Raw genomic sequence first — 126,446 nt, 5'->3', positions numbered from 1 at the left:
AATATTTAAATCAATTAGCAGCTGTCACAGTGCAGCAAAGCCTGAGGATACCAGTGTTTCTACTCACCTGGTCTCATACTCACTGGGCTAATTCCAGTAAAGCATCACCAACTCTCCCTACATCTTCCACCTACCATCCCACAAACCCACCTCACTGAGCATGCTGACAAAATACCCTACCCATCCGCATTATATGAGCAAAGCTGAAAAGCTTTATAGCCTCCACAACCCTCAGCTGGGCCCCATATCCATGAATAATTTCTCAGCCCTCCCTACAAGCCTGGGTCTGAAGGCCATGAGCCTTGAACCTCTCCTGAGCCCTCAAATTGAAGACAGACTGAAGTAGATTCTTTGCAGAAAGACTGGAGTCAACTCATCAACTAAATCCTAACCCTCAGAAGTGACATTTCCTACTTTCACTGCTAAATTCTCAATGGCCTAAATGACCGTCAGGATCTAGCTGCCCTTCCCTGACTACTACATAAACACCGCCCCCTTCTAAGAAGTGCTGGGACTCATTCTTTTGCCAGCCAAATCCACCTTGCTATATACCCTGTTGTTCTTGTTCTCCATCCAAATGTGAGCCCTCCAGTCATCAATCTTCCACATAGTCATCTCCAAACAGCTCTGTGCTTCCTCCCTTCTCCCGCTCCAATTTGTACTATGCTTTCTGGGTAATAAACACCCTTAAAACCTTCTCCATTTCACTGATCTTTTAACCACCACACATACTTAAGGGTTGGGAAGGGTAATGAATGTCCTTTTTATTCCACACTGCCAATAACATGTAAAGTCTTCTGTTATTTGACTCCAGCAATGCCATTTCTCTTTGCTATCATGATATAGCATCTAAAAGAGAAATATCCCCTTGGTGCCACACCCTTTCATCCACAGCCCAATTTTTCTGCATTCCTCAGCATAAACTGTTACCATAATTTTTATATTTAACACTTCCACTTATTCTCTTCCTGTTCTTTCTTAAATCCTCTCCTATAGGGGTTCAGTCTCTATCAACGCCACTGAAACTTCATCAAGGTCATCAAGTGTCTCTCAAATGGCTAAATCAAAGATGAATTCCCAGTTATCTTACCCAGTAGCGATTGACACAGCTGGTCCCTGTGCTTTTCTGCATTTATTGAGATGATCATGTGTTTATTCCTTTATTCATTTAATATGGTTAAATCTGATTTTTTTTTAAGTTAAACCACTCTACATTTCTGAAATAATCCTCACCTGGACATGAATTAGGATCCTTTCCATAGAGCTAGTTTCTACTTGAAAATATTTTTAGAATTTTACATCTATGTTTATCAGAAAGACCGGCCTATTATTTTCACTCCTTGTAATATCCTTGTCAGGTTTGGTGCCAAGTTTATGCTAAACTCAAAATAAGACTTGGGAAATTATCAGGATTCAGAGAAACAGAACCCAAAACATATACAGACAGACACTCACATACATGATTTATTACAGGGATTCTGTCATGCAGTTGTGGAAGCTAGTTAGTCAGTCTCCAGAAAATTGCGGCATCTGATGCTGGAGTCCATAGGGCAGGCAGCTGGGGAGGAAAGATAGGATATAAAGTAGGGAAGAATAGGACAAAGCTGGAACCCACAAGCATGAGCTGAAACCAGTGAAAACAGACTGAAACTCGTATCTGATCTTGCTGCATCTGACATGCCCATTATCACAGAACCACACACACGCATGCACACACGCATGCATGCAGGCACATCCCAGGACTCAGAAAAATTGTAAGTGCGCCCAGGGGCAGGTATGGCAGTAGCAGGCCTGACAGCTGCCCAGGACAACCTGATGAACCAGCATGTAGGCAACGACATGTGCAGGCTACAAAAATGAATGCTGATTCACAAGTCTGTCCTCTAAGTCTCATACAAAAATGTATCTTGTGGCTGACTCCAATTGGAAATAGAAAGGGAAGGAAATTTTGGAAAACATAATTCAGCCTAGCAAAGTCATACATTACAAAGCTACCACAGAAAATGTGTCCTCTTTTTCTACTTTCTGATAGAGTTTTTGAAAGATTGGTATTATTGTTTGGAAGATTACACCAGCAAGACCATTTGAGCCTGGAGTTTTCTTTGTGGAAAAAGGTTTTAATTTGTGGATTCAATTTATTTGATACAGAAATGTTTAGATTTCTATTTCTTGTGCCAGTCTTGGTGTCTTTTTTTTCTACTGCATTTGTCTATCTTAGGAGTCAGCAAACTATGTCCCTCAGGATGTCTGCATTTGTAAATAAAGCTTTGTTGGGACACAGCCATGCCCAGTTATTAAAATTTATACAAGCTGCTTTCATGCTGCAATGGCAGCGCTGATTGGATGTGACTGTATAATCCACGAAGCTTAAACTATTTACTATCTGGCCTTTACAGAAGAATTTGGCCAATCCCCGATCCATCTCATCTAAATTTATTGGCAGAAAGTTGATCCTAAGGGGATACCTGGGTGGCTCAGTGGTTGAGCATCTGCCTTCAGCTCAGGTCATGATCCTGGGGTCCTGGGATCAAGTCCCACATCAGGCTCACTGCAGGGAGTCTGCTTATCCCTCTGCCTGTGTCTCTGCCTCTCTCTGCGTCTCTCATAAATAAATAAATAAAATCTTAAAAAAAAAGTTGTTCATAATATTCAATTATCTTCTTAATGTCCATAAAATCTGTAGCAATGTTCTCTCTTTATGTTCCTGGTATTAGTAACTTGTGTTTTTGTCTTTCTTAATCAATCTTGCTACAAATCACTAAGTTATTACTTTTAAATTTGTAAAATTTTTCTATTCTATGATTGCCTTCTATTTAATTGAGTCCTGCTCTTATATTTTATAACTTCTCCCTTCTATTTTCTTTGAGTTTACTTTGCTGTTCTTTTACTAATTCCCTAAGACATAAGCTTAGATAATTAATTTTTAAATTTTTTTTATTTTCTAAAATATGCATTTCAGAGCTATATATTTTCTCATAAGCACTGCATAACTAAATCCCACATTATACCATATTTTCATTATCCTCAGTTTAAATATCCCGAATTTCTGTTGTGATTGCTTTCTTCAACAATACATTACTCAAAAGTGTGTTGTTTAATATCTAAACATATGAAGGTAGTCTTAGCTAGTTTTGTATTAAAGATTTCTGGTTTAATTCCAGAGCAATAAAAGAATATACACTAGATTTCAAACATGAAATTTGTTGAGACATATTCAAAGCAGCTCTGAAAATGAACCAAGTTGAGCCACTTATACTCTTGATTTCACTATTACTATAAAAGTACAGTAATTGGGATGTCTGGGTGGCTCAGTGGTTGAGCATCTATCTGCCTTTGGCTCAGGTCATGACCCTGGGGTCCTGGGAACAAGTACCGGCATTGGGCTCCCCACTGGGAGCCTGCTTCTCCCTCTGCCTGTGTGTCTCTGCCCATCTCCCTACGTCTCTCATGAATAAGTAAAGAACATCTTTAAAAACAAAAAGACTACAGTTATCAAGATAATATGGTACAATCAACAATTAGATCAATGGAAAATTAAGGCCTCAAAATAGGTCTGTACTTTTGGTCATTTCGTTTTTGAAAAAGGCACCAAAGTACCACAATGAAGAAAGGAAAATCTTTTCAACAAATGGTACCTAAACAGCTACATATCCATATAAAAAAAAAAGGAACTTTAAACTCTACCTCATACTCACACCATACACAAAAACTAATTTGAGGTGGATCATAATAGACCTAATGTAAAAATCAAAACCATAAAGATTTTAGAGGAAGTACAGGAGAATACCGTTGAGACTCAGAGGTACACAAAGGTTTCTTAGGACACAGAACGTAATAATGATAAAGGGAAGAATTGATAAATTAGGCTTTACCAATTTTAAAGACTTCTGTTCATCTAAACACCCAAGTAAGAAAATGATAAGTCAGGAGATGAAAAATACACAGACACAGACACATATACACACACGAATAAGAGACTGGAATTCAGGGTATTTAAAAACTTCTTACAACTCAACAATTTAAAAAAATCCCTCTCCCCAACAAAAAAGCAAAATATTTAAGGAGGTATGCATGAAACATGTTCAACATCATTAATTAACATGGAAATGTAAATTAAAACAACGAGATATCACTCTTCATCTACCAGAATGACTAAAATTAAGAAGACTGACATCAAATGTTGGTGAGGATGTGGAGCAGCCAAAGCTCTAATAAATTCTTGAAGTATAAAATGGTAGAATAATTAAAAAAATAATAATCTGATAATTTCTGGGGCACCTGGGTGACTCAGTCAGTTAAGCTTCTGCCTTCCACTCAGGTCATGATCCCCGGGTCCTGGAATCAAGCCCCAGGTCAGGCTCCCTGCTCAGCGCAGAGCCTGCTTCTCTCTCTTTTGGGCGCTTTCCCTGCTTGTGCTCTCTTGTTCTCTGTCAAATAAATAAAATCTTAAAAAAGAAAAATCAAATCTGTATCTACCCTATGACCCAGCAATTACATTCTTAGGTATTAACCTAAGAGAAATAAAAACAGGTCCACAAAAAGACTTGTACAAAAATTTTCATAGAAACCTTATTTATAACAGCAAACAAAAAACAAAAAACAGATACAACTCAAAAGTTCATCAAAAGGAGAATGGATAAACCAAATGTGATTTATTCAAACAATGGTAATAAAATGGAAGGGACTACTGATTCACACACATCACAGATGAAGGTCAAATATGCTGAGTGGAAGAAGCCTTATGCAAAAGACTAAGTAAGTACTGTAAGACTCCAGAACAGGCAATACCAATTCACAGTGCAAAAAATCAGAACCAACATTGCCTCAGAGCAGAGGACTAGGGTGAGGAGTGGAGGCATTTACTTATTAAGAGGCAAAGAGAAGAAATAAATTGGGTGATGCCGGGTGATGGCAATCTTATCTTGAAAGCAGTTTGGGTTACCTAGGTGTATAGATTTGTCCAAACTCACTAAATGCACATTTATGAATTTTACATTTTTTGTAAATTTCCCCTTAAAAGAAAAATTTGTAAGCAAATATTACATTCTAGCTAATGATATGTATATTGAAGTATTTAATGGAATATATTGATAAACATATTCTGAAATGCATTAGAAGACTACAATGATTACAGGAAGGATGAAAAGACAGATAATAAAAGACACATAGTAAAATACAAATGGTAGAATTTGGTTAGAGGTATATGAGTCATTTCCTGTATAAATTTGAGAAGGAATTTAAGATTTCTTATATCTTTTGGTAATATAAGTGAGCAATCTTGGCTTTTAGACTCATAATATTGGCCACTAAGAAATTCAGGGTTCTTGGGATGCCTGGGTGGCTCAGTGGTTGAGCGTCTGCCTGTGGCTCAGGGCATGATCTTGGGGTCCCCACACTGGGCTCCCTGCAGAGAGCCTGCTTCTCCCTCTGCCTGTATCTCTGCCTCTCTCTGTGTGTCTCTCATGAATAAATAAATAAAACCTACAAAAAAATTTCAGGGTTCTCAGTAAAACAATTACCAATCCCTTTTATTTGTATTGCAGTTACTAGCATCACGGGGCAAAGATCTGTTAATTGGAGGAATGAAAATTTCAGTAAAGCAGTTTTCAAATATTTGGTGTTAGTAATTCTTCAGAATATGAAGATCACATCTGATATAAACCTTTTGCCTTTCCAAGGTTTTCTGAACCACTCAAGCCCACCTGGCAATAGCTTTTCTTCTTCAAAGTTCCTTTCTACCACTTGGGGACACTTAATTTTCAGCATCAATGGAAAAGAAATCTACTATGCTCCATTGCACATCAAAGTAACCAATGTTTGTTTGTTTTCTTAAGTTATCATTTAAGAAAATTGGAAACTATCTCGCTAATTAAATGGTAATGGGAAAACCTCACACTGTTCAGAGGCTAGGACAATTTAAGCAAAATAAAGGAAAATATTAACTAACTTTTCTAAACTGTTAAAATGGTTTGAATTTGGTCCCAATTTTGGATGAAAATCAGCCAAACCAATTTAACTAGCGGAAATTTTTTTTAAAGATTTATTTATTTATTCATGAGAGACACAGAGAGAGAAGCAGAGACATAGGCAGAGGGAGAAGTAGGCTCCCTGCGGGGACCCTGATGTGGGATTGGATCCCAGGATCCCGGGATCACGCCCTGAGCCGAAGGCAGATGCTCAACCACTGAGCCACCCAGGCTCCCCATCTAGTGGAAATTTAAAACAAAACACATAATTATAAATATTTATTACACTTCCAAAACAGCAGCTAAAGTAAAGGTTACCATTAACCAGGACCTCTATAGATTAAATAGCACTTCAAAGCAGGTTCAAACCCTGGGAAACAAACCAAGGCACAACTAACAATATAAAAAAGATAAAGAGGGCAGCCCAGGTGGCTCAGCGGTTTAGCACTGCCTTCAGCCCAGGGCGTGATCCTGGAGACTCGGGATCAAGTCCCACATCAGGCTCCCTGCATGGAGCCTGCTTCTCCCTCTGCCTGTGTCTCTGCCTCTCTCTCTCTCTCTCTGTCTGTCATAAATAAATAAATACATACATACATACGTACATACATACATAAGATAAAGAAGCCCTAAGAACAAGGTCAGAAGATTTCAGTCTTTTATTATAAATACACTCTCAGAAAACATATGCCTAATAAGATTTAAATAGTCCCTAAAAGACTCAGCAGCTATTTCCATCTCTAATAAAATATACTTAGAGAAATCAGAATATTAAACAGTACTATCCAAGAACTTGAAATATACCCTTATAACACAAGAGTTAAAAAGGAAATACTTTAATATGCTAAATGTACATTTTGTGCAAATAGATTCCCTTGCAGAGAGATTTTTTTTTTTTTGCAGAGAGAATTTTACACTAAAGTATGAATTAATACATCCAATTCCAGCAATATGGCAGATATTCGTGTAGAGACCATCTCTCAGTAAAAAAACATCTTAAAATGCTCAACAAAAACATCTTTTATAAAATATGGCTACACTAGTGGTAAAATAAGTGACACCATAGGAATCTAGAAAAGAAAAAATGCAATATTCCACAGGAGTTAAAAAGGGTTAGAGACAGCATTTACCCTGAGAGATTCTGTGAATTCCTGGTGGCCTAGCACCTGGTTTTAATGACCCACATATGTTGGGACAGAAGACAAACCTTAGGACCCAAGTAAAATGAGAGCTCAGATCAGAAAATCCCACACAAAGCTGGGAACCCCCATAAGGAAGTAAACTACAAAAAATTCAGCTAGTAGAGGGAAATATGTTGGCAATGACTCTGAGAAGAAGGGGGAGAGGGGAGGTGGGAAGAAAAAAATATATACTGTCCTGAGAATTCCTAAAGACAAAGACATACTTAGTTTGGTATTTGTACTGACTCTGTGGCCTGAAAATCCTCAAGCAGAAATTCTAAAGTGACCCTGGATTGCTATGCTCCACGGGCAGGCAGAAGCAAACACAGGAATCTCAAGAACTCCTCTAGACACAGTTCAATGAATATATGCAAAAAATGAAAATTCACTGAACACATGAAAAAGATATCACAAGCTAGGGATCAGCAGAAATAAGAAACTATAAAATCAAGCAGGAGAAAACAGCAGATATGAGAATAATTAGATATAAATATAAACGTTTAAAAATAAAATGTTTAAAAGATTTAAAGCAATAAAAGAGATTTTAAATATGCTGAAAAATGGAAAACCACAACTGACTAGGCAGATCTAAAAAGCAACTGAATTTTTAAAAATAAAAAATATAAGAAATTAAAAGCTCAATATACAGGTTAAATAGCAGATTAGATACAAGTGAAGTGCACTGGTAAGCTGGAGTATAACTCTGAATAATTATTTAAAATGCAGAGAGAGAAAGAAAAAATAGGAAAGATATGGAGGACAGAGTAAGCAGGCAGGCCTAATGTATATCTATGGGGAATTTCAGAAAGACAAATAGAACAGAGAGAGGCAATATTCAAATGAATAATAACTAATAATTTTCCAGAATTCATAAGAAACACTCAAAACCTCAGATTCAGGAATCTAAGCCAGGATTAATTAAAAGAAATCAAACCCAGATACATCATATGAAACTGCAGAACATCAAAGCCAAAGAGAAGATTTAAAAGTAGCCAGACTGAATATAGAGATTACCTATAAAGACATCATGATTCAAACCGACAACTGATATCTCACCAGTAACAATGAAAATCAGAAGAAAATAAAATAATAATGTACTAAGAGAAAATAATTGTCAACTAAATAACTATATGGTCACTGACTCTATTTTTCAAGACAGAAAAACAACAAAATACATTTAATTAAAACAAAACTTAGTTCAAAACTAACACTCACTAACTTAGCATTTAATTCAGTAGATTACAGAAACTTGTATTTCAGAAAGATGATTGTCAAAGGAAGATCTCAGATGTAAAAAGGAATGGTGAGAAAAAAATAGTAACTTTGTAGGTAAATCTAAACAAATTGTTAACAGTATAAAACAAAGAATAGTCTAATTCATTTCATTAAAAAATAAAATAGAAATTAAATCTTAGAAAATAATAGCATACAAATTAGGAATATCTGGAGTTAAAGATTCTAAGGTATTTACATTATTTGGAAGAAGGGCAAAAAATATTAACTTAAACATAAATAACTGAAGATGATGTTAAAATGTCTGGGGTAGGGTACCTGGGTGGCTCAGTTAGTTAAGCTTCTGACCAGCTCAGGTCATGATCTCATGGTCCTGAATTCCAGCCCTGTGTTGGGCTCCATGCTCATCAATGTTCAGCCGGGAGTCTGCTTCTCCCTCTCCCTCTTCCTTTGTCCCTTCCTCCTGCTTGTGCTCTCTCTAGCTCTTTCTCTCTCTCTCTCGCTCAAATAAATAAATAAATAAATAAATAAATAAATAAATAAATAAATAAAATCTTTAAAAGTAAAAATAAAAAACAAATCAATAAAAATAAATAAAATGTCTAGAGTACCCTCTAAAAGAACAACATCAAAAAATAGATTAAATTTAGCCAGAAGGCAAGGAAGGGAGGTTGGGTGGGAAAAACAGATCAGAACAAATAAAAATTACAAAATGAGATAGTAGTACTGAATCTCAGTAATTTAGTAAACAGTAAATGTAAATAGACTAAAGTCTCCAAGAAAAGGCAAAGATTGTCAGACTAAAAATTCCAAATTCAACTACATAGTATTTACATTAGATACATCTAAAACATAAAGATACAGGAAAAAATAACAGTAATAGTCACATTATTAAAGCTGGAGAGGGTCATGATACATGATTTGGTTTATGAGGAATATAAAACAATTTCTGATTTGAGTGTTCTAATAACATCAGCCCAAAATGAGGCAAACATTGCAAACTACAAGAATTAGATAAGTTCATTGTAGTGAAAGATTTGTGAATATCTCGTTCAATAATTGATAGTCCATGTGGACAAAAAATGAATAAAGCATACAAGATTTAAACAACATATTATCATGTTTCATATTATGGACACACATAGTACCTGCTCTCAAAAATAAGGCATACATATTCGTTTCAAGAATAAAGAGACCTTTTATGTAAAATAAAGATATACAGGCCATAAGGCAAGTTTCTATATGGTGAACCATACAAAATTGGTATATATATGTCAAAAATAGCTGAAAATCATAATTACATACTGTTCAATCTGAGAGAGATTTCAAATACTCTATAATTTATAGACCAAGATTTCTGACAACAATTTTGTTAGAACTTGGTACTCTCTCCCCCACAATTTCAATTCTCATATATTTGAAATGTTGAAAATATCTAAGTAATTGAGAAGTCAAAGAAGAAATAATAATGAAAACAATAAAAACTGGGAATTAAACATTGATTATTCTATTTATCAAATTGTAGGAATTAGCAAAAATGATACGTAAAGGGAATTATACAGCCTTATGCTTATTTTTAAGTATAAATAGTAATGATTTATTCTTCTAATTTAAGAAGTTATAAAATTTTAAAAATAACACCCCCTAAAATAATAAAAAGTAGAAAATAATGAAATAGAAAAATTCAGAGAAGAGCAACAGAACCCAGTTTGTTTTGAAAAGGCTAGCCAAACTGATAAACCTCTAACAAGTCTGATCAAAAAAGAGGGGTGAAAGAGAGATAGGCAGAGACCACAAGACTACAAATAAACATAATTAAGAAATACAGCTACACATGGAGCAAGGTTTAAAAAATGTCGAAGAAAATATTATTAATAACTTTATACTAGCAAATTTGAAAACTTAAGTGGCAAATTCTATTATAATTTAAATTCCCAAACTAAAAAAATAAAGAAGCTGAATGTTTCTACAGTCACTGAAGAAAGTGAATTATCATAAAAAAAAATCCCACCAAGAAAAAAACCACACTCAAATAGTTTTACAGAAGAAAAAAGAAAAGCAATAAACTTACTCCTCAGTTCACTTTATGAAGCTAGACAATCTTAATGCCAAACTAGACAAAGGAAAAATAAGGAAGGCAAAGTACATATCAATCTGTCATGTTAATAAATGTAAAATGTACTAAATCAAATATTACCATGTTGATCCCAATTATATTTTTAAAAGGTTTATTTCATGAACACATGGTTGATGTAACTAACATGAGAAAAATTTGAAAAATTTGAGGAGAAAAATGATATGATCATTTCAATAGATGCAGAAAAAACTACCCAATAACATTCAATAACAATTCATGATAAAAACCATTAATAGAGCAGAAGCAGAAGAGAACATCCTGCAAGTTATGAAGAACATCTATAAAAAAAAAACAAAACAAGAGCAAACATGCTCTATGGCAAACCACTCTATAAAATCAGTAATACTGCAAAGATGTCTGTTATCTCCATTTCCAACATTTACTGGAGGTTCTGTCAGTCTCAGTATGTATACTCACAGACACAGACACACACACACACACACACACAAATATAGAAGGACTTAGAAGGAGGAAATAAAATGCCATGATTTTATTATTTATATCAATTGTCTTCATGGAAAATCCAATAGAATTAACACATTTATAAACTATCTGGAATTAAAAAATAACTTAGAAAGTATTTTATTTAGAAGAGCACTACAAAAAAGCCAATTGCACATGTATAACCAGCAATAATAGTAGAAAAGGTAAATTTTTAAAACTATCATTTACAATAACTAAGATAGTTTAATTTTAATTATAAAGGATTATAATTCTTTCTTTTTTATAAATTTATTTTTTATTGGTGTTCAATTTGCCAACATATAGAATAACACCCAGTGCTCATCCCATCAAGTGCCCCCCCCGTCACCCAGTCACCCCTACCCCCTGCCCACCTCCCCTTCCACCACCCCTAGTTCGTTTCCCAGAGTTAGGAGTCTCTCATGTTCTGTCTCCCTTTCTGATATTTCCCACTCATTTTTTCTCCTTTCCCCTTTATTCCCTTTCACTATTTTTTATATTCCCCAAATGAATGAGACCATATAATGTTTGTCCTTCTCCGATTCTAATTCTTTCAACAAAAACTAAGAACTTTATGAAGAAAATAGTAAATGTTATTAAAAGATTAAAGCAATCTAAATAAGTATGGAAAAGTACCATGTTCACAGGGAAGAAAATGAATTATCTTAAAAGTCTCAATTACCCCCTAAAATTAATCTATGGAATCAATACTATTCCCTTCAAAATCCCACCAAAGTTTCTCATGGATCTTGAAAAGCTTGAAAAACTGAAAAGCTGAAAAAGCTGATGTTAAGACTTATATGAAAAAAAAATGGACAAAAGTACTCAGGAACTGCTATAGAAAAAAAACTGGTAGATGAATAGGAGGCTGGGAAACCTGACCTAACAGTTATCAAAAATTATTTTAAAATTATAACAATTAAGACTAGATTTGGCAGTGAAATAAGAGTTCAGAAAGAAACCCACATGTAGAAAGTTGATATACTACAGAGATGTCAGTGCAGATTAGTGGAGACAAGATGAAGAAATGTGTAAGGACCTCAGGAAAAAGTAAAATTGTATTTTTATTCTACGTCATATACAAAATTTCAGATGAATTAAGAATTTAAATGTAAACATCAAAACATTTAAACTTTAGAATGTATAGATATATGTTAATGATCTCGTAATTGGAAAAAAATTTCTAACATGTTGAAAGTACTAACCATAAAGAGAAAGAAAAATAAATTTAAACAATAAAATTTAGCAGTTTGATTCACCAAAAGACACCACAAAGGGGTTGAGAAGACAAGTCACAAAGTGAGAAAAAAAATATTTAAAACACACTTAACTAACAAAGAATAATATCCAGGATATATAAAGAATTCCCATAATCAATATGAGAAAGACAAACCACCCAAAGAAAAATGGACACAGATTTTTTTAAAAGGGCATTTTATATAAGAGGAATGATAAACATCTAGAAAGACACTCAACTTCTTTAGTTCATCAGAGAAATGCAAATTAAAAGGACATTAAGATACCCAAGTAGTGGTTAGGACTTGGAACAATGGGAACTGTCAAACCTTGCTGGTGGGAGCTTTAATTGGCTACTACTATTCTGTAAATATTTTGGCATCAGTAGAGCTGAATATGTGTATTCCAGGACTCAGAAATTCCATACCTAGGAATATACTGTAGAAAAAATTTTGCACATATGTACCAGAAGATGAATAAAAGAATATATTATCTTACTTGGTGGGGTCAAAATGAAAAATTATAGTTAAATGTTTAAGAATCATTACAACATATTTATCCAAAATTGATATTTATGGGACATAAAAATATTCTCTTCATGGACTTCTTATTCATTAATTGTTAAATTCATTAATAAATATAATATTCTTTTGTAAATGCAGAGATAAAACACACCTCACAGGTCAACTTTTGATATATTAGGAATGACTTTTTGTCCACACTGACAGGCATATATACTTTAATCACCAAAGACTAAACTGAGCATTTATGTAAGAAAATCCTTTTTAAAGATTCTTTCAATTTAGTCAGGATTAAAAAGTAAATAACACTTAGTTAGTCAGGATTAAAAGTAAATAACACTTTTATCTTTATCAACTTCAAATAAAATAACTTTAGTTTTAATGTCATACTTAATTGGAAAATATACAGAAGAAAACAATAAGAATATGGAGAGCCTGGTGTCCTATGGTCTTCCTTAATAACAATCCATTTTCAAGAGACTGTAATCTACTCAAAAGAAAGCATTCTACCAAGGATCTTAATCGGATTCTGAGAAAATTCAGACTCAAAATAAACAATATGCTACTAAAACCAAAACAATGTAGGTATTAGCAGCTATACAAGGGGTTCGCCTCTATCTGATGAGTCATTTCTAAAATGATGAAAGTCTAGGTCTTTGAAGTGTTTTCTATTCAAGCTGGAATATATATAAGGTAGGAATCACAGAGTAGGTTGAGAAATTTTTCTTCATTTTACATACCCTTACTTGACTCGATGCAAACATCAAACTAAGAATGGCAAAAATGAGTCTTTCTTCCTACCTATTAATACTAACTTTTTCTCTGTTTTCTCAAGGCATTTTACTTTCAGCATCCAAGTCCATAAGAAATTTAGAAGACGACATGGTATTTAATACATTCAGACTGGGAAAAGCCCTTCAGAAGGAAGATACTCCACAAAAATCAGTTGTTGCTCCTTCTCTGGAACAATATAAAAATGATGACAGCAGTTTCATGAATGATGAGGAAAACAAAAATTCAAAGGTGAGTAGCATGTGATTTATCCTTTCTCTGATGGAAATCTGAATGATTTTTATGATATCTTTGAAAGTAAGTTGATACTTTTATAAACAGAAGTATATATAATATAAACAGTCACATTATGCTTTAGGACAACAATAAAATTTCATACATATCAGGTTGTTCTTCCACTCTGGACAATACTTCTTATCCACAAGTTTTTTTCCCAAAAACTTGTATCTAACGTATTTTTAAAGAGTCAAAACAGTGCAAAATATCTCTGAACTGATCAATGAGAATATTATAAATATATTATAGTTCTATTACCAGTAAGGCAGCTAAAACACAAATCAATCTTTTCTTTACAGAACACAGGCTCCAAACATAATTTCTTAAATCATGGTCTGCCACTGAATCTGGCTATAAAACCTTATCTTGCACTAAAAGGATCCGTAGCTTTTCCAGCTGAAAATGGAGTTCAGAATACTGAATCGACACAAGAAAAGAGAGAAATTGGGGATGAAGAAAATTCAGCTAAATTTCCTATAGGAAGGAGAGATTTTGACAGTGAGTAGTCTTTTTAAAATTCAATTCTTATATCTAATACCATAAAATAGAATTCTGAGTTTAACTGGATTTGGATCCAATCTTAACAAAATAAAATAAGACCATGGTTTAATTACACTTGACATTAAGTGACCCCTGCCAAAGATGTGGGGCTAAAAAGCATTTAAGAGTTATTGTGATTTTGATTTATTCAGAATTAGCTGTATTAGACCCATTCTCTCATTTCTAATAAATTCTGTGTGATAATAGTGCTTTAAGCAATTTAAACTTTTTTTTCCCTCCAGTGCTCAGGTGCATGCTGGGAAGAGTCTATCGACCTTGTTGGCAAGTCTGAAACCTGTTGGACCACATCATCATTTCTGAAGAAAACAAAATCATTTAACTGTCTGTCAGAGAAAAAGCTCTTAACATTACTATAACTTGTATTATGTTAAATGTCTGCTTTAAAAGAAGTTATTAAGATGTATCTGTAGCCTAAATGATATGCTTTATCTGTGCATTAAACTTTGTGAATATTCTGCATAATTATGACTTACTAGTGTTTTTTAAATGCTTAACATACTAATCTTATATACACTTCAGACTAATATAACAAAGGATCACAACTTACACCTTGATCTCTTAAAAATTAAGTAGATGCCCCTGGTGAATGGTTAAATATACACAGAAATCTAAAGCACATAAAAAACAAATTCATAGCCTAAAAAATTGAGTTAACTTTGTCTGGCCAGTAATCAATTTATTCTTGGCCGTACACTTGTTATTTTTTGCTACTCCAACTATTTTGCCACACAATTTATTCTGGAAATTGTTTGATGTCTTGGGTATCTTAACATTTTTATGTTGCGCTGGTTCATTTTCATAATCACAGAGATTATTTTTATCATCTAAGTCCACCTGTTTCCTTTTTGAGCTTTTACTTCCTGTCTGACTACTTGGTTTTCTTGCTACTTTTTCACTTTTACTTCTGTCCAGATGAACATTTCCAGAACTTGTTCCAATTGTTGGCCTTCCAACAGATGAATTTACACCTTCTGTTATGCAAGATGAAAAGAGGAAAGAAATTTTATAATATTTAGTATTATTCCATGTGAAAATTTTACAATAAACTTTAAAAATCACTAAAGAATATTTAAAATTTTGATTTATAATCACATAACACTATAAATTACATGATGAGCAAATACAGCTACATTACTATCCCATTACTTTTCATTTTACCATTTACCATATCATTTATTATCCTTCCAAACTACAAATATTTGTTTTGTTTGAATGCATGACAAGTTATTTCTTAAATACATTTACTTAAATCAAACTGTGTCCTATTCCTCCTAGATTCATACTTAGATTTAACTTTTTAAATAAACCCAGGTCTTAAAAATATAAAATTTTACATTTTACATTTCATACTTTGCAAAACAAAATCTAGTTTTAATTAAGTTAAAACCAATGTGGGACGCCTGGGTGTCTTAGTTGGGTAAGCATCTGCCTTTGGCTCAGGTCCTGATCCTGAGATCTTGGGATCAAGTCTGCTTCTCCTTTCTCCCGCTGCTCATGCTTTTTCTCCCTCTCCCTCTCAAATAAATAAATAAAATCTTAAAAAAGAAAACAATTAATACACTAGAATTAAATAGTCATTTAATTACTCAAATAAGTTCAATTACCAGAAAAGTCATTTTCCACGTGAAGGATAGACAAAGGCTTTGATGCTGAATTAATATCATTCCATTTATCCTTGCTTATTGTGCAGTCGTCTTTGTAAGTACAAGTAAACTGAGATCTAATTAAGGTTTGCTTCATCTAGTAACAGGAAGAAAGAAGATTTTGCAATTTATTTTATTTGATTTATTTTGATTTATTCTTTTTATCCAGATAGAAATATATTCTACAGTAATCAAGATATAAAAATTTCCCTTAAAAATTTCATTATGCAATGGAAACTTTTAACCCTTGATGTTTCATAGTTTACAATCGCATCCATTGTTACAACTGGCATTTTTGTTATTTTTAGTAATACCAGCTTTATGCAAACTTTTTATAGTTTTTGTAAGAGTTGAGAAAAATCAATTTTAGATTCCAGAATATGTGACTACTTGAATATTTAGGAAAATAAGAAAGATGATTCAAATATACCATTCTAGGAAGATATGACCAAGTGATTGAATGGTCAGATATTCAAAATAAACTCTTGCATTTATCTTCAAAGATCATAAGTAGGAGAAAATCAGAAAGCTAAATTTAATTCTTTTTTTTTTTTCTAAATTTAATTCTTAACTACAAAAAAGGATGTCAAAAAAGTAGCTTTGGTAATGTATTCTGCAAACATAAAACCAGTGGCTGTTTTAGGGATAGAAATTAATTTCAGAACAAAGTAATGTATATGGATAATGCAAATTTCAGTAATCATAGCTGATGTGTAATGAAGTCTAGTTATCATGAGGAGATAACTTCAAATTGAGATGTCAAAACATTTTCAGAAATAGATGTTTAAATTTCAGATAAATGAATAAAGAGGACCTCAACAATTCAAAAATTTAACACTTCAAAACAATTACATTATGCTGAACATTACTTACAAAATATTGGTTGATACAGTTCATAAAGTATGAAATAGCACTTTATATATTTCATATTGACTAGTTTAATATTATATTATACATTCAGAAAGATTACTGTATTAATCAACTTAAATGTTTGCAAAAATAATGGCAGTGAAATTCACAGGCTTCAGTTTAAAAGAAATTAAATTAATCCAGTTGCTTCATAAGAGCAAGTGTTTCCAAAGGGCACCTGGGTGGCTCGGTCGGTTAACCATCCAATTTTCTATTTCAATCTCAGCGTCCTGAGATTGACCCCCAGGCCAGGCTCCATGCTCAGCGAGGAGTTTGCTTCTCTCCTTCTCCCTTTCCCTTTGCCCCTTCCCCCATGCTTTTGCTAGCACCTATTCTCTCTAAATAGATAGAAAGAAAGATAGATGATAGATGATAGATAGATAGATAGATAGATAGATAGATAGATAGATAGATGATAGATCTTTAAAAAAAAAGGCAAAAAGCAAGTGTTCCCAGGATGACAAGTTTTATATCCTTCTGACAAATGGTATGTCTATGAGAGTTCCAGTTCCCAGATCATTAAAAGTCATGTTTAATTTGCTTCAAAATTTAGACAACTGGAGTTTGATAGCGTCCATTTTAAGCACAAAAATTCACAAAATTGAAAGAAATGTGAAAATGTAAAAAATCAAAAACTATTTTAAACAATACAAGAGAGTAGGCTCTTGATTATGGATGACGGATCCTGAATCTATATGAATATAACTACCACTATACAGTTTCCATCATGAGATGCCCTAAAATATAACTAAAGGGTTTTTTTTTTAATTTTTATTTATTTATGATAGTCACACAGAGAGAGAGAGAGAGGCAGAGACATAGGCAGAGGGAGAAGCAGGCTCCATGCACCGGGAGCCTGACGTGGGATTAGATCCCGGGTCTCCAAGATCGCGCCCCAGGCCAAAGGCAGGCGCTAAACCGCTGCGCCACCCAGGGATCCCATAGCTAAAGGTTTTAACTAGACTTTTTTCTGGACTTTAGTAATTCCAAAAATACAGAATTAAATCAAATAATAAAGCTATTAAAATAAATTTTGTTAATAAAATGAACTTTATAAGTTTATATTACATCACATTATTACTATAATGTTATCAAAAACCTTTTATTTCTATCTGCAAAACCAGTACTGTTGAAATATCTTTAATATTATCATTATTATTATCTGTGACATCCCACAACATATCTTTCATTGGATCAGAGTTACTGCTTAGGGAAAATTTTAAACTTATTGCCCAAAATTAGTTATAAAGAGTATGGTAAGCCCACGAACGCAAATGAATGCTAGGTGACTATCACTTTCATAGTACCCAGACGGTGAATGCACCTGTGAGTGGCTTGGAGGATTCTAGCATCCCACCACAGAATCTGTATCAGCACTACCCACAAAACACTCTAAATATAAATACAATAATTATATATTTAGTACAAAAAATTGACAAAACACAAGAGACTCCTAACTCTGGGAAACTTACAAAGGGTAGTGGAAGGGGAGGTGCGCGGGGGGATGGGGTGACTGGGTGATGGGTACTGAGGGGCACACTTGACAGGATGAGCACTGAGTGTTATACTATATATGTTGGCAAATTGAACTCCAATAAAAAAATATACATATAAAAAAAGAAAATTGATGTTTTCTCAATCTCATGGTTCGCAAAAATAAACATTTCTTTAGAAAGCTGTGTTATTTTTAGTAATTTTTGACGTAAATACAGTGACAAAATAAGTGCATAGCCCTCTTTATACTAGATTTCCTATCTTCAGGCCTCCTAGAGAGAAATTCGTGAGCCTCGGTGACAGTAGGGTAATTTCAGAAAACCAGAATTATAAGGCAATGGATTTTTAAAATACTGAGCATGAATTCAGATGTGAAAGGAAATAGTTAACCACTTTATACACTACAAAAAATATCACTTATAAAAATATCAAAACCTCAGAACCACAACAGTTCTATGGTAATCTTGGAATACTTATGTCCAAAAGAAGTAACTAAGTAGTTACATTGAAGGTATTTGTTTTTCTTTTTGTAAGAAATTATATATGGGTTTTCTTTTCCCTGCCCTTACAAAAATTTCTTTTTTTTAAAATCAATTATGACTTAGTTCCAACTATGTGATAGGCACCCAGAATATTAAAGAGATTACTAGGATGACTCTTATAATCAAGACATTCTACTTATAAAACCTGTTGTTGACCTGCTGCTGGAAGAAATAATAAATAAATTGGATAACAGACTCAAGACTGAAAAGATGTCAGAAAGCTAGAACCATAAGTAGAAAATAATAAGATGAAGATGAATGAGGATAACCAAACTCCTATATTTAAGATCAAAATATCCATTACAGATGATGATGAGGAAAACCTGACTTAAAAGTAACAAATGAAAAAGACCTAGAGATTTTCACTGATCATGCACAAAAAGATGCACAATGATGTGATGGGAAAGGAATCAGATTTGCAGTTAAAAGAACTGCCTTCTAATACCGGCCCTATCACTTATAAACTAGATGATTTCAGGTAAACCTCTAAACCTTTCATTTATCCACAAATAGGAATAATATTTATTTCACATAACTGTCAGAATTAAATACAGGTAAAAAAAGGACTATATAAGTTCTAGAGATCCATGTAGACACCATGCAATTAATTAATGCAATAACATATATGGGGATAATTTTTCTGCAGAGTAAGAAATATGTTAAATTGGATTCCTCAGGACCAGGCCAGCTCTAAAATTATTCTAGGAATGCCACTCAAAAACTGAACTTATAATCAGCATCTTCATTTTAGTTATTGAAACAATACAAAATGCACTGGCTTGTATTCATAACTTAAAAGAGATTGCTTTTCCTTTGTTCATAAAAGTTGAATTTTTCTGCACAAGATTAGTGGCTACATAGAATTGAGATTACTTCCTGTTGTAAATCTTCCAAATCTTTCTGTGTATTTGATTTGGAATCACAAACAAGCAAAACAATTCCCTCTTGAAAGTGCTTTTGAAGTACTAAACAACTAAGAATAATGTCCAGATTCATACATGGCTGTTAAAATCATTTTATGTTCAAATCACATGACAGAAAAGGATTGAATGTTTTCCTTTGTAGAGTGATTTCCCCCCTTTGGAAAGATTTCTATCCACAGTAAAATTGCAATGAACTTCAAACTTGCCAAGAATTGGAAAAGTCCTTTTGCCACAAGCTCTTTTTAAATTGGAATTATTAGTAGGTTCCCACTTTGAGGAAAATAGTACTTCACATAGGAAAGCCTGACTCCTGTTAAATCAAAACAAATGAGTCAAAACACCAAAAAGTGGCAGTCATTCTCAGAGTTAGCTGCACTAAGATAATGAAAGTGGTAAGCCTCATTATGCTGATAAATATATCAGCAAGTTCGAAAAAGGAAATTAAATTTAAAAAATTATAAAAAAAAGAAAAAGTAAATTATTCTCAAAATACATAGGTAATATATAACTGAAAATAAATTCTAAATTTATCTTTTCATATATTATTATCTTTTCAAAAGAACAAATTTGCTACCCTTAATGGTATATGGATTGTAAATGCATCAAATAATTTCTTCGTCAGTGAAATTTCACTTATTTTGTTAAGAAAGATAATAGTAGCATTACTACACACAATAGTAGCAAAAGTAGTAGCATTATTTTTTTATAACTCTTCACTATAATTACTATGCCTTTACTTATTCTTTGGAAATAGCATGACGTCTTTGAAGTCTTATACTTGAATACAAACCCTGCTCTTTTACTTACTAACTATAAGACTAGAAAATGATGCCTTCTAGAAGTGAACAAGGATTAACTGGAATGAAGGATATAAAATGCCTAATATAACACTTGACACTTTGTAGGTACTCAATAAATGCCAATTTATTTCAGCCCAATGAATTCAACTTTAGTTTCATTTAATACAAACATCCCATTTTCATTCTACTGAAAAACGCTGCTCACTCTCTTAGTCTTTGCTTAATGTCACCTTCTCAAAAAAACCTCTACTGAGCATCCTATCTATCCATTTATTTATTTATTTATTTATTTATTTATTTATTTATTTTTAAAGATTTTACTTATTTATTCATGATAGACACACGCACACAGAGAGAGAGAGAGAAAGAGAGAGAGAGACAGACAGACAGACAGACAGACAGACAGACACAGGCAGAGGGAGAAGCAGGCTCCATGCAGGAAACCCAATGCGGAACTGATTCCGGGACCGGGATCATGCCCTGAGCCAGAGGCAGCCGCTCAACTGCTGAGCCACCAGGAGTCCCTGAGCATCCTATTTAAAGCCAAAACACACACAAAGGAACACACTCTCCTTACTCCCTTCTGCAGCTTTATTTCACTCCACAGCACTACTAACCTTCTAATGCTCCCCGTGATTCACTTGTTTTGTTCATTATTTGCCTCTCCCAACTAAAATGGAAGCTCCATGAATGAAACCCTTAGTATGGCAACTGGTGACCTGCTCTGGCCCTCCTGCGGCCCTCCCCTCCTTACTGGACTAGCCTCTTGCTCTAGGCTCAAGGACTTACAGTTTATGGCGAGGGTGATGGAGAGTAGAGTGTGCACACCTCTTGGTGGAGTGTCCCTGAGTGTGGCACAGAATAAGGGTTGAAAGGGGATCCAGGAGTGGGCCAATGACTTTTGTTTATATTCTTGTATCCCAGCCCTACAAATATTTGGGGAAGACCTGTCCATGAGGGCAAGGTTTTTGTCTGTTTTGTTCACTACCCTATTCCTAGTGCCTAGAACATTGTCTGGTACCCAGGAGGCATTTAATAATACATGTTGGTGAATGAATCAATTAATAAGTAAAATTTTAACAGTATAACAAGAGCAAGAGGAAGGCATGAGGGAACAGAGACATGAGTAAGCAAAGCTTAGAGAAAGAAAGAGACTTACAGAATGGATTCTACTCCTTAACAGAACGAAAGGAAACCATGTGATACAGAAATGAGAGAAGTAGATGGGCAAAGAACAGCTAAATCACTCTGAGGACAAAAGCTTTGAGATAGAAAAACATGTCTAGACAAAGTAAACTCCTCTTTTCAACAGAATGGTGATGCCATTGGGTAAAGGAACAAGAGAGATGCATACACACAGGGAAAACCTACCTCATATTTAGGTACTGAGAATTATGCATCTGAGTCTGTAGGCCCTATTATATCCACCGTCCCTTTACGGGTCTTAAATAGTCCACCTTTCTCAGGTTCTCATGCACATAATAAGCCCTACAAAAAAAAAAAAAAAAAAAAGAAAGAAAAAACTATTCCTTAAAACCACAAAAGCCACATTTTCCTTAACCTTGCCTCATACTATTTATTCACTTATTTTCTACAACTACCCAATATACAGTCTATACCACTGAGATAATCTAATACTTTCATCAGGTTATGTGCTCAGCTTGGAAGTCTCTCTTCCATTCTATTTAAATCTTATTCTCATCTCTCGTGGTCAGAGCACCATTTCCTTTACTTATTGGTCTCTAGTTATTTCTTTTGTGGTTATCTAATCCACCAGAACTGCAACTGTTTTTATACTCTGCTAGCCACATGTAGTATATCCCAGGACCCTGGGATCATGACCTGAGCCGAAGGCAGACACTTCACCGACTGAACCACCCAGGTGCCCCATTCTGTGCCATTTTATGTGCCGCAAATGGATCCTCAAAGGACTCAGACATTTTCTGTTTCCTGAGTCTCTAAGACTGGAACCCATATGCAACTTTATATTAGTAAGAGAGACCTCCCGTCTGTTCCCTACGTCTTCTAAGTATCAACTGATATAAAAGGACCAATTAGGCTTTGGGAAAAAATTACAATCATTTTATCTTCTGGAAATACCATTTCTTTCCTATTTTCTCCTCTCCTTCTGGGACTCTAATTGGGCACATTAGACATGTTAGACTTTTTCTAATTTTTCTAACAACCTATCTTCAAGTCTAGTTTTGCAACCTAATGCTACATCCAGTCTACTATTAAAATCAAGTAATGAGTTCTTAATTTCAGATAATGTTTTTACAGTTCTGGAATGGCTTCTATACAGTTTCATAGATTTTAATTCTCTGCTGGAATTCCCCAATTTTTCATTCATTTTGCCCTTCTTTTCCTAACTTTTACATATCAAAAAATATTCAATTCCTTGTCAGCTGATTCAAATATCTGGATTATCTGTGCATCTGCCACTATTGTTAGTTTTCCCTCTTAATTAAAAGACAAGACTTCCTATTTCTTTTCATGTCCAGTATATTTTATTTCATGCTGGATACTGTGTGTAAAGAAAGTGTAGAGGCTCCCGATGAAGAACCTTCTTCCACTAGACAAGGTTTCCCTTGTCTCTAGTAGGTAGACATAGCAAAGGGCTGATAACCTCAGTGCAGTCAGGGACTGGGCTGACCAAGAGCTCAATTACATGTGTCATAACTTACATCTGACTTCTGATTCTAATCTCTTCCTCAGGAATGTCCTTCCCTGGCTTTAAGTCAAGAACGTTGTGAATCTCTATCATCTCTGACCTAAAAGTCTGGGTGGGGGGAGGAGGGTTCAGTTTGCCTTTCAGAGGTTTATACATTGTACTCTTTGGCCTCCCATCTTACTTCATTTCCAAATATGACAAATATGTGAAAGGAGACAGCCACATGTTGAACGTGGGTCCCACTCCTCAAGCAGAGCCTTGTCTTCTAGCTCGCTCAAGAGCACAGACAATATTAGTTTACCAAACAAGCTCTTCGGCCTCCCACTCAGCTTCAAAATCCAGAATATGTGCGCTAGGTAAAAATAACCATGCATTCAGGGCTCCTAAAGGTTCCAAACTGTTGCCAGCCCTCAAGATATCCACAGTCTTTGTTGGTCCCTCTTTCTACCAGTAGTTCCTTTATGTGGTCAAATATCAATCCTTGGCATGTATCTAAAACTGGCAAATAATCCTGGGGAAGAAAGAAGCTGATAATAAGGTGCTCACCTCAGAAGGACTTTACCCTCCTCAGATTTTTAGTTTACTTAAACCACTTTGTTTACATAGCTTTCCTATGTCTTTAAAATATATTCTCTCCCATTTATATGCTTTTCATTTTGTTATTGTAGCAGAAATTGTTTTCTGCCACCGTATCCTAGCTCCAAACAGAAGCCTCTAAGACCGTTAGTGATTTCTTGATTCTGTTCCCTCCTTATTTGAGAGCATTTTATTTTCTCCTCAGTTACATTTTGAAGGCCGCATACTTTGTTATTCCTCATTTTCAGTAGCCTGAGGAATGGTGGACACAGCAGAGGAGACAGTTTGAAAATGTTCTGGGTGCTACACTTTCTCGTAGGAGTTTATTATGCATTATATGTACTGTAAGAAGGTTTACTCCGTCTACTTAGCCACTATATCTCATTCAAATGGAAGGGGGTCATTTGGATCATTTCCCCAGTTCATCACATGGCATTGGAGGCTTCATCTGTGTAAGTATATAAGTTCTAGCGTTCATTTTTCACATTTTAACCACATTACTCATTACTATCTAGTTGCCACTTTATTATTATTATTATTATTATTATTCATGAGATACACACAGAGAGAGGCAGAGACACAAGCAGAGGGAGAAGCAGGCTCCCTGTGAGGAGCCCAATGCAGGACTGGATCTCAGGACCCCAGGATCATGATCTGAGCCGAAGGCAGATGCTCAACTGCTGAGCCAGCCACCCAGGCATCCCTCGTTGCCACTTCTACTATTTCTCTAATAAGGGGGGAAGGAAAAAAAAGGAACACACGCACTTAGTTGGCCCCTCAGTTTGGGATATATTAGTGATAATTCTCACTAGTATAGTATCTGGGGACTGTGGCTATATTGTTATTAAGTCATATTGTGACTCTTCCCCCCAAAATCTTCAGATTCTTTCCTTGGCCTCATTTTTGAAGTTATTGTATCTAGTTGTATTATTCTTTATTGTTTGCTCTCGATGAATGCTTTTGCTAGTTACTATTTTATAGACATTGTAAGGAGAGAGAAATTCTATGAGTTAAGCTCAATCTAACATTTTAATTTGGATGTACCCAGAGTTTTCTAAGACTCTAAAAGTTCAACTTGGATATCTATTTAAGAATTTTCCAACACCATGAGCATTGGGCTGCCTGACTACTTACAAAGGTACCAATTATAGCCAGTCTATTTTCAAACCACCTAAACCCTAATTTTCACTGTCCTAGCTACTCTATGTTTTAAAGATCCAGCATTTTCCTGATCAGCTCACTTAAATTACTAAATCAGTTACTGCTGATTATCCTATGTATTATTGTATGTATATGGGCAAAAACATTAAACTCAGAATAAGGAAAACACCTGTACATGGGACTTTTCAGTTGTGCCTGATGCACAAAATACTGCTAAACCATGAAAGGAATACAATTAATTTACAGAGATATAAGGAGGTAAGTATCCTTAAAATAAAATCTTAAAATCTTTTAAGAAAGAGATATGAGGATACTTGTATAAACTGCTTGAAATGGGGGATGAGGGGGTGTTGGGATGTAACCATTCCCTAAAGGTTCCTATCTATCACAGTAGAATTTATTTGACCACCATGGACAAGTTTCCTAATAAGCAATAGTAGGAAATAAAACTTGAGGACTTAAAATGAATATGGTTTCATAAGATTTTGTGATCAGAGGGGTGTTTATTTTTATTTATAAATGATAAACTAAAATCTAAGAAAAGTTCATTTGCCCCATATAATAATGACATGGATACTTCCAATCAATTATCATCTATGACATCAAAATTCTAAGTACCCTAATATTTTCTATTTTTGAAGTGCTCTTTGCAAGACACCATTTCAAATGTAAATCATGTATTCTTTCCATGATTAAAAAAGAACTATATGCCAAAAGAGCAAAAGTAACCAGACAATAAGACTTTGCTTTTATAAAGACCATTGTACAGTAAGATATAATCATAAACACCAATTCCTTCCTCTCTCCATTGCCATTTTGTGTCAGAGCTATGTAGACTAAGCCAGCTCCACTATTAAGTAAAGGTAGCAATGTAATTATCATTTCATTAGTATTTAACCATGGCTTTGCCCACATTTCATAGTAGTTATGAGATCTTGGACAAGGTGTTTTCTCAAGATTTTGGTCTCCACATCCATAAATGAGACAGCATTAGATAATATCTCCTCTACTTCCCAAAACTTTCTAAATTTGACTATACATTTTATTGTAATGAGCTGACTCTTACCAGTTTCTAAAAAAAATAAAATTGAAAAAACCCACCTTATTCTTAAAATAGATTTTTTTCATTTTGATTTAGTTAATTCTAACAAAATATCCCATTGATCTTTATTCTTTATTTAAATTCAATTAATTAACATATAGTGTTAGTTTCAGAGTAGAGTTCAGTGATCTATCACATCCAGTCCAGTGCTCATTATATCACATGCCCTCCTGAATGCCCATCACCCAGTTACCCCATCCTTCCAACTCTCTCTTCCCTCCAACAACCCTCAGTTTGTTTCCTATGGTTAAGTCTCTTATGGTTTGTCTCCCCTGATTTCATCACTTTATTTTTCCCTCCCTTCTTCTACAACCCTGTTTTGTTTCTTAAATTCTACAGATGAGTGAAATCATTTGATAATTGTCTTTCTCTGAATGACTTATTTCCCTTAGCATAAAACTCTCTAGTTCAAACTATGGGAAGAGCCCAGATGTCCATTGACCAATGAATGGATAAAGAAGAGGTGGTATAAATACAATGGAGTATTACTCAGCCATCAAAAAAAATGAAATCTTGTCATTTGCGTTGACATGGGTAGAACTAAGGGGTATTATACCAATGATCTTTAAATGAAAATATTAAAGTTTGTAAGTATCCATAGCAGGGAAAAAAATTAAAGAATTTGTACATTACATTTCTGGTTCTAATAAAGTCAAAAGAATGGATTTTTTTCAAAAAGATCTTATGCCTTGACTGTAAGTGCTTATGTAATATAACAAAGGATTGACAAATTTTACTCATAGAAAAATTGTATAAAACTCCTTGACATATTCCACAGGTATTAAGTACTGACAACAAATAATAACCAAAAGAAAGATAAGATTTATTAATATAAATTGAATGGGTTTTGGGTATGAAACAGATAACTAAAAGTTCTGCGAATTGGGACTAACTTACCAAATGCAATATAAAAAGCATACAAATTAGAGTTCTTAAAGTTGTATCAAGATGAATAACTTTGATAATTTAAGGTAATTGTAAATTTTACATGAAAATTTTGAACAAATGAATGAATTCTTAACCATAGAAGAATATCTAGCACATAGCAGATGCTCAATAAATGTATGCCGAATGAGTTAAGACCAAATTTCTTTTTGAAAATAAGACCAAGAATAAAAAAGAAAAAGAAAAAAAGAAAAAAAAAGAAAAGAAGACCAAGAAAATTTTAAATACTTAAAAAAAAACACATTATTGGCTACTTACAGGAACAAATGTTTGAATGAGGGCAAACTTAGCTCAAATAAAATAAAGTTATAAAGAATAGCTCTAATCAATAAACAATCTGAAATGTTCTTGTCTTAATCTACAATGAATGATATTCTGCTGTATGTCTTCAGACAGGAACAAAATGGAAATTATTTAGTCTTTCAAGAATCAGTTTAAAATGTGAGAAATGTAAGTGAGAACATCATATCTTCTTTACTTTTGCCTTCATTCACTGAACAATATGTATTGAACACTTAAAATAGCAAGTACTTAATTCTTTCCTTCATTTAGGTACAGCAGATTGAATAAACCAAAGACTAATCAGCCACGATTATATAAGAGTAAAGTTTCTATATGTCACTGCCATAACTCATTTTCCATTTAAGTCTTATGGCTCCAAGTACAATGTATATTTATAATATCCAGCTCAGCTTTCTATTTTTCTTCTACAAATAAAACCATTTTTATCATTTTTATGACAGTACATGAAACCGTACCTTAATTTTTTTCTCTTGCATTGACTTACAGATGCGTTCTCTTAGAGATTTCATTGATGAATTTTTCACTTGTATGGGAGATCTATGTCCAAAAAAAGCAAAAAACATATAAACAAAAGTAGCTTTTTAACTTGTTTTTGCCCCTCTCTTACCCAAAAGCAGTTATAAAATAAAAAGACAACTGAATCTAATTGTTTATAGCACTGTATAAAAGTGTCAGTACTACTAATGAGAGTTTTAAGTATTGATAATTTGCTAAGTTAATTGATTCAGTCACTACATATTTGGGTTTCTAATATACATATGGTACTGTACAAGATATTATAAAGGATAGAAAGTAGATTCATTCATTGCCCTGAATTCAGACTCCTGAAGCCTAAGGAAATAAGATATCCACACAACTAAAATTTAAAATAAAAAAGGACAAGTGCTGTAGCAGGGGAATTCAAGAGAAAAATACAGTTTAGAAATAGGACAGTCAAAGAAGGCACAATGGAGAAAGAAACACTGGAGCTTTGGAGCCAGACAAACCTGGATTCCTCAATAAATTCCTTTCTGGCTTAATAGAGCCAGAGTCATAACCTCTTTAACTCAAAAGACTATTATATAAGGATAAAGAATAGTCTATTCTAAGAAACACTAGTTTATAACCTTATATTGACTTATATTCATACACCACATTGTCCTTAATTTTATCATTCCAATGCAGACCACTAAAAATTCACCTTACCATGAATTGGCACTTGTTTGCATAATGACAATTGCAAATGTTAAGGTAACTGTAAACAATTAAAATATGTTTGGCCACATGGTTGAGAAAAATACTTCTTTAAAGTGGATGTAGGGATTGATTTTGTTTAATAAAATTCTATAAACACAAAATAACTTTCTCTAAGAAAAGGGTAGAATTGAATCTGAGAGAAAATTTAATCATTTATGTTTTTATCTAAAAAGCAAACTTTGTTAAACAGAAGTAAAGTAAAAGAAAAACAACCAAGGTTCATTTTCTTTCCACTTTTTTCATAAATCATTGAAAGAATAAATTCTCATTGTTACGAAAATATTTGAACACTTTTAAGATAGAACATGGGAAAATTATATCACACTGAAATATAAAATAATAATCACTGAAAGCTGGTGAAGAAGATTTAAAATAAATTGGAGGACAACACTCAATGACAGGTCATTGCAAAGTTTCTCCTCAAAGAGAAAAGAAAAATAGAAGAGAGCAAACAAGTAGGATGATTTTGTAAAGTTTCTCCACAAGGTACTAAATACAATTTAAAATCGTTCTAAAACTTTACATTTTTCTACAAATGAACATTCATTAATGGACAACAATACCAACCTACTCAGTGTTTGACCTAGTTGTTGTTAAAACTGGAGTGTATCAATGTCTTGTCCAGAATATCAACACATTAATTTAGTTAAGTATTTTTCTTCATACGATGACGAACCGACATATGTCAACTCCCATGTAGTCTGGTATACATGCTCTCTCCTTTTTTTTTTTTAATTGGAGTTCGATTTGCCAACACATAGTATAACACCCAGTGCTCATCCCGTCAAGTGCCCCCCTCAGTGCCCATCACCCAGTCACCCCAACCCCCCGCCCACCTCCCCTTCTACCACCCCTTGTTCATTTCCCAGAGTTAGGAGTCTCTCATGCTCTGTCACCCTCACTGATATTTCCCACTGATTTTCTCTCCTTTCCCCTTTAATCCCTTTCATTATTTTTTATATTCCCCATCTCCTGTTCTTGTGCACAGCAGTACAATCTTTGGAGGACAGACCTTAGGTTTTGGGGTAAGACACTTGCTACTTGCTAACTGTACTGTCTTAGGCAAATTACTTAATCTCTGTCTCTCAAGTATCTAATTTTTTTGGATATCACTGAAAGATGTTGTACAAGGGCTGAGATAACATGAGTGAAAGCAGTTACCAAAGTTCTTGACATACACAGCAAAGGAAATAAATATTTCCAAAGCAAAATACAAGCGCCAAAAAATAAAAACAAAAATACTTGCCATACTCTCATAAAATACTATATGTTTATAAAAACTTTCTCATATCCAAATGTTCAATCTCCTTTTAACTTGTTTTCTCTCGTCATACTTTTCTCTAGTTTCTAAGTTTCTTACCATAATATATTTCTTTTTAATCCAAGAGGTGTTTTTTCAAAAATTCCCTTTATAGACTAAATACTCACATACATATAACTTCTACATTACTTACCTAAAAAGTGTAAGAATAGAAATTCCATTATTATGAACTGTGTTTTCATCATCATATAAAAGCTCTGCTTTGTTTTTGGTAGGCATACTGGCTGCTTCTTCATCCAAAAGAACTAGTAAAGTTTTCACAGTATCTCTGCCACAGTATGCAGTCCCATGGTTTATGGCATAAGACTTTGGCTAGAACAATAAATACTATTAAGTAGAAGTTAACAATCAAAAAAAAAAAAAGTTAACAATCACCAGAGTTGGGTGATCAGCCATTCTTTTTCATTTCTTGTGCCACTGGTCTCCTATTGTTTATGTTATAAAAAAAAAAAAAAATCAATCATGGGAAATGGCTTTAAGGCACGTGATATTTCCCCCTCAAGTCATACTAAAATCAATCTTGTCACCTTCCCAAAGCATAAAAGAATATAGAAAATATAGAAAATAATAGCATAATAGCATCACAGAAAGATATTGGTTCTGGTCAAAATAACATCTGGCTTTAAGTCAGAAAATTTAGTAACTAGCTAGCTTGGTGACCTTAGCCTCAGGATTTAGCCTCCCTGTGTATTTTCTCTTTCTTATGCCAAAGAGAGTTGGGGTTCTGTTGATCTGAATACTAAACCAAATAGATGGCTGTAAAGATCTATTCAAATGCAAAAATTAAAAAAAATGAGTTGACATTCATTCATTCAGTAATCCACTGATAAACACATACCAAGTCCTAAGCACAGTGTTTGAAGTTTAGGCTACAGAGGTAAACACCACCACTTCAAGGAACCCATAGTCTCCTTAATAAAATAAGTGAGTAACCAACAGCTGCATTACAAAAGTGCTAGTCACAGTAAGTGTTAACAAACATAAAACACATGGGGCAACAACACAGAATCTCCCCCATGTCCCATCTTCAAATACATCCAAAAACATGCATTGTTACAGAAAAACAATTAAAAATGGTTCCCAAAGACTGTGGATAGATAGATGAATAATAAAACATAAGCAAAAGTCTTTCTTCATACACAGATTATCACAGTCACACCTATGGAAGGGGGCTTTTGTTTCTTGAGTAATTAAACTGCAACAAATGGATTATCACACATACTCCCAAATTCTTTTCTACAGCTGAAAGATGGTAGCCAATTTCTCCTGTAATACTAACACTGTACAATGATTGAGTACCTATGTTAAAAAAAAAAGGAAAAAAAACAAGAAAGAGGTAAACATTCTGGGATATATAGTTAAAAGATTACTAAGCATAGGAAAAATTCCTCATTTTGCAGGAGGCTGGTAATAGAGATAGAAACCAACAGATCATAAAGATGAAATAATTATACTTAAGAAAAATAAACTGAATAGAAACCATTTCTATTGCTGTTCTACACAGTACCTAATACAGGGATCAGAACCAGAGAAACCCAGCTCTTATTTTATATTTGAATAGATGGCAAAATAATGGTCCCATAAGAATAATTACTGAAAAACACTGTAAAACACTTTAACATCCACTAAGAATTATAAACTTCTAGTGCTACAAGGGATACTGAAGATTATCCAAAACCCCACTTTAACAAATAGAATTTGGCCCAAAGATGTTATGATTTACTCAAGTCGATAATCCTATTGAGAAACATAAATTTCCAATATCTCATAACACAGGAAAAACATTCTTCTGGCTTAAGTAGCAATAGTAAACCATTTCTATAATAAGTAGAAGTGACAATGTTTTGTATAGAAGGATAATGAAAAATAAAAAGTTCATTACCCGGGCAGGACTGATGTCAGTAGTACTAACAGCTACATCTCCTTGTTGAGAATTGATAATATTTTTAATCCTCAAATCCAAATCCTGAGCAACTTCCTCTACTGCTTTACAAAAAGGATCCCTGCTGTTCTGGCCTTTAATCAGCTGCATCTTTATCACTGAGAGTATCCGACCCCCTGCAATGCTGAAGATAGAAATAAGATCACCTTTATAATAGTATTAGAAATGACACGATGCGTATGAGCTTGAAAATAAACTTCTCAAAGTTAATCAACACTTTTAAAAAAATATGACTTTGATCTTATAAATCAAACTAACACATTTAAGAAAAGAATGAGAACTATGAGCAAGAAAATTAAGGTTTTTCTTAAAGCAAGTCATTTCAACAAAGTTACTTCTTCCCTGATTTGAAAGCTGAAGGGAAATATTTTAGTTATATATAATAACAGTTTCAGGTGCAGTGCAGCCATATACACATAATATACTTAAAATATGTACATTTAGATACAAGGTAACAGAAACACTATCTTTCAGTGAATACCTAGAATCCTACATTACTTAAATCTTAAAATCAATTGAGTAAGTTTTATTATTCTCAAATCACAGATGAGAAAATTGAGTCTCAAAAAGGTTAAACAGCTTGTCCAAGAACACAAGAGTGTTCTGGATTAGGAAGGAGGTCGTGAGGACTGACCTGAAACAGGACATTGCATTCTGATAAGAGAATTGTTATTGTGTGCAAGGGGGAAGTTAAGGCTAGTTAATATTGATCTAAAGCAAACCAAAGACTGGACCAACTATGTTCAATAGACAAGTGTTTTTAAAAACCTGAAATCAATTATTTCTTTATACTAAGCCTGAACCTGAAATGAATTTAGGTTGCAGTTCCTGCTCTAGAAGGCTGACCTAAAAAAATGTAAGAAATATATAGGAAGAAGGAGTTTGATCTATTACAAGGAAGAAATTAGAGGTGCCCAACACTAGGAGAGGACTTTTTTTTTTTTTTTTTTTTTTAAGTCAGGAGATCTCTCTCCCTAAAGGTATCCCTGGAAAGGCGGCATGGTGCTGAAGAAGAAGGTGGTATGTCCTGGCTATAAAGGCAGCTGCCTGAGCACAGAATAACAGATCCCATCTCCTCATCCCACCTCAGAGGCTTCCCACCTCTGCCTTCTACCTTGGGTATGTTATTTAACTTTTCTGTGACTTTTATGGCAGCATAAAGGAAATTATGAATTAAAGTTTTTATCCAGACTGCCTAATTGCCAGGTTTTATGTTTTGGGGAAGAAGCCAGGTTTCATAACAAACACTGGAAATATGATTGTTTACATTCAAATAGCTGTTCCAAATAGAGAAAGCAAGATAGAGAAGAAAACTGCAGAGACACTTAATGGTCGATTAGACTAGTGTCTCCCACATTTGCCTGATTATCAGAATCATATTCAGCATTTGTTTAAAATATCAACTCCAGCTCACACCCTGTTGAATCACAAACTGCTTAGAAGGATACAAAACAGTTGCATTGTTTTGAAAGTACTACAGGTGATTCTGACAACTACATAAGCTTGGGAAACATTTCATTTAAAAATAAAGGAAGAAACGAAAAGAGAAAAGAAAAGAGCTCCCTGAGAAAGGAACAATATTTACTAATCTTTATACTACCAGTTTATATTTGGCACACAGAAGAAATGATACGTTTGTTGAGTAAATGACCATTATCACACACAACAATCAAAAATGTTTAATAGTAAGACATAAGATATATATTTTTTACTATTATTGTTATTTTTGATACAAAAGTACTTATGGACTTTCCACTTACACTATGGCAGACTAAATAAATACTCTGGGGGAATATCTTACTGAATTTGGCAGGAACAGGGGGAAATCTCTAAGTACCACTTAATCTCTCCCCAAAAAAGGAAAAAACAAGAGCTAGAGTGGAAAGTTGGGAGCTGTTAAATGGGAGGCAAGCAGAATAAATGGTTTTTCCTGAAGACAAAAATCTCTGGTAGCACTTTGATCAAGACACAAAGCCCTGGGTGGAAGAAGGCAATCAGAGAATTTCAACCTGAACTAGTTGAAGGGGAAGGATTAGTATGACTTTATTAGATTTTTTTTTATGTATTTTATATTCTTGAAGCTCTTTTTCTTTTTTTAAGTTTTCTATTTGGTGACAGCATAGGAATACAATGGCTTGTTTATTGACCTTGTGTCCAGCAACACTGTTAAACACTATTATTAATATTAATAATTTGTCTCTAAATTCCTGGAGTTTTCTACATCTACAATCCTATTATCATCAAATAGAACTTTATTTCTTCCCTTTTTTTTTATTTCTTCCTTTTAACTGTTAAATCTCCTTTTTCTTTTCCTTGCCTTACTACACTGAATTGAATATCTGATAGCACACTAAAAAAGAAATGATAAGAGCAAGAACTCTTATCTTGTCCTAAATCCTAAAAAGGATGCTAAAACATTTTACCATTAAGTAGGGTTTTATAGAAACCCTTTATCAGGCTAAAGCCCTTACTCTCAGTTCATTTCAGAGTGGGTAGCCCTGTCGAGTGGGTATGTTCCAATAGACTCCTCACCTTAGGCAGTCCCTGGGCTTTGTCTTTGCACTCTCAGACTCTAGTGGCTGTAAGAATAGATCTTCCGAATTGCTAAATACTCTCAAAATAAAAGCTCACTTCCCTTCTAGACTCCCCTCTCCGGCTGTCTTCCCTCCCCTAGTTTTCGGCTTATATTTTCATTACATATGCCTAATCATCAATGCATTGAAGAAGTATTTTAAAAATATGCTATCCAGCATTACTAACAATTTTCAGTGGAAGGGTCAACCGGGACCTAGTCTGCCATAAATGTGTAATCAGAAGTCTGAGTAAACTCTAAGAACTGTTATATATATATATATATATATATATATAGGCACTTTCTTTTTCAGTGTTTTCCCTTGATTTTCAATCAAAAGCACAGAAAGTAATTGGATGAAATGAAGCCAAAATGAAAACACAACACACTATGTGCATTCTCTGGGAAGTAATCTAATGGAAGAGTTTTGGAAAAGATTCAAAAGGATAATAAAATATGAAAGAGTGTTTTAATGTCAATTACAAGAACAAAAAAAAAATGCTTTCAACAGTATTAGGTTAAAGTCACCTTTCCCTCCTTTTCTCACTCTTTCTATAAGAACAAATACACTAAAATATTAAAGATGATATAATACCCTGAGTTATATTAGGAAAAAATTTATAAGATTTGTGTTTCAGATATTATGAAGCTCAACATTTTGACCTCGGCAAAATACCTCAAACACCAGTGCTACGACCAGTCCATTGTTATACATTCTCTCCTAAGAGCCAAATATCTGCACAGCAACATGGTGGCATAATCCAGACTCTTGCTTCTAGAGACTGGCATCTCTGAAGTTTTAACTCAAATAACACCAGGACATTTGTGTTAGGCACTGGGATACAATGAACAACATATTTTCTCTTTAAGAGGTCACAACTGATCATGTTAGAAAGTGAGATACGGAGGGAGTCTGAGTGGGTGGGTAAGGGAAAAAGGAGTTATTCAGGAAGGCAACCCAGAAGATACATTATGAGTACTCTGGACAAATATTAATAGAAGAATTTAAGTGAAAAAGAGGTAAATTGCAGTTCTTTACAAACAAATGTGTCACATTAGGGCCCTAGGGCAGAAAAAGGGAAAAGAAAAACACAAATCCACAGGCTTGTATTAATACCTAGTGACTGAGACAGACCAATAAGCAATAATACAAACAGATTGGTAATACTTCACTGTAATTACTGAATATCTTTACTATATGGGTTGGCTTTCCCCTACCATATTCAAGAATTAGATAACTACTTGCTAAAACATATCTGTAAAAACTAAGTATGCAGGTGCCTGGATGGCTCAGTGGGTTAAGCATCTTCCTTTGGCTCAGGTCATGATCTCTAGGTCATAAGATGGAGCCCTCCCTGCTCAGCAGGGAGTCTGCTTCTCTCTCTCCCTGCCCTTCCCCACCACTTGTTCTCTATCTCTCTCAAGTAAATAAATAAAACCTTTAAATAAATTTTTAAAAATTAAAATTAAGTATGCTTAAAAGTACTCCATAAGATATATCAAAAATGCTTCTAGAATATTTTTAAATGAGAAAAAAATGTAACAATATTTTGGACTGGATAATTTCAACTAGATTTAACATTCTATAAATGTTTTATATTTAGTCCAATAAATATTCAAGTTGCTATTATAAACTTGAAATACATAATCTTAAATAGTTGAACAACAGAGAACTACTTTATGTAACAAGAAACCCTTAATTTAAGATTTTTCAGGAAAGTATAGTATGCATTTTATGGTGGCACCTACTGGCAAAATGTAGAAATACAACCAAATTACAGCTAATATGGCCTGATGAAAAGTTGGCAGTGGAGAGGGAAGTGTGAGACTCAGTTCTTCTTTCATTTCTTCCCTGTCTATTCCCCATCCTCCTTTTGATTCAACAATTATTGTGATTCCCTACTACATCTATCCTATTATACTCAGTTATAAGAATTAAACACATTTTTATCTTTAAGTTTTAAGGTTGAGAGACAGAGGCTAGAACAAGACACAGGCAGGAGTTAGAGCCTATAGAATTTCTATATCATATTGAGATTTTTGTAAGTCTTATCCTGAACCTAACATGAAATCATTGAAGGATTTTAATTACGAGAGTAATACCTGCTGTTTTAGAGCGACCACTGGCAGCAGTAAGGACAACAGGATGGGGTAACTCAAAATTGGAGGCAGAAAAAACAACTCAGAGAGAAGTGAAGAAGTTCAGGCAAGAAAGGTTAAAAGTTTGAAAACAGATTTTCCATTAAAAAAAAACAAATAAGGTAGGAATAGAGATGAGAAGAATATCAAAAATGTTAAGAAGAATTGATGGATCCTGGTGTCTGAAGGGAAAGAGAAAGGAGAAATAGGAGTTTAGGATATATTTCAGATTTCTGGTTAGGCAGCTGTAGGAAGACAAGCTTCGTCAAACGGGGCACTTCAGGAGGAGAAGTGGTATTCAGGAAAAGACAAAGATTTAGTTTGGAACATCTTAAGTTTTAGTTGCCCTTGAGGTCACAACATATAGTTAAAGATATATTTTTGAAATTCAGCAAAGAGGTTTGAAATATAGAGTAATAATTTGCATATATGCAGTCCCAGTACGTGGAAAATAAGAGAATGAAATCTCAGAAGTACAGGGAAAAGAGTTCTAAGAAAGAAAACCATCAAATTTGAAGACTCAAAAGAGACCAAAAAAGTCCACACCAACTAGATCACAAGTGATCTTTTGCAGAACAGCTTCAATAGAGTGGAAAAGTGAATTACCGTGAGTCAGTTAAGTACAGACAAGTAAATAAATACTGAGTGTCTACTCCTCCAGACACTGTGCTAGGACTAGGGAATATTAGTGCAGAAAACCAATAAAACCCTCATAGACTTTATAGCCTGGGGAGAAATACATATTAAACAATTAGAAATCAATGCCCAGAAGTGAGTGGCATTTCTATACACTAACAATGAGACTGAAGAAAGAGAAATTAAGGAGTCAATCCCATTTACAATTGCACCCAAAAGCATAAGATACCTAGGAATAAACCTAACCAAAGAGGAAAAGGATCTATACCCTAAAAACTACAGAACACTCCTGAAAAAAATTGAGGAAGACACAAAGAGATGGAAAAATATTCCATGCTCATGGAATGGAAGAATTAATATTGTGAAAATGTCAATGTTACCCAGGGCAATTTACACATTTAATGCAATCCCTATCAAAATACCACGGACTTTCTTCAGAGAGTTGGAACAAATTATTTTAAGATTTTTGTAGAATCAGAAAAGACACCGAATAGCCAGGGGAATTTTAAAAAAGAAAACCATAACTGGGGGCATCACAATGCCAGATTTCAGGTTGTACTACAAAGCTGTGGTCATCAAGACAGTGTGGTACAGGCACAAAAACAGACACATAGATCAATGGAACAGAATAGAGAATCCAGAAGTGGACCCTCAACTTTATGGTTAACTAATATTCGACAAAGGAGGAAAGACTATCCACTGGAAAAAAGACAGTCTCTTCAATAAGTGGTGCTGGGAAAACTGGACATCCACATGCAGAAGAATGAAACTAGACCACTCTCTTTCACCATACACAAAGATAAACTCAAGATGGATGAAAGATCTAATGTGAGACAAGATTCCATCCAAATCCTAGAGGACAACACAGGCAACACCCTTTTTGAACTCGGCCACAGTAACTTCTTGCAAGATACATCCACGAAGGTAAAAGAAACAAAAGCAAAAATGAACTATTGGGACTTCATCAAGATACAAAGCTTCTGCACAGCAAAAGATACAGTCAACAAAACTAAAAGACAACCTACAGAATGGGAGAAGATATTTGCAAATGACATACCAGATAAAGGGCTAGTATCCAAGATCTATAAAGAACTTATTAAACTCAACACCAAAGAAACAAACAATCCAATCGTGAAATGGGCAAAAGACATGAAGAGAAATCTCACAGAGGAAGACATAGACATGGCCAACAAGCACATGAGAAAATGCTCTGCATCACCTGCCATCAGGGGAATACAAATCAAAACCACAATGAGATACCACCTCACACCAGTGAGAATGGGGAAAATTAACAAGGCAGGAAACCACAAATGTTGGAGAGGATGCAGAGAAAAGGGAACCCTCCTGCACTGTTGGTGGAAATGTGAAATGGTGCAGCCACTCTGGAAAACTGTGTGGAGGTTCCTCAAAGAGTTAAAAATAGATCTGCCCTATGACCCAGCAATTGCACTGCTGGGGATTTACCCCAAAGATACAGATGCAATGAAACACCGAGACACCTTCACCCCGATGTTTCTAGCAGCAATGTCCACAATAGCCAAACTGTGGAAGGAGCCTCAGTGTCCATCGAAAAATGAATGGATAAAGAAGATGTGGTTTATGTATACAATGGAATATTACTCAGCCATTAGAAACGACAAATAACCACCATTTGCTTCGACGTGGATGGAACTGGAGGGTATTATGCTGAGTGAAATAAGTCAATTGGAGAAGGACAAACATTATATGGTCTCATTCATTTGGGGAATATAAAAAATAATGAAAGGGAATAAAGGGGAAAGGAGAAAAAATGAGTCAGAAATATCAGGGAGGGAGACAGAACATGAGAGACTCCTAACTCTGGGAAACGAACTAGGGGTGGTGGAAGGGCAGGTGGGCGGGGGGTGGGGGTGACTGGGTGATGGGCACTGGGGGGGGCACTTGATGGGATGAGCACTGGGTGTTATTCTGTATGTTGGCAAATTGAACACTAATAAAAAATAAATTTATTTAAAAAATAAATAAATAAACAATTAGAAATTGGGAAATGGAATAAAGAATAGCATTTTTTTCAAGAATCGCAGCTATAAAAGAAAGAAGGAATTGACAAAACCAGAGAAATTGGTTTGTTTTATTTTCTTACAGTTTTTATAGACTATGGCAAAAGTACTAGTAGACATTGAAATCATAAGAGAAAATGAATAAGTAATGAAACAATGTCCCAATAGGTTAGCCATATTATCCCCACTGTAGGAAATGTCCTCCTTACCCCTCATCTGGGCTTCATTTCACACCCATTCTCCATGTTTGCCTGACTCCTTCAAGTTCATACTTTTTTTTTTTTCTAAAATTTTTTTTTTAAAGATTTTATTTATTTAGTCATGAGAAACAGAGAGGAGAGAGAGACAGAGACACAGACAGAGGGAGAAGTAGGCTCCATGCAGGGAGCCTGACGTGGGACTCGATCCCAGGTCTCCAGGATCATGCCCTGGGCTGAAGGCGGTGCTAAACCGATGAAGCACCCGGGCTGCCCTCAAGTTCATACTTTAAGATGAAGCTGAACTTTAACAACCACCCAGGGAAGCATTCCTGACACTTTTATCCCTGCTCCCAAGAACTAGGTCAATGGTCCTTTCCTCTGTACATCCTTCTATTGTTATATAAATAGGATATATGTTTTTAGCTTTTAATAACTTTTAAAAAATGAAATGAATATATACTTAATATATACAAAATCACCATAAAGGTGATATAAAGGGAAAAAAAGAAAGATCAGAAAGGGAGACAGAACATAAAGACTCCTAACTCTGGGAAATGAACTAGGGGTGGTGGAAGGGGAGGAGGGCAGGGGGTGGGGGTGAATGGGTGACGAGCACTGAGGGGGGCATTTGAAGGGATGAGCACTGGGTGTTATTCTGTATGTTGGTAAATTGAACACCAATAAAAAATAAATTTATTAAAAAAAAAGGAAAAGAAAGATTGCTCAAGTGGACTCTTTAGACACCCATATGAACATATTCACTATTTAGATACCTACTTCTTCAGTGTCTTCCCTAGAACATAGAGTAATTTCTTACTCTGACAAGACAAGATATCCAAAATAATTCACTGATAAATTAAAGAATTTAAGTCTATTCTCTCATCCTAAATGCCTCTAAAATGTACTTCTATCCTGTAGATAATTTATCCCTACCAGAAATTCCTCCAAAGGGAATGTAATTATAACAAACTATATTGGATTGAATATAAGCATTTTTATCTGCTCCCTCCTAAAATTGCACTAAAAATGAGAAAGAGGCAAGTGTTTTAAATCCACAAAGAAAGAGAATGTTAGAGACGACAATCACGAATGACAGCAGAGACATATAATGAAAGCATGGAAAAATGAAAAGCAGATGGACATGTGGTAGCTGACTACTCAGAACAGAAAAAGCTAAAATATAAGCAACTACTAAAAGAGACACCAGTAAGAAGCAACCCCAGAAATTCTCAGAAATTGATTTCAATACTGACGGCTACAATAAAGATAGGGTTGCAAATAAGAGACTCTATTGGTTAAGAGTCTACATCAGAAACACTCAGACACCTAAATCTCCTCTCCTATGCTGAGCAGTCAGGCCAGTGCAATTCTCTCCCCTCAGCATAAAAAGCAAGATTACTCTAGAGAAACTAAGCCAGATCAGCTCTGGACCTCAAGGCAACAGGGACTGAAGACAGAGTGACTGAGTAAAAGTCTACATACTGAACTGAGAGAGACTCAGCATCAACCCCCACCTGACCTCAAATTCCAGAATGCTACTAGCTAGGCTAACAGCTTTTCGAAAGAGACTGAAGGATGTCATTCTGGACATTCTAGGGTAATTCCCAAAGCAAAGATCTGTAGTTACCAACATTTGGAGAATCCCAAACAAAAGAGCCAAATGGCTACCATACTATAATGAAATCCATTGTATAGATCTACTAATCAGCTTTCCATTGTCTCATTCTTAAATATGATGAAAGAACTGTTCAGAATCATCACACATTTTAGAAATACCTCTAACATGAAAGAGGGCAAAACAAATGAAAACATTCAACTTAGATAAAACAAAGACTATCCAAGGAAGCAGATAATCTTAAAAAATAAATATAATAATCTTAGACATGAAATGATACAAGATCATAAACAATCAAATGTGAGAAAATGATAAAGATACTGGCTTCCTATTTTTTCTCAGAAAGCCATGTGAGATGATGAGATGAGCACTGGGTATTATGGTTTGTGTTGGCAAATCGAATTTAAATAAAATATTTTACTCATATGGCTTTCTCTTTTTTTGTCTTTTGTTTTTTATTTTAAAAAATAAGAGATTTACCAATTAAAAATAAAGTTGAGATCCAAAAAACAAGGCAGAGCCAAAGAAATTCACAAAGTAATGAAGCTTCCTAGTTACCACTGTGGAACAGGCTTAACAAGCAAAAGTCTACACTGAATGAGGAATATAGAGGACTCTCCAGAAGGAATGTCCTAAAGGGCAAAAGCCAGAACTGATCCATAATCTAACTATAAGAATATGAATAGTTTTGTTGAAAAACTCAATAAAGAATCGATGATAAATATATAGGAACTAAAGCAAAAGAAAAAAGTAGATGATTATTAACTCTAGGAAAGAAACACAAAAATTTGTACAAGAAAGGAAGTATAGTGACAGCACATCACAAAGCTTAGGTATAGGCAGTATTTACAAGATCCGTAATAATATAAATTCTGAGGTATAATTTAATCTGAATTTGTGGTATAACTATATTAGAAAGATGAAAGAAGAGAAGTTGTGTGTGTGCAACAGGAGGCAGACAAGGGGGTGCCAGGAAGGTGTGAGTAAGTGGCAAATTACCATCTTCCAGAGTAGAAGTTAATAAGGTCTTGAATGGAAAAAAAAATTAACAAATAGATGCATAAAAATTTCATCTAAATGAAAACAAATACAAAAAAATTTAAAGTCAATCTGTGAAGGACTTTTTCATTATTTGACTTTAACAAAATATACTTATATTTGCTTTGCTAAAAGTATATTTTCTAAAAGTATATTTTTTAAAGTTATCGGCTATCTCAGAAGAATTAGCCAGCCAATACCTTACTTGAAAGTTCAGAAGATGACACTGATACTGCCTATAAAACATATTCAAAACTCTCTTCCAAATTTACTTTGTTATAATGGATATCCATAAAGACAGGATGCAACTGAGAAGAAAATCCAGAAAACAAATTCTTAGGATCTTAAAATGAAAAGAAGTTTCATGAAATAAGACGCAGTGATTAAGAGAATGGGTTCCAAGGTCAGAACTGAGTTCAGATACCAGCTCTGCTACTTAATAACATTATGTGACTGAGGTACATTACTTAGTCCCTGTGTTTCAGTTTCTTTCTCTCTAAACTGGGTACTTACATAGTATCTATACTGTAAGGTTATTGTAATGATCAAATGAGAATCCCCATAAAGAGCCTGACACCTAAAAAGTGTTCAGTAAGTACTAGCTGTTTTTATTAGTACTTGCCAAAGCATACCAACCAAAGTGACAGTGATCTACCATATTGCTGAAATATACAACCCACTTCTGCCCCCCTCAAAAATTAATACCAAAATTACTAATCATCCAATATGCATATATTATAAATGGGACTCTATCTGATAAGGAATCTCTTACTTCCAGTATCATATAAAAACAAATTCCAGATGAATCAGAGATTTACACCCAGGAAAAGTAACAAGAAATAGAATAAAGATTTCATCATCTTTGTCAATTCCCTTAGTCATTCTTGGTATAGGTTTCCTTTAGCGCTAAAATAGAAATTTTAAGGAAATTATCTATTCAGTCATGTCCAGTCCTCAAAAATCTTTCTTCCAGAAAAAGACAAACAGTACATGCCACTTGACTTTGGCAAAAATTTAGAATCAAAGATAGGCAGAAATTTAGTGGGGAAGGTCATGAGATTATAATTAACTCATCTGGATATTTTGTTTCTTTTCCCTACTGTTGATGCTTGGTCATTTCAATAGCTCATATATTCAAATCTACATCTGATTCAGTAAAGTTTTAAAGACATACTTATAACACACATTTGTAATTTATGAAAGGTCATTACCTTGGATTTGGTATTTCTCCAAGAATCTCATCTAATTTGTCAATGAAGTTAATGAAATTAGACAGTCCTTTTACATGTGCCCTTAAAGGATCAGATGGCGATGGTGCATATCCCTTCCCTCCAAGCTCTAGTGTTCTAATAAATGATGTGGCCACCTGTGAATTAAAATAAATGATTTAGTTATGTTTAATGATTTAGTAAGTTAAAAATAAAACTTTATGAAGCTGGGTACATTTATACTATTTCTAGAGATGCAGGTAAAGTAGCACTTTTTATGATTCATGTCACTTTGATTTGGAAGCAAATAATAAAGAAACAGAGGCCATGCAACACTCATGCCAGCAAGGGTGATGGTAAGGCAAGTAGAATCTGAGGAGCCAAGTTAGGTGACAAGCTAAAAGCATAAGAATATATTCATAAGAGTATGTCAGTAATTATAAAATATTAGTGTATGAATATATTCTTTTATAGATTGAAATTTCTGGAATTTTTATATGAAACAAAGGGGTTTTTCAGTGTCAACTGTGTTGATTTATTCAAGGTTGGGCAATTAATACAACTCTTCCAAGCTTTATCTTCTTTATTTATGAACTAAATATTTAGACTAAATAATCACAAAACCCTATCTAACTTTCACATTTTAGGATTATTTGATCATGTGTAGTTCAAAAGGCCTTGCCTTTACAAAAATAAAAATACATATATGGTAGCTACACTTAAGAGCATCTCCATTAAAGATGAAATGTTCTAAAGTGTATCTTAAAACAAATTCCATAAAATTTCAGTAATTTAGAAGAAAGTTCCATAGTTAAATAACTCAGGAAACAACAGATTAAGTAACAAGGTTAATTTAAGCAGATATCAGAGCTTTTGATATACAAACATGCATTACATATATCCTTTCCAAACTGTTTGCCCTTGGAAACATTTATTCAAGGAGCATTTAACAGGGACTTTTGTCTTTGGAAATATTTATTAAAGGAGAATTTAACAGAGATACAACTCTGTAGAACACATGTAGGAAAATACTGCTTCAGAGAAATTCTCACTTGTCAAATTGAATAATATGGTAATAAATAAAAATACCATAGATTTTCAAATACAAAGGAAGAACAGCTATTCACAATCTAAAAGTTGTTTTATCGGGGATCCCTGGGTGGCGCAGCGGTTTAGCGCCTGCCTTTGGCCCAGGGCGCGATCCTGGAGACCCGGGATTGAATCCCACATCGGGCTCCCGGTGCATGGAGCCTGCTTCTCCCTCTGCCTATGTCTCTGCCTCTCTCTCTCTCTCTGTGTGACTATCATAAATAAATGGAAAAAAAAATTAAAAGTTGTTTTATCAAAGTTAAAAGAATTCTAGACCACTCTCTTGTACCATACACAAAGATAAACTCAAAATGGATGAAAGATCTAATGTGAGACAAGATTCCATCCAAATCCTAGAGGACAACACAGGCAACACCCTTTTTGAACTCAGCCACAGTAACTTCTTGCAAGATACATCCACAAAGGCAAAAGAAACAAAAGCAAAAATGAACTACTGGGACTTCATCAAGATACAAAGCTTTTGCACAGCAAAGGATACAGTCAACAAAACTCAAAGACAACCTACAGAATGGGAGAAGATATTTGCAAATGACGTATCAGATAAAGGGCTAGTTTCCAAGATCTATAAAGAACTTTTTAAACTCAACACCAAAGAAACAAACAATCCAATCGTGAAATGGGCAAAAGACATGAACAGAAATCTCACAGAGGAAGACATAGACATAGCCAACAAGCACATGAGAAAATGCTCTGCATCACTTGCCATCAGGGGAATACAAATCAAAACCACAATGAGATACCACCTCACACCAGTGAGAATGGGGAAAATTAACAAGGCAGGAAACAACAAATGTTGGAGAGGATGCGGAGAAAAGGGAACCCTCCTGCACTGTTGGTGGGAATGTGAACTGGTGCAGCCACTCTGGAAAACTGTGTGTAGGTTCCTCAAAGAGTTAAAAAATAGATCTGCCCTATGACCCAGCAATTGCACTGCGGGGATTTACCCCAAAGATACACATGGAATGAAACGCCGGGACACCTTCACCCTGATGTTTCTAGCAGCAATGTCCACAATAGCCAAACTGTGGAAGGAGCCTCGGTGTCCATCGAAAGATGAATGGATAAAGAACCTGTGGTTTATGTATACAATGGAATATTATTCAGCCATTAGAAATGACAAATAACCACCATTTGCTTCGACATGGATGGAACTGGAGAGTATTATGCTGAGTGAAAATAGTCAATCGGAGAAGGACAAACATTATATGGTCTTATTCATTTGGGGAATATAAATAATAGTGAAAGGGAATAAAGGGGAAGGGAGAAGAAATGGGTAGGAAATATCATAAAGGGAGACAGAACATGGAAGACTCCTAACTCTGGGAAATGAACTAGGGGTGGTAGAAGGTGAGGAGGGCAGGGGGTAGGGGTGACTGGATGGCGGGCACTGAGGGGGGCACTTGACGGGATGAGAGCTGGGTGTTATTCTGTATGTTGGCAAATTGAACAGCAATAAAAAAATAAATTTATTATTTTTTTAAAAAAGAATTCTATATGAAGGTACTTGTATCCACTGTCATAAGAATCTTTAATTTAAAACATCCTGAAAATTTAACATGTCCATACCAAAAAGATAGACATCTTTTTCTCTTGAGCAGCATGTTTCAAATCAGTGAAGGCTTCTCTTCCAAGTCCTCTATCAGGAATATTGAGAATATGAGCCAGAGCCAGGTCATTCTTCAAATTCACCAGCAGATTTAAATATGAGTAGATAATTTTTCTTGCTAATAACTGCACCTGTAAGACAAAATATTATTTTCTCTATTGAAGTTATTTTAAGTCAATAATCTTTTTTCTATGCAGTAAAAATAGTATGACCATTCAATAACAATATCTCACTCAATTCTTTGGGAAAAGAAAACTGCCATACAACAAAAGTTTGAGTTGGACAATTAATATATCCTTGCTCATGAAACCAGTGTGCTAGTAAGTATTAATGAGCAAATAACTATCATAATTGTTGAAAAACGCCTTTTAGAAAATGTTATAAAGGATAAAGTCCAAGGTCTGCATTTCTGATGAGGCTGGATCTCATTGCCTTGCACATATTTGTCACTAAATAACAAGGAATAATGAAGCCCCCTAAAGCTTAGGGAACGAGCCAACTGGCATTATTTGGTCCTGTACCTATATAGGGCTAGATACAAAGGCTGAAGTTAAATAGTTAAATTTGGGGAGAATTATTAGATACTGACTTTGACAATACCAAATAACCAAGTAAGTATTACAATGAAGAGATTCAAGCAAATGTTAAGAAAATAATAACAAGTAGTTGATGTTGACATTAACTACTAAAACAGAGTTACAGATTGTTCAAGTACAATATAAATAATATTTGTGAGAATTTAATATGGGCATCCGTTGTTTCTTCTTTTTTTTAAAAAAAATATTTTATTTATTTTTTCACGAGAGACACACAGAGAGAGGCAGAGACACAGGCAGAGCGAGAAGCAGGCTCCCTGCAGGGAGCTCCATGTGGGACTCAATCCCAGGATCCCGGGATCACACCCTGAGCCAAAGGCAGATGCTCAACCACTGAGCCATCCAGGTATCCCAGGCATCAGTTCTTTCAAATATACTGTACTTGTCTTTTATAGTCAAGTCAAGCAGTTTATAAACCAGGGCATTCAATGATCTTATTCCTAAAATTATTTACTTACAGGGACGCCTGGGAGGCTCAGCAGTTGAGCATCTGCCTTCTCCTCAGGGCGTGATCCTGGGGTCCTGGGATCAAGTCCCACATCGGGCCTACTGCATTGAGCCTGCTTCTCTCTCTGCTTATGTCTCTGCCTCTCTTTCCCTCTGTGTCTCTCCTGAATAAATAAAATCTAAAAAAAAAAAAAAAAAATTATCTACTTACTCCTATTTTAGGCCTTGCAACTTTTAGTACTGGGAAAGTACCTGTTAACTCCCACAGTAACTATAAACTATTAGGTAAAATTTTAAAAACAAAAAACATAAAGACCCAGGAAAGAACACAAAAAGCAGACCCACACTAGGGAAGAATTTAATTTTAAAAGAACTGCAACAAGAAGCATTAAGAATAACAAATTTGTGGTTATTCAAGGCCCTAAGGGATGCCTTGGTGGCTCAGCAGTTGAGCGTCTGCCCTCAGCTCAGGTCGTGATCCCGGGGTCTGGGGATGGAGTCCCATATCCGGCCCCTCGCAGGGAGCCTGCTTCACCTTCTGTCTATGTCTCTGCCTCTCTCTCTGTGTCTCTCATGAATAAATAAAATACTAAATTAAAAAGGCCCTAAACTTCCTGTAATAGTGGAGAAGTGAGTGATCGCATAAACCTCACAGATAATAAAAACAAAAGAGTAAGTAAGTAATTTTAAATATTATTTAAAGGTACTGGAAAGTATCTAGAAGGTAAACAGAAACTGGAGGAATATCTAACTTTAACAGAACTGCAATAAGAAGGGAATAAATCAAGGGTACATGGGTGGCTCAGTCAGTTGAGTATCCAACTCTTGATCTCAGTTCAGGTCTTAATCTCAGGGTCATGAGTTCAAGCCTCACTTTGGACTCCAAACTGAGCATGGAACCTACTTTAAAAAAAAGGCAAGGAAGGTGGTGTGGTAATGAATGAAGTTTGTTGTTTACTGGCCCAATTTTCATGACTATGGCTGCACAGATAAAAGTTACTATAAAGGTGCCCTCAGAATCCAGGGCTAGGAAAGCAGCTAGAAATTTAAAGGGAAAAATCTTGGAAATAATTGAGAGTATAAAGAGCCAAAATCCCTAGCTAACAGTGAAACTACACAAGCATGGAGGAGACTCCTGAGGGCCCATCAAAAATACAGGCAAAAACCAAAAAGAAATATATTTAAGAAAGATTTAGCCATGAGGAACCAGAGCTATGAGTTGGAAGGTTTGCTAAACTGAGCGCATTCCACAACTGCATGTAGCTGAAGTTTCAGAAAGCTAAAGCTGGACAGGCTTGAAGTTTTAGGTGTACAGAGCCAAAACTTGTCAGAACAACTGGAAAATTCAGGAAAATCCCTAGAAAAAAGGAATCCATGGAAACAATGAGCTCCATACTTCCCAAATCCTTGGCTGACTGTCATATTTGGCAGGCAAAAGAAAGATTTACAAAAGCTAACCTAAAAAAAAACCCAAAAAACAAAACAAACAAAAAACAGCAAAGAGAAACTGTAAGAATAGATATCCAAAAAGCTACATACCAAGGCGACAAAATATGAAGTTGAAATCCAGGCAAGAAAACTACCTACTAGAATAAAAATTCAATTGTCCTCAGAAGAACATGACAAAACCCAGAATCACTATAAAATATTATCTGTAATGTTTAGTTTTCATCTAAAAATTACTGGACAATTTAATAAAAGGAAAGTGTGACCCTTTCTTACGATAAAAAGCAGTCAATAAAAATCAACACCAAATGGACCTAGATGTTAGATTTAGCAGACAAAACACTGAGGTGGCTGGTACAAATATATTCAAAGAACCCAAACAAAATACGTTCAATGAATTAAGAAAATATTATCAATGAATTAACGTGGAAAAGACAATAGCAAAGTGAACACTATAAAGAAAGTAAATTCTAAAACTGAAAAGTACCATGACCAAAACAAAATTTGCTAGGTGAGCTCAACAACAACTTGGAGAAGGTGGAAGAAAACTATCAGTGATCTTACAAATATATAAATAGAAATCACCAAAGCAGAAAAACAAAAGAAGAAAAAAAATAAAATAAATAAAGCCATAGAGCTCTGTGGGGCATGTACTTAGAATCCCTGCAGAAGCAGAAAAAAATATTTCATTTAATTATGGCCAAAAGCAACCCAAATTTGGTAGAAAACATTAATTTATAGATATAAGAAGCTATTCAAGTAGGAAAAATACAAAGAATATCATTCCTGTAGTATAATTAAACTCTGACAGCCAAAGATGAGAAAAAATCTTGACAACAAAAGAATCAGAACCAGAACAAAATGACACATTACATAATGGGAACAATGATAAGGTTAACAGACCATCAAAAAGTAAGCCAGAAGACATTGGAGCAACATATTAAATATGTTGAAAAATTATCTTAAATTACAATATCACGATAATATAGTATTTATGAAGGGACATTCAAATCAACGAAACAAAGTTCACAAAGACCTAACACAGATATGGCCATTTGATTTTTGACATAGGTGCAAAAGAAACAACAGAGAAGGACAACTTCTCAATAGTTGTGTGGGAGCAATTGGTCAGCCATATGCAAAACAAATGAAACACACCTAAATCTCACATTTTTTTTTTAAGATTTTACTTATTTATTTGAAGGGGGTTGAGAGAGAGAGAGAGAGAGAGAGAGCGCGCAAAAGCAGGGGGAGGAACAGAGGGAGGGAGAGAAGCAGGTTCCCCACTAAGCAAGGAGCTCAATGTAGGGCTCCACCCCAGGACCCTGGGATCATGACCGGAGCCAAAGTCAGATGCTTAACTAACTGAGCCAACCAGGCACCCCAACCTCACACTTTTTATAAAAATTAACTCAAAGCAGATCATAGGTATAAATGTACAGTATAAAACTGTAAAACTTAAGAAGAAAACCTAAGAAAAAAATCTTTATGACTTAGGTAGAATTATTAGAATTATTAGGTAATTAGGTAGAATTATTACACATGACACCAAAAGCACAATTGACAATAGGAAAAAACTGACAAGTTGGATTTCATCAAAATTAAATTATTTTTTATGGAATTCTCATCACCTTCTCAACTCCTTACACTCCATCTTCTTGTTCTGGAATCTTGTTTGTATCTAATTCTTAAATGTCACTCCCACATATTTACCTGAAATCATCTCCTTGCCTATTCTCTTAGAAAGATGGACTCCACAAATTCTATACTCAATTCCTTCTCAAAACATGAAATTCATTAAGTCCTTCAGTGACTGACAACTTAGCTAAAGACTCCATAATTTATCATCTGTAAACTAAGAAAATACTTTCCTAAATTTTTTTCATATTCTGTTTAATCAATTTTAAATTAGGAAGCATAAAAGAGAGCTTTAAAAGGTAGCAAAAAAATTACAAATCAAAAGAAATTACAAATTATTAGGAAGTCTCTTGAAACAATTATTAAGGAGGTCTCAAGTTCACACATGCATTAAAAGCACTTTTAAAGGTAACATGCTTTTCAGTTATTTAAATTTCTTATGAAAAACAAGTCTTGAAACATGAGAGGCAATCCGGGTCAATTTAAAAAAACTTTACTGGACAGGAAAAGGTTACCTTAAATATGGACTCAAAATTTAGGCAAAATTGATTTTTTTCAAAAAAAGCTTTACTTTTAGCCCTATGAAAAAATTTTTTTCTTGAATGTTAAACATGTAAGACAAATGTTATCTTTGCAGAGAGGCCCCATGATATCCCAGTATAGAATAGCAATTCATGTACTCCCTTTCTTATAACCCTGTCATCTCGATGCATATCAATTATAATTCCTGCATAGATCTTTCCAATGCTTTGTATTTTCTTAATCTTTCTACTACTTCATGAGTTCCAGGAGAGCAACTAATGTATTGTTATAGCCTAAAAGAATGACTGACACTGTAGTAGGTAATCAATCCATTTTTGTTATTAGGTTCTCAATTAGTTTGTGTTCAATGATAAATGAAAAAAACTTAATACACATATTTGGCCATTTTAGATATTTCAAAATGAAAACCATTTATAAAAAATTACTTGGGATCAGCTAAGCACTCACATATTTATATTACATTGCCTTAAAAAGAAAATTGCTCCAAGGTACAACTAAATTAAAATCTTTAGGATCCATCCTAAAATTTTATAGCTTAAGTCATAACATAATTTTCTGCTTATATTTCAAGCATTCTTTACTTTCAGTGTAAATTATAATACTTCATGTGAATCTCTAATACAAAAGTTTCCATTTTAACCTCATAGTGCAACAGTCTGAAACATATGAATCTCTTTTTCTTATCCCTTCACATTTCAAGAGTAACGTATTTTGTGAAAAATCAAAGCAGAAAAAATGTTATATTCACACTGCAATCAAACTTTTTTACTCTTTCTACTTTTAATTTCATTCAATCCCTGTTTCATTGTGCTTCTGATGTCCAAAAATGAGAATTACCAAAATGTATGTATCTGATCCTTACTGGGTACAAACTGGGGCTTAAACCTCCACATCTACAACTTGCTCTTTAAGGGCTAACCAATTCTGCCCTTCTAATCTATGACACTAGACAAACATCAGGGAAAAACATCTTGGAGTGCTCACTCCAAGAAACAAGAGTGTTTCTTTTAACTCATGGCTGCAATTGGAAATCTATCCCTATCATTATGGTCATATAACATGGCAGTTATGGTTTCCCTGCTCTTGTATTTGCAAGTGTGTTTTAAAGAGGCTCTCTGGAAAAGCACTCCACATAAATACAGTTATGATGTCCAGAAGCAAGGGCCTAAATTGAAAAAATCCACAAGATTCAAGCTTTTACCAAGATACCAAAAATAAAGATAATGTTCTGTTTATTTAATAAACTGATTCAACCCATACCACAAAGTATTTGCAATGTTTGTTTAGAAGTTGAACAATTTTATTTAAGCTTTCTGGCAATTCCAAGTTTCTTTTCTTATCCCTTAATTATTACTGAAATGCAGATATTCAATTAAAATTTGAAGAAAGTCCATTTTTCTAGATTGAGATTAACAATTTCTACAGGTATTTTTTACTTTCTTTGTCAACACATAAATTCTTACATATAATGACAAAAAAAAGTTGGACTAGCACTAATATATTGATAGAATTTTGTATGTAACTGATGATTTTCTTTTTGGGCCTTTACTCCATTTTCTCCCTCTTTACTTCAGAATTTCTAAAGCAGTTTAGAACCTTAGGAAAAATAAAATAAGGAAACAAAAGTATCGTTTCTCAAATTCATGCCATTCATCTATTTGATGACTCTGGAGTGGCATTAGTAAGGTACATTTGTGATCAAAATATATCTATGTAAGACTTCAACCCAAAAAGTCACTTTGAAATTTTAATAGAAATATATTGTCTTCCAAAAATACTTTGCAAAAAGAAAATATTAGAGGTCTGAAAGTAACAGAAAAATAGTTGAGAGGATAGCTGCTACTGTAAAAGTCCACATAAAACCTAATCTATTAGCTAACTAGTAGACAAAATACTCAGAAAACAACCTAGGAAGGCAAGAGAAAAGTGGAGGATTCACACAATGAAACTATCACTGTTTTTTTAAATGAGAAAACTATATGCCTGCAGTGTAGATGCATTAGTTTCTATATGCTATACTATTTTCTCATGGATGTCCCTTCAACATTTTATACCTGTAAGCCAAAGTTATAAATGCTTAGGTATTTTATATATGTACAAATCAGTTTATTTCTCTTAATTAAAAGGCACAATAACAATTATTATTTCCTCCTTGTAGATCCTATAAGATATCATAGAGGAGATTTGCAAGTGATCTACTCTGGCGGTAAATGAATGTACTCAAGTACCAATGAGGAAAGACCAGGCATTTGGTGAACATTTTATCAGTAGGAGGAGGAAAGGAGGAAAAGAGGAAGGAAACAATGTAAATGAAAAATTAATTTCAAGCAAGAGAAAATAGTTAAAATCACTAAAAGAATCATATCTGGGCAGAAAACATACAAAGATGGGCTTGACCAGGGCATGATCCTGGAGACCCGGGATCAAGTCCCACGTCGGGCTCCCTGCATGGAGCCTGCTTCTCCCTCTGCCTGTGTCTCTGCCTCTCTCTCTCTCTCTCTCTCTCTATCTGTGCCTCTCATGAATAAATAAATAAAATCTTTAAAAAAAATGGGCTTGAAATATTCTCTTGTACCAGAAAAAAGGGAAGTGCTCAGAAGTCTAATAGGAGATGTAAAAAAGACACAGAAGCCAGCTTGAAGGGAATCCCTCCATTTTAGCCTCAAAGATTAATAAGTATAATTAATTTTAAAACTGAATAAATAAAAATTCATCATTCCGTGGTAATAAATACACACATAATAAAGAAGATAAATAGGAAAAAATCTAATTTGCATTCCATCTTATAAATATTATCCCAACTGCTAAACTGATAATGAAAGAGAATTAGGTTGTGACTCTGCCATTTTTTGGGAACTCTTTCCCTAAATAGCTTTATCTTATCAAGCTCTGCTTTACTGAGAAATGGCAGCAAATTAATATAAAGATATGACAAAGTTAGAAACTCACCATTCTGCAAACAGTAAAGAAATAATTGATTCAGAAAACAATCATGAACACATGTGTAAAACCAGTAGGTGAAAGGTTGCTGGGGGACAGGATATTTACACAATGTCACCCCACAGATCTCTGCTCATAGCAAAGGGAAAATGACATCTATATCCTAGATATCTGCCAATTTGGGACAACTTGAGTTTGTGTCTCCACCACAATGTTACGAACATTAAGCCTCAATCTAAGCAAGCTTTTGTGTTTTTTTTTTTAAAGATTTTATTTATTCATGAGAGACACAGAGAGAGAGGCAGAGACATAGGCAGAGGGAGAAGCAGGCTCCCCACAGGCAGCCCGATGTGGGACTCAATCCCAGGACCCTGGGATCATGCCCTGAGCCAAAGATAGACAGTCGCTCAACCATTGAGCCACCCAGGTGCCCCCAAGCAAGCTTTTGAATAAAAATTCCAGTTTACTGGAAATACAGGAACAAGATAAATAATACCAGGAGAAATTAAACAGATAAATAAGAGAAAAAGATGGAGGGGAATACTTCTAGATTAAGAGTCTAAAGAAATATAAAACCATTTGAGGGACAAATGGAGAAATCTAAATAGGGTAGACAGTAAATGATATTAGAGAATACTTAAGTTTTCTTATATATGTTAATATTATGATTATGCTTTTATTCTCAGGAAATGATATGCTGAAGGACTTTAGGCATTAAGTGTCATGATGTCAGAAACTTAACTTTCAAATACAGCAGAAAAAATATTAGATGCAGATGTTCAAGCACATTACTAAGTCTAGGAAGTAAATGCACAGATATTTATTTGAGGCCAGTGACAAATTTTTTTTAAAGTGTTATCTGTTTGGCACAGGACTTATGGGAGAATCTGCCTTAGCAACGGTTCCTAAAAGAATGAAGAAGATAATTCATCAAATTGAATGAAGAGGATGGATTTTGATATGTTGAATGTAATTTTACTACTTCTTTCAACATCCTTATTTTTTATCTTATCAATAATGATTTTATTTACCATAGAAACTTCTATAAACATAACTCTTATGGTTAGTAAGGGATTACTATATTTAATTAGGTATCTAGCATAGTATTTAACTGAAGGTAAATTATATTAGACCAAACCTGTGGTTCGTTTTCTATGGTTTGTTTGCACAACAAACTCTATTATCACAATTTGTGATGAATCAGTTATCTACTGTAAAGGGGACAGAACAGATTTTTCAATTGTACATATCCTCCCAAGAATCATTCATTTAAAACCATAAGTGACTTTACCAAATACAAAGATTCAAAGAACTCTGGCAACCTAGACCTTCCAACTACTTTTCAGAGACTTAAGAGTGATACCTGGGCGCCTGGGTGGCCCAGTTGGTTAAGCATCTGCCTTCGGCTCAGGTCATGATCGCAGGTCTTGGGATTGGGCCCTGGATCGGGCCCCCTTGTTCAGCGGGGAGTCTGCCTTTCTTTTCCTCTACCCCTCCATGCTGCTTGTGATCTCTCTCATATTCTCTCTCTCTCAAATAAATAAAATCTTAAAAAAAAAAAATAGGAAGATGAGAACTATTTTTACACAGTGTCTATTACCTTGGCCCATAACCAGGAAGAAACTATTAGGCTCTTACCAGTCTCTAATGTATTATTCTTTGCAAATACAGTTTTATTTAAACAAAAAAACTTTTAAAAATTAACAAAATAACTGTAATGTACAATCAAATTATAGTGATTTGAAGAGGATCATATCCTGCTTTAATTTACTCATAATTTATCAGTACCTTTTCATTGTCCTGGTTGTGTTTACTCACTGGTGATGTTGGTACATAAAGATCAGTTTCATCAGCTACTTCATACTGTCTCCCAGACAGAAAATCCCGTAGTTGACTCTGTAGAAAACATAGAAGGTTACTAATAATACAGCGCTATGCCAACTATAAGTACTATTTCACACCAAGCTCTACATGGTGTCATCCCGTGTACAGTTTTATTACCCGATCTTTGTTGACAGTGAGTGTACATGGAATTAAACTTTCTAACAAAATGCTGCCGTTTCCAATGGCCATACTCAAAGAGTTTACAAATTGAGAGTTAAAAGATAACCATGGAAATTTAATCTAAGCCTTTTATTTTTATAGAAGAAAATTAAAGACAAAGGGCTTACCTAAGGCACATAATAAATGCTTCATCTTGGACTTATATATAAATAAACCTAGTGTCCTAACAGCATATTTCAAGCAAAATAAGAATTTCCATAAAAAATAATTATAAAGAGATATTTGCTTTCACCCTGGCACAGCACTGAACATCTCCACATTATTTATTCTAAGGGCTCTAAGGTCACATAGGTATTCGCATACCCCATTCCTAATGAGCAAACCTGGAGGGAACCTATGAATGGAATTAACAAAGCCTAATGACATTGCAAACCACCTATCCTCTCAGCGATTGCAAAATTATAATGAAAACAATTCACCAATATATACTTCTTAAAAGGCAATAATAGCATTTGCCACTGTTCTTCTAATATGATGAGCTGGAACTCAGAGCTAATCATAAGAAAGAAAAGAACTAGAAAGACTAGGATTTTGTTGTTCATAGGTTGAATCTCAAAATTCAAGTTCACTAAAAAAAGAATTTGCTTTTTTAAAAATAAGTTTTGACTTCTACTCCTTTGTTACAAAGGACAACTTAGGGGGCGCCTGGGTGGCTCAGTCGGTTAAGTATCTGCCCTCAATTCAGGTCATGATCCTGGGCTCCTGGGACCAAGCCCCTGTCAGGCTCCCTGCTCAGTGAGAAGCCCGCTTCTCCCTCTCCCTCTACCACTCTCCCTGCTCATGCTCTCTCTCTCTCTCAAATAAATAAATAAAATATTTTTAAAAGAAAATAAAAACAAAGGACAACTTAGATACCTATTATCTAAATACTAGCCAGAAACATTTAATGACCACCAATGATGTTACAGTGCAACTTTTCAATATTTAAAAAATTGATGTTATGAAATAATTCAGTCATTATCTTTCAGAAGAAAAATCCTTTGGGAAGGTGTGTCTGAAAATCACTGTTTTTTAAAAAAATGTTTATTATAATTCCAGTATAGTTAACATATAGTATTACATTAGTGTCAGGTGTACAATCTAGCAATTCAACACTTCCATATGTCACCCCATGCTCATCACAAGATGTACACTCCTTAATCCTCATCACCTGTTTCTCCCTATCCCCTGCCGCTCTGGTAGTTTGTCTTCCATAGTTAAGAGTCTGTTTCTTGGTATGTCTCTTTTTCAAAAAGAATTTACTATTTAACAAATTTTGAACACAGGTAGTCCTCACACTTGTGGTTATGTTTTCAGAACAGATATTAAAAGCAAAGATTTATTCTTCCATAAACACAATGTTATTTTTTTTAAATGGGATAGTATTATCCTCTGGTTTAAAACTATTTTCATGTTTAATGACATGTAAAGTACAATATTCTAGATCAGTTCACTGAATATGGTCCAAGGACTCCTGAGGTTCCTAAGACCCATTCAGGGGACCCAGGAGGTTCTCCCTTTTCCAACTACGTACCAATGTGAATCTGAATTTTCTTGATATATCAATCAAAACAACATACCAAACAGAAGCAGACATGAGAATCCTGCTATTTTCCATCACACATGACATTAAAGATATTTCTAAAAATGTAAAACAGGGTCACTAGCCTCACAATTTATTCTTGGAAAACTTATTCATAAAATACTATTCATATTAACATGTAATAGGTTTGTTATCAATATTTATTAACTGTTACTTTAAATGTATCTCAATTTTAATCTTTAGTAACAGACATGACTCATACAAAATCTCCTTGTAGTCCTAAATAATTTTTAGGAGTGCAAAGGAGTTCCTAGACCTAAAAATTTGACAAGGATTCTAGATAATAAAGCATAAAGCTTTCTGAGGTAAGCATAAAAATCACAATGGTTTTTTTTTTGTGATACATTATTAATTTTACTGATTTATACCTTTTTATCCTCATATTAACTATATTTCTCTATTCCATTAATGGTTACCTCACGTTCCTATACTCACATCAGATCCATTTCTATCATCATTTAAAAGTGATAATGCCTCCTACTTCCCGGCTCCCGCCTCCCCAACAAACTACAATAATGAGATCCTTAGGTCACTGCCCTCTTCTTTCAGGACATGCTATCTAATTTTTGTTCTTTTTAAATAGCTTATTCTTTCCACCAGGAAACTTTTATTTACCTTCATCCTTAAGAGTTTGGGAATTTTACCAGGATGTCTACGTATGAGTCTTTTCTCTTCAATAGCCTGGAACTTCATAAAGACTCTAAACTAACAGACTCAGGGAAATTTTATCATAACAAATGTGGTTACAAGAAATATTTTATTTAATCATGGCATCTTCTGCATCTGTTCCTTTTTCTCCTTCTGGAATTCCTATCATTTGTCATGTTAAATCCAATCTCCAAGTTTCTTAACTTTTCCTTCATGATTTCTTCATCTTCATACTTTTCTCTCTGTGCTTTAAATATTTATTTGACTTTCAGAATACGAATTTGTATCTGAATTCATCTGTTGTGTTGGGAAAACTTTCCTTTTTTCTTCTTTTTTTTTTTAAACCTAGAAAGTCTTATGTTTAGGTGTATCCTTGAATTTCTTACTTTAATGGAATCAAGTTGTCATTCACCACTAAGAGCTCTATTCTGTTGGGCACATGTGTTTCTGAGGTAACTCATCTTTCTGTAGCTGCTGGGATTCCTTAAGTGGCTGTTGTTTTTCTTCATTGGCTTTTTGGGGCTTATAGCCTTGACTGTTGAGGTACCTGAAGTGATAACAATTTTAGAAGCAATAGAAACTGAAATAGTCTCTAGTCTTTATGAAGCATCAGTGGAAAAATAAACAGGATGCCAGTCATCTGCTTAAACCAAGGGAGAGTCTTCTTAGGTCTTCTTGTGGTCTTTGAAGGATCACCAATAGTATGCTCACCCATTCAGTTCCTTCTCGGCTTCCTGAGAGTCAAAGAATCCTGGCACACTCACAGAGGGTATTTGTTGACCTTCCCCAGAAGTTCCCAGATTTCTGAGGGCTGCTAAGCTCTTCTTAAGATCTACTATTTCTTCTCCTCAGCCCAAGTCTTCAATGGTTTTCAGATAATTGTTCAATTCATGAGAAAGCAAACTGTACGAACTGTACCAACTGTCTTCTACTTGGACTTCAGTTAGAATCCAAGGTCTTATAAGCTCCCAGATGTCCACAGACCCTGCATCCTTGTTCCCCAAAAGAGGAATTATAATGTATGAAATACAGGGGAAAGGGGCATTGTTCAAGTTATCATGCTACCAGAACAGCCTTATCTTACCTTTATCTTAATTCCTCGTAATTCCTGCCTTATTTAGGCTACAATAAATAAGAAACGAAGATACGTAAGCATATGTACCTTTAAAGACATTTTCAGGGGCACCTGGGTGGCTCATTTGGTGAAGCATCTGACTCTTGGGTTTCAACCCAGGTCTTACGGGTTTTGGGATCAAACCCTGCATCAGACTTGGTGCTCAGTAGGGTATCTGCTTGAAAATTCTCTCTTTGCCCTTCCCCACTCTGTCTCAAATAAATAAATAAATCCTTGTTTGTTTGTTTTTTTTCTTTAAACACACTTATAGCATAAGTTAGGGTTATTTTAGTGCATATTTGAGGAAATCAATCTAGGGATCTATCTTCCTGCTCACTTTTTCTTCATTGGAAATTTCCCTGGAGCAAACAAATATGAGAGATCAAATCTTCCATTTTGAGTGCAGAAAAATTTCAACTTCACATACTATCATCTCAGCAGCTTCCACTCCACTCCTGATGTTCTGCAGAACATGTTGACATTTGGAGACACAGAACTCCCTCCAATGTAGATCTATATATCTCATAGTATGGTTGATTCACTTAAATGAAGAGGTTTACGATAAGAGTTAGGAGCAAAGGATAAGATGAAAATAATGTGTCCAAAAACCTCAGGCAGATTTTACTCCCATTGGCTTTATTAGAAGATTGTCTTTGTTGTTCCTACAATCAAATACTTATGTTTGATTAGCCTCTCTAAAATAACTATGTGAAAAGTAGTCAAAAATTATTTCTACAAGCAAATAAAATAAGGTAGGGAGAAATGGAAAAAAATTATCTTCCCTCACACTTATCATTACCATATTGTATGTATGCTTGGGTGTCTTAGAAGGTTACAACAGGGGGGCCTGGGTGGCTCAGTTGGGTAAGCGTCTGCCTTTGGCTCAGGTCATGATCCCAGGGCTCTGGGAGGGAGCCCTGAGTAGAGTCCTGCATTGAACCCCCTCACTCACTCAGCAGGGAGCCTGCTTCTCCTTCTCCCTCTTGCCCCTCCCCACCCCATGCTCTCTCTCGTACTGTCTCTCAAATAAATAAAATCAGAAAGAAAAAGAAAGAAGAAAGAAAGAAAGAAAGAAAGAAAGAAAGAAAGAAAGAAAGAAAGAAAGAAAGAAAGAAAGAAAGAGAGAGAGAGAGAAAGAGAGAGAAAAGAAAGGAAAGAAAGTTATAACAGGGCAAAGGGTTCCATTATAGCCCACTGAGCCCAAGACAGCAAACTGCCTGCCAATATCCACTCTCCCCTTCTTCCTCAGTAACAGAGATTTTGTTTTTATTCTGGCATGTTACCCAGAAAAAAAAAAAAAACAAAAACAAACTATTTTCCATCTCCCCTAACATCTTGGTGTGCCATGTAACTAAGGTTTGGGCAAGGACATGGAAGCAAAAGAGCTATATGTCTCTTTAAAAGGAAAGGAGAGTGCTGTGCTCCCTTGCTACTTCCTGATACTAGGAATGCTGATAAGGAATCTGAAGCTCCAACAGTTATCTTGGATCTCAAATGATCTTGCGGGTAGAGGTCAAAAACTAAGATGGGAGAGCAGAATGACAAAAAAATCCTCGGTATCTGATAACCACAGAGCTATCACATCAGCCCCAGAGGCTTACCTTAAGACTCCTTTTATAAAAGAATGAGATAAAGTTCCATTTTCATAAACCACTGTTACTGTGGAGGTTTCTATTACAAGGAGCCAAAACATGATTTCCAAGTATCAGATGGAAATATTTATCAAATATTTTAATATCTTAGAAAATGCAATAAACATTTTCTTCTAATTATATCTACAATTATTTAGTTATTACCAGTATTTAACTACTACTTTAATGGTACCCAGCAAACGTTAAGATAAAGAAATACATTTCAACACTTTAAAACAAACTAGACACATCCAAATATATCAAGTCTAATGTATATAAAACCAAACTGCAAAGGATGGCATCCCATTAGTTTTAAAATTTATATTCAATAAAAAAATAAAACAATGAATATGTGTACATGTAAAAGAAAAGGAATAGTATATAACTTCATCTTTATTGCATCATACTATCATCACAAAAGATACCTCATCTCAGTGAAATAGTATTTTTAATCCATATAAAGAGTCATTGCAATAATTTATACAACATATGCCAAAAGAACAGATGCACATTAAACCAAGAAAGTAAAATAGAAAAGCAATCCTTGGCACAAATTCAAAAAGAAATCACACATTTGGAACTGATCTCTTTGTTAAAATTTTTTGATCTAGTAAGAAGCTGTTTCAACCAAATAATAACAGAATTTCAGCAAAATTTACCACTGAAATATTTCTTTCCAGTAATAACTAACTTTCAGGCAGCTGGATTTTCTATTTCTAACATGATCTGAAAAGCAAAAGCATTATCAAGGTACTATAAATGCTAACACCATAGTTTAAAATAGAAATAAATCTAGCCAAATTTTCATTTAAGATAGAATTTAAAAAAAAAATACTTACAGGGGATATGTTGGCATTATATTCACAACTAGAAATCAAAATACATTTTTTATAAACATCAATCAGATCTAGCATATTACTCTTCTTTAAGAAATCATCATAAGTCTTCTTAATGTCCTCATAATGGTCAATCACTTCCATATTTTCAACTGATAAGTTCAACTTCTCATGTAGGAAGTATTTCCAGGTCAATAAGACATCGCTCAGAGAAACGGTAAATTCTCCACTGTGCTGAAAGAGACAATGCCAAAAATAAAAAGATAAAGTTGGATGTCAGAATACTCATTACTTATAATTGAGATGGGAGTACACATTGAATTTTGTTCAAAAATTCAATAGAAAAGGCTACATTAAATTCTTATTGAAGAGAACATCCAAGTTGAGTTATGGAATAATTTTAAAACCAGATATAAAAGAAAAAGATTTTGATGGTTTTATAAAAGATAACTATGGCAAGTTTCTGCATGACAAAATTAGCAAATACATAGTCATTCTTCACTAAACTTCTACTCAGTTGAGGAATGTGTGGGCAGTGTGGGCAGTTGAGGAATGTGTGGGCAGTACTTAAGTAGCACTGATTGGTGAAACATTTGATTCTGTTAATATTTAGTTCCTTTCAGCTCTTCTAATGTATTTTCATTTAAATTCAATTAGCCAACATATATAGTACATTAGTCTCAGATGCAGTGTTCAACAATTTATCAGTTGCACATAACACCCAGTGCTCATCACATCACATGCCCCCCTTAATGCCCATCACCCAGTTACCTCATGCCCCATCCCTCATGCCCACAGCAACCCTCAGTTTGTTTCCTATAATTAAGAGTCTCTTAATGGTTTGTCTCCGTCTCTGATGATTTCCCATTCAGTTTTCCATCCCTTCCCTTATGATCCTATGTTTTCTATACTCTACATACAAGAAAAAACATATAATTGTCTTTCTGACTTATTTCAATTAGCACAATACTCTCCAGTTCCATCCACATCATTGCAAATGGCAAGATTGCATCCTTTCTGATGGCTGAGTAATATTCTAGTGTGTGTATGTGTGTGTGTGTATCACATCCTCCTTATCCATTCATCTGTTGATAGACATCTGGGCTCTTTCCATAGTTTGGCTATTGTGGACATTCCTGCTATAAACTTTGGGGTGCAGGTGCCCCTTCAGATCACTACATTTGTATCTTTGGGGTAAATATCTAGTAGTGCAATGGCTAGATCGTAGGGTAGTTCTATGTTTAACTTTCTGAGGAACCTCCATACTGTTTTCCAGAGTGGCTGCACCAGCTTGCATTCCCACCAACACTGTAAGAGGGTTCCCCTTTCTTTACATCCTCACCAACATTTGTTGATTCCTGTCTTGTTAATTTTAGTCATTCTGACTGGTGCGAGGTGGTATCTCATTGTGCTTTTGATTTGTATTTCCCTGATGCCAAGCGATGTAGAGCATTTATTCATGTCTCTTGGCCATTATCTGTGTATGTCTTCTTTGGAGAAATGTCTGTTCATGTTTTCTGCACATTTCTTGACTGGATTATTTGTTTTTGGGGTGTTGAGCTTGATACATTCTTTATAGATGTTGAATGTTGGATACTAGCCCTTTGTCAGATAAGACATTTGCAAATATCTTCTCCTATCATGTCGGTTGCCTTTTAGTTTTGTTGACTGTTTCCTTTGCTGTGCAGAAGTTTTTTTACCTTGATGAAGTCCCAAGAGTTCATTTTTGCCTTTGTTTCCTTTACCTTTGGAGATATAGGTCTAGCAAAAAGTTGCTGTGTGTGCTGAGGTTGAAGAGGTTGCTGCCAACGTATATTTAATCTCTTATTTAAAATTTTCAAAGCCATAGTGAATTACCATATACCACACACTTCCAACTGTTAGTCTTAAAACATGATCATAAAAATTAAATTTTTTAAAACCATGTTTTATTTCATTACTGTTCCAGGGAAAGCAAAATATCAGTACTAAAACCTTGGGTCAGAGAATTTAGATTCTTCTCTGCTCATGGACACACTAAACTATAAACAAGTACTAAAAAGCAATGGTTTCTTTCTCTAAGTTGCTGGGTGTTCCTACTGAGTTGAAATTGTTCTTTTTTTCTCTTCTTCAATATCAATAAGATATATTAGTCAGCAGACATACTGAATTGAAGGCTTTTTTTAATTGATTGCATTCTGCTCCCACTTAATATCCCAAATATTAATAATGGTGCCCTCCAAAAAATGCTAGCCCTAATTCAGTAAAAAATTCTAGCTACTCCCTTCCAATGCAGCATGAATAACAAATACTTTTAAGTACCCATATGTGATTTAGTGGAATGTATTATGTTGCTCTCTTTCACAGTTACGTTTCCTTAATATGTTAGTAGTTTCTGATAACACCAAGATCTTACCATCATTTGCACTGAAAGATGGATGGATATTTTAATAAAACTATAATTCACTGGAACCAAAATTGTAACATCTTCAGCCAATGAAGAATAATAAAAAGAATCAAACAGAGCCAAATAATATACTATTTTTTACATATCCAACCCTTTAAAATCTATATTTCTTTTATCAAAATCAGCCACATTTTCTAGTCAACTATCTCAATTTAAGACAATTATGTCCAAACTGCCTTAAAATAATTAACTTTTTACTCACGGATATGGAGACAACTAAGAAAATGATCCTTACTGTCCCTTGGAGAGACCTGTTACATCAAAATTATAAAAATTAATTATAGGGGCACCTGGTGTCTCAGTCAGTTAAAGTGTCTGTTTTCAGCTCAGGTGATGATCCCAGGGTCCTGGGATCAAGTCACGCATCAGGCTCCCTCTCTAAGCAGGGAGGCTGCTTCTCCCTCTCCCTCTGCCTGCCAACCTGCCCACTTGTGTGTGCACACACGTGTGTGCTCTGTCAAATAAATAAATAATTCTTTCAAAAAATTATATTTCATGAAACTAATTCAATGAAAAACCAAAAGAAGTAGTAACTCTCAAGCCTTGAATCCATAACCCAGATGTAAGAAAGATTTGTAATTTCTCAGCATTGCATCAAAAATGATGTACTTTACTTTGCAATCCCACAAAAATTACACAATAAAATTTCCAAATGGTATTTAAATTAAATAAATCCAGCTATTTAGAGTTTGGAAACTAAGTTGTTTTATCTCAAAAATTCCTAAAACTATTTTGATACGACATCCTTTATGTTAAAAATAAATTGAAATTTTGTCTAATGTAAATGTACAATTCATTCTCATTTTGTTGACTCTAACTAGTTAAACTACACAAACTCTTGATCTTGTGAGAAAAGGTCTTGACTAGATTAACAGTGTTTATACTGGGATTGTAAAAACATTTTAAATCCAAATAAAAATGTACTCCAGATATCAGTTTTCATGATCAGGTGCCCACCATGACAGCATATTCTATTATTCAAACCAATAACAACTGATTCAGAGAGCTCGTGGTCAAATCAGAAAATGTTTTGCTAGGAAAACATGCCAGCTGGCTATATCTGAAGGAAGTTCAAGATGGTCAATGTTTTAATTCTCTGATGGACATAAAAAGGATTGTATTTCATAAGAATAAAATGAGGAAAAAAAAAAGAAGGAGCACTTTTTCAGAGCACTTGTACTCTGTATATTTTGCTGAAGTTATTTTTATAATTATTCAAAAACTTAAATTTTACATTTTTAACTAACTGGAATTTTTGTTGTTATCAAAACAGAAAAGATAGCAGATCCACTTAAGAGCATTAATTGGCTCTGTGACCTTGGGTAAAATACTCAGATCCTGTGAATAGTTTTCCTTGGTTATAAAGTGAGATTTTACAGATTAAAGAATGCCTGATAAATAGTACGTGATCAAAACATGTCAGTTTTCTTTCTCTTTTCTTATTCAAAGTATAATAATTGGGTTTTTTGTTGGGGGGGCAGATAAATGTAAGACAATTGTAAAATCTATTTCTTCTTATTTTGTTATGTCAATGTTAGGTCATTTTCAAATCTGACAGTCAACCACAGGCTGTGACTTTCCATGAAGTTATAAAACTAATATCTTTGTTTCATCCAATAGAATATTTGTAATGTTCTTAAAGCTATTTAAGATGAAAAACAGCATTTATAATTTAATTGCCAGACAGAATCAGACCATGAAGTCAATTCTAAAGAAAGGAATAACTAAAACACTATTTGCAACTTAATAATAAAAGTCATATATATTTGCCATATGGTCCTCAATGAATCTAATAATAAGTTAAATCTCTAGCAGTATAAAACTCCTAGAGGTCATCTGATTTAAGCTAAAAAAAAAAAAAAAAAAAAACTTGCCCTCAGAAAACCTAAAATTCATAGATTATTTTCATATACCTTTTATCTCCATTAAAGCAGCTAAGAAAACAAGCATGCGGGCAGCTCCGGTGGCGCAGAGGTTTAGCACCGCCTGCAGCCCAGGGTGTGATCCTGGAGACCCAGGATAGAGTCCCACATCGGGCTCCCTGCATGGAGCCTGCTTCTCCCTCTGCCTGTGTCTCTTGTCTCTGCCTCTCTCTCCCTCTCTCTCTGAATAAATAAATAAATCTTAAAAAATAAAAATAAAACAAAAACAAAAACAAAAACAAAAATAAATAAATAAATCTTTAAAAAAAAAAACAAGCATGCCAATAGACAAGCTAACAACTCCACTAGGTTTTCTCAAGTTTTATTGTAGTCAAATTCAGCTGGAAGAATCATACTTTAGAGATTCGCATCCTCAAACTTTTGAGAATTAAAAACCTAAATAGAGCTCAATCACAGAGTGAAAAATATAGGCGAAGCATATATACAACCAACTCCAACTTTTATGACTATCTACTACTTATGAACGCATTTGCAGGGATATGTGCATGCTGCTTTATCTTGCTGAGTGACTTAGAAGTCTGAGTCAGGCAGTTGGGGCTGCCTGAGCTAACTCCATCTGAGAGAGTCAATCAGAACTGCAGCTCACCATCTCCATTGCATACAGGCACACACATACACAAAGTGAGAAAAGTTCAGTTGCAATTCACCTCTCCTCTTCTTTCCCACCCAGAGTCTGAACTTTCACAGTGAATTAAGTGAATTAGCAAGTAGAAAATTAAGTAGAAAGAGATCCTGAGTGAGTATCCACAGACAAGCCCTGAAGAAAAAATGACTTGAACTGAGTGCTTCAACAGATCAAAATTTTTGCAGTGAAAACTAAATTTTCTTCAGGGTACATTTCACTTACCTTTTTGATATATTTGTTTCAAAATATTCATAAATAAAGAGAAGGTAATTTGAACATGGTCTGCTTAATTTCAAAATGATAGCCTGCCATTACTATACAATAATGATTCTTAATAATTGCCTCAATTTCTCTCCTCATTTTCCAGTGAATGGCCACCAAAGTTTAACCTTTAGCTACTCTATTCCATTTATATAATATCCTCAGAATCCATTAATTACCTTAGTACCATTTCTTCAGGTTACTAAAGAGGGAGAGTATTTTTTTAATGCTCAGGCAGTAAAATTGGAAAGACTTCAACATGAATTGCAATGGAGAGCAAAGGAAAGAGACTTTACAATTACCCTTGGGTAGTCTAATGACTGAGTGAACAATGGTATATAAGACTGCAACTAAGAATATGAACAAGATGGTAAGCTGAGAGAGGAAACAATGTGGTCTACTTTTAAAAACTGATGCGGAGACCTTACTGGGGCATCAAGGCAAAATGTCCAGTAACTACCTGGTCACACCAAGGAGGACTCAGTAGAGAAGTCTGGCATATAAATACTGGTAAACAATGTAAGGGGAACATATCCAGCGTAGGTAGGTAAAATAGAGCGCATCAGAAGCTATCAGCAAAGTGTGCTACAAAGAGAGTATCTAAAGTACATGCAGAACTGTTTTAAAGAGTAATAAAGAGATAAAAAATAACTCAATGGTAAAATATGCAAAGGATATGTATGAGTAGACAATAAAAAGAAGATACCTAAACAGTCAAATAACCATTTTAAAAGATGTTTAAATGCTCTAGTTAACAGAAAAATTAAAATGAAATATTATTTTTCTTTTTTCCAATGAAATATCTAATATAGCGAAAAATAAGAAAATGGTACTCTCCTATACTGTTGATATAAATGTAAATTCTAATAACCAAGTTGAAGAGCAATGTGATAGCATCAAGTTAAATTAAAGATGTATCTATCATATGACCTCCTGTGTATGGGGCCTAGAGAAACTCTCATTCTGTGCACAGACATCTCATTTCAATGAAGAATTGTTTATAACACCAAAAATACCAAAAATATCAAACTTCAAACAACCCAATCCATCAATGAGTAAAATATATCAGTCATACAAAGGATGATTGTTAAAATGAATAAATTAGATCAACTTTTCTGTCTATCAGCACCTAAAGAGTTCTTGAAAACAATGCTGGATAATAAAAACAAGATGCAGAAAGAATGTATATCATCTGTTATAATTTTAAAACAGGCACATTAACAGGGCAATCTGCCTGACTGGATACGCAGAGACCCCTCCTGGTATAAAATACCTAAAGCTACAAGAGAAAATAGGAAAACTTTTTTTAAGCATGACTAAATTGACCATAAGAAAAGGGAAATTACTAAAGGTCAAAAACAATGAGCAAGTGCCAAATATAAAGAGGTAAGCAAATGGTGGCGCCTGTATTTTCCTGGTAACTACCATTCTCTGGCAATAAGGAAACTGGTTTTTATGAACTCTGAGCACAAAGTTTAGGATACAAAACTCAGCATAAAAAAGATGGGAAGTTGGATCACCCTGCTCACCCTGCCAAAGGAAGTCAAAGCCTCTAAAGGTCAATACTCTTATATGCCCACTAGAAAAAAATCTGCACAGAGGAAGGTAATGATGAAGATACTTGCCAGTGAAGAGATTTCTGGAGTAGCCTCAGTATCATGCTTACCTCTGTGGATAATCTTTTTTTTGTGTGTGGATAATCTTTTAGACATTTTTCATTTCTTTTTTTAATTTGAATTCAATTAATTAGCATTAAATGTATGCAGCAAGTTTCAGAGGTAGAGTTGTGATTCATCAGTCTTATGTAACACCCAGTGCTCATTATATCACGAGCCCTCCTTAATGCCCATCACCCAGTTACCTCATCTCCCCTCCCAATTCCCCTCCAGCAACCCTATTTGCTGTGAATAAGAGTCTCTTTCGGTTTGTCTCCCTCTCTGATTCCATCTTGTTTTATTTTTCCTTCCTTTCTCCTATGATCCTGTTTTGTTTCTTAAATTCCACATGAGTGAGATCATGTGATCATTGTCTTTCCCTGACTGATTTATTTCATTTAGGATAATATCCTGTAGTTCCATCCATATTGTTGGAAATGTCAAGATTTCATCCTTTCTGATGGCTAATATTCTAGTGTATATGTGTGTGTGTGTGTGTGTGTGTGTGTGTGTGTATCACATCCTCCTTATCCATTCATCTGTTGATAGACATCTGGGCTCTTCCCATAGTTTGGCTATTGTAGACATTCCTGCTATAAACTTTGGGGTGCAGGTGCCCCTTCAGATCACTACATTTGTATCTTTGGGGTAAATATCTAGTAGTGCAATGGCTAGATCGTAGGGTAGTTCTATGTTTAACTTTCTGAGGAACCTCCATACTGTTTTCCAGAGTGGCTGCACCAGCTTGCATTCCCACCAACACTGTAAGAGGGTTCCCCTTTCTTTACATCCTCACCAACATTTGTTGATTCCTGTCTTGTTAATTTTAGTCATTCTGACTGGTGCGAGGTGGTATCTCATTGTGCTTTTGATTTGTATTTCCCTGATGCCAAGCGATGTAGAGCATTTATTCATGTCTCTTGGCCATTATCTGTGTATGTCTTCTTTGGAGAAATGTCTGTTCATGTTTTCTGCACATTTCTTGACTGGATTATTTGTTTTTGGGGTGTTGAGCTTGATACATTCTTTATAGATGTTGGATGTTGGATATTAGCCCTTTGTCGGATAAGAAATTTGCAAATATCTTCTCCCATCTGTCAATTGTCCTTTGGTTTTGTCAACTGTTTTCCTTTGCTGTGCAAAAACTTTTTATCTTGATGAAGTCCCAAGAGTTCATTTTTGCCTTTGTTTCCCTTGCCTTTGTGGAGATATGTCTAGCAAGAAGTTGCTGTGGCCGAGGTCACAGAAGTTGCTGCCTGTGTCCTCCTCTAGGATTTTGATGGATTCCTGTCTCACATTTAGATCTTTCATCCACTTTTGACTATTTTTGTGATTAGTGTAAGAAAATGGCCCAGTGTCATTCTTCTGCATGTGGCTGTCCAATTTTCCCAATACTATTTGTTGAAGAGACTTTTTTTCCATGGATATTCCTTCCTGCTTTGCTGAAGATTAGCTGACCACAGAGTTGAGGATCCATTTCTGGGTTCTCTATTATGTTCCATTGATCTATGTGTCAGTTTTTGTGCCAGTATCATGCAGTCTTGATGCTTACAGCTTTTTTTTTTTTTTCTTACAGCTTTATTATAGACCTTGAAGTCTGGGATTGTGATGCCACCAGCTTTGATTTTCTTTTCAATGATCTTTTGGCTATTTGGGGTCTTTTCTGGCTCCATACAAATTTTAGGATTATTTGTTCCAGCTCTGTGAAAAAAGTTGATGGCATTATGATACGGATTGCGATGAATGCATAGATTGCTCTAGGTAGAATAGATATTTTAATAATATTTGTTCTTCCAATCCATAAGCATGGAACATTTTTCCATTTCTTTGTGTCTTGCTCAATTTCTTTCATGAGTGTTCTATAGTTTTCTGAGTACAGATCCTTTACCACTTTGGTTAGGCTTATTCTTAGGTATCTTATGGTTCTGGGTGCAATTTTAAATGAGATTGACTCCTTAACGTCCCTTTCTTCTGTAACATTGTTAGTGTATTTTCATTTACACTTTTGCCTAATTATTAACTTTTGCTGAAAAAGGGGAGAATAGTTAAACTACTTTGGCAGAAGATTGAGGGTTTATTCCCTACAGAGGGTAAAACAGTCTCTGGACTGAAGAGTGCAAGTGAAAACAAGAGTACCCAAATGAAAATGACAGGAAACACATGACCATTTATATTCTAAATGTTGACACTTCTTTCAAGCCCCCAACACATTGGCAGCTCAACTTTACACCATTTGTGTAAAGACTCTTTTTTAAAGAAACTGTTGTAAAAGGGATATCTTCAACATGGGTATCAAATGTTCCCCAGCCAGAGCCCAGTCAGATCAGGCTGACAACCCCTAATCCTCCATGCAGAGTTTCCAGGAAGCATTTTAGTGTTCACTTAAATGAAAGTGCATGGTCAAGGATCATCAGGAAGAAAGTTTCTGATAGAAGAATAGAAATTCTTCCCAAATAAGACTAATAAAATAAGAAACTAGGAGGAAACAGATTATGTAAGAAGAAGAAAGCCTCAAGAAATATTAATAGTTTCAAACAAAAAATATATGCTTGAAGCAAGATGAGTATGTATTTCAAAAAGAGAAAACAAAAGAGCTCTTGGAAATAAAGTATATAGCTGATAACAGGGGTGCCTGGCTGGCTTAGTCAAAAGATCATGTGACTCTTAATCTCAGGGTTGTAAATTCAATACCCACACTTAGATAGTACTTTAAAAAGTAAAATCTGAAAAAAAAAAAGAGGATAACAGAAAATCCAATAATTATTAAACTAAAAAGCTATTAAATATTGAATATCTTATTGAATATCATTTGGAAGAAAAGTAAAAGGTAAATGGATAAATTGATACATTCATACAGTGGAATATTATTCTCTGCTGAAAAGAAATGAGCTATCAAGCCATGAAAAGACGTGGAGGAACCATAAATGCATCTGAAAGAAAGTAAAGCCAATCTGAAAAGACTATATACTACATGATTCCAACTACATGACATTCTAAGAAAGGCAAAACTATGCTGACAATTAAAAGATCAGTGGTTGCCAGGGGTTGGGGAAAGGGAAGGATAAGTAGGTGGAGCAGAGAGGATTTTTAGGGCAGTGAAACAATTCTGTAAATACTATAAAGGTGCATATATGTCTTATATAATTGTCAAAACCCACATAATGTACAATAGCAAGAGTTGTACATTCTACGAACAAAGACTCAGGATGTCCACTACTTATCATCAAATGGTTCGTACAGAGTGATATGAATAAATGTGTATGTATGTGTACAATACATACTTGTGTTTATTTACGTATTTTTGTTATACACACATACAAAAATATTAAAATAGTAATGATAGAAAAGTGGCAAAATATTAATTGGTGAATCTAAGCGAAGAGGATAAAGGAATTCAGTGTACTATCCTCGTAACTTTTCTGGAAGTTTGATTTTTTTATTTTTTTATTTTTTATTCTTTATTTTTTTTAAGACTGTAATTTTTATTCATGAGAAACACAGAGCAAGGCAGAAATATAGACAGAGGGAGAAACAGGCTCCCTGTGGGGAGCCAATACACGACTCGATCCCAGGACCCCAGGATCATGACCTGAGCTGAAGGCAGACGCTTAACCACTGAGCCACCCAGGTGTCTCTCTTTTTTTAAACACAGAATCCAAAAAGTATGACTTCCACTTCTTTTCTTCAATATACCTACATAAAATTGATTTTTAACAATGACTGTGGATAAAAACAAGAAACAGACAAATGGGACGTGTAATCTTCACCATCACTCTTCAGCTACACTGGTGCTTTTCCATTTTCTCAAATCTCTCTGCGGTCTCCTGCCCAGAGCTTCTGCATATGCGGCTCCCTCATCCTCATCATCTTGCCCCCGAGTCTTTGCCTAGTTAACTCTTCTTCTTCCTTTACAGTTCAACTTGATCTCTCCAAGCAAGTCAACTCCTTGGTCTCATAGCATCATATATCTCTTCTCACAGCTATAGTTTAGAATTTATTTGTATTTTTCTCTACATGTCTACCAGGAAAAGGTAGGCAGGAGCCATGTCTGGGTTTGCTTACCATTTTAACCCCAATGCTTGCCACACAGGAGCTAAAACAAAAAACAAAAACAAAAACAAAAACAAAAACCACACACTTCTCAAAGGGAAGAAATTAACGTTTAACATTTATATTAACAGCTATATTGGCCTCTTTGCTGTTCCTTGAGCATGCCAGACATAATCCCACCTCAGGGTCCTTGCATCAGCTGTTCCTTTTGCCTTGTAATCCCTTCCCACAAAAATTCCCATGACTAGTTTCAAATCTTTGCTCAAATGAATAAAAAAAACAATAAAAAAAAAAAAAAAAAACAAATGGCAACTTGTAGATGAGGCCTTCTTTGACCATCCTATTTCAAACTGCCAAGAACTCTTCCACCCCAAACTCTATACAATCCTTAACTGTATCTGTTTTATTTTTTTCTATAGTATTTATGACCTAAAATACTAAATATCTTATTTATTAGAGTATTATCTGTCTCTCTCCACTACAAGATTAATGCCATTAGAGCAGAGATTTCCTTCAGAATGTTTAGAATAATGTCTAGCACATAGTGAAAATTCAAATATTTGTTAAAAGAATGACTATATAAGAGAATTTTGTCAAAATCTTACTATGTTCAAAATTCATCTTAATATTTATTGTTTTAAACACACAACACTGCCAACAACCATGTATAGTAAAGACTATCTCTCATTTTAAGATTATACAATTTCTAATTTTTAGGCATTAATATATTATTCTTTTTTCAAAATGATGGTTCTATTTTTTCTCAATGGCCTTATTTGCCAAGTTGAGAAATGTTCAAATCTGTCAATGTCTAATATTTTTTTTTGGAAATTTTATTGACATGAAATCTAAAAATCTGGGAACTACTGACATATAGGATTAAAATAGTTCACCAGAATGTCATTTCACTATCTAGCCCAATAGACCCACTAAAACTATTCCACCCTTCAAAAATCCTCTCCGGTCAAAACCATCTCCTTATTATCTTCGAAACATCAAGACTTTGATCCCCCTGGATGCTTCTTAAGTGATTTTCTTTTCCTTCCTTCATCCCTTCTTTAAAACCCTCCCATCCAAAGATTTCCCCTCCTTTAAGTATATTACCTGAAATCCAAAATTTTTAAGTCATTTTCTTACCACTCCAGCCTATCTTTCTATCACCCAAACACCTCAAGCACTTTACGTACAGCTCATTCCAAAAACTAGTTTGATCCAAGCCAAATACACAAGGATCAGATTAAGAAAAGATTTTAAAAAGACAATTTCCAGAGTCTCAGTGAGTGCAGATTAGAAGAATCAAAATTTCCAAGACCAAAGCACAGAAGCCACTATTGTTTAAAAACTCACCCAAGTGATTCTGATTCATAACCTGGCTTAGGAATAATCAATCTATACCACAGAGTCTGAAATTAGTCATAAAATAATTTGATAAAATATTAAAATCAACATTATTTATGTATGCCTTCTAAAACTTTTTAAAGAAATCATAAATAAAAATATTTTTAACCACAATAAGAGCAGTTGCACATTTACTTTAAGATTTCAAATTAAACATTGAATGTGCATGTCCTATGATATATTACACATATGAAGGCCTTAATTTTGAAGCAAATCATTTCAAATCCAATTGCAATATTTTGACAGATATGTAGAGATATTTTTGATAATTCTGTTGATATTGTCATAGGGCATATATTCCAAAGAAATGAATATAATTAAAATAAGCAGCTACCAAAATTCACTTTAAAAAAAAAGTAAACCTAAATATAGTCTACTAACCTGTTTGTTGTTCTCTGCCATGGAAAGCTGCAATGCCAGGAGCATGGAGTCTGCACCACATACAGTAGTTCTCTCAGAGTTACAAAGAGTGTGCCAATTCCTTCTGAACTCTTTAATCATATCCAAGATAGACTTCTGATTAAGCGCAGCCATCCTCTCTGAAAGTAGGACAGAATGCAATGTTAAAAAGATTTACTTTAATTGGAAACTAATATTTAACATGTGTAAGGAAGCAGAGTTAGAGAAAAATAAGTAGTGAACAAGAGGTCATTTCATATTTACTAAGATTGCTTTTCATTAAATTTAGGGAAACAGAACAACACACTTTCTGCCCAATCATATTTTCCTCTCCTTTAGTTTTCTTAAGCCAAATCTTTTGAAATAACAAAATCCAACCTTCAAACTGAAAATTGATACAAAACAGATACACAAATTCTGTAAACCTATAGACACAGCTAATTAAAGCTGTATTTTCAAAATATTTGTTTTGAGATAAATGGTAATATGTGTGGTAGATTTGGGGGGGGGGGAGGCCAATTTCCTCCCATCCCCATATTGTCTCAAAAGAAGAGGTCTATTGGGACACCTACCTCGGTGGCTCAGTGGTTGAGCCTCTGCCTTCGGCTCAGGTCGTGATCCCGGAGTCCTGGGATCAAGTCCTACATCGGCTTCCCCATGGGGGAGCCTGCTTCTCCCTCTGCTTGTGTCTCTGCCTCTCTCTGTGTCTCTCATGAATAAATAAATAAAATCTTAAAAAAAAAAAAAAAGAAGTGGTCTATTTTTCTATCCCTTTAGGTATGAGTCAGTCTAGTAACCTGACCAATTGAGTATGGCAAGAATGACATCATGGGGGTTCCAAGCCTAGTGCTCAAAAGGCCCATGCAGAAAAGTTAAAGCAGCAGGCCTGATGTCTATCTTTTAAAAAGATTTCTTATAAGGTTGGCCCTTGGCTGCACCTGGTAACTTAGAATTCAGGAGGATTTCCAGTAAGAGTAGCTCACTGCGCCTCAACTGTTTATACAAATAATATAGTTTATGCTGAACACATGCTTTTCTTCTGAGTCTGGAACTTAGGAACATAAACCAAGAATGCCTACATCAGTATCCCTAGATACTGAGTCTCTAAAGAGCTTCCCTGGGAGACACTATTTCATATGGGTTGTCACAATTTGTTGTTGGAAGACTTAAGCATGTCCTGCACGACTCCACTAAGAGAGGACTTTTGGAAATTTATGCCTGATTTCCCCAGAAATTCATCCCATGCACTTTCTCCCCATGTAGCTTCTCTCTTTGCTGATTTTCTTTAGCATCTTTTTGTTGTAATAAATTATAGGTGTGGGCATAACTATATACTGAGTCCTCTGAGCCTTCTTAGCAAAATCCAACCTGGGGTGGGTTTTAGGGCCTCTTGATACAAGGCTTTGCAGCTTTAGTCCTTACTATCTTGCCATTCTAGACTACCATATGAAAAAGTCCAAGTTCACCTGCTGGAGAGGCCATATAGAAGAGAACCAAGGCACTCTAGCTGACAACCAATTCCAATGTAATGGGAGGCTATGTTAGACTTTCCTGCCCCAATCAACCTACCAGACGAACTGCAGCCACATTAGTGATCCCAGGCAAGACCAGCAGAACCACCAAGTTGAGTCCAGCCAAAACTGCTGTCCACAGAATCATAAGTAAATAAAATGGCTGCTCTTTTAAATCCATTAAGTTTTGGGATGGTTTGTTACACAACAGATTACCAATACAATACCTAATATTTAGGAGCTATGTTCATGCCAGAAACTTTTCAAAAGCTTAATATTTATTACTTCCTTCAATCTGTGAAAGAGTCCTATTAGAGGGTCCACTATTATCCCCATTTTACATCTGGAGAATGTGATACCCCATGTCACTCAGCTAGCAAATCGCAAAACAAACTTAACACCAAACTATATAAGCTGTGCTCTTACATCACTATATTACATAATTTCTCCTAATAGACAAAAGTCTTTCAAAATAATTAGATGTAGTTTCACTACTTTACATACTCAAGTCCATCAAAGAAAGCAATTCTTTTCTTTACGGGTTTACAGATATGGCTGCTGAAAGGTTTTTTTCCTACTTTGTATGCTAGTGTCCAACATGTTCATATGCCATTATCTTATTTTGGATATATTTTATTGTACACAACCCATTTATTAACTCTTTCTATTATCTTTTTCTTTTTTATGTGGCATAAATAGAATCCCAAATATTTACTATGTATTTTGGGTTTATATGATGGTGAAAATGGGCATATAACATTTACAAAGCAAGAATTCATAGTTGCATCAATAATGCAACTTAAAGATACAAGTGAAAACCAATAAATTAAAATATCTACATATGCACAAATGCTAGTAAATAGCTAAAAGTTTTATTTCTCTTTAAAATATCACCCTTTTTCTTAAAGGAGAAAAAAAAAGGAAAGAAGTAATGCTTCAGTGATATGATCGGTTCGCCTGAAATAAATCTTTAGTACTAAATTATTTAGGGTACTATTTAAAAGTAATAAGAGTTCTGGAGTGCATGGGTGGCTCAGTCAGTTAAGGGACCCACTATTTCAGCTTAGGTCATGATCCAGTCAGGAGATTGAGCCCCACCCTGCTCCCAAGCACAGTCTGGCTTGCAATCTCTCTTTCCCTCTGCCCCTCTTCCACGCTCATGTGTAAGCACAATCTCTCTCTTTCTCTCTAAATAAATAAATAAATAAAATTTTCAAAAAAAAAAAAAAGTACTATGAGTTCAGATTACTAAGAATGAAAACTAGTCCAGAATTAGACCATTTTGAATCCTGGCCACACCATGTACTAGCCATGAGATCTACAGCAAGTTACGTCATCTCCCCCGCCTCAGCTTCCTTGTCCTGAAAATGAAAATATAATAGTTCCTATGTCACAGGAGTTTGTGAAAAGTCAAGGATAGAAGTACAAGTTGAGCTTTTAGCAGCGTGTCTGACCCGTAGAAAAGCCCAGAGTCTCATCCAGGGGTCCGCACACTTGTGGGAAAGGGCTAAACCAGAAATATTTAAGGGGTGCAAGGCGCTCCATCTGTGTCACAACCATTCAACTTGACCTTGCCTGTGGGAAAACAGCCACAGACAATACATAAACGTAGGCTAGGCGCATAACTCTGCTTCAACAAGACTTTGTGGAAACTGAAATGAACGTTTACATGATTTTCACATGTCACAAAATATCATTCTTTTTGTTTTTGTTTCAATTACTCAAACATGGAAAATCTGTTCTTAGCACTGAAAATGGCTGCACAAAAACAAGTAGACCAAGAGTTTGCCAACTCTGGTCCAGTCCCCATGCTTTCCACAGCTAATGGGCAACAAGCTTTACTTTACCCCTGACTGCCCAGGTGAGGTGTCATCACGCAGAAAACGGGAAAAATATATATGTGATACTTATACATTTATATTATATAAATATACATTTATATATATGAAAAAAATAAAACAGGAATAATACCTTCCAGCCAATTATGAGGAGTCACTGAGACGATGACTACACAAGCACTCGGAATTTCAGGCTGGGCGGCACTATACAGCAACAGTGGCAGGTGGCAGTGATCATGAACACTCTCCTGAAAAAACTAGCTTCCAAACTGCACTGGAGCAAAAACTGTGTCACGGGAAATTATCACTAGGGTGATAGTGAGAGATGGTAAAAGAATATCTACGTCGGATATTCCAGGGCCCACATCCTGGTTCCTCAATGTATGAAATGTACGTCCTTCGGTATTTAAAATCTCTGATGAACATAAATTTCCTCAAGCATAAAGGAGTTAAGATATCACTTACCTCGTAAAACTATAACACAAGGAAACATCCACCTAGGGTCACGCACTTAATAGGTGCTCCGTTAAAAAGAAAGAGGGACGTGGCTCAGCGGTTTACCGCCTGCCTTCGGCCTGGGGGGTGATCCTGGGGTCCCGGGATCAAGTCCCGCGTTGGGCTCCCTCATGGAGCCTGCTTCTCCCTCTGCCTGTCCCTCTGCCTCTCTCTGTGTGTGTCTCTCATGAATAAATAAATAAAATAAAGAAAAAAGGAAAGGAAAGGAAAGGAAAGGAAAGGAAAGGAAAGGAAAGGAAAGGAAAGGAAAGGAAAGGAAAGGAAAGGAAAGGAAAGGAAAGGAAAGGAAAGGAAAAGGAAAGGAAAGGAAAGGAAAGGAAAGGAAAGGAAAGGAAAGGAAAGGAAAGGAAAGGAAAGGAAAGGAAAGGAAAGGAAAGGAAAGGAAAGGAAAGGAAAGGAAAGGAAGAAAAAAAGGGGCATCGCCTTCAGGGTGCAGATCCTAAATATTCTTTGGGAGACGGTAACAGAGAGAGAGAAAGTAGTGAAACTGGAGTCTGCTCGCGTCTTGGGACTCGAACCATGGTTTCCTGCCACCCTAAGGAACATACGGAGGTCCCTCCAGGCGTCCCTCAGGACCTTCCAGCCATACTCCTCACCAGATAACCGGGAACTCTTCTACACCCCCAGACCCAAGCAGGCTACAGAGCAAAGCCACTAAACAAATCACATTCTGGACGGTCACTTGGCTGTCACCAGCCCCAGCCTGAATCACAGATTAATGTGTGACAGGCGGGCGGGCAAGAGATGACACTCACCTGCCTCGGGAACAGCCGGCAGGTGCAGACCCCACGTTACAGTAGTCCCGCCAGGCTGCGGTCTCCAAGCGGTGAGAGTTCGTCCCGAGTTAGATTTTTAAATCTCGCGGGAAGGCTCGGGAGCCAATCGGCGCTTCCGCCCTCTGACCCGGAAGCAGAGTCTGCGCGCGCCGCGGCAGTCCCCCAGCGGAGACCGCCTTTCCTCCGGCTATTTCCCGACGCCCCCGGTGCGTATCGCGCGGGAGCCCTAGGGGTCCCTGCTGCTTTACTACTGGCTGCACAGCGCTCCCGTGGTGTCCTTGCGAGTTACTTCTCTCCCGGGCCGCACCCTGTCTTTTCCCGGACCTCAGGCTTTGGGAGGTGGTCGCGGGGTCTCGCGGGACTTGCCTGTCTGGGAGAGGCGTTGGGGCTCTTTGCAGCGCAATCCCTTCCCTCCTCTGCCTTTCCAGTTTTAGAGGGCACATCGCCCCCCCCCCCTCCCCGCAGTGTGCAGGGAAACCCTGAAATGCAGTGAGAGTGGGCACTAGTTTAAGGAGCAAGAAGGGGACCGAGTTTCCTGACCTGGAGTCTTTTCCACTCCCCACACCGCCGTGCCTCTCTAAGGGCATCCACCTGCTGGTCACCCTTAACACATGTCAGGTCCCGGATTCCCACTCGTATGCTTACTAGGTTATAGGCTACATGAGTTGGGATTCCTCTCCTTCTCCGTAAATACTTCTCAGGTTCTTGATGTGTTCGTTACTGAGCCCAACTGTTCTCAGGACAACTGCGTCCAATTAAGAGAGAAAACACAAAAAATAAAAAAAAAAAAAAAAAAAAAACCTCTTTACATTCCTGAGTCTTATCTGGGAATGCTACTTTCAGAGTGCACACCAGGCCATAGCAGGTTAGTTGAACTTTTGTGCCTGGTTTTATGAGTATTATTTTTATATCACACATTTTGACACACCTTTCACCAGATCTTATATTTTCGATCTGCTTATGTTATGGCGCTTTTCACACTGAGTCATAACTGTTAGCGGATATTGTGATCTTGAAGGCAAAGGGGCTGTTTTTCTTCCCTAGGATTAGTGTCCAACGCATAGTAAAGTATTACAAGTGCTATCTCCTCTTACGGGCATGGCAACTAACCTACTGAAGTCTCGATTCTTCTGTAAAGTGGCAGCCATTTCCCTCCTCTTAGGTTTGCAAGTGTTAGGTGTCATGATGTTAGTAAAATCCTTAACATGGCACCTGCAAATAGTGCTCTGTAAATGTTAATTTATCATTAATTTTTTATGAATATATTTACAACTAAAGTGATTACATCTTCAAGTACTCACTGTATCTTCTGGTTAAACAGGTTATTATGACGATTTATTCTGCAAGTATTATAAAGTATTTAAACAAGTACTTGAATTTTTTTTTTTAGCTGCCTGTGGCATCTGAAATACCATGTCCTTATTTTGATTCAGTTGCTGAAAGTGACTGATACTTTGACGTTTTCTATCTGTGTTGTGTCTCTGCTGTAATCCACAGTTTCGTCACCTTGTCCAGTAGAAGGCTCTTTTATTACAACTGCTCAAGTATTGACATACAACATGAAGCAAGATGCCACAAGAAGTGCTGCCTACACTGTGGATTGTGAAGATTATGTGCATGTGGTAGAATTTAATCCCTTTGACAGTGGGGATTCAGGAAACCTAATTGCATATGGTGGCGGTAATTATGTGGTCATTGGCATGTGTACTTTTCAGGTTAGTGTACAAAACTCAGTGACTGACAATGAAGCTATTTTACTGGTTAAAAAAACAAACTTTGGTAAACTGATTAAAGTTGGAAAGCATATTGAGTTTGAATGTAATAAAAAAAAATATGAAGAACTACAGAGGAAGATATTTCCAGTAATATATGCCTGAGATTTGTGCAAACATTAGTGAAAAAAAAAAAAAGACCATGAGGCCTGTCTTTTGCCTAATAATTAGAAATGGAATATTCTGGTAATTGAAGGTTGTGACTAACTGAACATTTGGTATGTACAGGGAAAACACCAATTAAATGAGATCTAAGTAATCCAGTTTTTTTATATTCTAGGCTTTGACACGGAAATCAAGCCTAGAAGAATGATCCTCTAGGAGATTTTACAGCTGTCGTGATATTCAGCTTTTCTATTAGTATGCTCTCATGCTTTTTATTCATCTAAAGCATAATCCAGAGTATACAAAGTATGAGACCCAATTAATTGAACAGGCAATTAGGCATATTCATTAAGATTGAACTCTGGAGCCAGAATGCCTAGGTTTTTACCCCTGTCTGGCTTTACCTCTTAATAGCAATATGACCTCGAGCAGGTACTTAATCTCTCTTATATAAAAATGAGGAAAATAATACTTAATAGGATTTTATGAGAATGTAGTTAGTACATCATGTGAAGTTCCTGTAAGGCATCTGCATGTTTAATTCATATATACATATTATATACATATATATATATACACACACACACACACACACACACACACACACATATATATATAATGTTTTAACTGTTATTAATTCGGCATTGTTTCCCTCTAGCACAGGCCCATGGTTAATCACCAAAGCAGGATGCTTTGCGGTGAGCACACACCATGTTTTCTCACAGGAAAGCTAGTTCCACATGTGAAAGAGTCTAAACAATCAGAGTTCAACCCTCAGAAATCTTGGCTAATCCTTTGTTTACCAGAATATTATTCATAAAACAATATTTCTCAAATTAAGGTTAATCAGTGAGGTAATATGGCAGTGATCAGTTTTCAAAGATTTAAAGTAACTTTACCACTAGAATGGTACTATTATAAACATAATTATTATTTCCTCTTTTACTCACGAGGCAGTTCAGTATTTTATTTCAATATAGTGTTTTGACATCATAAATGCAATTTAGCATTTTATAGTACAATAAGTAAAATTATCCAAAATTAGACTGCATGCATATTTATCCTAAGGAGAAAGTATGAATTCAAGCTTTCAGGTTTTTGGTGTTTGAATGTAATATAAAAGCTCTTACATTGTGCCACATTGTCTCTCTTAGGGTTAGGGTAGGAATTGCTAGCCATGACCCACAGCCTGACTTTAGCTGGACTACTTCGTTAGGATTATAAAAAGCCGACATGATTAAGAGAAATAATATAACACACTTTTGAAAAAGACTGAGGGGAAAAAAACATTTTTCTGGTACAGGCTACTAACCCACAAAAGAATAAAGCAGCTTCCTACAGGTGAAACTAACTTTTTACTTAATCACTTCTAAAATTAATAACTGTGAATACAGAATTGTGTTAAAAAATACTGAAAAAATTTGTTTTATCTCTAGTTTATGTTCAGCTAAGAAAGTCAAGAAGGGAGGAAAAAATCCAGAAAAATGAAAGGCAGAGGTAATGAGTGGCAGAGAGAGAAAAAGACAATTAGAAGAAGGAACTAGCAAAAAACATTTGTATTGCTCTGTCATATCTTGCACATTGTCCTTGTTGATCCTCAGACCTATCAGATTGGCAAGCTAGGTCTTCTAGCCAAATAACCTAAAGAAAAAATTTGGATTTATTAACTTGGCAAGTAGCTAACACAAATATTCTGTGCCAAGTACTGGCAATAAAATTAAGCAACTGTCCCCATCCTCATAGAGTTTCCATTGTACTTCAAAGAAGTTCAGGGATTTGTATGACTAGTAATGAAAACTAAGATCCTTTTTTTTTTTTTTAAAGATTTTAATTATTTATTCATGAGAGACACACACAGAGAGAGAGGCAGGCTCCATGCAGGGAGCCCAACACGGGCCCCAATCCTGGGACTCCAGGATCATGCCCTGAGCCGAAGGCAGGCACTAAATTGCCGAGCCACCCAGGGACCCCTAGACTCCATTTCTAAACACCTGTTCTTTTCCTTCCATGCTGCTATTCAAAAAAGGTTGAAGCCATAGTTCAAACAGTTCTGGAGGAGAATAGAGTCCCAATAATTTGCCTTTGGAGATTCAGAATAAATTATTGGTTTCCTTTAAAGTTATTTTTTAAACTAATTATACACTATTAAACATTGGGGTTTTTTTGTATATCAGTTTATTAGAGTTCGATTTGCCAACATACAGTATAACACCCAGTGCTCATCCCTTCAAGTACCCCCATCAGTGCTGCCTGTCACCCAGTCACCTGTCCCCCTGCCGACCTCCCCTTCCACTACCCCTTGTTCATTTGTTTCTATTCTCTCATGTTAGATTCTTCAGGTTCCATAGCATCCAATTTCATGCTTCCCTTTTGATTTCCATTGCTTGGTGATTAGTGATAATGAGCATATTTTCATGTGCCTGTTGGCCATCTGTATATTGCCTTCAGAAATATATCTACAGATCCTCTACCCATTTTTTAATTGGATTGTTAATTTTATTGTTATTGAGTTGTATGAGTTCTTCCTTTATTTTGGATATTAGCCCCTTATCATACAGTGATTTTCAAATATCTTCTTCCATTTAGTACATAGCCCTTTCATTTTGTTTATGGTTTATTTTGCAATGCAGAGAGTTTTTAGTTTGATGCAGTCCAGCTTATTTATTTTTGCTTTCCTTATTTTTGACTTTGGAATCAGATCCAAAAATTCATCACCAACATGGATGTCAAATAACTGATAGCGTTTGTTTTCTTCTAGGAGTTTTATGGTTTCAGGTCTTAGCATTCAAGTCTTTAGCCCAGTTTGAGTTAATTTTACATTGAGTATATAATGTAAGGTAGTGGTCTAATTTCATCCTGTTGCTTGTGTCTGTCCAGTTCTAACACCATATATTAAGAGATTATCTTTTCCTCGCTGTAAAAAATAAAAGAGAGAGAGAAAACTAAGGAAAGGTAAATTGAATTGAAAGTTTTCCACATTCCTTTTGGAAAGGCAATCCTCATTCTAAGACTCTTAGGAAAACATTGTCAATACAGTAGATTTAAATTTCAACAAACTATTTTTCAGAATCTTATGGTGTTCTTTTGAATATGATGGAAATTTGAGCTGAATAATAGTACTATTAACTGGTGTCATATATTTGTCAAGTATTAAATGCAAATCAGATGCTGAGAAATGGTAATACATATGTTAAAAACAGCAAGGACCTTGACCTTAAGATGTTTAAATGTAAAACAGTGCAGTAAGAAAACTGATGTAAGAAGTCCTATGTGCAAAGGGTAGAGGGAACATGAAAGTTTCTAAGTCTATTCAAAGGATCACCAATAGTGAATAGGGTATTTGAATGAGAACATTTAATTTAAGCAAGCACATTGAACTTATATAGAACATGAAGCTGAGAAGGATACCTAATGCTTTGAATGATAAACTACATTTAACAAGTATTTGTTGAGCACTTGTTGTATGCCAGACACTGTGATTCGAACTCAATAGATTGGATTAATGGGCCAAGTTGAACAACCTAAAATTTAATAAAGTCTTAAAATGATAGACTGCTGGAGCTAGAAGGGACAATGGTTACTTATGGTTTTTAGTCACCTGGAGGTTCACCATGAATCAGTACAATTAAACTACCAAAAAGAGTTAATTCAATGCTGTCCAATAGAAATACAATGTGAGCCACAAATATAAATTTAAGTGTTAAAGTAACCACATTATGAGAAGTAAAAACCAGATGAAATTAATTTTAATAATGTATTATTTTGCCCAGTGTATCCAAAATATTTCATGTGTAACCAACATAAAAAATTAATAAGATATTATATATACTTTTTATACTAAGTCTGAAATGTGGTGTGGATTTTGCACTTTATAAGGTATACACAGTTTCAACTAGCTGTATATAAGTGCTTAGTTACCCCATGTGGCTAGTGGCTACCATGTTGGACAGCATAGCTCTATATCTCCCTCTAAATTGGTTAGATTGTTTAATCTTTTTTTTTAAGATTTTATTTATTCATGAGAGAGAGAGAGAGAGAGGCAGGCAGAGACAACAGGCAGAGGGAGAAGCAGGCTCCATGCAGGGAGCCCCATGTGGGACTCGATCCTGGGTCTCTAGGATCATGCCCTGGGCTGAAGGTGGTGCTAAACCGCTGAGCCACCCGGGCTGCCCAAGATTGTTTAATCTTTACTTCATTTCTCAGCAGTGTATGTTATGTGCAAAGGAGTCAATGTATTTGAAGCCCTTTCTTTTTTTTTTTTTAAGACATTTCAGAATGATATTAAAATGCTTAAAACTGTCATGTGAAAGAGGGATTAGACTCAGAATGGTAAATGTATTTTGTGTTATTGGTCAACTCTGTCGGAGTGGAGTTGTGGCTTATAGTGCTCTAAGACTGTCACGGAATCTGCTTATTTGGGTGTGTTCACTTAAGATCAGCTGTGGCTTAATCCATATGGTTGGTGCCAGAGAGGAAAATTTGGAGCAGTGAGTAGAATTTACACGAAAACAGATTTGGGTTTAATGTAAAAGAGAGCTCTTCTCATTAGAACTACCCGAGTTGAATAAGCTCCCCCAAGAAATAGCTAGTTTGCTGTCCCTAAGAGTGTTCAGAGAAAGGTTGTGCAAACTCTCTCCAGATGTTATATAAATTCAAATGTGAAGTGAAAGAAATGGACTAGCTAAACTTTACAGTCTCATCTGACTAAAATTCAGTATTTAGCCTTAAATAGGTGTGGTGGGAGGGCCTGCCAATTTCAAACCCTTAGAAGAGCCCTTTCATCAACCTGGCTTTGCCCCAACCTCAAATACACCGGAGCCTTGTGTAAATGATTTGTATTGTAGCAAGTTGTCCAAAGTGTCTTAATTTCCTGCCTGTACAATACTGCCTACACCCCAAACTAAACCCAAAATAGCATTTGTCTCTGCCTATACCACACACACACACACACACACACACACACACACACACACACACACACCCTGGCCTTTTAGTTGGCTTTGTGGCAGACATTGCTGCCAGGAAAAAAGTTTTCACTAGTAATACATAAAGCTCAAGCTATACAGTCCCTGGGATTTATCTCCATGGCCACCCAATAACTCCATATATATTTGGGTAACGAATTACAGGACCTAAGTGTCAACACTGTTGTTACAGTAGCAAAGTAATGTGTATTTTGATTGTAAGAACTTCATTTTTAAAAGACTGACTTGTCCAGTGTGGAAAAATAGATGTAACCTGAACTATGAAGTAAGCTATGATTAGGCTCTCTTAACCTTATTTTTAAATTGCTTAAAGGTTGCTACCTTGGTATATCTAGCTGTTAGCTATACAGTTATTATACACGCAGATTATAAAGTAATGAAATTTGACAGTGTTTTTCTTGATAGGTACATATCTATTTCCTTTTTTCTTTTATGGAGAAAAACTTTTTGCTGTTAACTCTAAGTTCATCTGAAATTTAAAGTTATTTTCCAAGGGGCATCTGAATTCTGTAGAGAAAGCCATGTGTAATATATTTGTGAAATGGCTTTGCTAGGATACCAAAGGCCATGTTGGAAAAACCAACACATCCAATAGGATTCAAATAAGGTACACATTATAAAACTTTGCATTTAGATTCAGGATAACTGGAATTCTTAGAACAGGCCTTCAGGTAATAGTCCTATTTAAGTAGACATGTATATTCCATTAAATAACAAGTTTCACCTGCTTCGAATTTTTTCCCTGATGATATTTTATAATTTTATGAGCTTAAAATTATAGTCACTTAATACAGAGGATTCCTTGGGCAAATTTGTCATGAAAAAAATTTGCTGTAGTCTCTAGACCTAGGGTATTGATTTAAATAACAAAACAATTATCTTGTTTTTAAATCATAATAGTTTAAGCTTATAGAAAGTATTTTAAAATAACTGTTATCTATAAGGTATAAAGAATAATAAAGTAGATTCCCAGATGCCCACTACCCAGCTTGAGAAATGGAACATTAGCCATTCCTTTGAAGACCCCAGGGCATTCTTCCCTTACTGTCTTTCCTCCTCACCCCCAAGTGGTAACCAGGTCTGTATTTTGCTTTGGTGATTCCTTTTTTTCTCTATAGAGTTACCATATATGTAGGTGTTGCAAAGGAATATATTGTTTTTCATGTTTTAAACTTTGTATCAATTGAAATGATTCTGCATTATGTTTTTCTGCAGTATGTTGTTATTAACATTGTATTTGATGGAGTCTTCCATGTCAAAATTCTTTTTTTTCATTGTTGCATATTATATAAATATACTATAATTAATATTTTATTTTTCTATTGGCTATTTGGGTTATTTTTAGTTTTTCATTCTTGAAAACTTGCCAATGTGCATATTCTTATGTCTACTGTTTGTGTTTTATTAACCTCCTTTCATTGTTTTCCTCCCTGATAATTTGGAGGTCGGGCATGCTGTTTCTCTTCTTTTAATGGTTACCAAAGACACTTTAACATACATACTTAATTACACAAAGTCAAATTAATATCTTTAACTTTTTTGTGAACAAAATAAGGATCTTTGACTCTTGAGCTACTACCACCCCTCCAGACTTACTGTCATATCTTAGTTCTCTGTTGTTTTTCTTTTCTTTTTAACCCACAAGTTGTGTTTTATATGACTAATATTTGTTTAGATTAACCTACCTGTTTGCTTTTGATTTTTTTTACTCCCTGTTCCTTCCATCTCAGGCCGTCCTTCTAGGGACATTAGCTTGCTCTGCCAACTCTGTCATTGTTCAATGAACCAGTTAATTTTCAATATCTAATCTGTTTTTGAACTTCTCAAAGGAATATATGGCCTCCTGATAAATTCTTCATTATAGTGAAATCAGAGTGTTTATGGTGTTTATAGTATTTGTTCTCATAACTTCTTAAAACATTGACTATATATGCTTAGGAGGAAGAAGCAGACGTTGAAGGAATTCAATATAAAACATTACGAACATTTCAGCATGGAGTCAGAGTTGATGGCATAGCTTGGAGCCCAGAAACAAGACTTGATTCATTGCCTCCAGTAATCAAGTAAGTTTAAAATTTTTAAATGCAGTATTAATATCCTTTGTTTCATGTGATCATGAGGACTTTTTTCCCTCTATTTCCATTTTCCCCAATTTTAGATCTTAGATATTTTAACATCAGCCATTATATCATAATTTAGGCTTATTATCTGAATTTGTAATTTAAATATGCAACATGGTAGTGATGCCTTGAGTATATGTTGGGACCTGACTCCAAAGCTCTTGAATTTTATCTGAATCATTTGAAGTCTTCACAGATTCTCCTGAATTCACCACCTACTCAAAGTACAACTCTGTTGAAATAAGTAAATTTGGTTGAGTCGTTAATGAACCTTCCTGCTACACACATAGGTCACTGTCACATTTTCATGTTTAAACAGTACATAAAACTGCAGTTCTTTCTTTTTAAATATATTTTTTTATTTGGAGTTCAATTTGCCAACATATGGCATAACACCCAGTGCTTATCCCATCAAGTGCCACCCTCAGTGCCCGTCACCCTGTCACCTCCACCCCCCGCCCACCTCCCTTTCCACCACCCCTTGTTCGTTTCCCAGAGTTAGGAGTCTCTCATGTTCTGTCTCCCTTTCTGATATTTCCCACTCATTTTTTCTCCTTTCCCCTTTATTCCCTTTCACTATTTTGTATATTCCCCAAATGAATGAGACCATATAATGTAAAACTGCAATTCTAATCCTTGGGCTTCAGTTTTTATGAAAGTATTTGAAAAGGAAAATTTCTTTTTGAGAAAAATCTTGATATTACCTGCTGAGGCCTTCTTCATAAGGCAGTATGTGTCAGGTTTTTTAATGTTTGTTACAAAACACTAGCCTTGTTTCCACAGATATCAAATCTAAAAGGTATGACTTCTTTTAGTAACAGTATAGCAACCATAAGTTAGCTCTTACTGAGCTAATCTAATTTTTTTAATTAACGGATAATTCACATGTGAAATTTTCAACTTTTGAGGGTACCATTTGATCAGTGTTAATGTGCATACACTTGCATAATCCATGCTGGTAATACATTTCTGTCACTTCAAAAGGTTCTTTCTTCCCAGTTAATCTTTGTACCCCATCCTTTGCCATAGCAACTGTTGATGTAATTTTCAGAAATTAATTTTGCTTATTCTAGAAGTTCATATAAATGGAATCATATAGAATGTATTTCTTTAAATCTAGTTTGTTGGTTTTGAGATTTATTCATGTTACAAGTACTGGTGATTCTTTTATTTTTGATGAATATTCCATTACACTGCATAAATACCACTATTTGTTTATCCATTCTCCTCAAAATAGACACTGGGGCAGTTTCCAGTTTTTAGCTATTATGACTAAAGTTGCTGTAAGCACCTCTGTATATACCTTTTAGTACATAACATGGTTTCATTTTTCTCAGGAGTAGAACTGCTGAATCAGAGGGTAGACGTATGGTTTTTAACATTTTAAGAAAGTACCAGTTTCCATAGTGGCTCTTCTGTTTTATACTCCCACCAATAATCTAAAGATGTTCAACTTGCTCTGCTACCTCTTCAACATTTATTATTATTTTTTTTAATTTATTTTTTATTGGTGTTCAATTTACCAACATACAGAATAACCCCCAGTGCCCGTCACCCAATCACTCCCACCCCCCGCCCTCCTCCCCTCCTACCACCCCTAGTTCGTTTCCCAGAGTTAGCAGTCTTTACGTTCTGTCTCCCTTTCTGATATTTCCCACACATTTCTTCACCCTTCCCTTATATTCCCTTTCACTATTATTTATACTCCCCACATGAATGAGAACATATAATGTTTGTCCTTCTCCGACTGGCTTACTTCACTCAGCATAATACCCTCCAGTTCCATCCACGTTGAAGCAAATGGTGGGTATTTGTCATTTCTAATAGCTGAGTAATATTCCATTGTATACATAAACCACATCTTCTTTATCCACTCATCTTTTGATGGACACCGAGGCTCCTTCCACAGTTTGGCTATCGTGGCCATTGCTGCTATAAACATCGGGGTGCAGGTGTCCCGGCGTTTCATTGCATCTGTATGTTTGGGGTAAATCCCCAACAGTGCAATTGCTGGGTCGTAGGGCAGGTCTATTTTTAACTCTTTGAGGAACCTCCACACAGTTTTCCAGAGTGGCTGCACCAGTTCACATTCCCACCAACAGTGTAAGAGGGTTCCCTTTTCTCCGCATCCTCTCCAACATTTGTGGTTTCCTGCCTTGTTAATTTGCCCCATTCTCACTGGTGTGAGGTGGTTATCTCATTGTGGTTTTGATTTGTATTTCCCTGATGGCAAGTGATGCAGAGCATTTTCTCATATGCATGTTGGCAAAATGGATGAAAGATCTAAATGTGAGACAAGATTCCATCAAAATCCTAGAGAAGAACTCAGGCAAAACCCTTTTTGAACTCGGCCACAGTAACTTCTTGCAAGATACATCCACGAAGGCAAAAGAAACAAAAGCAAAAATGAACTATTAGGACTTCATCAAGATAAGAAGCTTTTGCACAGCAAAGGATACAGTCAACAAAACTAAAAGACAACCTACAGAATGGGAGAAGATATTTGCAAATGACCTATCAGATAAAGGGCTAGTTTCCAAGATCTATAAAGAACTTATTAAACTCAACACCAAAGAAACAACCAATCCAATCATGAAATGGGCAAAAGACATGAACAGAAATCTCTTCAACATTTATTGTTGTCAGTCTTCAATTTTAGCCATTATCGTTGGGACTGAAATGACATTTCCCTGATGACTCACAATTTTGAGCACTTTTTCATATACATCCTATTTCCTATCTAAAGAATATTTGCCTACAAGATTGTGAAGATGTTTGTTCCTTCTATAAGCTATACAGGTGTTAGCTAACTGAATTTTAAATAATCCACATAATAGTGCTTGTTAACATACGTATATCATTGTCAACAGCCAGTTTGCTGTTCATTTCCTTTTATGTTAAAAGAAAATGTTCACAGACTCTGGAGCTAAACCAGGAGTCCCTCACTCTCTGCATTCTCTAGGGGACTTTGAAAGCTATACAAAGTGTCTTCTTCCTTTATACAAAGTATCTTCTTCCATGGCTTTGCTTAGTGCCTGTTTTCCTGTCCTCCTTTTAATGGATATGCTATATTGTTTGATTTTTTGTTTTTGCTTTTTGATAAGCGGCCTCAAATTTTTTTTTAAATTCTGCAAATAAATATAATAAATTCAGAACATTAACTAACCATCACTTTTAAGGATAATATTTTTAGAGCAAGCTGACAGCACAATTTTGTTTTTAAGTAAATTATATATTTTTGTTACAAAATAATACATATTTACTATATCAAATTTGGGATATACAAAAACATTTTCAAAAACCATCTCTACACCCAATGCCCTATTTTTTCATAAATAATTTTACACAATTGTGATTAAACTCTATTTGTAAGTTTTTATACTTCTTATTTTACTTTTATATATAAATTCCAAAGTAAATACTATTTTTATCACAACTAAAGAGTTGCCTGTCAAGATGACTGAAGTAAAACTTGGTGGCTGTCTTGTCATCATTAACTTTTAACTTACAGTTAGAAAGAACACATTCCTAGAGTTTTATATTTAGCGTTTAGTTGCCTTCCATTCAACTGTCTTTCTCTGTTCATCCCTACTTGCTTTTCTTCACACTTGCTGGAGAGCAACTCTTCACCTTACTTCTGTTCTCTGAGGCTTTATGGTTTAATTAAAGGATGGTGTAAATACACTTAACGCTATAAACTCAAGTAGCAACGTTTGGAGAAAGGTGGAACAACACAAGGTTTGCCATAAAGTTTGGTGAGTGTGTGTTCCTTTAATAAGATCCTTTCGTTATTTTTTTTTAAGTAAATAATCTTTGACTTCTGTAAGTCCTTTGTTTTCAATGTTTTTACTGAACATGGCCTTATTACTCTTTTACTAATACTTTATAAACCTTTTTGCTTGGAATATTTCTTTTAAAAACCTTCTAAAGTAGCCTTTTTCTGTTTTATTAGAGATGATTTTTAAATGATTTCTTATGACGTAAGTATGAGGAGATGTATGTTAGGAAACCCTCACATTAGTAATGTTGTTAGAAAAATCTGTTCTAGAGTTTCCTCTGAGTGGAAAAATATGAATACCCAAAACAATAGTAGGATAAATTCAAAGGAGAAAAACCAGGTAGATAGGCTTTGTTTTTTACGTTTTCTTACCTTTTATTGGTATGTTATGAAATATAGCATACATGCCCAAAAGTGCCCCAAAAAGTACATGGGCAATTTAACAGGATTATTATAAAACAAACACCCTTGTAATGGTCACCAGGTCAAGAAGTAGAACATTCCCAGCATCCAAGGACCCCTTGTGCCCCTCCCTAATCAACCCTCTTCCTTCCCGTTAAAGATAATTAAACTCATGATTATTACGGCAGTCAATTCTTACCTTTTTATTTTTTATTTTTTTTTTCGTAAAGATTTTATTTATTTATTCATAGAGATGGAGAGAGAGAAAGAGGCAGAGACACAGGCAGAGGGAGAAGCAGGCTCCATGCAGAGAGCCCGACGTGGGACTCGATCCAGGGTCTCCAGATCACGCCCTAGGCTGCAGGTGGCGTTAAACCGCCAAGCCGCTGGGGCTGCCCTTCTTATCTTTATAAAATAGTTTTATCAGCTATGTATTCATCCCTAAAACAATATAGTTATTATATTATTTTTTCCTACTTAATGAACTTTCATACAGATGGAATAATAATATCATTTTTTTTGTCCTGCTTTGTTCATTTGACTTTATGTATGTGAGATTCATCCTTGTCTCTGCTTGTAGCTCCAGTTATTGATTTGTGTTGGTTTTTGTTTTCTTAATTCCAGATTTTGTACTTCAGCTGCTGATATGAAAATAAGATTATTTACTTCAGATCTTCAAGATAAAAATGAATATAAGGTATGTTGACAACTGTAATTCATAACTTTATTTGAAAACATCATTTTGCCTTTTTAATTGGATTTATCTCAATTTAAAATGACGTATAATGGTCACCTTTAAAGTATACAGTTTAGGATTTAATTTACTCAATTTTAGGCTATAGTAAGAACTACAGATTATAAATTTGATATTTATTAAAATATTAGGTAGGCACAACAAATGAGAGAGAATTAGAAATTCACATTTGGGTATAGTAGGAGGATTATAGACATGAACACGCGTAGTGTTGAGAGTCCAACTTTGAGACAACCAATGATTAGTGCAGCATATAGGGCAAGGTAGAATTACAAAGCACTTAAGAGCGCAGACACAGGAGCCAGACTGCCAGGGTTTGAAGTCAGTTCTCCCGCGTTAGTAGCAGTGTGACTGGTCAAGTTCTCAATTTCTTTGTGCTCAGTTCCTTATCTCTAACATGGAGATAATCATAGTATCTGTCTCATAAGATTATGAACATTGACTGAGCTAATTCATATAAAACAAAACAATGTTTTGTACAAGTGAACCCTATGTATATGTTTTCTATTAGTATAATAAATAACCCTGTAAAATAAGAGAAAGATGAGTACTGTATGATCTCACTTATATACAGAATTTTAAAAACCCAAACTCATAGAAACAGAGTAGAGTGGTGATTGCTGGGGTCTGGGGGAAATGAGTAGATGTTGGTCAAAGGGTACCAAACTTCCAGTAATAAGATAAGTAAGTTCTAGGAACCTAATGTACAGCACAATTAGTATAGTTAATAGAATGGGTTTTATACTTGAAAGTTGCTAAGAGAGTAAATCTTAAATGTTCTCACCATAAAACAAAAATTAATTTCTAGGTTGTCATGATTATTGGCTTCTAATACTTGTCTCCAGTGCTGGCAGGCACATTGAGGAAATGAATAAAGACCTCAGAAGGTGAAATCCTTACTATGTGTTTATTAGGCAGTAAGTTTGCTGAGCAGTAGGTATGAGTTAAAAAGTTCAGGAGGCTCTATCTCGGTGCCCCTAGAAAGTTATTCTAGCTTTAATTTTTATTAAAGCTTTATATAATAAGTGAGAGAGGAGGTGAGATGAGGACAGGTACAGTAAAAAAAGTGTGTGTGTGTTTTTATAAGAAATGCATACTAGAAAAAAAAGATCAAGCTAATAGCAATGTGTTGAGTGATCAGCTTCTTTCCAAGATAAACCTTCCAGTAAAGTGGGTGTATAAATCATGCTTTAAAAATAGCAGATTGCTTAAGAAATATTTATAGAAAAGGGAAGCATGCAGTGAAAGTTTTTAAGGCAGTGAAGTAAAAATATTAGTTAGAAATATTGTAGATTATTTTCCTGTATTCTTACTACCTTTTCCCCTTATGTCAGGTTTTAGAGGGCCATTCAGATTTCATTAATGGCTTGGTGTTTGATCCCAAAGAAGGACAAGAAATTGCAAGTGTGAGTGATGATCATACCTGCAGGTATGTTACTTAATGTTAAAAGCACATTTTTCAATTTTCATCTTATTTTAATGAGAATTACATTGTAAAATTACAGAAAATATAATTTTCATATATACTCCATAAAATGTTGTAAAAGATGCACACTTTATTTAAATTATAAGCATGGCACAGACATAAGTTTCAAAACTAGTGAGCTCTCATCCCAGATAATGAAAACTTCCCTCTCTGCCTCTTAGTTTATATATATATATGCATTTATGAAATTTAAATATATATTGGGTCAAATTCTCCACTATTGGGTAAGATCAGTAGGGCAATAAAAGGCAGTTGCCATATTGTGGATTTATTTTGCAGATCCTGTCTGATAACTTGATGTTTAATGAATTGCAAATCTTCTTTGCTAAAAAAAGACATGAGAGATTTCCTGTTTTGACAAATCTGAAGTCTGTATATAAGGTTTTCTGTAGATATAGTGCATTTCAATATCCTTTTCTTCCATCCCATTCCCCAGTTTGGAATGGATGAGAGCTATAACATTTTTTAATAGTGCCTAACAGTGGAGAATTTCACAAGTAAAGAACAAGATGAAGAGCAAGAGTAGGAGGTGGAAATAAGCTGAGGAGTCAGGAGTGAGATGAGGGAATTCTAAAGGAGTGCCAGTTTCATTTGCTTTAACAGTACTGTGAGAAAAAAAACACAGCTCTGCTATTTCACATAGTTTTAATATTTGATAAGGCTATAACAAAATCATTAGTATTTGTGAATACTTGTATACACATAAAACCTTTAAGTATGTGTCCTTTCACATTGGCAGTAAAGCCATTAGCTACTCTTTCAATTTTAATCATAATAGCTCATCTTTTTAAAGTTACTGAGTCATAGGTCATTATTCTTTATATACTGCCTGTGAAAATGTTCATGTCAAGAACAGAAAAATTTTAAGGTGTTAGGGCCTCAAGTGTTACAAACCCCAAGTTTGTATAGAGACCTGAAGAGTAAATGGGATAATTTTTAAGGTAAAATTTAGAATAGATCACAGATACAAATAATGACATTTTAGTTCTCTAACTCATGGACTTTCCTAATCACAAGCATTTGGAATAATGAAACTTGAGAAGGGGGAAAATAAGTGACTTTGCAAGCCAAGGAATAACCTCTGAATAGTGAACAATAGCTAGAGACCTGGGATTACATTCAGTGGTCTGTGATTACTTTTTTTTTCTTATAATAGAATTTGGGGGTTTTTTAGACTAGTAAAATTGTCCTAAAATTTTAGGGACTGACAAAGGGTTGCCAACTTTTTGTCAAGTAATAAGAATTTTAAAAAGTCTGCTGCCTTCTATTATTACCATCATTTTATGAAAGTAAGAACATTGTTACTCTAAAAAGGAGAAAGGCTTAACTTCAAAGTAAGTCCTTTAAATAAATTTAGCTTTTTGAAAAACTTACTCTGATGCCCCTAATTGCCTTATTTTGCTAGACTGTGGTTGATGATGTTATTGTTCAACAAATACTTACTCTCCCTCCCCCTTCACATGGAAGGAGATTTTCCCACACCATTGGGTTTAGCTTGTTTAGGCCATCACAATGTTAGCAGTTGTGATGCAAGCAGACATTGAAATGATTTACCTGGTTTGTGTTGACCTACTGTCCTCTGTCTCCTATAAGATGAACATGTCTGGATAGCTACTGGTCCCAGAATGAGAAACATATGGAACAAATATGGACCCATCTGGTATTATGAAATAGAGCTTCCTGCAGACTTGTGAGCAAGAAATTTATGCTTATTTTTATAAGCCATTGAGATTTGGAGGTTGATAACATCATTTTAGCAATAGCTGGGGAGCTAAATTTAGAATTCATCAGGTTAGTTCTCCTATCAGAAGTAAAGGACAGTTCTGATTGGCTATTAAAGAAAGTCAGACCTCTTGGGCCAAAAACAATATATATGAGACTTTTAAAAGAAACAGCATAGGGATGCCTGGGTGGTTCAGTGGTTGGGCAGCTCAGGCAGTGGTCCCGGGATCTGGGATCAAGTCCCACATTGGGCTCCTGCAAAAAGCTTGCTTCTCCCTCTGCCTATCTCTCTCTCTCTCTCTCTCTGTCTCTCTCTCTCTCTCTCTCTCTCTGTGTCTCATGAATAAATAAACATATCTTTAAAAAAAAAATAAAAGAAACAGCATAAATCAAGAAGTTTAAGGAAGAATAATAAGTATCATACATTCATAATAACAAATGGAAGAAGGGATTCCGAGAGGACTACAAGAGGAAAATATTTCAGTACAACTATCTTCATTAATTCAAAGTATAGAATGAATTGCCAAGTTACTAATAAAGACACCATCCAAATGGCAGCTGTGGTTTGGGCAATGGAAATAGCTATTTATATCCTAGGAATCGTCCCTATCGCTATACTAAAGAAATGCCTACCATAGTTTGGGTCTGCATGTTTCATTTGTTCACTTGGACAAATGAAATCCTTGTCCAATCATAGGCAAATCCTCTTTCATCTTGGAAGTAATTTTATGTGCAGGTGATACCATGCTTAAAAATACATACTCAATAGAATAGCCTGAAGGTCAACAAGGAACTAGAGGATTTGAACAACATTATAAACAACTAGACCTAACAGATGTATACGAAACACTCCAAACACTTTCAGCATCACCAGAATACACATTCTTCTCAAGTATACATGAAACATCCTCCAGAATAAACATTATGTCAAGCCTAAAAACAAGTCTAAATAAATTTTAACAGATCAAAGTCATGCAGAGTATCTTATTTGACCACAGTAGAATAAACCAGGAGTCAGTAACAGAGGTAAAATTGAAAAATCTACAAATATCAACATATAAACAAGTCAAAAAAGAAATAAGGGAATTTAGAAACTACTCTGAGGTAAGTACAAATGAATACACAACAAAATTTACAAGATGCAGCAAAACCATGCCCAGAGGGAAATTTATGGCTATAACCACCTATATTAAAAAAGAAGAAATAAAAAAAAAGAAATAACTGGAATCAGTAACATCAGTTTACACCTTTAAAGAGCTGGAAAAAGAACAAAGGAAACCCAAAGGGAGCAGAAGGAGGAAAGTAAAGATGACAGCAGAGATAAAATAGAAATAGAAAATAATAGAGAATAGATGACACCAAAAGTTGGTTCTTGGAGAAGATAAAACAAACTTTGCAAACCTTCAGCAAGACAGACGATTCCAATTAGTAAAATCAGAAAAAGTGGGATATTACTACTGACCTTACAGAAATAAAAAAGATTTTTAAGAGAGTATTATGAACAGTTACAAACCAAAAAATTTACCTAGATGAAATGGTAAAGTCCCAGAAACACAAAATTCCCAAAACTCAAGAAAAAGAGAATATCTGAATAGACCTATAGAAAATAAGGAGATTGAATCAGTAATCAAAAACTTCCCAAAAAAGCAAGCCTAGGACAAGATGCTTCACTTGTGAATTCTACCAAACATTTAAAGAAGAATCAACACCAACCTCTCAAATACTTCTAGAGAATTGAAGAAGAAGGAACATTTTCTAAGTCATTTTATGATGCCAGCATTATCTTGATACCAAAGGCATCACGAGAGAACTGTAAACTAATATCCCTTACAAATATTGATGCAAAAATCATCAACAGTGGAACGCCTGAGTGGCTCAGTGGTTGAGCGTCTGCCTTTGGCTCAGGTCATGATCCCAGGGTCCTGAGATTGAGTCCCACATTGGGCTCCCTGCATGGAGCCTGCTTCTCCCTCTATGTCTCTGCCTCTCTCTGTGTGTCTCATGAATAAATAAATAAAATCTTAAAAAAAATATCCTCAACAATATCTATGTAAAACTGGAAAACTCTTAGAAGATAACATAGGGGCAGATATATGTGACTTTGGATCTGGCAATGGGTTCTTAAATATGACACCAAACAACAACAAAATAAATATAAATTGGACTTAATCAAAATTTAAAACTTTGGACATCAGAGGATACTGTCAAAGAGTAAAAAGACAACTCACAGAATGGAAGAAGATATTTGCAAATCATAACTGATAAAGGTCTGGTATGCAAAATACATGAAGAACTCTTAAAATTCAACATTAAAAAGACAAAAGACAACCCAGATAGAACTGTTAGGTCATCATACTGTACACCTAAAATTATTATAATACTATATACTAGTTATACTTCAATAAAATAAAGACAACCCAATTTAAAAAAATGGACAGAGGACTTCAATACACTTGAATTCTCAAAAGAAATGTGAAATAGAGATGCCTGGGTGGCTCAGCGGTTGAGCGTCTGCCTTTGGCTCAGGTTGTGATCCCAGGGTCCTGGGATCGAGTCCCACATCGAGCTCCCTGCAGGGAGCCTGCTTCTCCCTCTGCCTATGTCTCTGCCTCTCTCTGTGTGTCTCATGAATAAATAAATAAAATCTTTTTTTTAAAAAAAGATGCCAAATGTCATTAGGGAAATGTAAATCAAAAACACAATGAAATACTGCTTCACACTCACAAGGATAGATTAAAAACAAAAATAGAAAGTAACAAGTGTTGGGAAAAGTGAAGAAATTGGAACTCTCAAACTCTGCTGATGGGAATGTAAAATGGTGCAGATATTGTGGAAACATTGTGGCAGTTTTCTCAAATAGCTAAACATGTGACCCAGCAATTCTACTCCTAGGTATACATCCAAAAGAATTGAAACAGGTATTCAAACAAAAATTTAACAAAGGAATATTTCTAGCAGTACCCTTCACAATAGCCAAAAGGTGGAAATAAACAAATGGCTAGATAAACAAAAAGTGGCACATCCATATGTTGAGAGACAATTCAGCTCTTAAAAAGGAATGAAGTACAGATACATGCTACAACATGGTTAAAACTCAAAAACATTATGCTAAGTGAAAGAAGGTAGACATAAAATATTCTCAGATTCCATTTATATAAAATCTCCAGAATAAGCAAATGTATAGAAACAGAAAGCAGATGAGTGATTGCCAGGAACAGTGGGAGTGGGAGGAAATAGAAGTGACTGCTCAGTAGGAATAGTGTTCCCTAATCAAAATGTTCTGGGACTAGAGAGTTGTGATAGTTCCACAACAATGTAAATGTACTAAGTGGCTGTGAATCATGCACTTTAAAATGGTGCATAAAATAAAGTAAGTGACTAAGTCAATAAATTTTTTTAATAAATTTTTTAAATACTAAGATATGTTATGTAAAATACTATAGTCTGTACAAAGGAATATCACATTACATCCATGACCAAAAAGACCATATAACAGGAGCGGGACTACAATATGAATTCTTAACATTTTATACTATAAAGGGCAGAAAAAATATTTCTCTCTGACTGACTCAGTGCCAACTTAAAATAATTTTTAAAATAAATATTTTGACCTATGCATGGTTTCTAGTGTTTGACTTTGTCATTTCCAAGAGAGACACAGAATTATAATTAGCTAGATTTATGGCCATAGGGACATCATTTCAAAACAGTCTATCCCCTGAACAAGTTCATAAGGTTTATCTATTGTATTGAAATTGCCAAATTCTGAATCAGACAGAATGAATATAGTTCTTACTTATACTAAACTAGTATGTCAGTATATGGTTTAAGAAGTTATCATTTATTTATCTCTAGTTATAAAGAATAAATGTATTGAGAATAAACTAATCTATAGACCCATAGACTAGTTCATTCAGTCAGCAAATATCAGACATCTACTATGCACCAGGCACTGTGCTAGACTCAGTCATCACTGACCTATTTTTTTTCTTTCTTTCTTTGGAGCATTGAGACAGTAAGGGAAAGAGGAGAGGAAGGGGAGGGAGAAACACAGACTTACTTTTATACTTGTGACTAATCATTTCAAAACCATTCAGGCTTCTCCCAAGACTGACAAAGGTATTTTATTTTGTGTAAATTAATTGCAGTATTAATAAGCAAAAATGTTAGTAAATATTTTATTTTATTACTGTATGTTATGTTAACCACCACTCTTAAGTACCTTATGTAGGTAAATTTAATTAATTTTTACAACAATTCTGAGATAAGTACTACTTTATACTCACTTTACACGATGGGGATACTAAGATATAGAGAGGCTAAGTAATTGTGGAAAGGGACATAACTGTTAAGTAGAGGAACAGGGATATCAGGTAGTCTGGCCCCAGTACCTGCACTCTTAACTCATTCACCTGCCCGAGTAACAATTTTCATGTGTACCCTGAGAAGACGGTATTCATATCTGAAAATATTTTTAGATCTGTCCTCTCTATATTCTGTAATCTAACTTCATTAATTCAATTGTGAACCAACGTGCTACTCATAGTCGGAAATGTTATTAGAGAAGAGGGTAGCTTAAATTTTATCTAAGCTTCCATCTAGTTTTAGTATTCTGTGATCTATGCAAGTTTATAAGAAAATTGAGTTCTCATTTAAATTAGCAGTTCTTTATCAGCCCCAGTATCCCCCTTTTAAAATATTTTGGGGATCCCTGGGTGACTCCACAGTTTAGCGCCTGCCTTCGGCCCAGGTCGTAATCCTGGAGACCTGGGATTGAGTCCCGCATCGGGCTCCCAGCATGGAGCCTGCTTTTCCCTCTGACTGTGTCTCTCCCCCTGTCTCCACACCTCTGTCTCTCATGAATAAATAAAATCTTTTTAAAAAAATAAAAAATATTTTAAAATGCCAACTATACAGTCTTAAATGAAACTCAGAGAAATATAAGCTATCAAAATATATAATCAGGATGTGAGGGCAATCTGGCTGCGACATCTGTCACCCCATTGATCGCCAGGGTTGATTCGGCTGATCTGGCTGGCTAGGCGGGTGTCCCCTTCCTCCCTCACCGCTGCTCCCTCCCGAAGCTGTGCACGGTCGTAGAGGGCGACCGTTCTTCGGTATACAAGTAGCTGCGCTCCCCTGCTAGAACCTCCAAACAAGCTCTCAAAATGCATAATTTTAGTATCTTAATAGTATTATAGGATTCTATAAAAAGAAAATTGTTACAGACTAACAGTGTAGTGTGTATTACTCAGGACTACATAAGAAGACAATGAGGTAGTCTTTGTCCATGTTTACAATGAATAAATTGGAATATCAGAAAACTAAGATGACAGGAAAATGTAAGGCAGAGGCAAGGCTGCCAATGCACAGTTCGAAGGATATGTTTTGCATAAAGTACAATGTAAAATAGTGCCATCTGGAGTTCTGCACCGTCATATACCTGAGTAGAGCTATGGTTATTAGAATAAAACTCACGTCAGAAGTAATAGAAAGTGAAAGAGGGAAATAATGTTTTCAAAGTAGAAATAACACAAGACAAATTATAGGATGTCAAGTTGAAAAACTAAGGAAAGACAATATTCTTGCAAATCAGTTTTTATGTGGATAATATCAGAATACTTCACTGTTATGCCATGGGATGTAATGCTAACAAAAATTGCAAAAAGTGTATATTCTATCTTGAAACACCCCCACCTCTAGAGGTATTTTGTAAATTTCATTCTCATTTAATGAATCCGTTCATTTAATCCTTGATCCTTATGTGGTAGGTTTTCTTCTTATTCCTTTTAATAGAGGAGAATCCTAGGCCATCTAGCTTTACTGCATTATGCTGCTTCTACTTTAACACTCATTAAGTTTTAGTCTTTTTATATTATTGAAAAAGATATTCAGATTACCTGTGTGTTCTGATCAAAATCAAGCATTATGTAGGGCTTAATAAAATTGATAGAATGGTAGAGTCATGTCTACAGAAGTGTTACCTTCTACTTATGAGGAATTTATAATTTTTGAAAGATGCCTTTGCTAAAACATTCTATACAGTACTTGAAATGATGATGTCATGTTCCCTCTTTATATTTCATTAGCCCAGTTCATAGGTGAGGAAAAGAGTAAAGAGAAACAGACTTATGTAGGGGTGAGCAAAATTACTCTAGAGGAGACTGCTCTGGCCTTTGCACTAATAAGGTATTTTTCAGGGTCAGCCCTGATTTACTACCTTGGAGTCATCACAGCTTTTACAAGGGTGCCCTTGTGGCAGGTACTTAGTGAGTGGGGGAAGTAATGAATACCACTCCGTACCTCTCACAGCATCTTGCCATCACCAAAACATCTGACAGATGTGTTTTGTGTTTAAGAGAAATTCTCAGGTAAATTATAGCATTAACCATTTGCCCTCATGTTTGATACCATTTCCTTTATGGTTCCTCATCATCTCCACCATATTCAAATAACATGTGCATAAACATATACACATATAATTAAATATACATGTATATGTATATACACATATGTGCATGTATGCATGTGTATACATATGCACAGGGAAATGTCAGGACCAGTGTCCATAGTTATGATCCAGCATTATCAAAAGGAGGTTAAAATTATTATAATATTTGAGAAGTAAAAAAGTGCATATTCGTTTAGAAAGATTAATTATCCCACACCTCCAAAAGAAGGTGAAAATGGTGTTTAAGTATTTAATGGGTTAAGTTTATTATTTTAAAAACTCACTAATACAGAACATCTTATTCCCAAGTCAGTGCCAAATAACAGATGTTCTTGTATATTAAAAACAGTACCGTTCTGTAAGAACAAGTCAGATCAACAATTATTTATTAAACTCATTTAGTATAGCCAACATTTAGTACTTTGGGGGATACAAAAGAAATAGCAGACCCAGTACTCACTGTTACTACAAAGGATGTCAGAAGTAAATCCCTTTCCTCCTCCACCTCCCCAATAGTCTTTTTAAATATTAGATAAAATTTATGGTGAAGAAAAATTGGCTTCTAGAAACTAAGAATTCAAAAAAAAAAAAAAAAAGAAAGAAACTAAGAATTCTTAGTTTAAGACTAAAATAATAGAAACATGTAATGTGCTATTCATTTCGTCTATAAAACATGGGATATTAGTACCTGTCATGTCATGTTCTAGCTGTTAATCATTTTTAAAAAGAATGGGAGAGGGGTGGCATATAAAAAATAAGATTGCTTTTTTTTTTTTTTTTTTTTTTTTTTTTTTTAGGAATAGAACCAAACCATTGGATAGGGGAATACTAAATTACTTAAGATGTTCACTAAGCCAGTGTATTGTTTTCTGAAACATTGTACAAAAAGAAAGAATGTTTATCAAATGTCTTCCATGTACCTCATGCTAGTCAAGTTCTTTCCATATTACCATTGTTATGTACATTTGAGAGTCTTCAAAATCCATAGGTAAGATGGAGTGTTCCTACCCCACCCCCGCTCCAACTGGGATTTTAAAATATGTGATCTAATTAAAAATAGTCCTCGCAGGAAAACAGAAAGAAGGGGACAAGGAGCCTTCAGTAAAGCATTCCTTGGAAAGGTTAATCCCTTAATCAGGAGCAAGTAAACTGTGCCAAATAATTCCAGGTACAAAGTGAAATCAGCAGAATATATATTATTTATTATTAATGTATGGTTAAATAATTGCAGAAATAAAGTTCTCTGCTTCTAAAAGTCCATGTAATTTTTTGTAACATTTTGAATGAAGATAATTATTGCACAGTTATAACAAGAGCTTTAAGAATGGGATAAATAAAGTTTGTGTTGGGTTTGGTAATAGTTTTCCTCCAGTGAATGGAATGTAAGGATTCTGTGTCTTTATAAGAACTATCCAAAAGATATACTAAAATCTGTTGATCATATTTGCAGACCTTTTTTAATTCGATGCAGTAAAATAGTATGTTAATGCAAGGTTATAACTGAGTAAAAGTTATAAAGTGATGCAAGACTTTACTAAACTTTTATATGATTGTGTACTGGTCATATCCCTCTCTAATATTCAATTCTTTGTTCTCTCTCATGTACCCTTGTAGATGAAATACAAAACCACTATTTCATAAGGTGTATTACCATATCAGTGACTGCAGTAATTTAAGCTTGTTTTATGTGGCCCTCGTGTGGTTGCAGTAAGTGAATTGTATAAATGAGAATCAGATCCATAAACGTTTTTCAGGTTTATTTTGAAAGCCCATTTATGTCACTAATATGGACTACTTTCCCTCATTTACAACATAATAGTCAAATTTTAGTTTGTAACATATATCAAAATTTTTCTTGGAAATAATGAAATTCTAATATTTCCTGGATAGTATTACTGGTGTTTATGTTAAAGGAAAAGTCCTTTTACTTTGAATTCCTTGAAGATGAAATCATTATATATGATCTGTTTGAAAACTACCATATGGTATTTCTTTGCGGTTGAGAGTTTAATTTTAAGGTTTATTTTTAAATGTGACAAAATTTCTCTCATTCCTATCCTTCAAAAATCTATCTCTCTACATAAATTAAGATGTTAATTTTCCCCTGGGGCAGCCTCAGCTGGTTTCTCACCTATGTGATGATAAGCTTGTAGTTTCTGCCGAATTTGTTTATAATTTCAAGAAAACAAAATGAAGCAATAACATGTGAGTTTATAAGATTTTTTAACTCTTCCAAGGCTTTGTGAAGATTTACAATAGTAGATTATTTTATGTATACTACTTGGTTTATTAGTATTGTGTTTGAAACAAGCCACCTTTGTCTCTCCTTCAAAATACACACAGCCTTTGATTATTGACTCTATTTTGACTCATTATCTTTTTTATTGAAGCATCAAATAATAAGCAAATGCAATTACCACTTTCATTTTTATAATTTTTCTTATACTCAAGTGAATAAAATTTCTGGTAGTCTGTTTCTTTTATCATTAATATTTACTGGTACATTAATACTACTTGCTTAGTAGTATCTAGCATTTAAAATAAAAAGCAAAATTAGTCTAATCTTAGTCCTCAATATATTTGAAATACTGACACATACTAAAAGTATATACCCTATACAAAATTCTTATTTTATACTAACATGCCATTTTTGTTGCCCCCACTGTCACCACACTAATTTACCATTCCCACTGTCAAGATTTGCCCATCTAATCCCTAGATTTTGCACCTAAAACCAGACATTTTAGCACTAAATTACTTTGTAATTTGTTTCACTTCTTCCTGTTTCTATGTTCTCTTACTAAGGAAATATACTGTTTTTCCTTTTTCTAAATTATCCATACTGTGATGAGTAACTTAGTGATTATGTCTGCCTGTGTCTCTGCATCTCTCTCTCTCTTTCTGTGTCTCTCATGAATAGATAAATAAAATCTTTAAAAAAAAAAAAAAGAAAGAAAGATTATGGTTAGTATTTTTTGCTTTACTGATTAGAGATGGTCAGATGAATTACAGATGTGTCATTTAAGTCATCCATTCCTTCTTTTGTCTGTGTTGTCAGAAATATTTACTAGCAGAAATTTCCTTCTACAGTGAACTCCTTAACAGAGAATGAGATGCCAAAAATGGAGAGCAAATAAAGAACATAGTATTACCCAGGAAATTTCCTTTCGTATTCTCGGAGGGAACATCTCCCTCTATTGACAATTTAAAAGACCCTTGAGAATATCTAGGATATCTCCGATACACCAACATTCAACTTACGAGACCTTTTTATTAATTAAATGGGACAATTACATTTAAATACCATATGGTAGGGATACTTAATATTCTACTGAAAAATGCTCAGCCTGAAATGAGGCAATAATTTTAACAATAAACTACCAAAAGTAAAGTGTAATTCATAATCGTAGATCTAGACAGTTCTCCATCAGTACATTTTACAGCTGAAATCTAAGAGTTCAACTTAGAAAGGACCACAGGGTTGGCAGGGTTGGAGGGGGTTTTTGATAGTCAAATTAGGTCAAAACTGTCATTTATTTTCCTTTACTTGAAGAGGGATGCTATCTGTACTCCAGTGTCCTTTGATTTAATCTGTAATATTGACTTCTTAATATGTCAGTAAATTAATTTTACCTTCAAAGCTTTTCTTTGAAATTTCTCTTGCAAACATTTAAATAGGTAAACAATACATTTCATATAGCTCCTGAGTTTTGGTCAAGGTAGTTTAACTTGATACTATTATATTTTTATACTTTTATAGTCTATTATCTTTCCATGTGTTTGATTATGCATATTAAGAAGGCTATGAACTCTAACAGCTTTTCTTTTTTTGTGATGTTCCATGTCCCTGAATGGTATGCTTCTGTGGTTATAATTAACTTTAAGTAATTTTATTCATTATAAACAAATTTATTAGCAGTAAGTTTGGAAAAAGTAATACAAATTTTCAAATTTATTAATTTTTTTCCTATTACAACAGAAACTCTCTTATCTCACATGGTCTAAACCTGTAGTTCATTAAATAATCAAAAAGTTAGTAAACTAAAAGACAACCTACTGAATGGGAGAAGATATTTGCAAATGACGTATCTGATGAAGAGTTAGAAACCAAAATATATAAAGCACTTATGCAACTCAACACCAAAAAAAACAAATAATCCAGTTAAAAAATGAAGAGAAGTTTCTCCAAAGAAGACATACATGTGGCCAATAGCCACATAAAAAGATGGTTAGCAACACTCATCATCAAGGAATTGCAAATCAAAACTACAATGAGATAGCACCTCACACCTATAAGAATGGCTAAAATCAAAACCTCAAGAAACAACAAGTGTTGGCAGGGTGTGAGGGAAAAGGAACCCCCTTGCACTGTGGGTAGGAATTCAAACTGGTGCAGCCACTGTGGAAGACAGTATGGAGGTTCCTCAAAAAATTAGAAAGAGAACTACCCTACAATACAGGAATCACACTAATGGGTATTTACCCAAAGAATACAAAAACACTAATTTGAAAAGATATGTGCACCCCTATGTTTATTACAGCATTATTTATGATAGCCAAACTGTGGAAGCAGGCCAAGTGTCCATCAATAGATAATTGGATAAAGAAGATGTGGAGTGTGTGTGTGTGTGTGTATACACACCATATTTGGAGCTAAAGAATACAATGCCAAGTGAAATAAGTCAGAGAAAGATGAATACCGTATGATTTCACTCATATATGGAATTTAAGAAACAAAGGGGGAGGGGAAGAGTGAGATATAAACCAAGAAACAGACTCTCTTAACTATAGAGAACAAACTGATGGTTACCAGAGGGGAGGGTGGGGGGAATAGATAAAATAGGTGAAAGGGATTCAAGAGTACACTTATCTTGATGAGCACTGAATAATATATGGAACTATTGAATTACTTGATTTCAAAAATCTACCTTACAAATAAGACCAACTGAAAAGTTGTACATTTTGCCTGTCAGACAAATGATGGTTTTAAAATTGTTTTTGTTGGAAATTTGTCAAAGTATAGGTTTTTTCCATTGATAATTAAAAGAAATCGGATCCCTGGGTGGCGCAGCGGTTTAGCGCCTGTCTTTGGCCCAGGGCGCGATCCTGGAGACCCGGGATCGAGTCCCGCATCGGGCTCCCGGTGCATGGAGCCTGCTCCTCCCTCTGTCTGTGTCTTTGCCTCTCTCTCTCTCTCTCTCTCTATCTGTGAGACTATCATAAATAAATAAAAATTTAAAAAAAAGAAAGAAATATGAGAGGAAAAAAGAAAAGGTGCAACCAGTCTGGAAAACTATTTGTAAACTATAATCCATCAATTCCATGCCCAGGTATATACTCGGGAGTGGGGTGGAGGAGTGGTGTGTTAGTATCTGTATTTACTAAAAAACATACAAGAGAATTTATAGCTGCATTATTAACAACGACCAAAACTGGAAACAGCCTAAGTGTCAACAGTACAATAGATAAATACATCACAGTGTACTCACTGGAGTACTACCTACAGTAGTGTGAGTGAACGATGTACAACGTGCAGCGATGTTCATGAATCTCACAAAATCTAATGATATGTGAAAGAGGCCAGACCAAGGAAATACATACTCTATGATTCCATTTTTATGCTGTTCAAACCAAGCTAAAGTACATGGTACTGTTAGAAGTCAGGATAGTAGGTGCTTTTTTGTGAGAGAGCAAGGAAGGATGACTAGAAGGAAGCAGGAGATAACTTTCAGAGTTCTGGAAATACCGTTTCTTAATTTGGGTTCTGTTCTTTCTGAGCTGTATGCTTAAGATTTGTGTTTTTTTATTATGTATAGCGAACTGCAAAAACTGTATCCAAAAAATAAAAGAATGTGATTTTTATCTGATGGAACTAATATTAACTAGATGAGCCATGAAGTAAGGACAGAAAAATGAGTTGAGCTCTACAAAGGGATTGGAGAAGAGCTTACTTACAGAATCTATCAAAAAGGGAAATAAGATCAACTTAAAGTGTACCATCTGTATCTTATGTAGTTTTGATAACTCATTTCAGCCCAATTTGTTGTATTTTGCATACTTAGTACTTGGATTATGCAACTACTGAGAATTACTTAATGAGCATGTAAATATAACCCATAAATCACTATATCCTAGTATGGTAAAGTAATCTGGATCACCCTCCTCATTTTTAAGTCAGTTTGTTTTTGGGTTTTTTAAGGGTCAGATTCTGTCAGGATAAAATACTGTTCAAAAATTAGACTAAAATTTGGTTCCTTGGACCATATTAAAATACATTTCATTAATTGACCTGTTTTTGTTGAATATCTTTATTCATAATTTCTACCACTTTGGTTTTCTTCATTTAAAAGGAAAAAATCATGAAAGTATCCTGGTACATATTCAATTTATAGAATAGCAAACAAAAATCAGATACATATTAGAGTAAGTTCAAAAGAATGGAGGCTTCAAACGATTCTCTCATGAGACTTACTGAGTTTGCCAAACATTCTTACTATTTCAGTAGTGGTAAAATATATGCTAGCCCAGCACTTTATTATGCAAGAGGCAATAGAGAAGAAAGAAATATTCAGTTGCCATAATTAATAATTTTATTCATTGTGGGGGGGTGAAACACAATTGCACAAACCATTAGTAAATGTTATTCCCCTCTTCAATTAAATTGTAATTGTTTCTCTTGTATAGTAAATATAGATGAAAAGTGTTGATTTGGCAAGAGAAAAGAGTGCACTTCTAAATTATTTAATCAAGTAATCATCTTGAAAAACATTTACATTAGTTTATGACTATAACATTTCATAATTGGAGACCCTATAATTTCTACAAGGGAGAATAAATATTTGAAATTGTGTGGTTTGGCACAGAATAGCAGTATTGTCCAATCCATATGCCTACTGTTTTTGAAGTAAAACTTTCCCTAAACTTTAAATGTTTGTTGAAATTATTTTATGGTGTCTAATGAGATATGAACTATAAACCCTAGGGGAAAAAAAAGGTCTAAGACATTCTGTTTTTTTAATATGTATTTTTATTATTGGAGTTCGATTTGCCAACACATAGTATAACACCCAGTGCTCATCCCGTCAGGTGCCCCCCTCTGCCCATGACCCAGTTACCACATTCCCCTGCCCACCTCCATTCTAATGGGCTGTCTTAGTTCTTAAAAATGAGTGGGAAATATCAGAGAAGGTGACAGAACATGAGAGACTCCTAACTCTAGAAAATGAATAAGGGGTAGAGGAAGGGGAGGTGGGCGGTGGGACGGGGTGACTGGGTGATGGCCACTGACGGGGGGCACTTGACGGAATGAGCACTGCAGGTGTTGTTATACTATATGTTGGCAAATCGAACTCCTATAAAAAAAATACACAAAAAATAAATAAATTCTTAAAGACCGGAGTGGTGTGAATACTTTGCCAACCGTTCACACTTCTGCCTCCTGCCTCCTGCTTCCTGCCATGCGGCTCTGCCACACTCTGGGCCGGTGAGGGGTAACAGCAGGAAGGATGAGTGGGGCAGCTCGCAGGCTTGGGGAGGGAGTCGCACTTCTCCCAGCAGAGTGCCATTACTGAGATCTCTAAATTTTGTGTTTTTTTTTTTTTTATTTTATGTATTTATTCATGAGAGACAAAAGGAGAGAGAGAGGCAGAGACAGGCAGAGGGAGAAGCAGGCTCCATGCAGGGAGCCAGACATGGGACTCCATCCCGGGCCTCCAGGATCACACCCTGGGCCGAAGGCGGCGCTAAACCCCTGAGCACCCAGGCTAAGTTTTGACCTCCACCATGAGGTTAGGAAAGCCATGTCAGTGAGCCACTTGGTCCTTGTTACTATGGATTCGCCAAGTACTGAGGAGAGGAAGATAGGAGGAACTGAGTATCTGTTCCTTCAGCCAACCTTTAATCTGTTAGCTTTCAATCAAGGCCACCTTCAATAAGGAGAATTGGAGTGAGCGGGATCAGAAAGGGTGTAAGATAGGAAGTAGCCTCTGGCACGAAAAACCAAAAGCAGAAGAAATAGATAAGTACAGAAATTATCGTCCCAAATTCACATCACATCATCCCAAACTAGCTTCTTTGTATGGTATTTTGAAAAATGGGAATATTAGAAGGGTGTGTGTGTGCATGTGCACGCGCATGTGTAAAAAGCACCCCTGGCAGAAATTATTTGTTACTGAAATGACAACTGGAGTAGGAATGTAGCCTGTTTGGTGAACTGGAAACTGGAAGATTCTGCCCACAAAATAAAAGCACATATGAATAATTTAATTTGGCTACTGTGTTACAGTGTTGCTGTGTTAGATCAGAAATGTATGTGACTGTTTTTCCATGATTGGTTATGATAAAGGTTAAATTCTTTATACTACTTTCACATTTTCTAAAATTATGTTTTTTAACATATACTTTATAAATGTCTGCCTTATACTCTAGTTAATAGCTTTGAATAAATTCATGGAAGTTTCCTTTTTTTTAGTAGTGATAGTAGTGATATAGCAAATATATTTAACATTGTATGCCTTTTTTTTTTTTAATTAGGATTTGGAACTTGGAAGGAATGCAGACAGCTCATTTTGTTCTTCATTCCCCTGGAATGAGTGTGTGCTGGCATCCTGAGGAAACTTTTAAGGTTGTTATTTATAACTTAGCTTTCTTTTATCAAGCTGAAAAGACCTATACATGTGTAATACATGCATACATAGAGGAGAAAAATCAATTACTTTTTCTACCTCAGAAACTCTAATTGCCATAAATGCACTTGGACTAGTCCAGAATTCTGTAACTTAAAAACGCTCTATAATTTTTTATTTTATTGCCATCATCCATAAATGACATTTTTTCAGAGTACGTTTTTCCTGCTCTTTGTTAGATTGCAATCTAAAGACAGATGCTCAGACTATTTAGTAGCAGTATTCATTAAAAACAAAAAAAAGTTAAAATCTATACTCACAAGAAAGCATCAGTGGCATAAGGCAAATTTGAGCTGGCTGCAGTGCTATTCAGCTCCTATTCAGAGTACAGCTTTCTAAAATTCTAAAACTATACTATGACATTATCAATTGACTTAATTTCTTATTTCATTGAGAGGATAGGATTCATTCAACAAAAGAGTTCTCTTGTTGGCCAGTATCTTCTCTTGGACATCACTCTGTTTTGTCTTTCCCTAGAATCTAAGAAGTTACTAAGTCCATCTTGATAAAGTTATTTCTTTAGCTGTGTAGATCTCATGCCAGTTCCCTCAGTATCTTTTTTAGAGCTCTCCAATGTCTTCATGCTTCTCTATTGACTCTCTTCCATCCTCACACTGCCCAAAAGATGAGCTTGATTAATTATAGCAAACCCTTACATAGTACTAAATGTACTTGGCCCATTGTCAGCATTTCTTGTTAGCTCACTTAATCCTTAACGGCAACTATGACGATCCTCATTTAACAGGTAAGGAAACCGTTTCTGTTACTTCTATCTTGAAACCTTGCTCACTTGTTTTTTGAAGCTGCGTTATTCTAGTCCTCTTGAGCACATATAGGTGGACCTTCCCTTTTTCTTTCTCCTCTGCCAACTCTTCTTTCACCAGGTATTTGTGAATTGTTAGAAAGGGTAGTTCTCATCTATACTGCATTCTATGTGTGAAAGGGGATAAAAGAATGAATAAAGCCCTTGCCCTTAAGTTATACAATGAATGGCTTATCAGGAAGAAAAACACGTAAATACAGCAACACAGATTTTAAGTGTTGGAATAAAAAGATCTAGTGAATAGATCAATGACATAAAAAAGCATTAATCAGATCTGCACATTAGCCTTCACTGAGGAGGTAATCCTGAGCTGAGATGTCCCAGACTATATACCAGACTATATAAATATGTTCTCTGAGCCTTGGGATGCCATGAAAGCTTGTTTAAGATACAGCCTATATATTTGCATGAGTAAAATTTTGCAATTTATTCATATTACATAAATAGGGATTGTTCTGTCTATAAGTATTATTTTTGAAACCAGGCCCTATATTTTATTTCCTGCCAGATTTCTCCCCTATAGCAGTGGGTCTACCTAAGTATTAATATTACCGCGTATGAATACAATAGCCTACCTTTTCTTTTATTTTTATTTTTTTCTAGAGAGAGTACATGAGGGGATAAGGCAGTTAGAGAGGGAAAGAATCTTAAGCTGGCTCCACATGCAGCACGGAGCTTGACATGGGGCTCAATCTACTAACCCTGAGATCATGAGATCATGAGATCATGAGATCATGACCTGAGCCAAAATCAAGAGTTGGATGCTTACCCAACTGAGTTGCCCAAGCACCCCAAGTAGGCTACTTTTTAAAATCTGACCTAGATGACAAATGAGAACTGTTTTTACAACTTCTATCCCAAAACTTGTATCTTAATGCTTGTGATTCAGACCCCTTTCCTCCATGTGCTTTAAGTTAATTTCTGTTTTTCTTCTGTATATCATTAAAACTCCATCCAACCCCACCTCCTCCATTTATTGCTTCCATGCCTTCAGAATGTTTGGAAGTCCCTGCTGTAGATCACATACACTCAAAAAATCCTGACCTCGCCTTTGATGTCTTCCTTCCATATATGCAGCCTTTTCCAGGTTTTTAATTTTTCCTTCCCTAGGAACACATTAGTAGAATATATTCCTCTGTCATTAGGTGCATCCTTCACCTTTCTGTTCCCACAAATAACTCTCGCCAAGGCTTAGCTGTTTCAAAAGTTTTGGCTCTCCACCCTTTGATCTTTCTTGCTCACTTCAGTTAAGCTAATCTTAAAATACCAGTTTCATCATGTCACCCCTAAACTCAAAAACCTGAAATACGGAAAAGCGACAAAAAAGTGATTAAGCCTGGAGTCCAGTCCCAGTTCTACCACATACTAGCTGTGTGATCTCAGGCAAGTCACAAAAGCTGTCAGTCACTGCCTTTACTTCTTCCTCTTGTAAAATGGAAACTCATGAAGACTAAATAAATGAACTCTTAGAAAGTCCTTAAAAGAGAACCTGTCACATAATAAGCACTAGATCGATTTTAGCTGTTTGTCATTATTGACACTTACTACTACTAAAGTGATCTAGTGCTTCTCTTTGGTCTGATATATCCAATCAAGCCCAGAATTTTTGTTCTGTTTTGCTTAGTCTGGATGAAAATGAGGCAGCCAGAGAAGAGAGGTAGGTCCATGATTACCTGTGTCATAGAATTCTTATGAAAATCATGTGAGATGTGAACTACACAAAAGAGCATGTAGTCTGGAAACCACAAAGCAGATGCAAGCATTTAATAGTAAAAGATACAAAAATCAAAATATCTCAAGAAATTCAGATCTTAAATCTAATTTACCACAATTGGAGCTAGGATTTTACCAGGTAGTAGTAACAGAACCAAAAGTTTAGGATGTCATGGAATCAAGAGAATTGGGACTGAGGACATCATCATCTCTGACTCTAAGAGAGTAGACTGTTGCTAAATGACATGAAGTGTAACAACCAACACTTGCTAAATGCTTTCTGAGTGCCAGGAACTGTGCTGAGTATTTTACATGTGTTCTCTTTTGTAATTTTCACAAAACACTGAGGTTGGTAACATTTTTCTATTCACTTGGTAAATAAAACTGAAGCATGAAAAGGCTAATAAGTAATTAGCCCAAGGCCACACAGTCACAGATTTGACCTCACTCTAGTTCAAGTTCTAGTGTTCTGTGCTACAAAAGATATTTCCCCTCTGAAAATTCAATGCGTATCCTGTTTATGGTTCTGAGAAAAGTCCTAAAGGAAAAATTCTTCTGTAAACTTCTTAGCTACAGCAGTTCCCAAACTTACTTAACTTTTTTACTCTGCTTTCAACCTAAAAAATAACCTATCATCACAATTGAGCATAGTTTAAAAAAGGATAAATGAGTATTCAATCTGATTTCAACCTATAATAATAGTGAATGTTTTTTGAGTGCCTGTACTGTGCTAAGACTGTTCTGAGTCCTTTACATATATTAAATTATACCATCCTCATACCACACTATGAAATAGGTACTGTTATTAGCTCCATTCTTACTGATGAGGATGTGAGGTCACTTGCTTGAGATCATACAGCAGAGCTAGGACCCAACCAAACAAGGTCTTTTCTAAACCACCTGTTTGGTTGCCTCTCCTAATTTAGGACCTGGCCCAGATGAACTTTGCCTGTCCACAATCCATAATTTATACCTGAAATCCTTAAGATTTTTAGAGTCAGGCTCGAAATCTCAAATATTTTTATAAATTCTGGTAAGGCTCCCTTGGTCTCCTCCCATTTCCACTGCTTCCCCACCCTCAGCTATATGTATGTAGCTCACCAGACCATTCACCGATATTCACAGTCCAACTTGCAATAAGAAATACATGTGCTCTGTAGTCAGACCTTGGTTTAGGACCTGAATGCAGTTGCAGGCTCTGCCTCAGTCTCCTCCTCTGAAAAATGGGATTAATAGTAATTTCTTCATACAGTGATTAGGAGGCTCAATAAGACAGGGCATATAAAAGCTCAGTGTTGAATTTGATCTTGTCATATATGTCACTGACCTGTTGTTATTGTTAGTAGCATTAGTATTATTTTAACATCCTGCCTATTAAAGAGTAGTTTTAAGTTCTTTCTTTTCTATTAAGAATCCGGTAATTGCAAAGACTACCAATATTCTACTTATAGTCTATGGTCCTTTTTTTTTTTTTTTTTTTTTTTCATAATTCTCTTCTCTAGATGGGAAAACTCTTTTTTATTATTATTTGACAGAACACCAAGCAGAGGGAGAAGCAGGCTCCCCACTGAGCAAGGAGCCCCACGTGGGGGCTCAATCCCAGGACCCTGGGGTCATGACCTGAGCCGAAGGCAGATACTTAACTAACTAAGCCACCCAGGTGCCCTGAAATGGGAAATTTCTTGATATCAAGGATCATCTCTTACTTTTGACTTCTGTTGAAATTATCATTGTATTTTGCATAAACATATATAATGTATATATAGTTGATCTTCATTATTCACAGATTCCATATCTGCAAGTTTGTCTACTCACTGGAACTTATTTATAACCCCAATATCAGTACTCATGGCATTTCACAGTCACAGACATGCTCAAAGTAACAAGAAATTTGAGTTGGCCAATGTACACATTTCCAGCTAAGGCTGAATGAGGCCAGTGCTCTTGCCTTCTTGTTTTAGTCCTCATACTCTAAAAAAAGTGTCCTATTTGTGGTCTATTTAGGGCTACATTTTTGTGCTTTTTGTTGGTGATTTCACCATGTAAAATGGCCCCCCAAGCATAAGTGCTAAAATACGGTCTAGAATTCCTAAGTGCCAGAAGGCTGTAATGTGCTTTATGGAGAAAATACATTGTGTTAGATAAGCTTTATTCAAGCCTGAGCTAGAGTGCTGGTAGCTGTGAGGTTTGTTGGTTTTTTTGTTGTTTTTTTCTTTGTTGTTGTTGTTTTTGTTTTTTAAGATTTATTTTATTTGAGGAGTGAGGAGAAGGAGAAGGGCAGAGAAAGATGAAGAGAATACCTCAAGCAGAGTCTGTGCTGAGTGTGGAGCCTAATGAGGGGCTTGATCTCAAGAATCTGAGATCAGACCTGAGCCAAAACCAAGGGTCAGCCACTTAATTGACTGCACCACCCAGGCACCCCAGCTGTGAGTTCTGTTAATCAATAAATATGAAATATGGTATTTTTAAACATACATAAGACAAGATTATATATTGGTCAGCTGACAAAAAAATACTATGCCCAGAGACTCACAAGAACCCAACCCTTTATTTCCTCTAGGATCAGTGTTCAATATTCACTAATTCCTTGTTTGCAGCAACTTAATAGACTCTACCTACCCTGAATAATAAGACTCAAGTCTGTGTAGACAGTGGGGGAAGGTAGAGGTAGATGCTTGGTGAGGGTCTCCTAGATGATGAATAATAGAATGATTGCCAGTGGTTCTGAGCCAGACATGATATCTTATTAGAAGTAGTAACAATACTTTTAAGGGTTTAGAAAAGTACTGTGATATATAATATTACTTATAGCCAGAAGGAAACATTTTGAGTCTGATGTAATTATCTAACATTTCACAGAAAGGAAAAAAGCAAACTCCAGGTCACTCAACAGATTAGTAGCACCCATGATTATTGATATTCAGTCTCTCATTCTTTCCAGGCTACCACTGGTACTTCACACCTTCAGGAATGTTTTCACCTTAATATAATCAGAATTACAAGACCATTCTGTAAAAGTTAGAACTTTACAGAAAACAAAGTTTTTAAAGCATTTTGTTATTTTATTTGGGCAACACTTACCCATTCATAGTGATCTCTTTACCTTAACTGCCATAAGTGAGTATCCTAATGCCTTGCTTCTTTGAGTCTGAGAAATAAACTTTTTCACATCTTAATATTTTGTAAGATTGAAATTTATCTTATAATCATTTTTGCATTGATAAAATATTTCTTAGATACGAAGGGAGGGAAGGAGAGGGAGAGGGGAAGGAAGGAAGCAAGCAAGCAAGTTCAACATCTTAAATCAGTAGTATTTTAGAATAAAGGAGAAACTGAAATAAGAGTAACTACTATTTATTGAGTGAGTGGCTAACATTTGTCAAGCATTGTACTGGGTGCTTTACATATATTGCTTTTATTTTTTTTTTAAGTGATCTCTACAGCCAACATATGGAATTCAAACTCTCAACCCCAAGATCAAGAGTCACATGCTCTATGGACTGAGCCAGCCAGGCGCTCCCATGTATTGCTCATTTAATCAGCACAAAAATGCTGTAGCTATTCTTATCCTCACAAATCCATTTTAGAAAGGAGAAAGCTGCCAATCAAAGATTTGTAATTTGGCCAGTCACTTAGCTTTTAAGTGGAGGAAGCAGCCATGTTCCTCACACTATGCTGCCTTCCATTCTGGGAACAAATTCACACCTCATAAGGATGTGTAAACATAATCTATCTCTGTTGAGAAATACACACTTAGCTCTCTATCCTTTCTAGACTACTTAACTTGAAGCTATAGCTTTTCCCAGAATAATTCTTTGGGTTTATTTTTTTTTATTATTATTATTTTTTTCTGTCTTACAGCTGATGGTTGCAGAGAAGAATGGAACAATCCGGTTTTATGATCTTTTGACTCAACAGGCTATTTTATCTCTTGAATCAGAACAGATGCCATTAATGTCAGCCCACTGGTGTTTAAAAAATACCTTCAAAGTTGGAGCTGTTGCAGGAAATGATTGGTTAATTTGGGATATTACTCGATCCAGGTACTTTCTTAGTATATTTATCTGTTGCTTACACAAAAAGTCAGTGGCTATTGCTAAATGGTCCACAGAGCCATTCTTGTCTCCCTGAGCCTCACTGTAGAGCAGAAACAAGTCTCCTGCAGAAAGAACAGAGCTATTCGTTCTTACATAACAGAGATATATGCCCAGGCTTTGCAGGTTTACGGAGAGTAACTGAGGAAGAAAAATGCAAAGGAAGAAATCTTTGATCTGAGCAATGTTTATGTTAAAAGAAGAAGAAAACCATTGACTCTATTGAACAATGGTTCTATCATGGTTCTAAATCAGATCTGTGTCTCTGTCATATTTCATTTATGTTAATCCAGTGCTTATTTGGAATTTTGTCACAGTTTAAGTACATTGGGCATTGTGTCCTTTAAAGAAGAAATACCATTTAAACCTTAAGTTCCTCTACTTGAGACCACATAAATTCATAAAATACAAAAATGTTATCTTTTAGTTATCCTCAAGATAAGAGACCTGTCCACATGGATCAAGCCTGTTTATTCAGGTAATGTACCATGTTTGTTGGAGTTATATTTGATTTTTTTATTTTGTTAAATGTTGTGCCACCATCTCAAATACTTTCCCAATCTTCTCCTTTGCATTGAGGTATTGGGGGCGTGTTTTTGTGTTCCTTTTCTGATTTTTTTTAATAGATGATTATTTTGCTTTCTTAACTACGTCTTTGCTTTGGTCTTTTGGTCTGGGTGAGGGAGTGGTTTGTTTTCCAATATTTTCTTTGAAGAATTTTTTTTCCTTCTTTGAAGAATTTTATAAAATACAAAACACATGGCCATTCCACTAATACCACTCCAACAATTTGGGTTATATACTTATAGTTTGTTCTGATAAAGATGTAAAGTGTAGGTGGGCCCGTGTTTATGCACGGGCCTGTGTTTATGCACTTAAAATCATGTAAACTTCATTATTATGCTTTAAATGAGAAAACAGTATATTTTGTATCTGTGACTTTTTTTCTATTTTAATATATACATCTGAATCTTTCTCATTGATTTTTGCATAATATTCCATTGCATAAAGTAGTCATTAGGGTGCTTTTAACTTCAAATAACATGAAAACTACTAACGGAGACTAAAACCAGTAGTACATTTCTTATAACTCCAATAAAATTATAGGACTTGGGGACACCATCATTTTTTGTACACCTTATAAAAAAATATATTCAAGAAAATGTAAGAATGCCATAGATTGTAAGGTGCACTCTGATTTCAGAAATGTGAGCACATCACAGAGATGTAAAGGCTTCTGAAGGAGGCAGTCTCGAGGATTGGCTTTAGTAGGTCATCACTGCCAAGAGTTCAGCCCCCTCCCTCTCCATCCATCCACCACAGCCTGGCTTCGGGCTTGTTGCTTCACTGTCATGAGATGACTACCAGAGTTCCAGGCATCATAGCCTTGTACAAGCTTGTCCAAAGTACGAGGAGAGGAAGGAGCACTCTTCTCTTATTAGGAATTGTTCTCATTGCGTGTCATCCCTTGGGGTTGAACACACTGTCAGAAAGTAGTTGGGGTTCAGTTAGCTTGAGAAAATGTCAGAAAGGCTATTGGACAACAACTAATGTCTGCCCATATAAAAATATTAACTAGACTTTAGCCTTTTCTCTTTTTCTTCTTTTTTGTTTGCTTTTTTCTTTTTTGGTCAAAAAAATCCTTTGTTTTTTCTTATTATCTTCCCTTTTGCACTTATTACAGTACTAGGCATGTCACTGAAGCTATATTAATGCTTTTTGATTCATTAATTCACTGTGTTTCAATGTCTGGGATATTTTGAAACTTAAATATTCAAATATCCAAATATTCTAGTTGTTTGTATTCATCCCAAGGAGTTTAAATGCATGAATTTATCACTAATTTTATAACGAATGTCGATGAGAACGTTAAGTTTTTTTTAATGTATTGCACCGTGAAATATTTTATATTTGTCTGATGCCTTGTTTATATCTCCTACCACACTGCTAGCCCTTTGGTTATAAGAACTGCTAACTTTGTGTAACTTTGGAACTTAACAAAGTGGCACGTGGTAATAAGCGTTTAATAAATATTCACAGAATGAGAAAATATTTATAGCTAACTTCCCTGAAATTTCCAGTCCAATTGTAAAGCTGTATTAACAATTTAGACTTATAAAACTATCGGTTTTGTGCAAAAAGGAATAACTTGTTTAGAAAAGCTTGTAGTTATCTCTAAGATATATGCATATTTTTGTCTTTCCTTAGGTGGTCCACAATTAATGAGAACTTGTTTGCAACCACTGGTTATCCTGGCAAAATTGCAAGCCAATTTCAAATTCATCATTTAGGACACCCTCAGGTAATTTAGGGGTTGTTTTGTGGCATGTGTTTTTAAATGTGTGTTTTTTACTTTTTTACTCATAGCCCCAAATTTGTAATGTGTAACTAAACACATTTATGAATGTCTTATCTGCTTAAATTGGAAAAAGAAAGAATTTTTTGATGTTTAAATTGCTGGTGATAACAGACTTGTTGCCATTATTCATGTAAAAAGCATTTTATTTCTTTTTTCATTGAAATATAATAATTTTGCTTGCTTGGTTTAGGCTACAAAAATGTTTGAGTCTAAGCTACAACAGTTTTCATAGATTATTTGTATCCTTCATTCTAGCCAGCTGCAAACAAATAATGCGTGTGTTTCACCTATGAGGAAGCAAATTTTTAATTCTATTTCCACTATGTTAACCAAAAACAATTTATCGATGCATTTCTTATTTTTGAAGGGTAGTTTTACTTATCATCTTTGGTGATTTATTAAGTTTAATTCTTCATGTATTTCGTAGCCTGTCCTCATTGGTTCTGTAGCCGTCGGATCTGGTCTTTCCTGGCATAGAACTCTCCCACTGTGTGCAATTGGAGGAGACCACAAGCTGTTGTTTTGGGTAACTGAAATGTAGAACAAATTTTCTCTGTACCTTAGATACATAAACTCTGTATTTTTAATACATATTTTGAAGAATTTCTTATTTTTATATCAAATATACCGTACGCTCTAGAAATGTCCCAGTTGTTGCTTCTGTTAAATAAAATAATGGTTTGAAAAATCATTTTCCTTCTCTGTTCTGTATGTGTTTCTGTGCGTGCATGTGTGTGTGTATATATGTATATACATATATACACACACACATATATAAACATATGTACACATAACACACGCATACATTTTTTTAAATCATCTTTTAAGACTATAATTGACTCAGCAGCTCTAGAAAAGAGATGACTAAGGAAGCATATGTATTTGTGATTTTTCAGAGGATTATCCAAAGTATATCCTGTCCTCTATACTTGAAATATATACTGTTTTCCTAATTCTCAGAGACACACACATTTACAAAAGGTAAAGGTCTTTCATTTCAGTGTTACTCTGGAAGTGGTTCCATGTATATGTGTGGGTGTATGCATTTTTGTTAGCAGTCTGTATGTGTAAGGCTCTTATAATTTCCTCAGTAATTATAAAAGATTATTCAATTTAATATAAAGAATGATTTTCATTTTTTAAAAATGTGACCAATTTACTCAACCCTGTTTACTATATGCAGATTTCTTTTGACTAGACATCTCAACATTCTTAGAAGTTCTATCTGGTGTATAGAATAAAGCTTACCTTGAAAAATGGATTATAATTTACTATCTTGACAGCCTCTGCCTTTTATGAATCTTCACCATTTTTACCCCAGAAACTGAAATGTTTTTGAGATGATACCTAGTGTCAGTAGAACTCTTCACTGTCTCAAAATCCTTGAAATTATCATTATGCAAGACAGCCATATCATGTTTCTGTGACACATCATGTTGTAATCTGAAGAGTATAAGATTATAGTTCTGTTTATCAGTCAAGTATAGAGAAAAATTGATTCCTACAAACTCTGCGGCTGTGTGAGTTAATACCCTCTACAGCTGCATTTCCTCTTTTAAAATGGAACTAGGAGTCACTGTCTCGTGGAGTTATTGTGAGGGTTAACATGAATAAAAACACCTCTGATGGTCTATCTCATGGTTCAGGGATTTGTAGGTATTAATTTATTTCAGAGATGTACAGTTCTTATTTTTGAGGAATTTAGGTGTTATATTTACTTAATAATGCCATTGAATTTTTTTACTCAAGTGTTTTATTATTCATAAGATGTCTTATAATACATATCTTATGGAATCAAGAAAATTAGCTTTAAGAGACAAATGTTGCAGATAATTTTAATGCAATAAATTTTGTAATTATGTAGATGTTTAGTATAAACTGTTACTGCTTAAAGTACAGATGAGAAAAGTGCATAGCATAACAATTTCCAAGTCAGTTATTTGATACAATAAAATATTACCAAATAGTAGGAATAGTTTACCCTTTCATAAGCAGATTGGAACTTAAGACAAAGAGCAGGGAATTTTTATATACTTCCTTTTAACAATCTCTGTGATGGAACAGAGAACCCTCAATAGCATTAGGATAGGCAAAAGAATTTGTAAAAATTTGTCATTTCAGGATGTGTCCCCAAAATAAGGGGTACATACATATTTAGATGACAGATTGAGCCAGTGTATTTGAAAATTGTTTAGCCTCAGGAAAGTTGACTTAGTAATTGAATGGGTTGTGATTATAATGGAGATTCTTTTTTTTTTTTAATTTATTTTTTATTGGTGTTCAATTTACTAACATACAGAATAACCCCCAGTGCCCGTCACCCATTCACTCCCACCCCCCGCCCTCCTCCCCTTCTACCACCCCTAGTTCGTTTCCCAGAGTTAGCAGTCTTTACGTTCTGTCTCCCTTTCTGATATTTCCCACACATTTCTTCTCCCTTCCCTTATATTCCCTTTCACTATTATTTATATTCCCCAAATGAATGAGAACATATAATGTTTGTCCTTCTCCGACTGACTTACTTCACTCAGCATAATACCTTCCAGTTCCATCCACGTTGAAGCAAATGGTGGGTATTTGTCATTTCTAATAGCTGAGTAATATTCCATTGTATACATAAACCACATCTTCTTTATCCATTCATCTTTCGTTGGACACCGAGGCTCCTTCCACAGTTTGGCTATCGTGGCCTATCATGGAGATTGAAAAGGTACGTTGGCCTTGTATTTTGGTTGTTTAGGAAATGGGAATGAAAGCTTACCCAAAAATAATTTGTCTGAAGAAGTAACCCAGTAAGACTACTATGTGTTAAGGGAAGCTGTCCTGGGAAAAGATAGCCCACAGGGGTCCTATAAGGACCAAATTTGTGGATTTATGCTAACGAGGTGGGAAGTGTTACCCTTAAAATGAGAAAATGGTTGTTTCATTTGTAAATTAATATGATGACTCTGGTGACACTAAAGTCTCAAGAAATGAGAGGGATATCTTTACCTCTTAGCTTCAGGAACAGTATTCAGGTTATCCTGAATAAGCATTTGTTAAATTTTACCATGTCCAGTTACTTTAAATGATGTAATGGCATTCTTTTTCCTTAGAAAACTTTGTTCTTGGTAAACTGTGTTTAAATTAGACTAACACAGGAGGCAGTATTTAATGAAAAATTTTTATTGGGCATAACTTCTAATTCCTGATAAATAACATGAGTTCTGGGGATCCCTGGGTGGCGCAGCGGTTTAGCGCCTGCCTTTGGCCCAGGGCGCGATCCTGGAGACCCAGGATCAAGTCCCACGTCAGGCTCCCGATGCATGGAGCCTGCTTCTCCCTCTGCCTGTGTCTCTGCCTCTCTCTCTCTCACTGTGTGCCTATCATAAATAAATACAAATAAAAAAAAAAAATGAGTTCTGATTTTGTGTATGTGTATGTATCCCATACACATTTTTAGTTTTTCCATGTTTCTGTATATCTAAGAGGACTTCTGTTGAAAATAAGCTTTCCTGAGGATTGTTTCACTTACAAACATTGTGGAAAGAAAAAAAAGTTATGTTGTAAAACTCATATTATTTAGGATTATTGAAGCAAAAGTCGGGATATCACAAATCTGCAAGATGTCAGAACTAAATCCCACTCTTTCAAAATGATGGGATCATAAGCCCTATTTTATTTTTATGATTTGGCTTGTACACCGTGAAAATTTCAATGTCTCTCCCATGCCAAAACACAAAATCACACACCCATGCACTCCAATTTGTTTCTTTGGTAATTTGTGACTACATATTGACACTGACCTAGAAATGTTCCTGTTGCTGTTTTAAATCTCATGTCAGTGAAGAAGAAATTGAAATCTGGTTTGCACATTTGTGTCTGGTTTTTTGTAATTGTCCAAAATCTGACATTATCCCAGAAATGCTGATTGGGAAGTTATGAGACAGTATTGTGCCCAAGACTGATTTCTGAGGAGAGAACAAGTATTTGCTCCAGATTATTCCCCATGTTTTCCTGTAGCTCTAAAAGTTAAACTCAACCCAACTTTATATGAAACCCGTAATAGCCTTAGTTTTGAGCCCAAATAAAATGTACAAAGTAAAAATCACCATTATGACGGTCCATTTCCACATATTCCTCATGAGAGCATAGTCAAGTCCTCAGAAGCAACATTCTGTTCCAATAGATCTTTATCAAGCTGTCGGTGTGCTCAGTAACAGGGACAGGAGAGAACACTCTGTTTCTTTAATCTAACACCTTGCTGATTCAAAAACATTTATTTTAACAGGCATTGGGAAAGAATTTCAAAACATCTAACATTTGTTTCTAATTATAAATTTAAAGAAATATGCCTTGTAAACCATAGGTAGAAGTTTTCTTTTGTTGTTGGTATTAACATGACCTTAATTTATAGCAACCATGTGTCAACTAAGCACAGTAACACAACAAAATGATTAGGATATCGGCTTTGAAGATCTAATTTCACAAAAGGAAAAACAAACACACATTTGACGACATATCCATTACTCAGATTCGACATAACCAATTTCTTTCGCATGCATGGACACAGACTTCATGGGAAATCAAAAGCACTGAATTTCCTTTCTGACCTTTTCAGCTGTTCTTTGAACTACCTTAGTAAAAACAATTGTTATGGGACTCTCTGGGTGGCTCAGTGGTTTAGCTCCTGCCTTCCGCCCAGGGTGTAATCCTGGAGTCCTGGGATCGAGTCCCACATTAGGCTTCTTGCATGTGTCTCTGCCTGTGTGTGTGTGTGTATGTGTGTCTTTCATGAATAAATAAATAAAATCTTTTAAAAAAAACAATTGTTGCTTGTATTTAGGATCAAGTTACATTTGCCTGGAAATTTCTTTGGATAGGCCTATTTCTGTTTAACTTCTGTGTTTGTTATATTGCTATTTGCCTTCTCAACTAATTTTTAACAGAATACTCTTACCTTGGGACTTGTAACACTTATGTAAGCTTATAAAATCCATATGAACAATGGTAAGTAGAAGGAGAGGCCACCAGGTTTCTCAGCATTTGCAAACAATTTGAGTAACCCCATAGATACAAGGATGTATAAAATAAGCATTTCTACCAATTGCATTTTCAATGCTAGAATGAGTTGGCTCCCTGTTTCCTTTCTTTACAGTAAAAGACAATAAATGCTGCTGGTATCTTTGCTCCTAATGGTGGTTAAACACAAAACTTTGATCTTTCTTATAAACACAGCTGTTGTCTTATTACTGAGCCAAATTCAGACAAGATTAGACTCTGGCCAAAATCACAGTTAATCTCTGCAACCATCTCAAGAGCTTTCTAATGCTGTTTTAGGAAATCTCTATTTTTGAGACAGTGTATAAAGGAAGTAAGCCCCAGAAAACTAACCGCTAAGTATGCCAGAAGCAACTAGTTATAAATTATGCCACAGTGATAAAGAATTGGAGGCTGACTAAACAAATTAATTCATTTTGGTTCATTATCACTTAGACCTATGAAACTGTAAGAAATGACTTTGTTAGTTGACATTAGTCTAAACCAGACCAGTAGAGGTTATTTTTTAAAGAACTTATTTCTACCATCTTTTCTTAGTCAATGTGTCTTTGGTAAGTTGCTAGTTCCTCCTTCCACTAGTACTAATGAAATCTAGGTGTTTATTACAGATAAAATAACTCAGGTATATTTTATAGTAATTATTGTAGAATAGCTCACTTTGGTTTTCAGACCACAAAAAAATGTGTTTTGTTGTTGTTGTTGTTTTGTTTTCATTAAGTTTAGACTTTGGAATTTAAAATACTTTGCCAAATGATATGTCGGGCTAATTCTCATGAGAGTTGGACACTAGGGCCTCAAGCTGTTGTGGACAGCTAATATGGCATTTCTCTCCCAATTGCCTGTTCCAAGGAGAAATCTGTGGGAGTATCCCCCACCTGAAAAGTATAGGACTCTAGTAAGATTTCCTTGGCACTTATTTTGAGCAAGTACAGGACCCAGTCATATATATATATATAATTGCTTCAGAAGTCTTGCCCCATCCTTGCCTTACCCGACAAATACATTAGGCCCCAAAGCCCATGGAGTAATTCTAGATTCTGTCAGTGTTTTTGACCTAGTCTTTTTCCCATCATTCCACCCACCTGCCACAATTACTAAGCTATGTTCACAGGTGTATATAATCTTTTCAAAACCCTGGGTTGTTGCTTCCCAACGTGTTGAT

The 126,446-nt window shown here is 35.1% G+C and overlaps 3 protein-coding genes across 7 annotated transcripts; 2 read left to right on the top strand and 1 right to left on the bottom strand.

Moving 5' to 3' along the window:
• Positions 1–12,021: 12,021 nt before the first annotated feature.
• Positions 12,022–79,125, bottom strand: PARPBP (PARP1 binding protein). 4 transcript variants are annotated; one of them, XM_038558857.1, is made up of 11 exons: positions 78,976–79,125; positions 74,338–74,495; positions 61,582–61,812; positions 55,492–55,599; positions 46,054–46,224; positions 43,381–43,535; positions 31,871–32,054; positions 30,122–30,300; positions 27,887–27,968; positions 15,967–16,102; positions 12,022–15,333 (listed from the first exon to the last, which is right to left on the bottom strand). In XM_038558857.1, the coding sequence occupies exons 2-11, from the start codon at positions 74,488–74,490 to the stop codon at positions 14,993–14,995; spliced, it is 1,740 nt and encodes a 579-aa protein (XP_038414785.1). In that variant the 5' UTR covers positions 74,491–74,495; positions 78,976–79,125; the 3' UTR covers positions 12,022–14,992. The 4 variants fall into 4 exon arrangements, 3 of the variants coding, with proteins under 3 accessions (XP_038414785.1, XP_038414786.1, XP_038414787.1); XM_038558858.1 differs by lacking the exon at positions 78,976–79,125 and adding an exon at positions 72,571–72,601 and having other exon boundaries at positions 74,338–74,464; XR_005370699.1 differs by lacking the exon at positions 12,022–15,333 and adding an exon at positions 22,045–22,161 and having other exon boundaries at positions 15,973–16,102.
• Positions 13,508–14,633, top strand: PMCH (pro-melanin concentrating hormone). The gene is made up of 3 exons (NM_001005755.1): positions 13,508–13,756; positions 14,101–14,299; positions 14,584–14,633. Exons 1-3 carry the CDS (start codon positions 13,508–13,510, stop codon positions 14,631–14,633), a joined length of 498 nt encoding a protein of 165 aa, NP_001005755.1.
• On the top strand, positions 79,112–120,935 carry NUP37 (nucleoporin 37). Of its 2 annotated transcripts, none has more exons than XM_038558860.1 (10): positions 79,112–79,202; positions 80,494–80,711; positions 87,797–87,921; positions 92,783–92,855; positions 94,247–94,341; positions 111,104–111,194; positions 117,653–117,834; positions 118,313–118,363; positions 120,094–120,187; positions 120,672–120,935. In XM_038558860.1, exons 2-10 carry the CDS (start codon positions 80,556–80,558, stop codon positions 120,783–120,785), a joined length of 981 nt encoding a protein of 326 aa, XP_038414788.1. In that variant the 5' UTR covers positions 79,112–79,202; positions 80,494–80,555; the 3' UTR covers positions 120,786–120,935. The 2 variants fall into 2 exon arrangements, with proteins under 2 accessions (XP_038414788.1, XP_038414789.1); XM_038558861.1 differs by lacking the exon at positions 79,112–79,202 and adding an exon at positions 79,757–79,861.
• Positions 120,936–126,446: the final 5,511 nt, after the last annotated feature.

Source organism: Canis lupus, chromosome 15 (assembly GCF_011100685.1).
Source record: "Canis lupus familiaris isolate Mischka breed German Shepherd chromosome 15, alternate assembly UU_Cfam_GSD_1.0, whole genome shotgun sequence".
Classification (NCBI taxonomy): domain Eukaryota; kingdom Metazoa; phylum Chordata; class Mammalia; order Carnivora; family Canidae; genus Canis; species Canis lupus.
The sequence above is the reverse complement of the archived record's forward strand: the minus strand, read 5'-3'. Positions and strand labels throughout refer to the sequence as shown.

Excerpts from the sequence above, each read along its gene's own strand:
- NUP37 (XM_038558860.1), top strand. The coding sequence starts at position 80,556 with ATGAAGCAAGATGCCACAAGAAGTGCTGCCTACACTGTGGATTGTGAA. Across the intron at positions 92,856-94,246 it reads AAGATAAAAATGAATATAAG|GTTTTAGAGGGCCATTCAGA; the intron begins GTATGTTGACAA and ends CCCTTATGTCAG. Across the intron at positions 111,195-117,652 it reads ATCCTGAGGAAACTTTTAAG|CTGATGGTTGCAGAGAAGAA; the intron begins GTTGTTATTTAT and ends TCTGTCTTACAG.
- PARPBP (XM_038558857.1), bottom strand. The coding sequence starts at position 74,490 with ATGGCTGCGCTTAATCAGAAGTCTATCTTGGATATGATTAAAGAGTTC. Across the intron at positions 55,600-61,581 it reads ATAATGCCAACATATCCCCT|AGTCAACTACGGGATTTTCT; the intron begins GTAAGTATTTTT and ends TGTTTTCTACAG. Across the intron at positions 46,225-55,491 it reads ACAACCAGGACAATGAAAAG|GTGCAGTTATTAGCAAGAAA; the intron begins GTACTGATAAAT and ends TTTGTCTTACAG.
- PMCH (NM_001005755.1), top strand. The coding sequence starts at position 13,508 with ATGGCAAAAATGAGTCTTTCTTCCTACCTATTAATACTAACTTTTTCT. Across the intron at positions 13,757-14,100 it reads AGGAAAACAAAAATTCAAAG|AACACAGGCTCCAAACATAA; the intron begins GTGAGTAGCATG and ends TTTTCTTTACAG. Across the intron at positions 14,300-14,583 it reads AGGAAGGAGAGATTTTGACA|TGCTCAGGTGCATGCTGGGA; the intron begins GTGAGTAGTCTT and ends TTTTCCCTCCAG.